This window comes from Vicugna pacos, chromosome 4, assembly GCF_048564905.1.
Source record: "Vicugna pacos chromosome 4, VicPac4, whole genome shotgun sequence".
Classification (NCBI taxonomy): domain Eukaryota; kingdom Metazoa; phylum Chordata; class Mammalia; order Artiodactyla; family Camelidae; genus Vicugna; species Vicugna pacos.
In genome coordinates, this window is record NC_132990.1 from 3791407 (window position 1) to 3935280 (window position 143874).

Consider the following 143874-nt stretch of genomic DNA (forward strand, 5'->3'; position numbering starts at 1 on the left):
AGGGAGAGAAGGGGGAGCAGGCAGTAACTGCTTCATGAATATAAGGTTTCCTTTTGGAATGATGAAAATGTTCTGGAACTAGACAGTGATGATTGTACAACATTGTGAATGTACTAAGTGCCACTGTCAAATGATTAAAAGAGTAAAATTTATGTTATGTGTATTTTTTCAATAAAAATAATCTTATGACAAAATAATAATTTTAAGCCATAGATCATTTATACAAGCACAAGAAGAAAATTCATCTCACCATCCAGACAGAACCAGATAGCCATTTTGGTGACTATCTTCCCAGTTAAACCCTTATGCATAGACACATTTTTGTTTTAGTTAGGACGTTTTGGTTGCAAGTAACAGAAAACAGAAAACCTGGTGTCTTTTGGAAACCACGGGCAGAAACACAGCTGGGCCTCAGAAAAGGCCCGTGGCCTCTGGGAATTGGAGGCCATTGACAGGCCAGGAAGTACATTGCATCCTTTCCAGATCTCTCCTCTGTGGGCTCCGTGGGTCAGATTTCATCTCTTAGATGATCTCTTCCCTTCTCCAACCACGTGGCTGACTGGCGTCCCACTGCTCCGCAGCATAGGTGCTTACACTCTAGCCGCCCGCAGCCTGGCTTCCAAATTCTGCTCCTGGTTTAGTCCGTTTCAGCCAGGGAAGCTGGGTCAAGCAATACAGGTAAGAAGCAATTCAGATTACTCGCTTTCAAAAATTTTGAGACTGCTTCAAAGATATCATCAGCTTTAACTGTTTTCCAAGGCATGAAAAAAAATCATAATGATACTGACAATTTATTATAGAAGAGCTTTAACAACATGTTATACATAAATAGTTGAGGGTAATTTTCTGTATTAGTAGATATTTCACAACCAATTGCAAAAGTGTGTGTGATTTTACACATTTATTTATTTAAAAGTTGACATGTATTAGGTTTTCAGTGAAGTCATCAGTTTGCCACTTCAGATGGAATGTTCTGGAATTATTACGATTCTTTTTTTCTTTCTTAATTTCTTCTCTAATTGTAGGCCAGGCAGCCTTAGGATGCATGTTCATATGAGACTTTTGTTAATGATATGAGGGTTTTAAATAAATATTCCTTTTAACTGAAAGGGCATATCGGGGTTCTTGTTTAAAAACAGTTTTATTGAAGTATAATTCACATAGCACAGAATTCTCCTGTTTAAGGGCAAAATTCAGCTTAATAAATTTACAGAGTTATGCATCCATCACTACAATCCAACTTTAGAGCTTTTCTTCCACACCCGGAAGACTCCTCTGCCCAATTGCAGTCAATCTTGTTTCCACCTCTAGCCAAGGCAACCACTAACTTACTTTCTGTCTTTATAGATTTGTAAAAAGGGCAATTTTATATGGCAAAATTCTCATAGCATTTGTGGAGTTCCCGTAGTATCTTCTTCTATGAATAACATCCAATTTCATAGTTGAGAGATAATAACTTAAAAAACCTTTTTTCAGGCGTTTTTTGGTGGGAGCAGGGGAGAGGTAATTTGGTTTATTTATTTATGTAATGGAGGCATTGAGGACTGAACCCAGGACCTTGTGCATGCTAAGCATGCACTTTACCACTTGAGTTATACCCTCTCCAAGACAATAACTTTTTATTTGATCTGAAACAAAATACGTAATTTGTTCACTGACCTGTTTTTTCAACTATACATTCAAAGTTATACATGCAAATAAAGTATATAAGTATCTATTTTTAGGTGGCGATCTTGTGAGGGGCCAGCCAGACTTTTATTTCTACCTTCTTCTCTGTTGTTCATTGGACTACAACATGAGCCTCTAAGGATGCATCAGCCTTTTCTGAATGCTTGGATTTGCTGCACAGGACAGGAAAAACTCAAAAGTATACACTGTATGTGTATGACTGAAACATTCTTCTGTCCACTGGAAATTGACATAATATTATAAACAGACTATACTTCCATAGAAAAGAATGTAAAAAAAAATAAACACTGAATATCACTTTCCTGAAGTCCTCGGTGTAAGTACAGAAAAGTTAAAGCCTCCACCAGGATGTCTCATTCCTGCTCTGATCCCTTGCTTCCTAGTCATCAAGGCCATTCTGGTCGTATGGACATGCCTCCTTCCAAACCTTGCCATACACGTGTCCCCGTCCCCTGCTACGTTTCAAGAAATACTCGTCCCCATACACAAGGGTTGGTCTCATTTGAGATCTCTGCTTCTTTCTTAGCAGCTTAAGCCCTTAAGTATTTGTTCTTCAGTCTGGATTAGAAAGAACCCACCAGGGGAGAAGGCCTGGAAAAGAAGAGTTGGTGATGATTCTCCAAGTTCCACAGGATGACCGGGCATGGAAGTGAGGGTAGACGTGGTGCTCCAAGTTTCAAGAAGCATTCTGGAGTAGCTGTGGGTCACTTAAAATCTGTTTCTCTTGATATCTTTCCACCAGTGGCAGTCCAACATTATCTTTTATTCTCTGGACAATTTAGGCGAAACTGAATAAAATGCACCAGTACCTAATTATGTTCATTATCCCATCTCCCAAGGACAAATTTTAATTCCCAGAAGTAGCGCAGCAAACCCATGAGGAGGAAGAGAAGTCTTTTCTTGCTTACTCATAATTTATAAGCCGCTTCTGGATCAATCAATGGAATCTGTCCTGTGCATTATTTACTGGACAACATAATGGGAGAAGTATTGGTTCTTACATTATTTACTGGACAATATAATGGGAGAAATATTGGTTCTTTGTCCTCATTGCTCCTTCTTCATCTCTGCTTTCAAATTATGAGGTCCTCTAGGAAAACAAAGCAATCATATTGTTAGCCCATAAACTGTACCTTTTACTGGCTGACTAGCTATATCAGATCCAGCAACGGCTACAAAGGCAGGAATTGTAAGTTCTCATTAAATTCTTGGCCAAGGTCCTACTCTGCCCATGGAGGACAGAAGGTGGTGATTTCATTCTGTTAGTTATAAGCACATACATTATTATATGCTCTCAATCTGTGTGATTTTCACTTGCCCTATTTACTAACTCATGGATATAGAAGTATTTTGTTAGCACTATCTGGTGATGGATATCACCAACACTATCTATGGATAAGACAAAGCTGAGTTTGTTGCTTATACGGGTAATATACATCTCTCCAGGGGTTTGGCAGTTTTTCAAATGGAGAAGGTTAGGAGTGAACTCATTGAGAATTTGAAGTCTGGCTTAAGGAAGGTCTTTCGATTCAGGGACTTGATTAGAATTGGGTAAGGCTCAGATAAAGCCGTTCAGGGTTGGTGGAAACAACAAGGAATGGGTTTTGCAGCTAGGGATTCAAAGACTCTTAGGGCACGAGATGCCTGTTGATGTCATCTTTGGAGAGTTTCTTTTGGAAGTTCCTGTGATGCGCTGTTAACCTTTGCCTGGGAAAGAAATGCCCAGAAAAGTAATGAAGACAGAGGCATTTTAAAAGAGTGTTAATGTAGATGCTGATGTAGAGGATGTGGTAAGTGGGGAGTCAGGTTGTCACAGTTCTCAGTGTCTGGAGTTAGTGGGGTGTAGACGGTTTTGTTTCTTAGCTCCTTTCCAATCTCTTCAAGTGAATTAAAGTAACTCTAACTGTTGAAACAGGTAAATCCCCAAACATCTGATGGCTCACACATGAATGAACTGTGTTTGTCACTCATGTGAAGTCCAAAAGAAGTATTCCTGATTAATGGAAGGTTTTCCTCCTTGGGGAGAGAAGGACCCAGTCCCTAAGCTTGCAGACTGAGCTCCTTTATCTGTTAAGACAGTGACCCTAAAATTGCAGTGTCATCAGGGCTTGCTGGACCATAGATGGCTGGGTCTTATCCTGTCTCTGATTCTGTAGGTTGGGGGTGGGTGTGAGGTGGGGTGGGGTGGGGCCCAGTCATTTGCATTTCTGTCAAGTTCCCGCGTGGTGTTGATGATGTTGGTCCCTGAGTTAAGCTTCCTCTACTGCATCCTCACCGTCAGAGTGGGAGATGGACAGGTGGGGAGGTGGGTGCGGGGTGAGAGGGGAGACTGGTCAACTGCTGTGTAATCTCCTTGGCCTGAAAGTGAAGCACATCACTTCTGATCACATTAACTGACAATAAAACTTGTCACATGATCCCACCTAGATAACAGGGACTAGGAAATGTATTCCTTGGACTAAAAAAGAATCTTTGCAGACAATGAACTTTCAGTGGTGTTAAGCAACAAAAATTCAACCAAGTACATTGTAAAGATCTATCTGGCTTTATTGAATGAGTCATGAATGAAGCAGCACCCCATCTGGCAAGTACAGAGGAGAACCAAAGAGCTACAGAAAGAGAGAGGCTTTGAAAGGCAATGCAAGGAAGTCAGAAACAAAGAAGGTTATTTCAGGCTTAGGTAACCTCCCAGTGGCGGCTACAGGGGGGCTGTGTGGCGGATTACTTCACCTTCCTTTGGAGGATGAAAAGGGCCCCTGTGACAGATTTGCTCATAGGTTCTGAGCAGAAAATTCCTGACAGACCTGTTAAGACTGTAGTTCTGGGGGACACTGGAGTTCTAATTAGGTTAGGCATTAAACCCTGGTTGGATGGTGTGACTTAGTGTAAGTGACCTCCCCACCCCCGCCGCCCCGTCTGGGGCAAACGATTTGCTTTTTAACAGTGGATGGCTATCCTTTCTCCTCCGCCTCTAACCGCCAGATCTCCAAGAGCATCCTTCTCATACATAGGGCACACCCAATTCCTCCAAAGATCCATCCGATTTACTACATCCAGGTGGTACACAGTCCGCTTTATAAAGCCCCAAAGTGACTCCTCGTGGTTTATCACCGATTAAACCACAAAGCTGGCTGCTCTACAATATGTAACGGTGGAGCAGGGACAATATAAAGCACCCATTCAGACAAGAAGGAAATGGGGACATGCAGCAGTCACTGGTCCATAGCTGTGACAAAACCCTTTAGGGCTGGCATTGAAATGGGGTGGGGTTGGGGGTTCATTGAATGGATGCTGGTTATGCCTTCTGGAAGAAACTCCCTTTGGCCATGATCTTTGGGATCCCTTGTGGTCATGAATTCTTTGCAACACTTTGTACGCTTCTGATCTATTTGCATCCAGGCAGTTCAACATACCTATAACCACATCCCAGGCAGAATTCTGAGGCCTAATCTGTTTCTCTGCTTCTTTGCCCCCTGCTGCCTTCTTAACTCCATTGAAGCCCTGTGAGACAATGGGTGAGAATCCTGAACTGTTAATCTGATTGTTGCCTTAGCTTTAAGCTTTGTTATCCCTAAACCTCGTGCAGTCCCATCTCTCACTGCTTGGGGCCTGCGAATAAACAGCTTTTGCAACACCTAGATGGCCTAGTGTTTGGATTTGTTCTATTGCATTTCATTTCTGCTTGCAAACGGGCCAGTTTTTTCCCTAAATTCCATCTCTTGCTTGTAATAACTTGCTAAAAACAGAAAGTAAACGTCAGCATACAGTATCACACCAAAGCTTACCGACTACTTCCTCTAAAGCTACTGACTCATTACACCTCTGGTCTTCCTTTCAACTTACCAATTAGGCAGCTTTGCCGAATGTCTTGTGGCTGCATGATCTCTCTCTCTCTCTCTTCAGCCTTTGGTATCAGTTTCTTTGCTGCTTCCACCTGATCATTAACCCAGCTTTGCAAATTTAGATTTTTGTAACATCAATATCCTACTTCTGATACTAATTTTTGTATTAGTTAAGGTAATTCTGACTGCTATAAAAAATGAAGCATCCTTAAAAAACTAAAAATTGACTTAACATATGATCCAGCAATCCCACTCCTGGGCATATATCTGGAGAGAACTCTTATTTGAAAAGATACATGCACCCCAATGTTCATAGCAGCACTATTTACAATAGCCAAGACATGGAAGCAACCTAAATGTCCATTGACAGATGATTGAATAAAGAAATTGTGGTATATTTATACAATGGAATACTACTCAGCCATAAAAAGAAATAAAATAATGCCATTTGCAGCAACATGGATGGACCTGGAGATTGTCGTTCTAAGTGAAGTAAACCAGAAAGAGAAAGAAAAATATCATTTGACATCACTAATATGTTGAATCTAAGAAAAAAAAAAAGAAAGAAAAAAGAGGACACTAATGGACTCATTTATAAAACAGAAACAGACTCGCAGACATAGTAAACAATCTTATGGTTATCAGGGAAAGGAGGTGGGAAGGGATAAATTGGGACTTTGAGATTTGCAGATTTTGACTAGTATATACAAAATAGATATACAACAAGTTTCTTCCGTATAGTATAGGAAACTATATTCGATATCTTGTAGTAACCTATAATGAAAAATATGAAAATGAATATATGTATATATATGTATAACTGAAACATTATGCTGTCCACCAGAAATTGACACATTGTAAACTGACTATACTTCTATTAAAAACAAAATGAACCAAAAAAAAAAGTGTATGATAGCTCAGACATGATAGAGGCTTCTTCCTCACTCATGTAAAGTTCTACGATATTCTTAATGACTGGCAGCTTCTCTCTATGTGGTGATAGAAGAACATTTCCTCCTTTCAGATTGTGGCTCTCCCGCCTCCTAAGAACTCAAAGTCTTTGGTTTGGTTCTTGCATCCAGCTGACAGACAGAAGAGACTGTGGGTTAGGCACATCTTCGTCTTAACATTGCTGGTCTGGAAATAACACAAAGCTTTTGCTCATATCTAATTGCTGAGAACAAGTCACGTGGTGACACCCAGGTGTAAGTGACAAAACAGTCATCTCTACCTGTTCTGTTCTTTTATAGGCAAACTCCACGCTGTAAAAAGAAAGCACACGTCTTTGGTGGGTATCTAGTTGTGTGACCCACCAGACCACCCTATCATTGGAGCCGTTCAGTTGAAATCCAAAGTGGATGTAAGAACGCTACCAGTTAGGCAGGGCTTTGGGACATTAATAACACATTCCAGAAATAAGAAGGACTTAAGACCAAAGTTTGTTTCTCTCTCACATAAAAAATTTCCAGAACTGGGCAGTCTCAGCCTGTACGACTGTTGCCTGAAGTCATCAAGTACTTGGATTCCTTCTGTCTTTCTGCTTTCCCATTCTTAACACTTAGCTTCAGCTTTTCAAAACAGCTGCTAGATGTCTCGGTATCACATTCACAGTTCAGGCTGGAAGAGGGCAGAAGGGTGAAAAAGCTAGAGAAGCTGCCTGAAATTCCACCTAGTAACATGTCCTGATAGCGCATGGACAGGGACTAAATCGAATTTCAAGGGAGAATGGCAGACATAGAATTTTAGCTATGTGCAATGATGCATCAAAAATATAGTGATTTTATTATGAAGAAAGAAGGGAAAAATAATTATTTGTGTAGGCAGCTAGTGCCAGAGCGTCATTCTGAATATAGAAAGGAGGAACACGTAGCTTCCTACTACATTTCGGGGTAATAATGATTCAATGCACATTGGATACTTTATTCCCTCTGACTAACAAAATGAGTTGAGTAAATGCAAAAAACCACGAATATTTTTAGAGTCTGTCCTTTTTCTGAGTCAAATTCCAATTTATAGTCAGTCGAAATAATCACCAATTTTCACCCTTATGTGTGTGTTAAACAAATTTCATAGACTTCAATATGGTGTTTCCCAGCCACATCACACATATTCACTTATGAAGTTAGTCAGTCAATTAACAAATGTTAATTTAAACTCTACAATAAGCTCGGTAGCTTGAAAGCCACTGGAGAAGGTGAAAAAGTGACAGGGCATAAGCACATTGAATTCAGGGCCCATCAAATGGGGTATATAAGAACAAATAATATTCTAAAACACATCAAAAGACTTAAAAGTTTTGTAAAGTTTTGGACCTATCAATTCTACTCAGAAAAACATAACCTGAGAAGATTACCACGGATGCAGGCAAAGGTTTAACTATATGCATGGTTATTAAAGCATTGATTTTAAAAACAGCAAATTAAAAAAACAAACCCTGCAATTCCAGTAACAGAGGACAGTTCAAGAAGTTACATTGCTCCCTTTCTGTGAGTCATGTTGTATCCTTACTGAATACCAAGTCACTTAGATCACTGAGAAAGAATACTTCTGACATAATACATGCTCGTGATTTATTGTAAGTGGAAAACTTGCTGAAAAAAAAAATGTGCTTTTTGCCTTTTTAGTACCATCTACAAGCCATCTCCCCTCTTCTCTGAGAACTGTTTTTCAGATCATAAAGGTCCTAGTCCACCTTTTTTTGTGCTGGGTCACGCCTGCTGATCGGACCACCTGATCCAAGCGGGGCGATCAGATTCTACCTCTTAATAATTTGAAGTTGAGATTTGCAAAGTCTAATATGTTTCTTCTGATGGCTTGAATACAGCATAAATAACCCAGAGGCTGGTCCATGGTTGTGTGCATTTTGCCGTATACGTGGACAAGCAAAGTGTGTCCACAGGGAGGAAAAAATGAAGTACATCGTCTATAGAGGGAGGAAGGGAGGCCAGAAGCCATGTGTCCCCAAAGGGTTTTGATGACCGGTTTCAGGTTGTAATCCTGACTTGGTAGTCAATTTGACGCTCCTGTTTCCTTTTAATGATGCCATCTTTGTTTTCTAAACTGGTCCAACAGGCTTACTCTTACTTACAAGTTAGATCGCCTATCTGAAACCAAAAGAGCTATTTCTAAGAAAATTAGCAATACCTTCATTATGAAATATTTGGGCATTTGTGACAGTAGGTAGGCAAATAGATGTCAAAAATTATTTCCTTATTCTCTTAACTTGAGGAAACTCTCATGGGCAAGGTTTTTGAAATATATTTTGGGAAAGGTTCTTTCAGATGAAAAGTGTACCTGGTTTGTGTAGTTATTTTCCTGTTATTAGAGCTAAAAAAAAATCCTGTTGAACTATTACAGGAAACCATTTCCCCCTAGATTTTTTTTTTTTTTCATTATAAGAGGGTTTTTTGAAACTCAAGTTTCCAGTCTGTTGCCAAATAGAACATTGAGAAAATTATTTTGGAGAATTTTTATGGTAAAATATCTTCCTGCTTATCTCAAAACCAGTGATCAGCCGTTTTTATCCTATTTCATCTACAGTTATTTGCGAAGCTGTTTTATCTGCACTTTTAGCTGTGAAGACAAATCACTTAAAAGGATTTATGTTACGCTCAGTTTCCCAAACCAGCGAGGGTAGAGGATTTTGTAGCACTCAAGCAGCTTCAAATGTTCTTGTTATTATGTTTTCGAAGTGAAAAAGAAACTTGCTTTGTTTTACTCAGATTTTATCTTGAAACTTTAAAATACATTTTAAAAAGAGGATTTGAGGTATGTATCTCTATCAGAAGAGGCCTAAATTTTTAACAATTGGAAAGGCTACTGTAATAATATAGTAAGTACCCTAAGATGGGTTTTTAGTATTCTTCAGAGTTAGTATACATTATGGGATGTTGACCATTATGGGATATTTTCTAGGGCAGAACAAGGACATCAGGAGTATGACCCACACACTTCAGACAGCTTCCTAGTTGCATGGAAATGGAGCCAAGAAAGCAGCTCTTGCATGACCTCAGCGCTGCTCCTGGAATCACCCTCTGCCCACTTCACACATTCCTGGCATGTCTTTCATTCTCTTGTGGCAGAGAGAAAGTGGAGTTGCCAGGTTACTGTTGATGAAGTATAATTTTTAGAAGCAGAAAGTCAGTGTCCTGGTTCCGAATGATTCATCTTGCTCTCTGGGGTGCGTAAAACAGAATCTGTGATGGAAATACCACTTTTTTCTTGTTACTGTTTTTCATGTATAAAATCTATAGATTACATTTCCCTTCCAATGGACTCAGAAGTATGTGTCATTTGGCACAAAATTGTAAATGAGTATTTATTGAATTAAGTGAAGTGAGAGACAAACGTTCAACTTTCCACATCAACTATTTATCAAACTATCAAACTGGTTTTAACCTCTAAGCCCTGAAAGTTTTGGAAGATGAGAAACAAGTCTCAGAAATGCGGGGGCCCCGTTTTTCAGCTGCTTCCCTTTGTTCAGCAGACTCTAAGGGGTGTAAGCCATAGGCAGTTTTCAGAGCCATCCTTACAAAGGATTTTTATCATCATGTGACTTTGGACAAGCCTCAACATTCCTCATCTGTAAAATAAAAACAGGAATATCTACCCTACAAAATTGTTGAGTAGTAGAATAAAAGCATCCATCCATATTATTGTATGTTATTATACATTTTATGTTGTATTATATATATATATATATATATATATATATATATATATATATATATATATAATAACAATATTATAGTAGGTCTCCAGGAAATGGTAGTGACACTGTTTTTGAAAAGAGTTTCACTTGGTTCAAAGTTCAAAAGATACAAAGAGTTACATGTTTTATCTTTTGAAATCTTTCCACTTCTGTTTCTCAGCCACATAATTCCTCTCCTTGGGGTCAACTTATGTATCAGTTTCTTATGTATCTTGCTAGAGATATTTTGTATATCTAAGAGCAAAAATGGATAGTTATATTTTCCTCACCTTTTTTTAAACATGAAGAAAATCATATTCCATGTTTTTTTAAAATCACATAAAATGTATTTTAGAATTTGTTCATGTAAGTTCAATTTGTTTTAAACAATTGTGGCATAGCTGTGTGTGTGTGTGTGTGTGTGTGTGTGTGTTTGAGAGAGAGACCACGCAGCTGCATATTATGCAGGCGTGTTCTAATTACTAATTCTAACCCTTAAACTGCTGGATATTCATTCATTTATTCAACAGATGTTTCCTGAAGGCCTACCATGAGTCAAGCTAGGCCCTAGCAATACAGCCAAGAACAAAACAAGACACGGTTGCTTCTGTCACATTCTAGAGACTATGAGGCTGGACATCCCATTTTGCCCCATCCTCTGCTGTGCGGTGCTTCCAAGCCCCACACTGGCCTCGGTGGGTGCTTGACAGACTTGGACTCGCGGGGTCTTTCAGAATCCCCCCTAGTGCGGGCTGAGGTCCTTGCGGCGGGGGCGGGCAGATGGAGTCTGGAACGACTGGAACCCTCCGGGGCACCCAGAGCTCCAAGCCCTTCGGGACGCGGGGATGAAGGCGCGGCCCGGCACTGGGTGGGGAACCACGGCGCGGGGGCGGGGAGTCCTCGGGGCGTCTTCTGGGCATCCGTCGGGGTGTGAGAATGGACTCACGCCTGCGTTCGTGTGCCCTCCGAGCCGCGAGCAGCACACGGGGGCCTCAGACCACTTCCGTAACTACCCCACTTTACACAGACGGGAAATCGAGGCCCGGTGAGGCGAAGGCTGGGACTGATGCCCACCTCAGCCTTGGGGGGAGTCGGGGGCGCGGAGAGGGTCAATTCACAGCGAATCCAGCAGCTGGGCAGACGCGAGCCATTAAGAAACTAGGCACCTCTTGGTGTCCACTAGAAACTGCAGTAGAAAGGCCTGGGTCCCCCTCGAGCGGGTGGCGGGAGTCGGGGGCGTGGCGGGCGGCCCAGGCCCCAGCCCTTTAAATTCCCAGCCGCGCGGGAACCGCAGCCCAACAGCCACAGGCGGGTGGGGCCGGCGGACGCGCGCCCCCGTCGGCCAACGACCGCCCCTGGCCCCGCCCTTCGCCGACACCTCTCCAATCAGCAACTCTCTTGCCGCCAGCCCCTGTCCGCCCCCCCGTGCGCCTCCAACCCTGACTACCCGCGCAGAGGGTCGGCGGGGGCGGGGCTCCTGGAGGGTGTGTCTGGGCGAGTGCAGACGTCGCGCGCTCCCCTGGAGTTTCGAACGCTGTTGGCTCTCCAGGCAGAAAAAAAATACAAGGGCGGCGGCCAATGGCGTGCCAGAAAGGACCCGCGCGCAGCTCCGGCTCCGCCCCGTTCTGGCTAGAAAGAAGTCCGGGCCCGGCCATTGGCTCGCGCGACCTGTCACTCGCCGCTGCGGCCAGCGGGCAGGGTCCTCGCGGTGATTGGTTCCGCCCAGGCGCGAAATGTAACGCGGGAAAAACTGGAGCAGGGAGCCTGGCGGCAGGTTGTTATTTTCGGGGACTCGGCGCCGCGCGTCCTGCTTTCCTGTCATCGCAAGGCAGGCAGCCCGCTGCTTCCCGCCGCTGCAGCCTCCGTTTTGGGGAGTACAAAGAGCGAAGGGCAGGCTTGACCCAGGGTTGGGGTCCGGCCGTGGCCGCCTGGTGCCGGCCGAGCCGCTCCGCTCTTTTGCTGGCCGCGGCGCAGTAAGGTTCAGGGAAACATCCGCCTGCCATGAGCCGGCGGGACTGAGAGCCGGCGACTCGGAGCAGCGCGGGCGAGCGGAGCGAAGGACCAGACCGGGCTCAGGGAGTGCGGCCCACGGCCCCCGGAGCTGCAGATCCGAGCCGGGCAATGATCCGGGGTGTGGAGGCGCCGATGGCGGACAACCCGCCGCAGCCGCCGCCCGTCATCTTCTGCCAGGACTCCCCGAAGCGGGTGCTGGTGTCGGTCATCAGGACAACCCCGATCAAGCCCACATGCGGCGGCGGAGGGGAGCCGGAGCCACCGCCGCCGCTCATCCCCACCAGCCCCGGCTTCAGCGACTTCATGGTGTACCCGTGGCGCTGGGGCGAGAACGCGCACAACGTGACGCTCAGCCCCGGGGCCGCCGGGGGCGCCGCCTCGGCTGCCTTGCCCGCCGCCGCCGCCGAGCACCCCGGGCTTCGGGGCCGGGGCGTGCCCCTGCCCAACGCCTCGGCCGCCGCTGCCTCGGGAGGGGAGGACGAGGAGGAAGCCAGCAGCCCGGACAGCGGCCACCTCAAGGTAAGCAGCGCGGACGGGCGGGGCGCGGGGCAGTCGGGGCCCGTTAACGGCGCGGCCCGGGAGCCGGCAGCGCCAGCGGACGCGGCGGGCGGGGCGGGGCCGAGTTTAAAACGCGGGGTCGCTCTGGCGGCCGCGGGGGCGGTGGCGGGTGACAGGACGCTGACGTCACTGCCGCGCGCCAAAACCCTGGCCCCCGCGGGGGCGAGGAGGGGGCGGGGCGTCGGTCACGTGACGTCTGCCAGGGAGGTTGGGAGGCCCAGCCGACCGGAGGCCACTGGCCGGCTGGTGCCGTGTGCGCGAGCGTGGCTTCGCGTCGCGGAGGAGGCCGGCCGATCGCCGGGTTCTCTCTGGCCGGAGAGTGAGAAAAGAGGCCGCAGGGAGGGGAGGGTGTTGCGCCGTTTCTGCTTCAGCACCGCAGGTACACCGGTCTTGCTAGAGATGCCCTGCAGAGCTGGTTGAAGAACAAGAAGGGACTTAAGAGAATCTTCCGCAGCGGGAGTTGGGTCCTCGCTCTGTTTCATGCATCCAGCGTACAACTTTGCTAGATTCTGACAGCACACACTGGAATGAGACGCTCTTGTCACCGACCGCGAACTGCTTGAGTTTCAGACTGTTTTAGAACTGGGAAGGATGTGACTACCTGGTTCAAACCTACAGTTTACGGGATCAGGCAGCTGAGGTTTAGAGGGATTGGTGAAGAGAGCTCCCCAAGGTACACAGCTACGTAGCGCGAATGCTGGGACTATAGTCGAGTTTTTGTGGATCCTAGTCCTGAAGCATGGGTTGGGGGTGCCTCTGTGCTGACACATACATACCTCTGTACACTTTGTAAGCTCCGGGAGGGCCGGGACCATTTCTCTCTGGTGGACATATTCAACTTAAATGCTTTTCACTCTGCAAATACTGAATAAATACGCTCAGTTAAGTATTTGTGTAATGAATGGTTCTAATAAAAGGTTAATATTTATTTATTTAAGTGGCTACATAAAATAAGTAGTTTGCTAAAGATAAAACAAGTAAGTCACCTTGTGGATAAGTACATCGATATCAACAAATACTGTATAAAGTGAAACAAGTTTGGTTATCATTTTACATGCAGTAGCAGAGATGTTGAAACTCCTAGTTGAGCCGAGGACATTGATACACTTTGTTGCTAATGGCATTGTTCTTAAAGAACTGTGAAGTTCTAAAACTATGCCTTGACATATTCAACTCTTGAAGCTGCATTTCAGTAAAAATTTGAAAGAACAAGCAGTAGAAATATTCAAAAGTAGTGCTGAGTGAGTTTGTGGACAGTCTGAGTGCTATCTCTAGGTAGCCCTTAGTTAAGATGGCTTCATATCCTAGATATTTTTCTGTGTTAATATTATTTACATGTTTAGTATCTTTTAAAAAAGAAACATATAATAGGTTATATAGTTGAGCAACATAAAGACATGCATAAATACTTGTGGAAGATTTTGCACCTATTATTTTATTGTTAGTTATAACAATCTAACTTTGGATTATCCAAGAAGATTAATGTTATTATAGATAAATGAGATCTGCAAGGTGTTTTTTTTTTTTTTTTTGGCCTAAAATAAGACTTAGTGTCACACAAACGTTTTATAAAAGTTGCTTAATAATGCATAGGATTGAATTTTATTTCCACTTAATCGACTTCTTTTCAGAGGTAAAACATACCACAAGTTATGAAGTGAAAAGGCTTTTATATATATTTCACTTTTTTTCCTCCCAACAGTCTTTCACACTGTAACTGTTTCGTAAATTGTTAGACATTGATTTTAACTTGTCCTTTTATCAACGAAGCAATCCAAATACAGCTCCAAAAATTCAGTTTCTCCATCTTGAAGGGGAAAGATCTGGAATATATCTTCATTGAAGGAAGTCACCTAGATTGATTGGTGATTCATGCTTTCTAGACTAAAGATAAGAGAGTTCCATCCTTTTTTACTTTATTTCTCTAATGTACTCGTTTTTTTTTTAAATCTCCACATGCGTCATACGTGAATCATGCTAAGTCTGTTCACTTTTTGAGAAGATGCGAGGCAAGTTTGTAATATAGCTGATGCCAATAACATGCCTCCTTCCACCCCTTCTCAGTCTGGGTTAGAGGCAGTAACAGCTGTGGGTTTGAGAACATTTGTGTCCCTTTACTGTCTGTCTGTTGCCACTGCTCACAAGGGAGCTGTTAGTTAACATCCGAGTCCTGCACACCTGGTGTCAGCTTTTGCTTCCTGTCTGGTTCGTTCCTGCCCAAACCTGCCTCCCCTGCCTGTGCGGAGAATATCCATCATCTGCCAACTCATATTGGCCCCTCATCACAAAGATTGTTCAGCATGATGGGGACGATAATGATATATTAGCGCTTTGTCTTCCTAGGCTGGAGAATTCTGGGAGGGGAGGGAGCAGGTCTGATTTCCCTCTGCCATAGGCTATTCCAAACCTCCACACCTTGTGCCCTGTACTCAGACTGCACTGATGAGGTTAATTCTCTACTGTAGGAACTGTGTGGTTTGGCTTCTCTGCACATCCTCAGATACCATTCACCCTTCAGGACCTGCCCGCTGCCTACGCTGTTTCACCTTTTTATCACTGAACACTTTAAACATAAACATAACAGCTGATTAGTACACAGGCGTTTTTGATCACCAAGTTTAAACATAACATCATGTTAACATGTTATGTGAACATAGTAGTCATTTATTATTTATTGCCTTGCAGAGCAAACCAACAGGCTCTGTTTTGAGGGTTTTGAATTCTTTAATTTACCTTGTTTACCTGACGAAAAAGGATGAATGAGAGAAGAGTCTTCAAGATTAAGTTTAGTTGACATCGTATGATAAAGGGGCAGAACTGATTGGAATCTTCTAGAGCCCTTGCCCTTAATCCTTACATGATATTGCTTCTGTGTATATCATGTGTGAGTTGACTTTAGGGATTTTTTTTTTTTAATATTAAGAAGATGCAAGTAGACGTGAAATACACACAATAACTACCTATTTCTCAACTGAGATGCTTTAGGAGAGGACACATAGTACAAAAGACAGATGCAAATCAGGACTTGGAAAGTTGTGCAGATAGATCAGGGTGGGGGATCAGGTTAGGAAGCAGCTACATGAGCCATAGGAAATTTGGATCTAAATCTGAATTCAAAAAGGGAAATAAGATCATTCACATTTTCTCATTTTCTTGTCAGGGTACACACACTTCCTTCCGAGACCTATTTTTCTTTTCCTTCTAGGTTGTCTTTGTACAATTTATTTGAATTTTACTTTGTATAAAAATGTGCTGAGGACTTTTAGCTTTTTAGTAACTTAAATATCAAGTTTGAATATAACTTTTTCTAAAGCCTAGGTAAATGTGTACCTTATTCCAAGTGGCTTGAGAAATAAATAACTCAAATGTTATTAAATAACTTTTTAAAGTTAATTATAGGGAGGAGGGTAGAGCTCAGTGGTAGAGTGCGTGCCTAGCATGCACGAGGTCCTGGGTTCAATCCCCAGTACCTCCATTTAAATAAATAAATAACTTAATCTGATTCTTCTCCCCTCAAAGAGATATTTTAGTTATTGACATTGTAAACTCAAAACATTTATCATAAAATATTTTAGAAAACACTTTCAAAATCACTAACTTATCTTCTGGAGGTACTGAGATTGTTTTAAAAATTAAATTTGCCAAAGTATGGAAACATTTTTGGCAGTTTAGTCATTTTGCTGCTTTCTAGTAGCTTATTTTGCAGCAGTTGCCACATAATAGCAATAGGATGTCTTAGAATTTCTTTTTAACTTTTTTTTTTTCCTTTTCAAATCATCAAGCAGTCTTGACAAGATATGTCTCTTCAGCTACAGGTATATTTGGTTGCCGATGAGTTAAGACTCTGTAATTGTCAAAACGTACCTAGAAACATTCCTTATTTTATTTTATTTTACTTTTTTTATTGAGTTACAGTCATTTTACAATGTTGTGTCAAATTCCAGTGTAGAGAACAATTTTTCAGTTATACACGAACATACATATATTCATTGTCACATTTTTTTTTGCTGTGAGCTATCACAAGATCTTGTATGTATTTCCCTGTGCTATATAGTATAATCTTGTTTATCTGTTCTACATTTTGAAATCCCAGTCTGTCCCTTCCCACCCCCCGCCCCCTTGGCAACCACAAGTTTGTATTCTATGTCTATGAGTCTGAGAAACATTTTTTAAATTGCTAGGGCCAAAATGAAAAGGGTCCTCTTTAAGTGGCACTGCTTATTTTTGTGTATATGGTTAGAAGATACTCTATTCATTTATTTACAGTATTAGCTAATTACTTGTCTTGCTTAATTTCTTAGTTGAAAGAATGCATTTAGTGAAGCTTTACTTCTCTATGGCTGGGATGTTGTTCTATATTGTATTTTTCAGCTGTCTATTTCTCATCTGTAAAGGGTGAATGTGTGGTTTGTAGTTGAAACAAGATCATAGAGTTATTGGGAGGCAGCCACATGGTTAACTTAAAAACAAAACAAAACACAAAACCTGCCCCCACTATTAAACATGCTTGCTAACTTTTTAACCAGAAACAGAGAAAAAAAGTAGTGGATAACCTTAAAATTTTGATGTTAAATAATCATTGATTTCAAACTGTAACAGAGTCAACAATATGTTTTTATGTATTTAAAAAATACTAGGGAGATGATTGTTTGAAGGCAGCCAAGAGTTGTATCACTAAGCTTTTTAATTAACTGTATTTCATGTTTCATTACTTTCTTAACAGAATCAGTCACCTGCTATTTCTGTGGATCGTAGATGCTGTGTTTATGTTGCATTTTTAAGATAAGATTGAAAACAATCACTCATGATGTGATCATAACATAAAATTACTGTGGAGAACTTATGAGATCTTTATCCCATCAACAAATATTTATTAATAGTGTGCCTGAGCCAGTTCGCTTAGGCTAAAGCATGCTGCAGAAGGCGAGCTCAAAATCTCAATCTCAACAAGGCTTGTGTTATATACATCCTGTGAGGATTAACAGCAGGTGTGTTCCTCATCCTGTTCATTCTGGGACCCTGGGACATGTGACTCTCAAGGCAGAGGGGAAAGAGAGATGGTAGAACCTTGTGATGGCTTTTAAGGCTTTTGCTCAGAAGTCACAAGTGTGATTTCCATTCCCATTTTATTGGCTAAGAAAGTCCTATAGCCTGGCTGGCCTCATTGTGACCTCAGTGAGGGAGAGGCAGTGAGTATTTTCACAATAATACAATCTGCCACAGTGCTTTCCCATGTTCTTTTTTCCCTTCTTCTTTTACTTTGTGACAAACAACACATAACATAAAATTTCGCACCTTAACCATTTTAAAGTATTAACTGTATGAACATTGTTGTTTAATGGAGCCCTAGAACTTTTCATCTTGTGAAACTGAAACCTTATACCCATCAAACTCCTCTTTTCTCCTTCTCTGTGGCCCCTGGCAACCACCATTCTGCTTTCTGTTTCTGTTCATTTTAATAGCTCATAGAAGCGGCATTGTGTAGTATTTCTTTTTGTGGCTGGCTTATTTCACTTAGGATGTCTTTAATGTTCATCCATGTCGTAGCACATGGCAGGGGTGCCTTCTCTTTTAAGGTGGAATACTTTTTCATTGTATATATCACACTTTATCCATTCATCTGGCAGTGGGCATTTAGGTTGCTTCTACCTCTTGGCTGCTGGGGAAATAGATTTTAATACCTAAGAATGTTTTAAACATGACTTATAAGATAACTCATCCATGGTGAGATTGAGTTTTTCTTTCGAGGTGGAAATTGATTGAAGGGAATTTTGCTGTGGTTTATCGTCAAGTTTCAGGCTGATGTTTTTAAGCTTTGGGAAGATTTCATGTGTTTATATTGAAAGTAGTCAAAACATTTTCAGTTTGGATGGAGCTGTACATGGTTCCATGATTTTTCTTTTTTTCATATAACTTGTATGTTAAAATTGTAACTTGCCTGGGAAGAAAGATTTGTTTTTTCAAATAAATGCTTAGATTAGTTTTAGATATATGGAAATGTTAAGATAGTACAGAGAATTCCCATAAACCACATACCTGGTTTCCCCTGTTGCTAATGTGGTTATATTAATATGGTATATTTTTTACTATTAATTAACTAAATTGACACATTATTATTAACTAAAGTCCATTAGTATGTTCATGTTTCTGTATTTTTCTTTGAGCTGAAATTCACATAGCATAAAATCAGCCATCTTAAAGTATAATTGAGTGACACTTAGTAATTCACATTGTCGTGAAACCACCACCCGTATCAAGTTCCAAAACATTTTCATAACCCCAAAAGAAAGTCCTGTATTCATTAGGTAGTCACTCCCTTCTCCCCTCTACAGGCAGTCTCTGAAAAACACCAATCTGTTTTCTGTTTCTGTGTATTTAACTATTCTGGGTATTTCATTACATGGAATCATACACCATGTGGCCTTTTGTATCTGGCTTCTTCTGATGAGTGTATTATTTTTGAGGGTCATCCACCTTGTAGCATGCGTCATATCTATGGCTGAACCGCGTTCCATTGTGTGTGTATTCCACGTGGGTATATGTGCATATGTATATGACACTGTATCACGTTATCCAACTTCTTCACAGTGGCTGAACCACTTTACATTCACACCAGCAATATATAAAGGGTCTAGTTTCTCCACATCCTTGCCAAAAAAACCCCCCTTTATTTCTTACTTGTTTTCCTTTTTTTTTTTTTTGAGTATAATGTAGTAATATCTCATTTTTAAAAATTGTTTTTTCCCCACTTCGGGCTTTATTGAGATATAATTGACCCTCATTGTGGTTTTGATTTGCATTTCTCCAATGACTAATTGGTGTTGAGCATCTTTTCATGGGCTTACTGGCCATTTGTATCACTACTTTGGAGAAATGTCTATTCAAGACCTTTACCCACTGTTTGACTGGGTTATCTTTTTGATGTTGTGTTATAAAAGTTCTTTATATAGTCTGGATACTGGAACCTTATCAGATACATTATTTGCAAATACTATATCCCATTCTGTAGGATATCTTTTCACTTTCTTGATAATGTCCTTTGGCACACAAATATTTTTAATTTAAAGTCCAGTTTATTCTTTTGTTACTTTTGGTGTCATTTCTAAGAAACCATTGTCAAGTCCAAGGTCATGAAGATTTATCCATGCTTTCTTTTAAGAGTTTAAAGTTTCAGCTCTGACATTTTGGGGTATGATGCATTTTGAGTTAATTTTTTCTGTATTGTGTGAGGTTCAGGTCCATGACCCAGTTATCCCAGAACTATCTGTTGAAGAGCTATTCTTTCCCATTGAGTGTTCTTCGTACCCTTGTTGAAAACCAGTTGGCAGTGGGTAGGGAATAGCTCAAGTCGTAGAGTGCATGCTTAGCATACACAAGGTCTTGGGTTCAATCCCCGGTACCTCCTCTAAGAAATAAATTAAGTAAGTAAACCTAATTACTGCCCCCCAAAAATAAATTAAAAAAAAAAAAGAAAGAAAACCAGTTGGCCATAGAATAAGGGCCTATTTCTTGATTCTCAGTTTTGTTTCATTGGTCTGTGTGTCTCCTTATGCCAGTACCTCACTGTCTTAATAAGCATTGCTTTAAAGTAAGTTTTGTAGTAGGAAAGTATTGAGGCAGGAAGCCCCATAAAAAGACTGGAAGGACCCCTGGGCAGGACCGCTCTTCTCTTAGTACCGTCCGGTTCCCTGGCCAGAGGCTCTATCTCACTTTTTGCCTCTAAAGCGGCTAACTTACACCTAAAATTCTATTGGTTCCCCAAGCTCACGTTCCTTCACTCCTGATTGGTTACTACTCTCACTTCTGATTGGTCCACTTCCCTAACTTCTGATTGGTCCACTTCCCTAACTTCTGATTGGTCCGTTTGTATTACTTCATTTGCATGGAGCTCACTCCTGATTGGGCTACTTCTACAAAGCTTGTTCCTGGTTGGTCAACTTCTGTTGTACTTTATTTACATATGATGTTACAAAGTGTAAAACTGACAGCCTATAAAAGACCTGTGTAAACATACAGATGGGGTCCAGAACCTAAAGTGTTAACTCTTCTGGGCCTGCTGATGTAATAAACCTGAGTGCTGCTTGGTCTCTCGCCTGAATCCAAGTTGCTGTCACAACTGAGTTGTAACACCGACTTGTAACACATTTTTCCGCAACAGTATGAGTTCTCCTTCTTTGTTCTTTTTAAAATATTGTTTTTCTTATTTGGAGCCTGTTGCAAATCTGTGAGTAGAGGATTGCTTTTTCCATTTCTGCAAAAAAGGCCTTTGGAATTTTACTAGAGATTGCATTGAATCTGTAAATCACTTTGGGTAGCATTGATATTTTATATTGAGCCTTCCATTCCAAGAAATGCATCCCATAAGTTTTGATGTGTTATATTTTTCTTTTTCATTCGTGTCAAAGTATTTTCTAATTTCCTGTGTGATTTCTTCTTTGACCCGTTGGCTGTTGAGTGTTGTTTCATTTCCACTTATTTGTGAATAATTTATTTCCAGTTTTCCCTCTGTTAATTGATTTATAGTTTCATTCCGTATGTGTCAGAGAAGATCCTTTGGATGATTTCAGTCTTTTAAAATACATTGATACTTGCTTTGTGGCCTAACATGTGGTCTGTCTTGGGGATTGTTCCATGTGCACTTGAGACAAATGGGTATTCGCTGTTTTTGTGTGAATGTTCTGTATATGTTTCTTAGGTGTAGTTGGTTTACAGCATTGCTCAAATCTTCTATATCTTTGTTGACTCTCTGGTTGTCCTTATCTGTTAATTGAAAGTGAAAGTCTCCAGCTATTATTGAACTATCTCTTTATTTTTCAGTTCTGCCAAATTTTGCTTCATACATTTTGGAGACTCCTTTGTGGTGTGTATGTGTTTATAATTGTTATCTTTTTTCATCCTTTTACTTTTACCCTATTTATGTTTTTGGATCTAAAGTGAGTTTCTTATAGATAGTGTATAATTGGTTTATTAAAAAAAATCATTCTACCAGTCTCTGCTTTTTATTTGTGGAATTTAACCTATTTACATTTATGGTGATTGCTTATAAAGAAGAACTTCTGCCATTTTATTATATTCTATATGTCTTATACCTGTTATTTCTCAGTTCCTCTATTACTGCCTTCTTTTGTGTTCAATTGATTTTTTTGGTATCGTACTATTTTCTTTCCTCTCTTATTTCCTTTTCTGGTTTTTAAATGTTTAAATTTTTATTTTTTGAAATGGTTACCCTGGGAATTTTAATTAACTTCTTAAATGTAAAACAAGCTATTTTGAATACCACTTTAGCTTCAGTAAGTATACAAAAATTCTCCCATTCAGCTCTCGTCCTCTCTGTTTTTGTTACTTTTGTCACAGTTACATCTTACATTATGTTCATGAACAAAGGTTTTTATTATTTTTTTTCCAATACATTTGGCATTTGCCTTTTCTATAGGAAAGAAAGAAGGAGTTATAAGCTCAAAATACAATACTTTTGTCTTATGTGGTTGCCTGGTGGTATTTATTTCTTTGTGCAGCTTTGAGTTACTGTCTAGTGTCCTTTCTCTTCTGCCTGAAGAAATAACTTCCTTTAGATTTACTGTAGGGCAGGTCTACTTGCAATGAACTCTTAGCTTTTGTTTATCTGGAAATGCTTAATTTCTTCTTCACTTTTGAAAGATAGTTTTGTTGACTGTAAGATTATTATTTACTTTTTTTTTTCCTTTCAGCACTTTAGACATGTCATCCCACTGATCTGCATAGTTTCTCCTGAGAAATCAGCTGTTAGTCCTATTGAGGACTCGTATGTGTGATGAACTGCTTTTTTTTTTTTGCTGCTTTCAGGATTCTGTCTTTGTCTGTTGGTAGTTTGATTATGTCTCCATGTGTATCTCTCTTTGTGTTTTTTCTTCTTGCAGTTAATTGAGCTTCCTGAGTGTTTAGATGTGTGTCTTAGCAAATCTGGGAAATTTGCAGCCATTATTTCGTCAAATATTTTTCTGCCCTTTTCTTTCTTGCCTGCTGGGTCTCCAGTTGTGTGCATGTTGGTGTGCTTGATGCTATGGTGTCCCCCCCCCCCCGCCCCAATTCATACGTTGAGATCCTGACTCCTAAAGATGATGCTGTTAGGAGCCTTTGGGAGGTGCTTGGGTCATAGAGGTGGAGCCCTCATGAATGGAATTAGTACCTTCGTGAAAGAGGCTCTGGAGAGCTCTCTGGCCCCTTCTGCCATGTAAGGAAACAGTAAGAAGCTGCTGGCTATGAACCAGGAAGTAGTCCCTCACCTGACTGTGCCCGGCACCTTGATCTTGGACTTTACAACCTCCAAAATTGTGAGAAATAAACTGCCATTTATTAAGTTAGCAAGCCTGTGATATTTGGTTATTGTAGCCTGAATGGACCTGTAAGACATTTGATGTCCTACTGGTGTCTTAGGCCCTGTTCATTTTTTTTCTGTCCCTCAGACTGGATAATTTCAGTTAACCTATGTTAAAGTTTACTGGTTCTTTCTCCTGCCAGTTTACATCTGCCATTAAGACTCTGTAGTGAATTTTTCTCATTTTGGTGACTGATTTTTTTTAGCTCCAGAATTTTAATATTTTAAAAATAATTTGTTTCTTTATTGACATTCTCTGTTAAAAGTGTTCTCCTGGTTTTCTTTTGTTCTTTGTCCATAGTTTCCATGATCTCTTTTAGCACACTTAAGGCAGTTTATTTAGCATGTTTGTCTAGCAGTTTCAATGTCTGCTTCCTCACAGTTTCTATTAATTTCTCCTGTTTATGGGCCATATTTTTGTTTCATGCTTTGTATGCTTTGTAATACTTTGTTGAAAGGTGGATGTTTTGAGTATTACAATGTAGTAACTCTGCAAATCAGATTCTTTCAGAGTCCATTTTTGTTGTGTGCTGCAGTTTGTACTTGTTCAGTGATAAACTGGTTTTGTAAACTATTCTTTGTTGTGTTTGTTCTCTAAAGTCTGTTTCTTCGGCTTGTGACCTTTTATTTTGAGAGAGATTTCCTTGAATGCTTGGCGTTCCCCTCTCCCCCCAAAAAAAGAAAAGAAAAGGAAAAAACTTCTCTTTTTCGGGGGATGTAATTAGGGTTATTTATTTGTTTATTTTTAGAGGAGGTACTGAGGATTGAGCCCAGGACCTCACACATGATAATAAGCATGTGCTCTACCACTTGAGCTATACCCTTCCCCTTTGAAAAAACTTCTCTTAATTTGCAGAATAACTCTGTGCTATATATAGCTCTCCTTCTATGTTTAGCCAGACATTTACGGCTCTGTCTTAGCCTTCACTTCCTGCTTGTGCTGCACCCAAAGATCAGCCAGAAGTGAAAACTTAGGTTCTTTGCAGGTCTTTTCTGAGCATGCTTGCTGCCCTGGCAAGTGTGCAGCTTCCTAAATTCTTGTCTTTAGGATATGTGGGCACTTTTCACAGCCTTCATTTCCCAAACTCTCCCATCTTTTCCTTCCAGGCTTTTGGTGTGTGTGTGTGTGTGTGCACGCGCGCCTTAGTTGAAATTGTTTCCTCCAGATGGAAGCAAGTTGTTATTGGCTTTAGGAGTTAGTCTTTGAGAGAGATGCCCTCGGTGTAGCTGCTTTTCTGCCCAGAGAGAGTTCTAAGTTAGACAAAACAAAGACTGGCATCTGTGTGAGACCTTCAGGTAGCCCTTAGGCTGGTCAAAACAGACAAACACAATTCTTTCAGAATAAAGTCTTCTCTGTTCTCTCTTGAACCAGGAACTAGGTTCCCACACTGAGAATGAAGGCAGCTGGCTTCAAAGACCACTGCGGGGAGGACGTGGGGCAAGGGTAGTCAAAAGCATTGCAAAGCTTTCCTACTGTTTTATGTTGCCTGTTTCTTGATTCAGTGTTCGCTGAGTTGCTGTAAATCTCTGATTATTTTCTGGAGTTGTGCCACAGCTGATTCTGACAGTTTTTGCTCCATTTTTCAGTGATCTGTGGAGGTATGGGCCCTTGGAACTACCTGCTCTGCCATTTTACTGATAATTACTCAAGAAAAGTTTTAAAAAGTTATTAGCAGGCATACCCTGGAGATACCGTGGGTTCAGGTCCAGACTGCTGCGATAAAGCCAATACTGCAGTAAAGCAAGTAACAGAAATGTTTTGGTTTCCCAGGGCATAAAAAGTTATGTTTACACTATACTGTAGTCTCATAAGTGTGCATTATGGCTAAAAAAACAATGTCCATACCTTAATTAAAAAACAGTTTATTTCTAGAAAAAATGCTAACCATCATCTGATGACACAGGATTGCCACAAGCCTTCAATTTGTTAAAACACAGTATGCCAAGTGTGATAAAATGAAGCATAGTGAGCGAGGTATGCCTGCATTGTGACATTTTGTTCTAATGAGTGGAGTCCGTAAGTGACATTAATGTTTATACAAATTTGTTGACAGGATGGAATCCGGCGTGGTAGACCCAGAGCAGATACTGTACGGGATTTAATAAATGAAGGAGAGCATTCGTCCAGCAGAATCCGCTGTAACATCTGTAATAGGGTGTTTCCACGGGAGAAATCACTTCAGGCTCACAAAAGGACTCACACAGGTAAGCTGAGCACATTTTAGAGAATGCCGGAAGTGACGCTTACGCTGAAAACTGATTTGATGTTTGGGCCTATGAATTAATTTTTTAGTTGCGTTGTGTTTCCGTAACGTAAAGGTTTTCAAACAGGCAGTGTAGTCAGTTTCCCTGTTGCTGGGGCCGGATGGTTTTCTGAACATTGATACCACGTGACTTCTAAAGTTATCACGGTCATTAATGTAGTTGTCACACGAATGTTATTACTACATTTGGTTCTATCCTTCTGTCTACCTGAATGTTACTTGATATGTCTGGATAACTCTTAAAACCGATTTGTAGTGGAGAGAGTGTAGTTCAAGTGGTAGAGCGCATGCTTAGCATCCTCAAGGTCCTGGGTTCAATCCCCAGTGCCTCCTCTAAAAATAAATGAGTGAGTAAAGCTACTTACTCCCCCTCCAAAAAAATTAAAAAAAAAAAAGTGAGTTGTAGGCCAAATCCTAAATAAGTAATTGTCAAGTTTTTAATAGAACTTCAAGAGTCCTTAATTGTACCATCAGAGTATTTGGCCTAACCATGAAATCTAAGATGAAGTATAATTTTTTAGAATTAAATGTCTTGTAGGGAGCTAGCCCATGACTATCTGTGTTTGTGTAGACTAGTTATACTTGCATTTAAAATGCCAACAGCAAAAAATATATATAAAGAGGGCTGTGTTCTTTCCACAGAGGAAGTTGGCACAGAAGGGGCCTTATGGTTCTAATAATGAGATCAGATAACTTACAGATAAGGGAACTGAGGCACCGAAAAAACCAATTACCACTGACTCACAACTTCTCATACCCTTGAGTCTAGAACTGCACTGGCCAGTATGGCAGCACACGTGGCTCCTGAGCACTAGAAATGAGGCTGGTCTAAAGGGGTGAGCAGTATTAGCATGGTTTTTGATGCTGATTACAAATTGAGATGATAATATTTGAGATACACTGGGTTAAATAAAGTATGTTATCAGTTAATTTCACTTGCTCCTTTTTGCTTTGTTAATGTGACTGCGAGGAGTGGTCCTCGCGCCATCTTTCCTGGGCAGCACTGGTCTAGAACTTGGGCTTTTAACCCTTGGCGTCCTGTTTGTTCCACTGTGTTCATGGTCATCACCCGTTTCTTTCATTTTCTTTTCTTTCAGTTTTTGAAAAGATAAATTTTAATGACAGAATACAGTTTTCTTAGCTGAATCCCTGAAAGGGGGTAAAATTTTAATTTTGAATTATTATAAACTAAGGTGGCCAAGAGGTTTTTTGACTCAGGTAACATTCAGTAAAACATAATATTATCTAGTGAATATCTGAGTTTGAGAATTCTTGTGTTTTTTTTTTTTTCAATCTATTTAGTCTGAAATAACCCCAAATAACTGGTTCACAGCTGTAGAGTACATGTTGCCCGTGTAGATAAGATTCGAGACCATGTGGCATTGTAAAAGGGTCCCTGAGTCCCTTTCCTGATGTGCTGACGCACTGTGTGTCACCCATTGCTTCCTAATACACCGTATGCCAGGGGACTGAACCCAAGATTTCCATGGAATCGTTAAGCTCTACAAGTATATGCTTTGTAGAAAGCATTTCTCTTACTATTTTAAATAACTGTATCCTGTGTTTTGTTAACTTGTGTCCAACTATCACATTCATTTAGTACATTTCCAAACAATGAGAAATTTAGGGAAGACCCATTAGTGTTCTTTGAGTCATATTGGGAGAACTGGTGTATAATTGTTGACCAAAGAATGTTTATTCAAGAAGTAAGAAGTTTAATTATGATTGAGCAACATCTTTTTTGAGGGTTTTCTTGAGCCTAGCACTGTGTTGTGTATAGGAATTGAAATGGAGCACAAGGTGCATCTTTGTATAATGAGAGTGCCATGGTACATAACACAGGATGCAAAGTGAGTAACGGGATATGTAGCTCCATTATTTGGAAGTAGGGAGTGATAGGAGGAGTCTCTGAGGACCTCCAGGGTTGGGGAGATTTGGATGGGCAGGGAAGATAGGGATTTCAAGGAGCAGAACAAGCTGGGGAACTGCCGCGTGGCTGGAAGGCATCCCCAGGAGGGAAGCAGAGCTAAACCTTGCCCCCTAACCCAGCAGCTATAGTGCGGATAACAGGGGACCATTTAAAAGTCACTGGATAATTTTCAGTTGTTCAAGGAGTGCAGTAGGGCTTGGGGGTGATTTTAGGGAGTAGTTGAGTGTAAAAAGCAAGTGTTCTGTGCCAGCTACTCCGGAAGTGCTGTGCAGGGTGAGAGACTAGAGGCCAGCCTGGAGGGGCTGCCAGCCTGACCAGGGCAGGTGGCAGTGAGAAAGCAGGAGTGGGAGACATTTTAAAGCATCAGCAAGAGTTAGCGATTTCGATGGTGGGGAGGAAAAATAGGGGACAAGCTGAAGATGCTAACTTCAAAGACTTGAACCCGTGTACTTAAAAGCACAAGTAGACAGTTGCTTGACATCACTGGGGGGCTGTTAGCACTGCCGCTGGCTGCTCTGTTGAGGCTGTGATGTGTATTGTTTGGAGTCATGATTCACTCTCCCTCCCCTTCCCCTTCTCACCTTATTGTCTCAGAAATAATATAGAGCATCCTGTCTACCTAGGTGAGAGACCCTACCTGTGTGATTATCCAGACTGTGGAAAAGCCTTTGTTCAAAGCGGACAGCTCAAAACACATCAGCGTCTTCACACCGGAGAAAAACCTTTTGTTTGTTCAGAAAATGGTATGATGTTAGGAGTTAAGTTTATGGAATAATTAGTTGTTGAGTTAAGAGTTAAAGTATCTGTTGCTTGACTTTTTGGGAGGTGAGATTTTTGATAAAGATTTTGTAAAACATCCTGTTTCCTTCCTTGCTAATTGTGTTTCTGGGAAAAGACTGATTTTTAAATATTCTTTTTAATTGAAAAAATCTTAATGGACAATTGAAGATGTTATGTCCAGTTGTAGGCAGTAGAAGAATCTATAAAAGTAAATACAGCCTTTAGAGTCGGCTTTTACTTTGGTTTTAAACTTTTTAACTGTTAAACTGGAGGAAACATGTTATTGTCTAAAATTTTGAGTACAGGAGGGGCGGGGGGTGAGTTGATTTTACCATCTCAACACCACTGCTGTTGGTGATTTTTTAACACTTTTTTCTTAAGTGTTTTCTTAATCTTTTATCACAGTTTCTTAAGATGTTTTTCTTCTGTACATTTTTACATAGTTATTTTTGAAATTCAATACAGTTTTGTTCTGTTGCTCCATGTTTTTTTTTTTTGATTATTAGTCAGTTGCTACAAATGTAGCGTCTAGTGAATTTGCTTCAGCTATACACAATGGTCGCCTCAATGTTAATTATTAAATATTTAATTTGCTTTTAAAATGTTTGCTTGTTACCAACAAACCTGAGGGCATGTTTTCCTACTTAAAGCTTTGTTTACCTTTTCGGATGTTTTTTAATGATGGATTCCAAGAATGAAATTACTTTCTGGGATATCAGTTTTCCGTGTCTGCTGGGTGTCCAGATCCTTGTAAGTGTTTCTCTCTGTGTGTTTTGAAGGCTGCCTGAGTAGATTCACCCATGCAAACCGCCACTGTCCGAAGCACCCTTATGCCAGGCTGAAGCGGGAGGAGCCCACAGATGCTCTCAGCAAGCCCCAGGCTGTGGACAACCAGGCTGCCGCCGAGTGGTTGGCAAAGTAAGGCTCTCCTGGCACCTACTTCGGAGCACTGCCCAGTGTGTGGGTGGAGCTGGGGACACTGACAGTTCTCTCGATTTAAATAAGTTGCTTGTATACACATTTTATAAAATAACTTGAAATGGCTCGCTATTTCCTCACACCACAGAATTGTTAGCAGTTTTGTTTGGATCTGTGTGTGATAGAAAACTACTATAGGATATTAATTAGTCTGAGTGTCCAGACCATGATTTATTTTAAAAGCAAGAGTTTACCCCCTTGGAAAAGAATATTTTTTATGTGTTGGATTCCATTTGCCATCAGTTCAATCCCCCTTCAGTTTCTTTATATTGGAGTTAAGTATCTGTTGATTATTACATGGATGGAGGCTAGAGGTTCTTCGAAAGGAAAATTCCGAAAAGCACCCAGTTTAATTTTTTTAATGGCAACAAGGAAGAATATAAAAATAATTTCTCTAAGGGTATCTTGCTTTAAGGAGTCATTTACTGTGTACTCCCCAGCAGCAACTGATTGTGCCACTCCCTGGATTCCGTAGCTCCCTCTGCACTTAGGGTGGAGTCGAGAATGCCTCATCGTGCTGCTGTGACTCCGTCTCCCCTAGCCACCTGGGCTTCCTGTCCCTCGGCACCACCATTGCTGTAGTTTCCAGGCCTTCGTGCTCACTTCCCTTTTCATTTAGCCACTCAGCTCATTCTTCACGTCTTGTCTTTTTTTTAGTTGAAGTCTAGTCAGTTTACAATGTTGTGTCAATTTCTGGTTCTCGCACAATGTCTCAGTCATACATATACATACACATATTCCTTTTCATATACTTTTCCATTATAGGTTACTACAAGATATTGAATATAGTTCCTTGTGCCATACAGGGGAATCTTGTTGTTTATCTATTTTATATATTGTAGTGTGCATCTGCAGATCTCAGACTCCCAATTTATCCCTTCCCACCCCCCTCTCTTCATTTCTTATTCAGGTTAAACATCCCTTCAGGAAGGGCTTCCCTAACCTGCCCACCAATCCCCTAAACAAACAAGGTTAAATCCTTAAATCCTAAAGATGCTTTTACAACACGTTGTATTTTCCCTCTCAAAACCTCCATCACACGTTTATTTGTTTGTTTACCGTCTGTCTTCCCTGCTGGATCGTAAGCTCCACAGGGGCAGGGGTTGCGTCTGTCTCTTCTGTCTCGGGTACTGCATCACTTCCTCCCTCCCTCTTCCTCCTGGCTGGGCCCTGCTGCCCCCTTATCTCTGATTCTGCCCAAGTCATCCTTGTCTTTATCTTCTTTTTCTCCTGTCTGCTCAGTGACCGACCTTGGATTCCACTTCCTTAACAACTCTCAGATTCAGCCACTTTGGTCTTCTCTATCCATTCTCCATGCTGTGGGCAGAGGGGTCTTTCTCAAATGCTACTATGATCCTCAGTATGAAGTCTGAGCCTCTTACTGTGGCATTCAAAGCCCTTCGTTACCTGGTCCCTGCTGACCTTGCTAATTACCTTTTGCTATTTTCCTTTCCTGGTTGTCCTTCAAGTCACACTGAACTGTTTGCATTTCTCTTTTTACACTTCTGAGTATTGCCAAGACTTTTCCAGTTTGAGTAGTCTGGATTTCCTGAAATCTGGTCATTGTACTATTTTTTTGGTATGTAATTTAAAAACCAGCTTTATTGAGGTATAATTGACACACAATAAATTGTACATACTTACAGTGTACAATGTGATGCGTTTTGACGTAGGTAGACACCATATGTGAAACCATCACCCTGATCAAGATTGTGAACATGTCCATCACTTTCACAAGCCTCCCCATGGCCTTTTGCAGTCCACCACTCCGCTCCTCCCCGCCTTCCTCCTCCCTAGACAGCCCTGATCTTTCTGATACTATAGTCAGTTTGCATTTAGTGGAGTTTTATACAAGTGAAGTCATACAGTATATACTCCTGGTTGTCTGACTGCTTTTAGTCAGCGGGACTGTTTTGAGTGTCATCATGCCGAGGGAATCAGTTCATTCCTTTTTCTACTGTATGGCTACACCTCCACTTGTTTATTCCTTCACCTTCTGATGGGCTTTTGTGTTGTCTTTGGTGGTTACAAATAAAGCTGCTGTATGAACACGAATATACAAGTCTTTGAATGGACATTTTTGTAGGTCGTGGTCCTGTCATTAAAATATACCTTTCTTTGGTTATCAGAAAGGTGGAACATTAACATTTTCTCTTGTGAATTATCATTGGTGACAAAGGAGAATAATGACGGTGCTCTTAAATTTCTGAGTAAACTCTATGCGCTACACATATTAATCCATTTGCAGCATTTTGTGGGTGTAAACTTTCTCCCAGTTAGCTCCGTCAGGGTCTCATCTTACCTGTTGGTTCTGGAAATCTGAGCAAGCCCTTCAACTTGAACCTGAATCTGCCTCATTACAGGAAATACATGTAATACATGTGAAATCGCTGTATAACTTTATAAACTGAAACATAAAATAATACCATAGTAAAGACCTCTCCCCCTTTTTTAAAACAAAAGTGAACATTTGAGAATGTCTCCCCTCTTCTTTTTTTAAAGTAAAGTGAACATTTGAGAATGTCTCCCCCTTCTTTTTTTAAAGAAAAGTGAACTTTTGAGAATGTCTCCCCTTCTTTTTTTTTAAAAAGTGAACATTTGAGAATGTGTCCCCCCTTTTTTAAAGAAAAGTAGATATTTGAGAATGTCTGCCCCCCTTCTTTTTATTTTTAAAGAAAAGTGAACATTTGAGAATATCTGCCCCCCCTTTTTATTTTTGAAAAGTGAACATTTAAGAACATCTGCCCCCCTTTTTATTTTTAAAGAAAAGTGCACATTTGAGAATGTCTCCCCACTTTTTTTTAAAGAAAAGTAGATATTTGAGAATATCTGCCCCCTTTTTATTTTTAAAGAAAAGTGCACATTTGAGAATGTCTACCCCCGTTTTTTTTAAAGAAAAGTAGATATTTGAGAATATCTGCCCCCTTCTTTTTACAGAAAAGTGAACATTTGAGAATATCTGCTCCCCTTCTTATTTTTAAAGAAAAGTGCACATTGAGAATGTCTCCCCCCTTTTTTTAAAGAAAAGTAGATATTTGAGAATATCTGCCCCCCTTTTTATTTTTGAAAAGTGAACATTTAAGAATATCTGCCCCCCTTTTTATTTTTAAAGAAAAGTGCACATTTGAGAATGTCTCCCCACCCCCTTTTTTTAAAGTGAACGTTTGAGAATGTCTCCCCCCCCTTTTTTTTTTTTTTTAAAGACGCGCGCACCCTGGAGAATGCCACGTGCGCGGCACCACTAACGCGATGCGTCTCCCCTAGGTACTGGGAAACCCGAGAGCAGCGCACCCCGACCCTGAAAGGCAAGCTGGCTCCGAAGGCGGACCAGGAGCAGCAGGACCCGCTGGAGTACCTGCAGTCGGACGAGGAGGACGACGAGAAGAGCGGCGCGCAGCGGCGGCTGCAGGAGCAGCGGGAGCGGCTGCACGGGGCGCTGGCGCTCATCGAGCTGGCCAACCTGACCGGCGCGCCGCTCCGCCAGTAGCCCGCACACGGACCCCCCTACTGTACAAAAGTACTGCCCGGCGTACTTAAAAAGTAGATCCTTGGGCATAAGCTAAGCACCTTACTTGCTTATCATAGGCTGCTATTCTGTAGAAATGTATGAAGAATGTCGTTGCCCCAGAATACGGGGCGAGAGAGAATTGCACTTTTTTTTTATATGGTAATGGATTTGTTGTAAAGTTTAAACTATTTTTTGTAAATATGGGACTTCTAGTACAGGGTAGAAAAGAAAAAAGACTACGTATTGTGGGAAGCTAGATTTTGCAAGTTTAATGCATTCATTGGAAGCAGTTCTCACAGGAAGCACTTTCTGAATAAGACACTTGGGTGGAAAAACAGAATGGTACATGTAGCCAAAGAAGGTTTAAGTAGATTATTTATGAGGTCATTTTTAACAATGTATATTAGTATTTTTAGCAATACTGTAAACACTGACGCAAGCAGGAGAGTATAAGATATGTGTGTAAGATATATATTTTTAAATTGCAAAATAGTATGCCTAATAAGACTAGAGAAATGGAAAACTGACCGTTTCGGATGACTTTCTAACTTAGGGACTTTGGAAGAAAACAGGTATTTGAAGATCTGGGTAAGATGAACGGTAGTAGTTCAGAATTCTCAAAATCGGAGTCAAACCAGTCTTATTCTATCTTTCGGAGGCTTTACAACTCACTCTGATGTTCAGGTTTGAAAGCACTTGTCATCCCTCGCTTGTTAACTTGGGAACGTTTGCACATTTCATATTTCTCATTTGCTGAAATTGAATGATTAATCTTGCAAAGTCTAGGTAACTTGGTAATTGGTATTTTTTTAATATTATGGGCCCTGTAATGAGATTTGGCACTTGGAGTTTTATTAATAAAAGGGACATCTACAGGGTTGTTTTGTAGTGAACTGTTTTAGATCTTTTGTTAGCAAACACTAAATTTAAATGTACTGCTTGTTTAGAATTATTAGCAAATGGAAGCCTCTTATTTATATCTTCAGTGCATCAAGCCACCTTCTTGCTTTACTTCAGAATAACATGCCAAGCTATTTTGTGTTCACTAAATTTAGCTATCAGTTAATTAAACACTGCAGAAAATACTAGCGACTCAGATAAGCAGGCTTCTGGAATAGTTTTAACTGCAAGTGTGTTAACTTGTGTGGTGGTTTTAAATCTTTTTTTTTTTCCAAATAGATGGAGTTTTTAAACATCACTTTATGTACTGAAGCATGAATAGAAAAATCAAGAGCTGAGTAGTTCACCTCCTTTATGTAGGCATAAACCTCCATCATTTTAGCTTTTAAGCAGAAAGTAAGTAACATGCATAGCGTGGTCATTTTATAGATTGCTTAATTGGAGTAAACCTCAGAAGAACAGAGGGAAGTATGGGCTCTTCAGCGCCTTTTGTTTTTTCTTTTTTGAATTGAAGCGGTAGCCTACAGATGTACTTTAAACATTATCTAAAATGTAGGCTTCTTTATCCCAAAATCCAAAAATCTGTTGCAGTACCCAAGTAGTTTAAAATATGTAGCCAGGGGGAAGGGGAGGTACATAAACGTCTTCAAATGGAGCAAAAGCGTGAAAGATGATAGTGACAAATAATGTGTATGATGAGGACATACTTTAAAAATGTAATTCCTCTGTACAGTAAATCACAAATCTTGAGGGATTTTTTTCCTTGGTAATAAGAGAATTTATATTTGTAATGGTCTAAGAATTTTATTTGTAATCTGGAATATAGTATTCTACCAGCAGCACTTAATGAGCGCGTAAGACCATAGCATCTGAATTTTTTTGGTTTAAGTTTCAACATTTTTCTCTAGTATTTTTTCTCTCAAATATGACTTAAATGAACTATGGACTTAAAAGCAACACTCTTCGTTTTGGGAGAATTTAAAATGTGATGAACTTGATCTAAAGAAGTAAGTGCAAACAAGATACAAATACTTGCCACTTTGTGGATAATAAAATTTAAGGCCTTCAAAAGTAAGAGTTCTTGTTTGTTTTCTCCTGTCAGCTTGTGTCAACTATAATAACTACATTCACAAACATTTCTAATTTGTATAATTGGAAGTTTAAGAAATTATTACAACTATTTACTATAGAAATATTTAAAATATTCTTTTTTGATATAAGCTATATACTTGGACAAAATACATTGGCATCTAAAATTTGAGGTGTGTTAAGACTGCTTTTTGTTTTAAAAATGTGGTTTACATTCAAATTTTTGAAGTGTTTTATGCTTCATATGGCTAAGTTGTAGTTGGGCAGAGTTAACAGCATAAGATAGACATGCTGTAATTTTAAAAGATGCTTTGAAATAAAAATTTATTTTAATTTACAGTTTAAAGTACATGTTCATTCCTAAACCCTTTGATTTTTCCTTTCAAAAATATAATAACCATGATATAAAAATTTTAAAGGTAGAAAGAAATGTCACCTTACATTCTTTCATCATTATTATCTTGGTGCATTCAAAAAATTTTTTTAACTTTTTTAAATTGAGTTATAGGCAGTTTACAATGTTGTGTCAATTTCCAGTGTAGAGCACAATTTTTCAGTTATACATGAATATACATATATTCATTGTCACATTCTCTTTCACTATGAGCTACCACAAGATCTTGTATCTATTTCCCTGTTCTATGTATTTTGGTACATTTTATATTTCATTCCAGTCTCATATCCCAGGCATCTTTTTAGCATAATTGGAACCCTAAGGTGAATTCCTTTTTCTTACTTTAAAATTATGGCCTTTTAGACTACAGATACTCATTTAACCACCTCATCTGTTTCATTATTACAGTGTTAAGAGTACTGGTGTAGATAGGTATTAAACCATTGCCAGCCTTATCCCAGGCTTTGTATCAGGGTGATCAGCAACGAGGGTCTCATTTTACTTGTATTCAGGATATGCTGAATCTGGGGTCACCCTTGGAGAATCCACTCAGGGCCTGTTTACTTTTCTAAGAGTCAAGCGAATTGGTTTGATCTTTTACATTAGTTATTTTTGGTAGATCTTTAGTTGTGTTGCAATGGCAAGGTTCAGCCTGTCCAGGCTGTGCAAAAGAGTTTCACAAGCAACTCTTCAGTGTGAGTTGTGGTTTAAACAGAATAAGGATGAGATTCTGACAGTGACTCAAGTTCCTGGATGTATGTACATAGAAGCAAAATAAATGCAAATATGATTAAGGTGTCATTAAAAGTGACTTTAAAATACTGTCTTGCAGCCAGAACTGATTTGAAGACTCACTGGAAACCTAGTTTATCATTTTGAGGAAATTAACCAAAATGACTTCAAGTTCAGATTTTGGGTTCAACTTGCATATGAATTCATTTTTTATTTTAAAAGTCTTATGTGTGTGTGGTTTCTCTCCCGGGTAATGTAAACTCTTCCTTTCTGGCTTTATTTAGTGCAAGTTATTCCTAAAAAGCTAAAATTTCCGATTTCTAGAGTTAATTCTTTATAATGAAAATATGGGACATTTAACTGAAAAGATGTTAAGAGCAGGTAGACTCTGGTGGGAGTAGGCACTTCTGGGAGGCTCTCCTTCAATTACCATGAACAATCTGATGTTTAGACGTATCCATGTAGAAAAGAACTGGGCCCTGGGGTAGGGGTACAACCTGCCATGAAGCACCCAGAGGCAAGAAAAGCAGACTTTGCACCCCCGCCCCCGACCCTAGCCATTCTATTTTCAGGTATTTCCCGAAGATAAATGAAAATATACGTCCACACAAAACCCTGTGCACAAATTGTCAAGGAAGCATCTTTTTTTTTTCTCTTATAATAGCCGTAAGCTGGAAACAACCAGCGAGTCCATCATAAAGTGTGGTATTACTCAACAACGAAAAGACTCAAACATGGGTGAGTCGCAAAAAAAAGACAAAAACTGCGAAAAGAGCCTTGAAAAAGTACATGCTGATTTCTATGAAATTTCTGAAACGGCAAATCCAACGCGAATAGAAATCAGAATGAGATGGGATTGAATGTTCAAGGCCTCCGCAGACCCGTTCCTCTGTCCAAGGCGGCGTGTGTGCGGGCGAGGTCCGGCGGGCAGCGTCGGGGCGCCCGCGGCGCCAGCGCCGCACCCCTTCCTGCGTCGGCCGCGCCCCCCGGCGCCGGCCCGGGGCGGGGACGGAACTGGGGCGGGGCGGCCGCGGCGGGCGGCGGGCGGCGGGGCGGCCGCGGGACATGACGGGGGGCGGCCCGGCGGCGGGCGCGGACCCCGACCCCGCCTCCGCGCGGCCGCCCTCCCGGCTGGCCAAGCTGCTGTCCGCCCTCTTTTACGGGACCTGCTCCTTCCTCCTCGTGCTGGTCAACAAGGCGCTGCTGACCACCTACCGGTGAGGCGGGCGCCAGGGGTCCGGGCGGGATCCGCGGGGGCGCCGGGCCGCTTGGCGGCGGCCCGCCCCGGGACCTCCCCGCCCCGGCGGCCGCGCCGTCCGGCACGACCTGGCCGGAGAGCACCGCCCTCCCCACCCCCAACCCCCGCGAGGTCCCCGGGGCCGGGGAGAGCCGGCTGGCTGCCGGTGCCCTCGGCGCCCTCCGGCCGCGCCCGGCTCGGCGGACGCGCGGGGACAGCGAGCTGGGCGCCTCGCTGCTGAGTCCGGTGACGGCGTGGGTGGCTGGGTCCTCGGTACAGCCACCACGTTTCCACAGGGCCGGGACCTTCGCGGCGTTTTAAAACCCAAACCACAACCTAGCAAGTCACTCTCCTCCCGGTGAGCGTGGGCACAGCTGCCACTACTTACTGCCGCAGGACGCTGCGCAGCTGTGCCTGGAGAGCCCGGTGCTTTTCACGAGCCCCGTGAGCTGAAACAGCTGAGCTGAATGTGTTCTTTAAATGTCAACAATTCTTTCTACAAATTTAGGTGTTCGACAATCGGAGAAGTCCTGAATGGATAAGTTTATTTGCACTGTTTGATCATTTCATTCTCAAATTACCAGCATGGTCATGGAAAACTGGGGAAAACAATGAAAAGTTTATAGCCTATATTTGCTGGATGAGTCTGCTGTAAACCAGCAAGTTGTGGTTCCTTGAACCTATTTGTGAAGACTAGAAAATCCTGTTTAATTCAGCGTTCACTGTATCAGCATTCAAAGTGCTACGAATTTAGACCCAGCTCCACTGTTTAATGGCTGGTCTCACAGTTGGCAGTTTTTTTTCTGGCAAAAGTTGGGTAATTACAGCTCTTACCTCCCAGAGTTTTGCATGAGCTGTCATAAGTGAGGGCTGTGTGTAAACTGTACTGTGCTACAAGAATGTAAAGTCAGAATTTTATAGAGTCCAAAGGGGCCTCAGAGAGTATCTTCGGCCTTCTTATTTTATACTTGCAAGAGCTGAGACCCAGATGAGCTTGGCTGGTTCCACCTCTAACAGATATTTACTGAGCACTTACTATGTGCCAAGCCCATCGCTGGCACCAGGGAAGCGGCTGACACGGGGCTTTCCAGCGGATCAATATATAAACTGGTAGCATTTATATTATGTCAGATGTAGCTGTGTGGTCAGAAGGAAAAAAAATGAGGAAAGAGTTAGGGCATGTGAGTATGAGAAAGAGTTTACAGCCTCAGTGTGATCAGTGAATCCTCATTGAGGAGGGGACATCTGAGCCAAGACTTGAGTCAGATGAGGGAGAAGAGGGAAGACCATTCCAGGGGTGGAGAATAAGGAATTTAGGTGGAAATCGTACTAGACAGGGTCCCAGGGTAATGGATTGCTAGATTGTGTAGGGCCTTTGTGGCCACTGCGGAAGCTCTGAGAGTGATGGGAGCCACTGGAAGGTGTCAAGCAGAGGAGTAACATGATCTATTTCACTCTGACCACTGTGTTGAAAGCAGATACCGGGGACCACGGTGGAAGTAGGGAGACCATGGTAAATAGTTTTAATTTTAGTCTGAATGCAATTTTAAGTCCCTTGGAACGTTTCAGCATTGGTAGTGACATGACATCATTTGTATGATTAAAAAGGTTTTGGCTGGTGGGTGGGTGGAGAACTGATGGTACTGGAAGTAAGGAGAGGAACTAGAACTCGATTGCAGGATTCCAGATAATTCTACATTGCTGGCTTGGATGGGGGTGGAGGGTAGCAGCAGATATAGAGGGAAGGGATGGATTGGGGATATTTTCTGGTGACCCTACAACTGTTGATAGTCTTTACAAGGTGTACCAGTGTGTTGCAGCATGCTTCCCAGTGTCCATGGGAAACACAACCCCTGCCTCAGAGAAATTAGAATGAGCATGTATCTAAACCTGGAGCATTTAGTAGACAATGCAAGCAAATGAAAGACAATTCAAACACTTGAAAAAAAAAGAGAGAGAGAGAGAATGCCATTAATAGGATTTTGGGGAGTGGATGGCAATTATGTTAGTTGAAGTTTGAAGGTAAGTAAGTCTCTACATTCTGCACTTGACTGAGCAGTGTGCTCACTGACTATGGCAGTCAGTGCCGCCAAAGACATGTGTCCTTTTGCTGGAAGCAGGGACCAGAAACGCTGGTTATGTGCTTGTAAGATGAAGGACAGTGTCCAACCAGAAAGAATTATATGAGACATCTCAAGCTCCATCCTTTCCTTCTTTAAAGTTTTGAGTTGCATGATTGAAGGGGGAAATCGAGTGTTTGTCTCAGCAAGGGAAAACAAAACAAAACAAAACAAACCCCCTCATAACCTTATAAATAAATGTTTCACATTTCTGTAATGTAATACACAGTTGGAGGTGTTCAAATAACATTGTTTATTCTCTCTTCTCCAAATGCTTTATTTGGGAGCATGGTTTTGAGGGGTGGGAGGAAGGTTGTGGTGAGTTGGTTATTAACAATAAACCATAGAAATCTGAGCCGGGCATTAGCTGTTTAAGGATAGACTGTTGTGTTTCTAGAGTTACCTAATTCACAGGGTCATGGGAACGTAGCTCAGGGGATTTTTTTTTTTTCCCTTCCACGTCCTCTGAGCAATTTATTTGAGCAGTTTGTTTCCAGTTAAGGTACAAGACTGATGGATCGTCTTCATTACTTGTTAGTTTTAGTTTGCTGAGATGCTAAATTTACCTGGTGGGACAGAGAGGAGCCTTTGAAGGACTTCAACTGTCCGACCCTGTTGGGGTGAGAGGGGGAAGCAAGAATCTGGCCACTTGGTTACACTAGTGTGCAGGTGGTCTGGAGTTGTCTTTTTGTTGTCATTTTAATACTATTTTAATACTATTTAATTTAATACTATTCTCTATGACATGCAAGAACTTACTAACCATGCCTAATGAAAAGTTTAGAACTTAGTTGTATTCAGTACAACAAATAATTGCCTCTGTGTTTGCTGTGTGTCTATTTCTTTATGCAGTCCAGGGCTTTGGAAACATTTAACACAACCTGCTTGGTAACGTGAATCCCTTGGAGTGTTACTGTTTTCAAGTTACTGAATCAGAGTCTCTAGTGGTGGAAACTGGAAGTCTATACTAAAAAAATAAAAACAACTCGGCTCATTTTCTCTCACTTTGGTGAAAGGTGGCTCTCTCCTGAAGATGCTGCTCCCATTGGCCCCTGGGAAGGGGCTGGATCCTGGTCTCACCTGGGTGTGGCCGGGACGTGGGGCTGAGTCCTTATTGCTCCCCACGGCCCCTGCTCTGTGGAGGGTCCGGACTTACCATCCCCTTTCCATCCTCTCTGTAATGGCTCCTGAGCTCCTTGGTCCTCCTCTCCACCCAGACTCGCCGAGCCTTCAGGACTCTGGGATCCACGCGCCGAACCATCGCAGCGCATCCCGTCCCACCTCCCATGGTCACTCCCAGGGCGTTCAGTGTGCTCAGTGTGACCCCGCCGGCCGCTCGGGTCCTGTGTGGGACGTCCACGCGCCGCTCCACCACGCGGCCCATTTCTGCCGCATCCTTTCCCTCCTGGTCCCCCAGGACCGCCGCTCTGGAAGCCACGTGACTCCTTTCCCCGCCCCTGCCTTGGCCGGTACTTGTCCCGCACAGCCTACCGTCTGTGTCCTTCCTTCAGCACTGAGCTGCTCTGACTGTCCTGGGACAAGAACCATCTCTGGGCTGGCTGGGTTGACTTTCAACTGATGCTCACAAACGAACCTAGGAGCTTGCTTTCCTTGTCTCAGCAGTGACTCCTTGGTTCTTTCTCTTCCATCCTGAGACCTCCCACACCCCCATCCTCCACTCTCCTCTGATACTTCATTGAGGAAATAGAAACCGAACTACCTAGAATCAATATCTTGAAACATCTTTAAAGAAAAGAAAAGAAAAGAAATAAAAGTCATTCTATTGTGACCATTATAAAGAATTCAAATGAAAGAAAATATTAGGGTAAAAATTTAAAAATGACTATAATTGACATTGAACAACAACTTCAGACATCTTTTTAGATTGATGGAAGGATTGGAGATGTAGATGGATAGTCTGAATTACTTTTTATATAAAGTGGCATGTTATAGGTGCTCTGTGTTTACTCATTTCTTTATAAACTGTTTTCTTTAATCCAAAAAGGAGTTGGAAAAGAGGGGCTTTCATTTCATTATGTCATTTTTTTAAGGCTCACCTAAGGCTCGCCACCACTTTCTATTTTGAGAAGTTTCAAGCACATGGGAAAATGGAAAACAAAGTACAGTGAACACACATACACACGCCACTGAGATTCAATAATTAACATTTTGCTAAATTTGCACTTTTTTCCCTGAACCATTGACTGTAAGTTGTGAACATCATGACGCTGCACTCTGAAATATTTCAGCTTACGTCTCCTGAAATATGAATATTCTCTACATAGTATCATTTTTGCTCTTAACAAAATAATTTCCTAAAATAATCTGATACCAAATCTATAATCATCCCTGTTGTCCCCAAGATGTCTTCAAGGTTGTTTTAAACATTTGAATCAAGATCCAGTCAAGCTTCAAGCAAGGCATAGAATTATGTCTTTTTAGTTTATTTTAATTTAGAAAAGTTCCCCCTTTCCCCCCTCTTCCCGATAGTGACTTTGAAAAGCCCGAGCCAGGTGTGTTGTAAAATGTCCCACGTCTGATTTCTTTTTTGAAGTCTGATTTCTTTTTTGAAGTCTCACTCAACTTTCCTCTGTTTATTTAATGGCAAGTTAGATCTAAAAGCTTGCTTACATTCAGATTAAACTTTTTTTTTTTTTTTTTTTGGCAAGACTGCTTTATAGTTGACCTTGTGAACTTCTGCTTGCATCATACAAGGGGTCGTCCCACCATTAGTCATGCTGGCTGTGCCTGAAGGCGTACGTGAGGTGAGGAACGCAGGTTGTGTGTATGTAAGAAATTTGGTTCTAACCAAATTGAATGGAGAAAAGAGAAATTAAAAGCTCAACTAAAAGAATTGATTTTTCAAATACACATCTTCAATTTCTGATCATATATATGAACTTCTTGCTATGAATGATGACACGTACCTACTTCTTCCTGTCTCCCCTCCCCTCCCAGTCTTTTTTTAGAGTGTAGCATCCTGTTGTGTAATGATAATCGCACAATGTTTTGAATCCGTTCTGTATTATTTGGGTATAATGATCAGCACCCTTTTACCGCAGTGTCACCATTCCAGAGTTCATTATTTTGATTTGACTCCCAATTGGTGGATTCCATGGTCTGGTAGTATTTTTATGGAGAGTTCATGGCCACTGTATTCATTGTGCTGAATATTCATAACAGATGTTTCTGTAACAAGTGTGTTTTTAGATCTGGAGAAGTTTATTTATTTATTTTCCCCATGTCAAGGAACACATGGGCCTTTTATCTTTGAGTTATTTTCTTTCTTTATGGAGTTCTTTAGCCCTCTATGGTGGTGTCTGTCTATCTTTTGTATCTTTTCTTTCAGAGTTCGTCTTTTTCCTGGGCGCTCACTGTGATGACCTCATCTTGGTAATTCAGTTTTCAGCAGTGACCATTTAGTTCCGTGTTGTTTCTAAATTACTCATGTGGCCGTCATGCTGTTTTGATGCTCAGTTGGTTTCCTTAGCTCCTTTTTCATCCCATTTTACTGCTTTGTCATTTTGAGACAGGAGGGAAGTGGGCAGGGCACAGCCATTCCAGGATAGACGCAGCAATTAACATCAAAATGGTGGAAGACCCAACCCCCAGCTGGCCTTGAGGATTAAGATGGTGGGAGATGTGACTTATAGTAGACCTTGAGCTTCATTACACGCTCACTGTAACATATTAGCATGGTGAATAATGTGCCCACAGGTGCCATTTCAGTCCCAGGGCTAACCACAAAAGGCCAAAGAGTGGGAAATGGTCAGCTTCCTGGAAATCCCAGCCTCTTCCCCAGGGTAGTTAGACTGGTCCTTCCACTTACTAGAATATGAAGCCACCAAGCCCATAAAAACGCAGCACTGCCCCTCACACCCTTTTGCTCCCTCATCTTTGGAGGCAGCCCGCACTCTGTCTGTGGAGAGTGTACCCACTTTTACTCTAACCTGAGCACCCACTCCCCACACCTCGTGGCCTCTCTCTTGCCTTCTGAAACAGCCTACGCTCTATGCAGTACGTAGCTCTCTGAATAAATCTACCTTTACTCAACTGTGGCTCCTCTTGAATTCTCTCCTGCGTGAAGCCCAGGACCCACACCTGACAGGGCACGTCCCAGGGACTCAGCCGAGACCTGGGACTCGGCCCTCCTCACGCCCCACATCTGTTTTTCCTGTGTCAGTTTCAGTTTTGAGCTCTTGTTTTATTGGTATTTTCTTATTAAGGCGTTCTGCAGCTGGAAGCAGTTACAAAGGGTGCCGTCTCTCCCTGTGTTATATTTTCTTCTAGGCTGGGCTCTTCTGTCTTCCTTCTGTAAGCCTTTTGTTGTTGTTGTTTTACTGTTTATGTTGTGGTCTTATAATTTTGTTTGATGTTGCAGGTTGTAGTCCCAAGGAAGGAGGCGCTCAGATGCAGGGAAAGTATCCTGGGGATGCTCCTGCGGGGGAGTGAGGGATGCAGGGTTAGGTGGAGAGAGAAGTTGGGCTGTGCCGCAGTCATAAGGAAGCCTGGTCCCAGGGCCCCTGGGCTGGAAGGGCTCTGCAGAGTTGTCCTGCCTCAGGGCGGGGGCCCTGGCCTTTACATCACTGCACAGACCAGTGCTTGGAACACAGGCTGCTCTCGGAGCAGGTGGGGGCTGTAGGCAAGGCAATGTTCTTCAACTGAGGATGCTCTTGGACAACTGGGGAATCAGTGCTTTAGTCCAGAAGCGGGTATCTGGGTGGCACATGCAGCATCCACTAGAGTAATTTTCTTCTGATGGTGGTACTGTCTAGGCATTCATTTAGTTTTCTCTGATTGGTTAAGTTGGTTCTTTATTCCCTTCTTACCCTATCTGAAATAGGTATGTTTTCCCCGACATACAGTTTGAGGGCTAAGGTTTTTTGGTGTGTGTGTGTGTGTGTGTGTGTGTGTGTAATATTCTCCCTTTCTTAGCAGCCTGAGAGAATGACCGGGAGCCAGGGAAGGGCTGTGCAGTGAGTGAGCCCGGTGAAGTGATGTGCTGCCTTGTTAAGTATGGTATGAGGTAGGAGTTAAGATCCTGTATCCAGTTACCTAGTGCCATTTGTTGAAAGACCATCTTTTCCCTCCTGCTCTGCCCTTTCATCTTTCGTCATGAATCAGGTGTCCATATATGAGTGTGTTCGTCCCCATCTCTGTTCCCTTCTATTGTCCTATTGGACTATCATTGTGTAGATACCACAGTTTCTCATTTATTATATCTTTAAAGTGGATCCTGGCATCCAGCAGAGTCATTCCTTCAACTTTGTTTTTCTTCAAGACCATCTTGGAGAATGTTTGCTCTTTACTTTTCCATTTGATGGTAGGATCAGCTTGTCAGTTTCCACCAACTGCCTACTGGTGTTCTTACAGAGATGGAGTTGATTTTAGAGACCAGTTTGTGGATAATGATCCACTACAATATTGATTCTAATCCATGACCTCTATTCAGGGCTTCTTTAGTTTTTTAAATATTAGCTTATAGTTTTCTATGTAGAGATATTTCTTGGAAGTCTTTTATTAGATTTTTATATGGCTGTATTTTAAAAAAAAAAAAGGAAAAACAGTATAATGAATCTCCATGTAGCCATCATCCTGTTTCAACAGCCTTGTTACATTTATATCCCCCTTCCACTCAGTCCCAACATTTCCCCCCCAGATTATTTTGAAGCAAATTAAAAATACATCATTATATGCATTTCAATATGTATTTCTGAAAGATAAGAAGGCCTTTTTGTTTTAAAGAAACACTATCCCAATATCATTTCATACCTGAAAAAGTAAAAAAAATTCCTTATTACCATAAAATGCCTGGTTAGTGCTATTTGGTGTTTTTTGGATGCTATTGTAAATGGTGTCTTAAAAGTTTTCATGTTCTTTGTGTCTTTCTGGTATATAGACATAGAAATGATTTTTTTTCATATGTTTATCTTGTATCCAGTAACCTTGCTAAAGTTATTGATCAATTCTAATAATTTATCCCCGGATTATTTTGGCTTTCTATGTATACAATTGTGTTGTTTGTTAATATAATGACAGGCTACCTCAAGGAGCAATAGAAGCTTGCTAAGCTTAGTAACGATCAGTTTGAAAAATGAAAAAGAAATGAGCAAATGAAAAGTGAACAGATTGGATGTTTTCACTGTCTAAGACTGAAAAAAAATGTCTAAGACTGTCTAGTAACTCCTGGCATTGTGTGTTGTGTGCCATCATACTGTTTTCAGATTTTATCAGTTGCTAAAATTATTTGTTATTCTGTATTCTTTGTAGTTTCCCATCTCCAATTGTCCTTGGAATTGGACAGGTAAGTGAAAAGAAATTAACCTCTTGATTAGTTGTTAGTACCCATGGTGAAGTTTTGAATGCTTTTGTTTAAGACTGTGGTTTACAAATTTGTTTGGCTGGTGGAGGACCAATGGTACTCAGGGTGAAACAACATTGAAATATTGACACACATTTTATTTCATTTTACAATTTAGGAGTAGTTGTATTTGTAGAAGAAACAGCTACTTATTTTAACTTTCTTAAAAGAATTTAATTACTCTAGAAAAAGGAAGGCAGCAGACTGACCGCCTCCAAGGTGAGGCCCTGAGGAATCAGGGAAATCTATTTTTACATCAAATCACCCAATTTGTAAATGGTGGCAACAGATTCATATTTTCATAAAACTCTCTATGGGCCAAACAAAACATGTTTGCAGTTTCCTCCTTGAGGTGTGTGATGTTTATTCTCATGTGTAAGGATGAAGTTGGATAAATTTTCAGACTAACTCCATTTGACTGTTTATGAAATTTTCCGTTAATATTTTTTGGGAGATAACTAGGTTTATTATTTATTTTTAGAGGAAGCACTGGGGATTGAACCCAGGACCTCATGCATGCCAAGCACGCATTCTACCACTTAAGCTATACCCTACCCCTCTGAAATTTTCCATTAATATTAATTTGTGGCTTGTTTACTTTTTTGGTCATATGCTGGTGATTTCTAGTAGAAACATGGTAACAGGCACCATAAATTTTTTGGTTTTGTTTCCCTTTAGTTGATAGGGAGAAAAACTTAAAATTATGAAAGTTGTATCTGTTAACTAAATTTTAAATTGTAAATCTGAAATTTATGTGCTTAAATATTATTCTGGTTAAACGTTTTGCTAATAAGGTGCTTTATAAGGAAGTAAGGTATGAAAAGTTAAGTCTATAACTAAGATCCTCGTAAGTAAGTCATAAATACATACAATTATAATCCAGGGTAGACTCAAGTTACGTAAATTCATTGTAAGTGTTAGGTTTCTACACTCATTAGGCTCAGGGTTTAGGAGGATAATCACGTTGGAGGAGTCAATAAATTTTTGCATCCTAATGTAGAGAAAAGTGAGTGAATTCTACGATTTGCATAGGAAGATGATACTGAAATTTTTTATTTCATAATAATAATCAGGAGTATTTCTGATATACCTGGTGTACCCCAGATTAATAGAATTTGAATGAGACTCTTTGCAATACTGGCTAGATTGAAAAGAAAAATAAATCCCTTTTGGAATGTGTTTTTCTCTTAGTTTGTCTTCTTGGTTATAGAAATATTGGACTTTTCAAGAAGTGTTTTAGGTATGGAGTTGGCCCCCCTTTCGCCTTTCCTTATCCTCCCTCCCACTTAATTTATGGGGAAAGGTGATCATATGCTTAGTAAATGGGAGGTGTGGTCCAGGCCTCACCGACTGCAGTCACTCTGGTCAGTTTTGGGGACACTGTTTTTGAGCCCCTTGAAATAACGTGTATATGTGTAAATCAATTTGATATATAGACTACAGTTCTGATGGAATCCATGCAGTGGCAAGAAAAACAATTTTAATATTTCAAGGAATTAATAATTCTTTTGGAACCTAGAAAATGGACTTTTCAGGTACATTTCTTCCTGATGAATCTTTTTTCTTCTGATGACATGTTTGTACCTCAGTCTTTCCAGATACTTTCCTGAAGTTTTTCTCTCCCCTTTTCTTTAGATGGCAGTCACCATAATGATCCTGTATGTATCCAAGCTAAATAAAATAATTCACTTCCCTGATTTTGACAAGAAAATTCCTATAAAGGTATGTGACGAAAAGTACAAATAGCTATGATGGGAGATGTGAAAATACTGTGGAATTACAAATTGAATACAGGTCCATTTCTATACACACTGCTTCCTGCTTAAACTGGATAGAAACTTCTTTTTTAATTTTTTTTTAATTTTGGGGGAGGAAGGTAATTAGGTTTATTTATTTACTTATTTTTAGAGGAAGTACTGGGGATTGAACCCAGGACCTTGTGTATGCCTAGCATGGCTCTACCACTAGAGCTATACCCTCCCCCAGAAACTTCTTAATAAAGATTTTATGTCATTCAGTTATCCATTAATATGACATAGTAAAAGTGTGTGCTTAGCAGTGGACGTTAGATAAATACTGTGTGCCTTCCGAAATGGCAACGTCTTCTAACAGGAATGGGCAAGTTTATTTGATAGAGGGCCAGATAGTATATATTTAGACTTTGTGAGCCCAGCCGTCTCTGTTCCCGCTGTTCAGCTCTGTCACAGTACATGAGAGCATCCGTGGATGCTGCGTATGTAAATGAACCAGTGTAGTGTGCTCTAATGACACTATTTAGATACATAAAACTTGGGCCAGATTTATCTCTTGGGCTCTCCCTGTTTGACGACCCCTGTTTTAAGCTTTCGTTTTTAGCTCGGATTGATAGAAGCTGTGAGTAGAATGAAGAATAAATATAATTTGATGGATGTAGCTTTTTCCCGTGGTGGAATCAGAAACATGAGACCTGCCATTCCTTCCTGGGAATGTGGAATAGAACCAACTTTTATTGAACAGTTACTGGGTGCCAGGCACTTAATTCCTAGAGAAATCCCACACAACGGGGAGTATTGAGTGGGTCATGGTGATTTTTGGATTTAAGGGGATTAAATCACACTGTCAGTTCCTTGAGGGTAAGGACCTCACACGGCTTGTTCACAACCATCTCTCTAAGGCCTGGAAAAATGCTGGCATCTAGCACTGGGTTAGTCATCAGACTGACTAAGCACATGCTTATGGCATCCGTAACCAGCGACATTCACGAAAAGAGAAAAATAAAATCTTCAAGTATAGGAAAGATACTATTAAACCAAGCATCATAAGAAACCAGAATATTGTTGGGCTTGCCTACACTTAGTTTATGATGTATTATAATTTTTAAACCCTTTAAACATTTGAAAATTATAAAATATGATCTAGACATAGGGGGAAAAGTATCATACATGAATGTATAGCTTATACTCACTGCCTAGGTCATGAGATGGGATCACAAAGTCCTCTTTACCCACTATTCTGACTTTGGTAATAAAAATTGTCTTGCTTTCTTTGTAGGTTTTCTAAATTTGTATGTATCCCTGAATTTTGTAGTTAGTTGCCTATTTTTGAAAGTTATATAAAAGGAATTAAATTCTGTATATTCTTTTGTATCTTGCTTCTTTTACTTAATATTTGATGATAAGATTCATCCATGTGTTCTTTTATTTTTATTGTATAAATACATTACAATTTACTTACCTGTTTTTACTGTTTATGATAATTTGGGTTGTTCCTAGAAAAATTAAAAGTACTGTTCTGAACATACTTACAGTTGGATCTCAGTGCACATGTATTTGTCAGCTAAGGAAGGCTCCCGTAACAAAATACCACAAGCTAGGTGGCTTAACAGAAATTTATTTTCTCACACTTCTGGAGGCATGAAGTGCAAGATCAAGGTGCTGGCTGAGAGGGTTGGGTTCTGATGAGAATTCCCTCCTTGCTACGTAGATGGCCGCCTTCTCCTTGTGACCTCACGTGGCCTTTATATCTGTGCACTCCTGGTGCCTCTTACTCTTCCTATAAGGACACAGGTCCTGTTGGATTAGAACCCCACCCTTATTACCTCATTTAACCTTAATTACCTCCTAAACGGCCCTATCTCCACATGCAGCCACCTGGGGGTTAGGGTTTGAAGATACAAACCTTGAGCGGACACAATTCAGTCCACTGTAGAATACTTTTACTTTTGGTGGGGAAGGGCAGGTAATTAGGTATATCTGTTCATTTGTTTACTTAATGGAGGTACTGGGGATTGAACCCAGGACCTCATGCCTGCTAAGCATGCGCTCTACCACTTGAGCTATATCCTCCCCCCTCATTTTTTAATGTTCATTCAGATATCCTCTTTTATGAAGTACTTGTTCAAGGCTTTTGCCCATTTTTCTATTGGGTTGATGTCTTTTTCTCACTGATTTGATATGTTTTTATTTTCTTTATTTTGCATTTATCATGTATCCCTTATCATGAAAAGGAATCTTAATTTTAAAATAAATTTTATCAGTCTTTTCCTTAATAATTAATGACTATATTTCTTATTTAGGAAATCCTTCCCTAGTCTGAGGTTATAAAGATAGTTTTGTAGATAAAAGATGTACTGTTTTTCAGAATTTTGTTGTAGATGAACAATGGCAGGGCTGAAAAAATGGAGTTGGGGCTGATTAGCGCATCTGGGGACTAGTCACACATCTCTCTCTTCCAGTAATTTCTGGCCTCTCCATGTGATCAACGATGTAGGCTAGTTTGGCCTTGCTTACAAAATGGCAGGCTCTGGGGAGTCAGAATGATTGCATGATGGCTTAAGTCTTCAAGGATGAGGGTTCTAGAAAGCAAGGTCAAAATTGCATTGCTTTTTATGACTTAGCCTCAGAGGTCACATAGCATCATTTCATCTGTACCCTATTAGTCAAAACAGTCCCATCCAATTTTAAGAGGAAGGGGCATAGACCCTACCTCTGGATGGAAGGGAGTGTCAAAGTCACATTTTAAGAGTATGTGAGAAGGGAGATATTGTTACAGCCATTATCTCTGATGATGGATTTGTCAGTTTCTCTTGGTATTTCTGTCTGTTTTTTGTTTTGTTTTTGTTTTATGTATTTTGAAGCTTATTATTAGGTGCCTAAAATTTTAAATTAGCTAAATCTTTCCGGCGAATTAAAGTGTTTAATTATATGAGATGGACCCCTTCTGTTTTAATTCTTTCAGTGTTGCCCTGGAATTCACAACAGGCATATCTAACTTAGCAAATTGTAAAGCTGAATTAATAAATGTATCCTCCCTTTCAACAATGCAAAGACTCCACTTACCACTTCACTCCCTCTACCTCTCCACCCAACTTATATGCTCTTGCTACTAAGTACTTTAAAACTCTATTTTTTTTTATTTTATTTATTTATTTTTTTTGGATATCTGATCTTATTTATTTGTTACTCTTAGAACATCTCATTTTTGACTGGATTCAGACTTAGAGGTAGAAGCTCTCAAAGAGGACAGCCTCCGTCTCTTGGCAATCTGTTCCTGGCGTTTTTCTTTGGCCTCCTTCATCCTCTTAGCCAAAAGTTTAACATATTCTGCAGCCTCTTCTTTGTTCTTCTTAGTACACTGTTTCTTCAGAGCAATACGCCGACGTTTGTGTTGCAGAACACGTGGGGTAACAAGACGCTGAATCTTGGGAGCTTTGGTCCTAGGTTTCTTACCTTCTTTGTTGAGGGGCTTTCTCACAACATACTGGCGAACATCATCTTCTTTAGAGAGGTTGAAAAGTTTGCGGATTCTGCTAGCTCTTTTGGGCCCCAGGCGACGAGGCACGGTAGTATCAGTGAGTCCAGGAATATCCTTCTCCCCTTTTTTCACGATGACCAAATTGAGAACACTCAGATTGGCATCCACAATACAGCCCCGTACAGATTTGCGCTTTCTTTCTCCAGTCCTCCTTGGCCTGTAACAGGAGTGCCCCTTACTCAGTAGCAGGCGGACTCGGCCATGGGTCAAAACACCCTGCTTCATGGGGAAACCTTGTTTGTCGTTCCCACCACTGATTCGGACCACATAACCCTTCCATTCTTCACCTAAAGCGTCAGCAGCAACTTCTGTGGCCATGCGCTTCTCATAAAAGGTACGAAGTTTGCGTTCATCGTCCACTTCAATGAGTTTCTGGCAGCCGGTGGCCGGGAAAGAGATGTTCAGCTTCATTCTCTTAAAACTCTATTTAGATCTCATAAAACACTTTTCATTTCTTTAAAAAAAGAAATGTCCATTTATATTTACCATTTATATTTAAGTGTCTATACATATTTTCTGCTTCCTCTGTTTTCCTTTCCTTCTTGGATCTCACACTTTCTACTTTCCTCCTGGATTGCAGTACCTTCGTTAGCACTGACTTTCTAATGGTCTGCTTAAATTCTCTTAGTTTTCATTTGTCTGAAAAAAGATAAAAATTTTTCCTTTGTTTTTGAAGACGTTCTTGTTGGGGGTTATTATTTTATTTTGGCAGAACTTCAAAGATGCAATTCTGCTGTCCTCTGGCTTCCATTGCTTCTCTCTGGGTTTCTGTTCTCCCTTTAGTTTTGGCCTATGAATTCCCCACCACCTTCTCCACGCTTTCATGTATTTAGGAAGGTTTTAAGTTATTTTATCTAGCATTTTTAATTGCTTTCAGTGGGGGAATTGGCACAAATAACTTAGCACATAGTTGCCAGAAAGTAGAAGTCAGTATTGTTTTTATTTTGAATTAGATATGGAAATGGGAGCTGATTCTTTCAGTGCCTAAGACCCTTTAAAGTTGTAATATCACCAGCCGTGTCATTGCTGAGTTAGTTGTAGGTTGTTAACCAGAAGGTTGATGAATAAAGGGGAGGCTCCTGGATCTATTATCTTGCTTACCTTTCTTGAGCAAATTTCCTAATAAAATTCTATAGCTTTTTTTGGTAAATGGCACATAGTACTTAAAAATCTGTCAAGGGATATCGTATCTGAGTTGCATGCTTAATGTCTTTTTAGTGGAAAAAGAAATGTTGGATTCACCTTGATCACTATGGAGTATTGTATCAGTTAAAAAGTTCTTAAAAAGTATGACCTTATGAAGGGATATGTGTATTTTTTCACTTATGGAAGACTAGGTCTTTCTTCAGTACGTTCTGAACACTGTTTCTCTAAACAATCAGAAAACCATTCAGGAGCTCAAAGCTCTGTAAACCTAGTTCAAGTACAGGGTACGTTGTTTGACCTTGGGAGATATTTAATTATTCTAGGCTTAACTCCAAAGTAGTGTGGCTGGTGTACACAACTTTGTGAAAGTGTCACCAACTGTATGACATTTCAGTGAGAGATATGAACCTTTGCCTTTGTCAGGAGCAGCGCATATATGAGTAAATAACAGAAATTTGCACACCTTTTCACAGGCCTTCTGAAAGTCACGCCTAAAGTCATCAGCAAGCTAGGGGTCGCCACTCAAGAGAAGGGTTTGTTCAGAGCATTCTTTTAGGGAAATAGTCTACTAATTTGGGCAAGGTCGAAGTTTCAGTTTCTGTCCAGCTCCCCCCAACCCTCACCACCATGATTATGGATTATCATTGCCTACCTATTTTTTGATCATATGGTAAAACTCGTGATATGTTCTAGATTATGGAAAATTCACAGTCATTGCAAGGAAAGGAACTCAGGATGATTTATTTAGTGATGGGGAGTGAATGTCACTGGTTTTATGTATGAAGGGAAATATGATATTGGAATTCTAACCAAATATTCTTTCTTTTTTTTAATTGAAGCTGTTTCCTCTGCCTCTCCTCTACGTTGGAAACCACATAAGTGGATTATCAAGCACAAGTAAATTAAGGTAGAGTGCAGGGTGATGGTTGATCAGACATTCTTACTTGTTTGCTTTTAGTGTCACAAAGACCAAGTTTGATTTTTCCGGATTGCTTGGGCTGCACATAGAAGACAATAATATTTCATAACTTAAGAAAATAAGGTGGAGTTTTGAATTTAATCTGATAATGCTTTAGAAGTCTTAAAAAGCTGATTTTTTACTTCATGTTTAAGCCTGAAGATAGAATGTGAGATTTGTAGAAATCAAGATAGAGACGGTATGGTTTATCCAGAAAGATTCATTTATATGAATATGGTTCTGTATAACTTTTGGTTTCATCACAGTCTTATAAAAGCAGGAATATGCTATCAGATTTGGTACCGGGAAAAACAAACACATTTTTTTCAAGTGTGTGCTGTATACTTCTGAAATTGGCATTTGCATTTATTTTATGGTCCTTGGACAGCCTTTGTTAAAAGTTACTGTAAAATGAAAATGGAAATGTACAAAGACCAAACCATCCTATAAATTGGAAAACATGATGTGAAATATGTACCCTAATGAACACATATTAGGGTCATCAACTGTATGATGAAGACGTGAATAATGAGAAAATGAGGTTTGTGCAAAGGGTAACAGAAGTGGAGGAAAACCTGTTTGCACAGGAGAGTAAAGAAGAGGCAGGTGGGCGGTAGACCAGAAGGAGAAAGGACATGTGACACCGACAATTGTGAAATTAGGCCTTTCGCTGTTCACCCTTGTTTGGAAAGACAGATTGTGGTGGTTGTGAAACAAAATGTGCAGTGCTAGTTTTAGTTATATGCTTTAGTTGCTTTGTGGTTTCCTGCTAGGATTAGGACAATCCATTTTCCTTAATTATCTCAAATTTGTATTAAAGCATCCTGTGGTAGGTTCTCTTGCTGTGTTGCCACGGATCCTCTTGGCCTGTCTCTGAGTTCACCTGCACTGGTGGGGGGTGGCTTCAGTTAACTCTGGAAGCTGCCCAGCTGTTGCACTGGGGGTCTCCCCCTTGCAGATGAGGTCTTCATTTTAGTGATCTTAGAAGCATCTTTCTTAGCAGTGTTCTACATGCAGAGCAGAACAGGCAAGATGAGGGCTTCTTGGGTGCCATGGGGGCTCTCTGGGAGGATGGGGGGGGGACCAGCAAATGAGACTGAGGAGGAAGGAAGGAAGATTGCTTATATGCGCTATCATGTAGTGTGTTCCTCTATCCTTCATATTTTTCATAAACCGATAGTTGATTCTAGAGACTTGATCGGATTCAGATTCAGTTTCTCAGGCAAGATCAATGTATTGTTGATGCTGGATTCTTTCTACTGCATCACCTCATGGGGCACATAATGTTTTATCCCACTTTTAGTGATATGTAAGTGATCAGTTCCACTTATAATGATTGAAGGGGTCTGTCTGGTCTCTTCTTTAGAACGTTCCCCGTCGATCTTTCACCTAATGATTTTAGCATCTATTATGATCATTGTCTAGATCTATTACTTCATTACAAATTGAAAAATGATGATTTTCTTCTGTATTTATTGTCTAAACTTCTTCAGTGTATACAGACTTTCATTCACCATTTCACACAGGAAAAGCAGGATAAAAGCTTTATTTATAAATGTTCAGAGTAACAAATTAGTGTCCTGTCGCCTTCATTGGCGAGTTGTTGTTTGTTTTGTTTTTTATACTTCGTGATGAACGCATGCATTTTTCGTGTATTTGAAACAAGTCCTTTATGCGATACACATTTTGCAAATACTTCCTCTGTCTATGGCTTGTCTTTTCATTCTTTTAACAGAGCAGAAGTTTACATTGTAATGAAGTGCCACTAACATTGTTTACTTTCACGGATCGTGCTTTCGGTGTTGCATCTAGAAACTTATCGCCAAACCCAAGGTCATCTGGAATTTCTCCTACATTATCTTCCAGAAGTTTTATAGTTTACCTTTCACACTTAGGTGTACGATCCATTTTGAAGTTCATTTTTGTGAAAGGCATAAGGCCTGTGTCTAGATTCAGTTTTCGCATGTAGATGTCGAGTTGTCTGAGGACCATGTGTTAAAAAGACTAGTTTTTCTCCATTGAATTACATTTGCTCCTTTGTCAAAGGTCTGTTGACGATATTTGTGTGGGTTTATTTCTGGGCTGTCTATTCTGTTCCACTGATCTATTTCTTTCATTTACTTGATGTTTTAACTCACTATATAAATAATTCTCTTGATGTTCAAATTGTCTCTGGCCAGTGGGAGCCTCTTTGAGTTGGGCCCTATGTTCTAGGGCCTGAGTAGTCTTTATTTCCTTGCATTCTGGCACGTGATGTCCTAGGTTTATCCTGGACTTTTCCTGCCATTTCTCCAAGAATCCCCTGGTTATTTACAGTGTGAGGCTGAGGCCACAGTCTGGGTACTGGATATATCTGGAAGGAAGGGCTTACGCAGTATCCTGATGAATAAAATGTAGAGTATGAGAGGCAGAGATGACTCCCTGGATTTGGCCTGATAAAGTGGAAGACTGAGATTTCTACTGATTGGATCCATACCTAGAAGAAGGATTGCTGGGGTCGTATGGCCATTCTGTCTTTACCATTTTGAGGTACTGCCAGACTGTTCTCCAAAGTGTCTGCGCCATTTTACATTCCCACCAGCAATGCATGAGGGTTACAGTTTCTGTACCTTCTTGCCAAATTTTTATTGTCTGCCTTTTTGATTATAGCTATTCTGGTGGTTGTGAAGTGGTATCTCAGTGTGGTTTTGATTTGCATTTCCTTGATGACTTAAGGGCTTCTCTTCATGTGCTTGTTGGCCATTTATCCTGCTTCTGTGGAGGAATGTCTATTCAGATCCTTTGCCTGTTTTTAATAGGGTTCTTTATCTTTTTAATTATTGAGTTTTAAGTCTTTATATGTATTTCTAGCTACAGGTCCCTTATTATATATATGACTGCAAAATTTTCTCCTATTCTGTGGAGTGTCTTTTTGCTCTCAGTGGTGTACTTTGAAGCACAGAAGTTTAAGTTTTTAAAACTTTAATCAATGATTGAGATGAAATATACATAACCTAAAAGTTACGATTTCAACCATTTAAAGTATTTTAAAATCATAGCAAAATATATATAACATAAAACTCACCATTTTAACCATTTTAAGTGTACATTTTAGTGGCATTAAGTATATTTATGACCTTGAGCAACTATCACCACTATCCATTATCAGAAAATTTTCATGATCCCAAACAGAAATTCTGTGCTCACTAAACAATAATGTCCCATTTCCCCTTCCCCCCCCCCAGCCCTGGTAAGCTCTATTTTACTTACTATCTCTATGAATTTGCCTAATCTAGTATTTCATACAAATAGAATCATGCAACATTTGTCCTCTTTGGTTTGTTTTGGTTAGCATAATGTTTTCCAGTTTCATCCATGTTGTAGCACGTATCAGAATTTCAGTCCTTACTAAGGCTGAGTAATATTCTGTTGTTTGTATCTATCACATTTTGTTTATCCATCTATAAAAGTCTTACATTTTGATGAAGTCTGATATATCAATTTTTTTCTTTTGTTGCTTGTGCTTTTGTCATTGCATCTAAGAAAACTTTGCCTAACTCAAGATCTTGAAGATTTAATCCTGTTCTTTCTTCTAAGAGTCTTATAGTTTTAGCTCCTGCGTTTAGGTCTTTGACATATTTGGAGATAATTTTTTTTGTATATAGTGTGAGGTAGGGATCCAGATTCACTCTTTTGCATGTGAATGTTTAGTTGTTTCAGTATTTATTGAAAAGACTGTTCTTTCCCGTTGTTATTGTCTTAACATTGTTGTTCAAAATTAATTGACCATAATTGTAAACATTTATTTCTTGATTCTCAATCTTACTCCTTTGATTAAATGTTTACTCTTAACCCGTACTAGATAATACTGGTAATTGTAACTTTGTTGTAAGTTTTGAAATTGTTGTAAGTTCCTCCAACTTTGTTCTTCTTTTTCAAGATTGTTCTGGCTTTCTGGTTTTCTTACACTTCCACGTTGATTTTAGAATCAGTTTTGTCAATTTCTGGGGGGAACAAGACAGCTGACATTTTGATAGGGATTGTGTTGAAGCCATAGATTTATTTGGGAAGTGCATCCATTTTAACACCTTGAAGCCTCTGATCCATAAACATGGAGTATTTTCCCATTTAATTTTCTTTCATCTTTTAATGATATTTTGTAGTTTGTAGTGTATAATTCTTACACTGCTTTTGTTAAGTTAGTCCTAAGAATTATGTTCTTTTTGATGCTATCATAAATGGAATTGTTCATTTCCTTATTGGATTTCTCACTGCTAGTGCATAGCAGTATAATTGATTTTTGTATATTCACTTTGTTTTCTGCACAGTTACCTAATTCATTAGTTCTAATAACTTTTTAATGGATTCCTTAGGAGATATATATATATATATATATATATCAGCTGAAAGTAGAGAACTTTATTTCTGTTCTTTTTTCCAAACTGCATGTTTTTTTTTTTTTTTTTTGGACTCAATTGCCCTTCTAGAACCTCATGTACAAAGGTGAGCAGACATAGTGGTGAGAGTGAACGTCCTGGTATTATTCCTAATTTTAACGGGAGAACATTCAGCTTTTCACCATTAAGTATCCTTATCTGCTTTTAAAAGGCATCACCTAAAAATACTTTTTGAATTCCAGTGAAATATAATTCAACTTTTCTGGGGGCTGGCTGGCTTTGAAAAAGACAGTCCCAACTAGTCTCATAAGACATCTTTAAGTCTGGATATGAAGTTCCTGAGAATTCTTTCTGCACCTGTTCTCTGGTTGCAGTGTGAAACCCCTCCTCAGGTCTGGTCAGGAAGAGCTGCCTCCCCACCACCATGGTTCTGACTTCTCTTCCCCAGGTCACCATCTTCTCAGGGTCACTCTGGAAGCAGATGGAGGCGCTTCCAGCCCTGGGAGTCTGTGGCTGTGCACTGAGCTGTGTCCTGGAATTTCTGGGTTTTGAGAGCGGGTGAAAGGTTCACAGTATTTTTAAAACACAGCAAATGTAGCCTCATTATATAGTTTTGGGGAAAAAAAATCACCTACAACTTTATCCTCTAACATAGTATTTTAAATATTCACTTTCAGTCTTTTTCTGCATACAGAATGTGTCTTATTACAGTTATAGACTCTATACAGTTTTGCATCCTCCTTGATTTATTTAATAGTCATTTTCCAAGAGTGGGAAAGTTTTATATTCTGGAGTTAATGTATAATGTTCCCTCAGATGGATTTATCATAATTTATTTAATCATTGCCTTGTTATCTGATACTTGGGTTGTTTCTCATGTTTTTCCCAGACACTACTGAAATGAACATATTTGTGCAAATGGTTTTTCCCTTTCCTTTGGATCAGTTTCCCATCAAGACATTATTAGGTGCAAGGTTCAGACCATTAATGACTGTTGATTCACAGTCCCAACTTGATTTGTCACATTGCATGTGATCTTTTAGCACAATCTTTGTAGTTTCAGCACATTCCTTGTACTAGTTGAATAGTATGATGTTTTGAATTGCTAATTAGTAAAAGTAGCATGAAGTTATTAAATCTCCATTTTTTTTGTTATTTAATGTGACTTATTAGTGGCATATGTGAGAGTTAAGGTTAATTCTTTATATTTAATTTGGAAAATTAGTGGACTTAATTAAAAATGTAAAACATTAAAAACAAATATTTGGTGTCTGATATTATGATGCTTGAATCTTTTCCTGACAGCCTGCCGATGTTCACTGTGCTCAGGAAATTTACCATTCCACTCACTCTGCTCCTGGAAACCATCATACTCGGGTGATTTTCACTTTTCCTCTATTTCTGTGTCCTCTCTCTCCACCCGCACGTTATTTTTACGTAGCAAATTCTCAACATCTAATCATCTTTCCAAATAGTTGAACTGAATTGCTGAATTGAATTGAATAGCTTAAAGACAAATGGTTTACTCACTGAAACACAATTTCCTGTTTCCATGATTCCCTAAGAATGTAATGAGTAGTTTTTAAGTTGTAATTTTATATTAGACAAATGTGTGTGGTAGAAAATTATAAAAAAAACAACCACCCCAAAGTACAGAAAATCAGGGAAGTTCATTATGAGGCAGTAATTATAGTAACATTGGAATGAATTAATTTTTATAATGTCGGTTTATAATGTTCTCATAAAGATACTCAAGCTGACATCCAAAAAGGTGATTCCTGATTTTGCCATGAAGATTATTTAGCAATGAAATTTGGATGGTGGCCCAATGTTTTAAGTTGTGCTATTATTAAATTTTATCTTAATCTTTGGATGCTTGATAAAAATACATACTGACTGGACCTACCAGCATCTCTGGTGAGAACAGAGAAATATGTTTATAATTCGATTAAGACGACTACTTAAGAATTAAAGGAACTTTGCTCTGATTTACTAATCCACTTACAGATACTTTAACTGTCTCTTTACAAAAAGCACATTGTCCACTAGATTTTTCAGCTGTAAAACTTAACAATGTCTATGTTCCGTTTATGTAAAAATATAACCTGTATTTTTTCTCTCCTCCCCTTCCTCCCTTCCTTATCTGTTTATCTACCTATCTGTCCATCCATTATTTTTTTATTACAGGAAACAGTATTCTTTGAACATTATCATCAGTGTCTTTGCCATCATTCTTGGTGCTTTCATAGCAGCTGGGTAAGACTTTGGACTGTTTCTGCTCAATGACTTCTTTGTGTCTTTGACATTGGGCCCAGCCCCATCCTCATTTTTCGTTTTCCATCTGGCTGCCGTTGAATTGAGCAGCCAAGAGGCAAATCTGTGGATGTTCGTGGAATCCCAGTGTGTTACTGTGAAAGTCAAACTGGGTTCCAGGTTGGCCAGAACATTTCTGAGAATACAGACGGAGAGCAAGCATTACAAGATATTAATTAGTACAGCTTTTCTTCATAAAAAGGAGTGAACTGTGTACTTTTATTACTGAATGTTTGTCTTCAATGTAAAAAATTTGCAGAGAGTTTGAAAAGTTCTTAGACATTTGACTAAGAATAACAGATTTGTATGCCAATTTGTTTTATCACCCTGTGATGCCTTAGCAGTCAGTATTTCCAAGGATGGAAGACTCTCATGAAATGTATTTATGTGTCTGGGACATGAGCCAGTACCAGTGCACAACTGCTACATATTCATGAATATGCCTGACCCGTAATCCGACTCCAAGTTCGCATTTGAAGACAAGCACTCAGGCTCCTTTCAGACCATGGTGGTTAAAGCGTGTGAGCAGTTACATTTCTTGGGTTCGAAACTTGTCCCTGCCTCCATCAGCTGTTTCTTAGCCTCTCTGTGCTTCAGTTTCTTCATATATAAAGTATAAATGAGGCCCTTTGTATCTGAGGCTTCCTCATCTGCGGAGTCAACCAACTGTGGATCCCAAATATTTTTTTAAACAATCTAGAAAATTCCAAAAAGCAAAACTGGGATTTGCCATGAGCTGGCAACTATTTACATAGCATTTACCTTGAATCAGATATTATCTGTAATCTAGAGATGATTTAAGGTACTTGAGAGGATGCACGTAAATTATACCCAATACTACACCGTCTTATTTATGAGCATTTGCAGATCTGGGTATCTGCACGTGGAAGGTGTCGGGGGGGCAGTGTGAGGTCCTGGAACCGGGCCCGCGCGGATACTGAGGGATGACTGTAATAGAAAAGAAAACCCTACGTGAATGAAGGGAAGAAAGCAAAGACTGGAGGAGGTTCGGTTAAACTCGTTTCAGAAACTCATTTAGAAACGAATTCCGGATCATTAATTACAAGTGAAAGAAGGGTGTGGGCTACAGAGCCAGGGTGTCCGGGATCTTACTCCGATCTCCTCACTTACTAGCCGTGTAACCAAGGACAAGCTATTCAACCTCCCTGCGCCCCAGTTATTTCAACGGTGAAGTGCAGATTGGAATTTCATCCACGTAATAGGGTCATTGTGAGAATTAAATGAATCAATAGTAAACTAGGGTTTACAGGGGTTCGTGGCCGAGTTCAGCAAAAACACCTTGAGCATTAACTGCATGCCAGGCATCATTCTGGTGCTGAGGGATCCAGCAGTTAAACAAAACCAACAGGAATCCTTGCCTTCATGCATTCTACTTGGTGGAGACAGATAATAAGCAAAAGAAATTGATTTAAAAATATAGCATGCCAGATGGTGACAGATATTAGCAGTAAGAACGATGTTTATTATTGTAATAACCATGTTTCGTCCCTTACCTAGACCAGGGTTTATTATTTGTGTTTTTGCCTGTAACTTCCTCTTCTCCAGTTCTGGCTGTGCCTGAGCTCAGCCCCCTTAAAAGCTGGCCTTTTTGGTTTCAGCGCTGTTTCATGCCTCTAGTATTGTTACCCTCAGAGGGGAAGGGAAAAGACCCCAGTTCTTGTCGAACCCAAAAGATAAGAATTCAGATGGGAGACGGAGCGTTGTGCAGAGAAAAATTTTAAAGGATTTATTTAACAAAGGGAAAATACAGCTCCAAGGATGGGCGGTGGGCTGACCCAAGGGAGGAAGAGCAGTGTTCTCTGTCCCTTTCTCTTATACCCCCGTTTCGAGGAGGTCTTTTGATTGATTGACAGCTCTTGTGCCTGGAATGCCTGGTCATGTTAGTCCTCTTTGCACATGTCCTTACCCATGGTGCACACCGAAGAACCCATGTGGGTGCCTAACTGCAGTGCTAATTATATTACAGTGAGCACTGGTCATGTCTGGTTTGGTCCTTCTCGCCACCGCGCAGTTGCAACTGTTGGGTTCTAACCCGTTTCTTGCTGGCAGTCACTTACAGGAGGTAAAGCCCCTTTATGCTGGAGGTGGGCATCATGCCATCTTCTGGACCCTCCTCCCTCTCCTCCACCTTTCTGTTCGGTGCCCCCACTTATCTAACTACCTAGCAGTATGGCGCCAGTATGGACAAGACATTATATAGCCGCCCTTAGACCCTGTTTTGGTCATGAAGATTTTTGTTCAAATGAAATTGCATGAGTAAAGTAGCTAAAAAAGGGAGGTGCTCTGTTAAAAGTGTGGGGGTCTCCCCTGGGCCTCCTCTCTATTCTGAGTTTCTTAGAGCTCAAGATGACAACCACTGACTTGGAGACAATTGAAGACTTACAAAAAAGGGTTTATAAAAATGTCTGTAAGTCTTTGGTGCGGAATGACACTTCAGGTGCTGCCTGTCTGCAGGCACATTTCCAGGGGTAGTTAGTAGGAATTCAGCCCATATTTAACACATGAGCTGAAAGGGTAAATAGTGTTTCCCAAAGCATCTAACTTTTACCCAAGAGCCAGCTTGGAATGGTAATTCTCAACCTTCCCCATCCTTGGCACCCACAGAATGGATAACATCCCTGTGGGTGACAAGCAGTTCTCAGTTGCAGGCCAGCTGGGACCACACCCTTCTTTGCTTTCACTTATATTAAATCATCCAAATGCAAGTAACTGGAGAACGGACTCAGTCGAATGAGCCAGTTTAGGCTGCTGTAACAAACAGCCCCTACATCCTGGTAGTTTCACATCCCAAGTACATTCTGCTCACACTCCACATGCAAACCAACATCAGTTGATGCTGTGGGGGGTCCCTGCTCATTGTCGCTCCTCAGGGACCCAGGCTGATGGATCCCCTGCCTCAAGGGGGGGTCTCCTTACTCATCCAGAAGGGAAGACATCATGTGGGGAGTTGTGCACCAGCTCTTCAGGCTTTTCCCCAGAGGTGACGTGTTACTTCTTACATTTTATTTGCCAAAGCAAGTCACGTGGGCTGCAAAAGTTGAAATCGAGTGTCTGTGAACAGTCCTGAATGACAATCACAAGGGTTAGCCTTGAATCTGCTCCCATTTATAAACACAGGTAAATTCTTCTCAAACTTCTGTGTTTTCACAACTGGGCTGAACATGTGATGTTGGGAATTCCCGGCTCCATCTAGTGCGAGACCTGAGGACTCCAGGAATTCCCCTCGGGGAACAGCATTTCCTTTGCATTCCTCTGGAAGTCTGGCTATTTTCCTCATTCAGTTCCTTGCCATTTTAGGGACTTATCTTAACACTGAGAAAAATGTGGGTAGGCAAGATTTGGAAGACCCTTATGTTTTGTGATTGAGCCAGAGAATTCTGATTCATGATGATGTGAAATTAATTTACATTCTCACAAATATATTTGTAGGTAATAATGCCAGCGGAAGCCTCAAGCAAAATCTGGTTTAATTTACATTCAGATTTTGTTGCAACTTTTGCCTGTCTGTTTCCTTCTGTTTGGTTAGAAATCATCCTATTTTAATATTAAAGAGGATGAGTATAAGCCAGTCCAAATTACGCCACTTTGCCATGAACGTTATTTTGAGTTGAAGGCAATTGAGAATCAACAGATATGGGAAGAGTTCTCTGCCCTCTCCTTTTCTGCCTTAAGATAGACCATAAATTTCCCTTTGTGAAGGTGTCCCCTCATCCTGTATCAGTAATAGGGAAGGAATTCTTATCACTGGAGACAGAAAGCATTGAGATGACTCTGCATAAACAAACCTTATTAAAATAACCCTTCCATTAATTTCCCCCATATGTTTCCTAGTCCCCTTCCCATAATCTGTTTGTTCCCTGAAGTATAAATCCTCTTCTTTGCTAAAACAATATATAAGCCCGAGAGTCTCACCACTTCTTTGAGTTTTATTTTTCTGTGAACTCCTGTGCATGTAAAATATTGAATATAATTTGTATTTTTTTCTCCTGTTACTCTGTCTAGCGTCAGTTTAATTCGCAGCCCCCCAGGCACTCACCCAAAGAGGGTGGAGTAAACCTCCTTGACTATATATACAGGGTGTGGCACTGTTTGCAAGGTCAAGTGCAAGTGGATGAATTACTCAGGCTTTGGTGTTGCTCGCTTTCTCCCCGCTTTGCCATACCCCCCAAACATTTTTATACTAGTGGGATTTATTTAAAATGGAAATTGAAGAGAAGATGCTTCAAAGAAGAGGAAGAAGGGGGCCTTAGAGGGGTTGCGGAGAAGGAGTGGATCCCTGCCTTGCCGTTTTGATGGACAGGATAGTGGAGGTGCTGGCGGATAACGTCAGTTTAGGGACCAGATGGAGGTGTCAGTTCCTCATTTGATCCCTCTTGCCCTGTCACTGCCCAGCTGTCCCCGCTGGGCTGTACCCAGGGGATGGCGCTGTTTATTACAATAAGAAAAGCCACCTGGTGGGTTGAACAAATCACTCTCCTATGAAAAGCAGGGCTCACCAATTACTATGCCGATTTATCAATTAGCAAAAGAAAGGGCTTCGCAGTTAAAGGAAGATGGTTAACATCCCTCTGGTTATAAGCTGTCGTGATTAAGTTGAAGCCTCCTGTTGGCCTGATTTTGTTTTTGTCTGGGGACAAAGCAGAAGAGTTAACCACATGGGGACAATATGCTGGAGAAAAGGTAGTCGCTGGCATCACAAATGGATTTGATTAGGGAAAGATGAAACAGACCGCCTCCGAGGCCAAGTTGTGAGTTTCTGAATAATCCTATGCCTCTGTGTTCTCCCTTCCAGCTCTGACCTTGCTTTTAACTTGGAAGGCTATATTTTTGTATTCCTGAATGATATCTTCACAGCAGCGAATGGAGTTTATACCAAGCAGAAAATGGACCCAAAGGTACCAGATCTTCGCTTTTTGGCTTTGTCGTCTGGCCCCTGAAATTACATGAAAAGAATAGAATGAGCTTGTAAAGCTGGCATCTGATATATGTTACATGTTATGATCTACAAGTCACTAATTTCTTTTCAATGATCTTGTCTGTATAGGTTCTTGTTACTCCTCGTCTTGCAAAAGTTTTAGGTGAAAATTAGACAGGAAAGGAAAGAGGGCACTTTTTAAGGTGCAAAATCAGAATAATATCTAGAAGGGGGATTATTTTGAAAGGCAAATTAAAATTGGAATTTTTTTTTAACCATCATCATTAGTGACCAACATTGAAATTAAGGGTATTCTGAAAGTAACTGTAGTTTGAGAGTCTGGAGATGTGGGTGACTGATACGGGTTTTGTTATGCTGACTGGGTATTGTGACCTGGAACCTTCACTGCTCCAAAACTCCGTTTCCTGATCTGTGGAATGAATGAGAGGATGGGAATGGGTAACTTGTCAGGTCCCGTCCTAGTCATGAGGGGGGAGTGGGTAGACCAGCTTTCCTTCCGTGTGGCTGCCTCCATGTCGGGGCTCCCAGCCCACACCCCCCTCCCCAGCTGTTCCGGAAGCTCTAGAGGATGAGCCAGGCATATGTTTCTTTGTTCCAGGTTCTTTGTATTGAGCGAGGATGTTGGCTCTGACGGACAGGCTTATTTCTATGAGCTGTTTTTCATCTGCCCTGTTTTTGTTTTGTTTTGTTTTCTGTGCTGCCATTTGTTTTTTAATGATGGGCTATTTTACAAAACTGGGTTTGCTGCCTTTTGAGACTCACAATATGTCATCCTTTATGGAAAATGGGGGTGTAGACTCTTTTAATGAAAAGTAAATTTATGCAAGATTGAAAAACAGGATACCTGGTGTTTCAACCCTGCTGTTCCCTTAAAAGAAAGAGCAGATGTTTTTAAGGAGCTCTTTTTATATGAACATTTTTAATGTTATTTATTTTGTACCAGATTTCCCATTTTGAATAGCATGCTATTCAATGTTAGAGATGGGTGGAACCTCAGAGTCCATCAGCGTCCATCCATCTCCATCCATTTTAGTCTGTTTTTTTTTGATAAAACAAATGTTTTATACTTGAAATGCAGCATTTTACATCAGAAACGTGCTGAAAATATTCCAGTACAGAGCTGTTCAGGATGTATATATTTAAACAATTTTTTTTCTAATTTTATTTTGGGGGGAGGCAATTAGGTTTTTATTTCTCTATTTTAATGGAGGTACTGAGGATTGAACCTAGGACCTTGTATATGCTAGGCACGCACTCCACCCTTGAGCTGTACCCTCCCCCCAGAATATTTATTCTGACTGCCTGAGCACGCGGTTGTGTCAATGGCTTCAGGGGAAAACACTAAGTAAGTGGCCCCGGGGAGTCTGATGCTTCATATTTCTAAAACTGAGGGGAGTTTTCTTGGTTTTTGCAGGAGTTAGGTAAATATGGAGTGCTTTTCTACAACGCCTGCTTCATGATTATCCCAACTCTCATCATCAGCGTGTCCACTGGAGACCTTCAACAGGTGAGCGGATGACAGGCACTGCATTCCTAGCAGCCTTTAAAAATTTTAACATTTAACAGGTAGGACTCACTGAAATCGAAAGTGTGTAAAGGTAGCTAGGATTACACGGAAGCAAGCTGTTTGCTATCCCCAGTGATACTGATACCGGAAAATGAATGCGGGGCGAGAGGAGGGCCGTGTCCCAGGTCGCGGCTGAGCCCCTGGGACGCGCCCCGCCTTCAAGGGGGGGGGTCCTGGGCTTCTCGCAGGAAAGAATCCAAGAGCGAGCCACAGTTGAGTAAAGGTAGATTTATTTAGAGAGATGCACACTCCGTAGACTACAGGCTGTTTCAGAAGGTGAGAAAGGCCACGAGGCATGGGGGTTGTCAGTTCTTATGGGCTCAGTAACTTCATATGCTAACAAGTGGGAGGGTTATTCCAACTACTTCCGCTTATTTGACCCTTTACGCTCAGCCTTGGAACTGTCACGGCACCTGTGGGAGTGCCATTGACCACGTTAATATATTACAATGAGTGTGTAATGAGCTCAAGGTCTACTGGAAGTCAGATCTCCCGCCATCTTGGACCTCAAGGTCTACTGGGGGTTGAATTTTCCTCCGTCTTGGTGTTAATTGCTGTGTCATTCTTTGAATGGCCGTGCCCTGCCCCCTTCCCTCCAGGCTCAACGTCTTTGGCACTGTCCTTTCATTGGCATTTACCTTTAGACCTGTGGGAAGTAGCAGGAAGCAGTCGAAAGAGCTCTGGGCTTGAAACTTTTCGGAAAACAGCAAAAATAAAAATCCCAGTTTGAGTCTCACTTGTCCCCTTTGCTGGTGTGGGGACTCTGGGAAAGCTAATTAACTCAGAAGAGGATTTTGGTAGTTTAAAAAAGTGGTATTTATTTATCTGTTACCTTTATTGTGGACATTTGGAAACATACACACAAAGTAGAGCGAATAATTTAATGAGCTCTCATGTACCCATCACACAGCTTTAACACTTACTGGCATTTGCCATTCTTATTTCATCTAGCCCCATCTGCCCTCACTTTTCTCCCCCCGGAATATTTTTAAGTAAATCCCAGACATCACGGCATTTGCCATGGATCTACGTTTGAATTTTGAGATGGTCTTGTTCTTTTGGTATTTGCCCTGTTCACCCTATCTGCTGCACACCCGTCAGAGACAAATAAAATGGTAAATCAGTGGAAGGATGGGAGGCCCAGCGGGGCTGAGGGGGGATGGGGTTAGAAGGGGTGAACGTTCACCCCACTACATCCTGAACGACCACCATGAAGAGCGCTGGCTCTTGCCAAACTCTGGTTCTTCAGAAAGTTGCCAGACATACCACTACTAAGAATTTTGCCTGTGCCTTAAGGAAGATGTTTGAGCTCGAGTGAGAAACAAGGCTTGTGGGGCAAAATTGTCTCCCACAGAGCGCCCCCCTCCCCTGCCTTGCGCTGGGCACTAACTCTCTTACTGCTGGGCTGGGGGTAGGGTTCACAGGGGCCCCGTGCAGCATCCTTTGACCCCCCCACTTGGCAATATCACTATATTTAACAGTCGGCATGGTTGTGTGGTGCACACGGGCTGAGCGTCAATCCCATTTCTAGCCGTGTAGGGATTTGAATGACTTTAGAAGGCTGTGGGCCCCTGGGGACCCCTGGGGCAGATGTCAGGGCTTCTTTTTTCTCAGAACTATACTTTCTCCCTTGTACGGTTCCTTTCCCAGAGCAAGGGAAGAGTGGAAAGGCTCAGCAGCAATGTCCCCAGGGGTAAACATCCATCTCCGTATGTTTGTATCAAAACATCACCAAGAAACACCAGTTTTGATAAAGGGCTTTGATTGTGTGAACCTGGGCCTCGCTGTTGATAAATAACTTCAGAATAACTTCAGAATTCTGAAAGGTTAAGCCAGCACCCCGCCTGTTTCCAGGAATAATGAACAGGGCAGGGTATCTAAAAACACAACGTTTAGTTTTCAGTTTAGCGTCAGCAGCTTTACGTAAAGTGAAATTACGAGCCTCAGTCTCATTTCATTATCATAAAAAATGAGTTTTTCTTTTGAAGTCACTGGAGTTGATCTGTGCTGAGATTCTGGCACTTAACAGCTTTACAGAAATGTATTTGTTTCTAGAATTAGACATCTAGAAACTCCTAGAGTCTTAGAACAGCCGATTGTAACTAAGAGCACGTTTCTCCGTAAGGAACAGCGTTACGAACGGCACAGTGGCCAGAAACTGAATTTCAGGTATCTTTTGAGTAAAACCGACTGGATGTCTTGTGTTAATAATTTATAACAGTATTTCAGTAGGAATATGTATTTGTGCATTCAAATCGTTGACTTACAAATGTAGCATGGTGCTTGCAGAAGTCGGCACCTGCCTGTAATGATGATCATGCAGTATTATTATACTTTCTCAAGTAATAATAATTGTCGAGAAATTATTCTATCTCATTGCATTTCCACAATAGCCTGAGGAGAAGGTACTGTTAATATTCCCATTTTATAGACAAGGAATCTAGGGCACTAGGTTTAATAATCTAATTTAAATAACATTCCAAGGACAGTAGTGATAGGGCCAGGAGCTGTGGCCCTGGGAACACATTCTCTGCTATAATCTCAGGTTTTTAATTTGTCTATGAAAAACATTTCTTTTCCTTCACACGTGAAAAACCATAACCTATCACTTATAGCTTAGAAAGTACAAGATTCCTGGCATTTAGTTTATTTTATTAAATCCAGGTGTTCTAGGAGGCTCATTGTGTTTGTGTTCTGGCTTTTGGTGCTGGAATATCTCAATACTTACCTCGGGTCACCTCTTCGATTTGACTCTTAAGATTTCAAACAGAAGCTCCTATAGTTACCTTAGGGCCCCAGTAATGATCATTATTCACTGGAATTCCAGATGGATCAGAGCTAAACATATAGATTGATTTAGAAATCTGTGAGAAAAATTCTAATTAGAAAAAAATAGAATAGATTTATAAGAGAAGACCTTCTCTAAAATGACAAAAATAACGAAAGTCATAAAGTGGAAAACGACTCTAAGCTGTTGTGTTACGAGAGATGCCAAAAGAGATGAGACACTGACTGTAATCAGTGATTTAAAAACTCTGTGGGCAAAATGGTCAGATTTTTCACTACCAATATTGTTCTGCGCTGTGTTCGTTGAACCAGGACGAACTTTCAGTTGGTCACTTTTAACTACGCTGAGTCCATTTCAGACTGCGAACCAAAAACAAGAAAGAAGCAAACTTAGGTAATTAGGTGTGTCATCTGCAACATAAAATTACATTTTATTTACCAAGTTTGGTTTCATTGTATAGAAAGTTGATTGAAGAGTTAAGAGTGAAATATTAACTTCTATTGTTAATGGAAGGAGTACTTTGATGAGTCACATCCCCCTGTTGACTGGAGGGGATCAGAGGTTAAGACTCGTGTGTGTGACTCACTGTACAGGGCCTTCACTCCTGGACCTTGGACCTGCAGTCAATAGCTCTGGTAACAACACCTTGACTTGATTTCTGATTAACAAAGTCAGAGCGCCAGCTCCTCTGGTGAACAAATCAGGCCCCTGGAAAATAGTGAGTGAACTTAACTTTAGTTATTTGAATCACTGCAATAAATTCAAAGTACGTTTGGTGTATTGCAGTTGACGAATGGGGTAATTAATAGGACTTTTTTTCTGATAAGCACATGAATGCAGAATGAAAAAGACTCACATTCTAACATACTTTCACAGCAAAGTAAGTCTAAAGAAGGAAGTGCTTTATAGTTACTCATCTTTAATTATTTTGTATGTTTTCAAAGATATGTCATGCTACGTGACTTTTTGCCTTTTTCAGTTTTATTAAGTAGAATTATTACAGTTCAATGCACATACACATTATATTGCATGTAAATACATGTATATAGTACACTGCACTTTTTTGTAGTTTACATGTGTATACTAATTATTGTTTCTAAGAATAGATTAGATCTTTAGCTTTTTAAACTTACATAGTTATCAAAGGAATAAAGCCAACTACAGCATGCTACATGATTTTTAAAAATGCCACCAGCACAGCTTCATCATTATTAAAGAACAAAATAAAACTAAAATCTGTCAAAATTTAGGTTGGCAAAGAATCCAAGTATTTTTATGAAAAGTACTACACAGCCCTCCATGCTTCATGTGGCATCAGGAATGTCTAGTTTTTATTTACTATTTGCAGAAATACTTCCAGTCCTTTGAGTTAAATAAATGTTTTCCTCCCTTTGGTCTGAAGTTGAGGCTGTGTGGCTTTTCTCTTATTCCCAATTTTATTTATCTTTTCAGAGTGTTTTCCATAGTGTGTTCGGTTTTGAGTTTTGACTGCCTTGGCATAAAGCGTCTTGCATGCTTTCTGACTTTGATTGGTTGAAGATATTTATTATATGTTTTTCTTTCACAAGTAAGCGTTAAAAAGAAAAGTTTTATGATGGGAACTTTCAAACCTGTTGAGAAGCAGAAAGAACAATGTAACAAACCCCATGTACCCATCAACAGGTTTTGGCAAGTATCCATATTTAATGAGTATCTTTTTCATAGGGAGGTGGGCAGAGTATTACTAATGAGACAATGACAGTAACGTGGGACAAGGTTGTACCAGTCAGAGAAGAGAATTCCATTTCAGTTGGCCTAAAAATTTGAATTATAAACTCAAGAAAGATTCAAGTAGCTTTAAATATATAAAGTTACTGAAACTTGGCTAACAAAGTATTGCTTAATAGAACGTGAATAGAACATACATTTAATCATGTTATTCAGCACATGCTCTTATGTAGTCTTGAGTCACCTTAAAATCATTTTTGGGTGCAGGCAAGGGAAAAATCATGAATCAGATACTCTTTTTTATTGTTACCTGTCGCTGCCAGAGGGTTCATTTTATTTTCTCAGGTAGACTTTAAGAGCAGAAACCGAGTCTTTTTTCTTTTAATATTTGCTTGCACACTTTTTTTTTTCAAATTAGCTTTATTTTTTGTTGTATTTAATTAGTTTATTTTGGCAGAGGGGGAGGTAATTAGGTTTATTTATTTTTAGAGGAGGTACTGAGGATTGAACCCAGGACCTCATGCATGCTAAGCATGCGCTCTACCACTTGAGCTATACCCTCCCCACTCCAGAAACCTCTGTCTATCCCAGTTTCTTGATTGCTTTATAAATAGGCAATAATTTATTTGTTCATAATACTTTCTAAGCATTTGCAAATTCTTAAAAACAGTTTATGAACTTAAAGTTTTCTTTGTCTTGCCAACATTATTAATTTTATAATAAACTTTATTCTAAGATTATTTATGAAAAGTAAACCTTACCCTGACTTTATGAAATTAAAACATTTTGTTTTTACTATTTAATGAATTATTAAAGATTTAATGATAGCCACAGCAAGAATAGGTATCATTCTGTGCTTGCCACCTGCAAGGTTCCAAACAACTTCATGGAATCCTCACACCGACCTTTTGAGGAAGTTTTTAAAAAAAGTAATCCCCATTTTGTACAACGAACCTGAGATTCAGGGAGGAAAAGTCATTTGTCCAATGTCACATGGCTGGTATTTCCTAGGATTCTTGAATTTTTTTTTTTTTTCTGTTTGGGAAACTGATTCCTGTACTAAAATGTTCTGAGTGTTAAAACCAATATTCTTCATCTAAACCTTAATTTTCTTTCTTTTTGTTGATAGGCTACTGAATTCAACCAATGGAGGAACGTTCTATTTATCATACAGTTTCTTCTTTCCTGTTTTTTGGGGTAAGAAACCATATTTAAGGAGCAGCTCTGGTCTATGGTATCTCTTGACAAGTCAAATCAAAATATACGTTCTGTCTGCTCTGTCAGAATCCCTTTGTCTGTCTTCTCCAGCTTTTTCTGGAAATTACCCTTGCAGCAGAAGAGTGGATGGGGACCCGTGCTAAATAAACCTCCACAATTTGATGTCGCCTGATGATTTCTGAAAGTTAGCTTAAAATGAAGTCATCTGGTATATCAAATTCAAATGTTTCATTGTCTTTGTCTCAGTGCCCCAAATTTCCCCAGATCTTCGCCTCACGTAAATATATGGAAACAACCATTTTCTGTGGCGCCACATCTGTTATATACAGGGAATTTTCTGAGGAAAGATGTCCAGGCCAATACATTGCCCAATAATTTTAGGCTTTTGTTCTTAAATTTTTCCTTAGGGATATCTTCCTGTTGTAAAGCCATGCAGCTTGTGTCTTTTTATATTTTCCCCAAACTCAAAAATGCCTTTGCACGAATAGATTACTGTATCCAACCAGTAAATAATCCAAAAGCTGCAAAAGAATGTGCAGGGCGCATAAGCCACGCTCGGTTCTTTCCCGCCTTGTGGAACTGCAATTTCCTCTCCAGAAGCCGCCGCTGTTTGAAGTCTTTGGAGCATCCTTCCTGGACTGGGCTCCATGCGTGCACAGCACCTGTGTCTTTTCCCAGAAGAAAGGGTCTTTGAATAACCGTCTTGGAATTACTTATCAAAAGATTTTTCCAGTAAAGAAAGATAAATTTCCTCTTATTTTTTTAAACTACTAGTACTATAATTTTTTTTATGTGTAAATGAACTAACAGGACAATTCATAATCACTTTGCTCAACACTCTTCAATTTTCAAACTTGATTTTTTTTTTTGGTTGGAATAAATAATTAGGTTTGTTTGTTTGTTTATTTATTAAGTGGTGGTTCTGGGGATTGAACCCGGGACCTCCTGTATGCTAAGCACCCACTCTACCACTGAGCTATGCCCTCCTCGCCTCAAATTTGATCTTAATTGCAGTAATGTGGTCACATAAGTAAAAAATATTTGTATATATATCCTCCGGGGTAGTAATTCTCTCTCTTTAACTGTCTGATTTGATGTTTAACCTGTTTTTGAAGTTTCCTTTTTTAATGTATTTTTATTGGGGTATAGTTGATCCACGATATTATATAAGTATCTGGTGGACAATGTAGTGATTCACAGTTATTAAAAGTTACATTCCATTTATAGTTAGTATAAAATATTGACTATATTCTCTGTGTTATGCTGTGTATCCTTATTTATTTTATACTTAGTAGTTTGTACCTCTGAATCCCCTCCCCCTATCTTGCCTCTCCCTGCTGGAGTTTTGATTTTAACAATTTTATGTTTGATTTGTAAAAGCTCCACAGTGTGTTTTCAAACTTACCTATTTATTCTTAACATTCTCTCATTGGTGATCTTTGTGGCTGTACCTTTTATTTCTTTAAATATTACACACATAGCTATTCCATATTCTGTATCTGATGATTCTAGTATCTGCAGTTCTTAAAAATCTAAATATGTAGGGGGAGGGTGTAGCTCAGTGGTAGAGCACATGCCTAGCAGGCATGAGGTCCTGGGTTCAATCCCCAGCACCTCCATTAAATAAATAAACCTAATTACTCCCCCCACGCCCCAAATATGTAATCTGTGGACTCAATATGTAGTTTGTGACTGTCATTATGATTGCTTTCTTATGTATTTGGTGACCTGTCATCTGTGAGCATATGGTTCAGTCTTAGTCAGTCCTGTGGACTGAAATTGGGAGTTTGAGAAACTTTCCTGCAGGGACAAACTGTTTTTGCTCTGGCTATAGCCAGGTGTGCCCATCAGCTGGACCGCTTCAGTTCTTTTTTCAGGGTCTGGGCCCCGTGGGCTAGTGTCCCTCCTCACCTGGGGTTTGGCCCCGGGCTCAGTCTCCAGACAGATCTGTTTTGCAGTGGCCTCTGCCCTGAGGCGCCCTCATCCTGCTCCTCCTGTCTGCTGCTCAGACTCCTGCCCGCCTCTGCCTCCTTAGTGCTCTGTACCCAGTTCCTCCCTTTTTTAAAGCACTTCTGCGCCTCTTTCAAGACCAGCCATCTCTCAGAATAATGTGTCCTTTGCAGGCATTGGTGGTTTGGCGAGGGGCGAGCACTGAGCCCTCCTGGTACTTAGGCAGCCGTTGTTGGATGCCTACGTGCAGTAAGCTACTGATGGTTTTCCCCGTTGTGGACTGAAAACATTTAACTTTGAAAAAAATCTACTAAGCTGTGTTTGTGAGTTACCCTTTGTCAAACTATCTTTTTTTCCCCCATTCCTATTAAAAAAAAAATTTCCACCCATATCACACAAACTCAGACCAGCGACTTGCCCTGCCTGAGCACAAATTCACCTATGAACAGCGGAGCCAAGTTTTAGTTTTTCCTCTTGTCATTGTAAACTTGATGAGATACTGTTTTTGTTCTGTTTTGTTTTTTTCGCTGGCACTTTGCCGTTCAACTATTCCATGAAGGAAACTGAGAAGTAAACCCTCTGATGTCAGCCGTCTGCAGCGAGAGATGTTGGGGACGGTGCCTGGATGTGAGCTGGCACTTCTTGGGCTTCTTTGTCAGAGTCTTGACCCCATCTGTCTATCTCTCCATCAACTTTTTCCAATTGATAGCATGCTTTCTAGAAAACAAGCACAATCTTGATGAAAGTTCATCCTGTATTTTATCAGCAGTCACTGTGCAAATGAAAATAACATAAAGGCACAGTAATTATAAATAATCAGTAAATGATGAAAACATTAACATTTCAGATTCCACAGCTCTAAAGAGGATGAAAATGAAGTAGCTGTCTGTTTTGTAAGTGGGTCTTTTGAGGATGCTAAAGTCAGCATCATTCCAACAGTTAAGTGCCTGTGTTCTGGAATCAGGTGGCCTGGGTTTGAATCCTGGCTTTGCCACTTTTTTAGCTCTGGGTCCTTGGACAAGTTATTTACTCTCTCTTTGGGAGCCTCAATTTCCTCATATTTAAAATGGGAACAGTGAGCCAACATAATGAGCAATTTATAAGGTAACGTTATGTGGATTGAATGATTAAGAGCACTTAGCACAGTGGTAGACACAAAGAAAATACTCAGTAAGTATTAACTGTTGTTAATATTTCCATTTCCTGAGGCCAACCTGTTCAGTTTGGCTGTCCTCTTTCACCCCAGACAGATTCGTTTCTATCTATAGCCCATGGCTTCAACAGTTGTTCTTTTAATACACCTCCTTTTCCTTCAACGGTCAAGTTTTAATTCTGAAACTGCTCTAGAAGGAAGCTTCAATTTGAGCCGGGTGGATTTTTCAGAATCCTGCTTTCTTACAGTTTCTCACTCAAAGGACACTCTGATCAGTGGTGTCCTTTTTGCTGCTTTGCAGTAATTGAAACCATTCTAAGCTTCTGAGCGCATCCTTGGTTTTCAGAACGGTTGGCACTGAGCTCAGACTGTGCCTTCTCTCCGGTTCCTGCTCAGGGACCTTCTCAGGGCTCATGTGTGCCCATCTCAACCCTGGACTGCAGAGCTTTGTGGTTATTTTCACTGCTTTCAAAGTTGCATTTCAAACTTTCTTTTTCTGACCATCATACCTCTTTCCCGAGTTGAAAATATAATTTAAAAAATGATAACACTTAAAAAAGTGTATGTGAATAAGCCAATGGGATGGTGAAAAGTGCAGACTGTTAACTTCTCTTTTGAGTTGTGGTGAAGGACTCAGCTTTAAGAAGTGCTGTTTGTAATCAAGAGTTTGTAAATAAGGCACATGATGAAGTGAAATTGCATCAGGCTGGTAAACTGGATTGTGGGAGCCACGGTAATTTAATGCAGGCAGAGGTAAAATGAGTTTGAAATTTAAGTTGACAAGCCAGATTTTTAAAAGCTAGCTCTGCTGGTCTTTTTTAAATCTTGCCAAGAAATGACAGGTTCCGGTTCATTGACACCAGCAGCTGATACCAGCCCCCAAGCCCTGGAGGAAATTATTCTGATCCGTTTCTGCCCCAGGAGCAGCCTCTTTGAAGCAGTTAATATATTCCTTAATAGGAGCACAAAAGTATCAATTTTCCCTACTCACCGCATAAAAAATGTTCCATTCTTTGAACCATCACTGATACTGCCAAGATGTGGGGTCCAGGAGATGACAGGATTCTGCCGATTGCTTGGGCATCTTCAAGAATGCATCATTTCCCAACAAACCAGATCTTGGTGTAAAACCGAGATCATATTTACCCCACGATTTTGGCTTCCCTGGCGCACCACTGAGGTCTCGGGTAGGAGTGAGTCTCTACCAGAGACGGGCAAGATGAGATTTCTTGAAGTTCTTTGAAATCTGAAACCAGAGAGCAGTGGGCTTGGGCACCATTGTGGTTGGTGGAAGGAGTGTAACAATGTCTTTTGTTCCTTGAACGTTTGTGTTGGATTTCCATGTGCGCTTGTACGTAGAATGGTAACCAGCAACAGGTTGTAAACGAGGTCATTTGAGTTCTGTTTGTGACTGCCACGAATGTGCCATCCAGCTTTGGGTTAATCAGTTATTTTTCGTGTTATTTTCAGAAACAGGAAGAAACCTTTGAGCAGGGGTTCTGGTCCAGGGGTTTTCGCATGGGCACCTCCCTCCCTTGGGGCCCTGGCAGCCAAAACACCAGCTGGCATCTGTTGTCCGAATAAATGTGGATTGCACATATGTGCCATCATTTTTCAAATGTACATAGATGGTAAATATGATTTAAAAGTACGGAATGGCAGAAAGCTACTGAGAATTCAGCAATGCTTTTTATTTATTTTGATTTTTGATTTTTGGTTTTTTTTTTGGTGGGGGAGGTAATTAGGTTTTTTTTTGTTTGTTTGTTTTGTTTTTTAATGGAGATACTGGGGATGGCACCCAGGACCTCATGCATGCTAATCATGCAGTCTACCACTGAGCTACACCCTGCCCCCAACAGCAGTGCTTTTAAATGTCTTTGCATTTTGTTAATCCACCGATGCTAAAATCAAAGCTGTCATGTGGAGGTTGACATTTTTGGTGTTAAAAGTGGTTTCCTTTGGACTGATTTAATGGCGGGTGTTTTAATTCAGAAACTTGGTCTTAGCCAAAGGATTGTATAGGTACATACTTGTATAGATTTCTTAGAAAAAAATGTTTTGACATACTCCTTTTGATCCCAGTAATTTCACAGTTACCCTCTCTGGGGACACCCAGTGGGTGTGCTGGGAAGTGCAGCCTTTCTATCTGCGGAAGGTGGCTGTTCCTGGACCAGATGCCATCTGGTTCTTAGGACTGCTGCTAGTTCAGACTCCCGCAGGAGGCTGGGAGGCCGGGAGGCTGGGAGGCCGGAGACAGGGACTCCTCCCTGTCGCTCAGCCCAGCTGGTGGGGGCGTGTCCTGGGCGCCAGCACTTACGGGAGATGGATATTGGCCAAGGTGGTTTCACTAAAGTGTAGCATGAAGAAAGCCTTGCATGATTGGAACCCTGGAGTAGGAAGGTTTAAGCAGAAATACACATAAAGGACGTCCATGGTTGTCCTGGGTTTAAGGCTGTGCTCCAGGTTAGGAATTGCAGAAAGCTTTCCCGTATCCTGGAAATTGGAATTGGTATCCCTTCCGTGAGCTGTAATCTTTATTATTTTATTAGACCCTTGGCTCCTCCAGGGCAGGGATGCTGTGGGTTCTACGCTCTTGCTACCCAGGCCCAGCCGTGCAGGCACCCAGCAACATCAGGCTGAGTTTTTTAATCTTTTCAGTTTATGCATCAGTAGGATTACAGTTCCCTGGGACTTTAAATTAATGTTGAGTTTATTAAAATTGTAAAAATAAAAAAACCTTAGCTTCTTCTCACGCCGACATATAAATGCTATTGCTCTATAAAGCTAGTAATTTTTGTATTAACATAAGGATATTTACTTTCATTATTTGATCAATAGTTTGTTAACTCAAGTGTAACTGATGGAAATCTCTTCAACAATTTACTGTAAACCAGTCTCATTTACAACTTAGGGAATTAAAAAAAAAAAGCTAAACATTTAAAATGGGACGCACAAATTTTATTTACCTGACTTTTCCCCCCAGCAGTTCCAAGCCCTGATGAGGCCCCAGGGAAGCTATCGGACCAGGTTGCTTTACAAGTCTGAGCAACTCTTTGAAATCTAATAAACCAGACTTGGCAATGCGGTAAATCAGATTTCTTCTAAACATCTGAATACTATGTACAGACTTAAGAGTGTCTTATTCCTTTCAAATGAAAATTGCAGATTTGATATCAGTTGTACGTTTCAGATACAAACCACAAAGGCCAAGATGTTGGATTCTCTAAGTTGTCAAATTGTTGTAAATACCTTAATAACAAAGATACATGTTATTCTGAAGACTGAAGACTCTGTCTGCAATTGAGTTGAGTCCCTAACTTAATGTAAAAGCTTGATGTGCGTCGTCTCTAATATTTTTTCTCTATCATCCCTGGTAATAAACATACTCAGGTCAAAAGCGGTGCCTGGGCTGAATGTCTGTGATCTAGATTCTGTTACTAACAATCAAGAACTGGGCCTGGACCTCGGACTGGGCGCTGAGTTGCGACAGGAGGCGTCTCCCTGATCCTCCTGGGCTGAGCCTGTTCTTAGCGTACGAAAGCTCGTGCCCTCCAACTGGGGTTTAGCTTTGAAATCTGGCATATCTTAATGCTCTCTCGGAATCTTTCCAGTTTCATTCTCAACCAGTTTTGGGGGGCGGAGCCAAGGCGGCAGAGTAGAGAGATTCACGGCTCGCGCCCTCCCACAGATCCACCAAGAATTACATCTACAAGCCCACTGAACCACACAGAACACGTACTGAACCCTGGCAGAGCGTCTCTCATTTCATTCTCAACTGGTTTTGATTGTTACCTCTTTCAACATTGAATCACCTGATTTCAGTGGATGAAATTTTGTCCCCCACTTAGGACTAATTTCCTTTACTACTTGAGTGAAATGAATATGTTTCTTGATCTCTGGTTGAATTCTGCATTCTTTCCTGTGTGTGTGTGTGCGCACACACGTGTGTGTGTGTGTGTGTGTGTGTGTATTTTTTTTCTTGTCTGATGCTTGGTCACGATTTTGTAGTCATTTAATTGACAGGTGTCAATATACCAGTCGGTTTGAATGCCTGTTGAGTTGACTTTGGTCATAGGGTACAGGAGTCGTATTGGCATGTGGACTCCATTATTTAAGTCTTCCTTGTCTAAAGCCAGCAATCGCTCGGCTGATCCTTCCCTGCTGACACCAGTGGTCCTCAGCACTGGCGGAACTTTAGAATCACCTCTGGATCTTTGATCCTGCACACGGCTGGGGCCCTGCCTCTAACCTGTGGAAGGGGACCCTCTGCCAGGCATCGTCGTGTTAAAAGTGCACCAGGTCATTCTGATGCACAGAGAGGATTGAAAACCACTGTTGGAACATAGCTGTTAAACAAAAGATTTCGGATCATTAAAAAAAAAAAATCTCTTTGTCCTTAACTGTTTGGGGGGAAACACTAATGGGAAATGCACAGACAAAATGAAAAGGACACCTAAGGTAGAAAATTCGGCTGATGTATGACTGGACCATCTTCCTGTAAAAAGTCCGAGTTAAAAAGGAGATTTTTGTTTTGTTTTGTTGTTTTTTTTTAAAAAAATTTTTACTGAAGTGTAGTTGATTTACAGTGTTAGTTTCAGGTGTCTAGCAAAGTGATTCAGTTACACACATACATACATAGATTTTCTTCTCAGATTCTTTTCCGTTATACGTTATTGCAAGAAATTGAATATAGTTCCCTGTGGTGTACAAGTCCTTGTTTAAAAAAAAAGATGTTTTAAGATGTAGGTTTTAAGATCTTTCTGTTCTGCGTTTCTTTTTCTTTTTTTCTTTCTATTGAGGTCTTTTCAGTTTACAACACTGTGTCAATTTCTGGTGTAGAACACGATGCTTCAGTCAGACACGAACGTACATATATTCATTTTCGTGTTCTTTTTCACCGTGAGCTACTGCAAGATGCTGAATACATTTCCCTGTGCTATACCGTTGTGTTTCTTTCTTATTTGTTCAAAGTACCCGTGTGTCTGTCCCTTGCTGCCCCTTCTTGCTCTGCTGCTGTCACACAGCACGGTGTCTGCTTCCTTGCCCCAGGTTTCTGCTGATGTACGCCACAGTTCTGTGCAGCTACTACAATTCGGCCCTGACGACAGCAGTGGTTGGAGCCATCAAGGTAAGTGGCTGAAGACTTGGAACGCATAACCGATTTGGGGGGTTGACTCTTGGGCTTCTCTGCTGTTGTCAGGGGTGCAGTAAGGATGGAGGCTTGTGGTATTGCCAGCTGTGCCTGCGATGATCCCTTCTTACGTCTTCTCCTAATCCGTACAACGAAGGGAAAACTTGCTAATTTAAAAGGAAGAGACAAATCAGGACTTTTAAATTGGGAGTGGTGGAAGGGATGGCCTGGGAAAACCAAGTGAAATAGCTGGAAAAAATTCCAAATTTCTGGGCTAAGATCCCTTTGGGCCTACAGCTTTCTGGGAGAACCTGTTGACTAACAGAATCCTTGTGAAGAACTGTTTTCACTCCAGATCTGTGCTCAATTATAAGGCAGCCAACTCTTGGATTGGGGTTTATGTTGCAGGTGTATGTACACGCACTCACACGCACACACAAGTGAATAGGAGGCGGGGGGTGTTCTGAATTCTCTGTGGTTGCTTTGTTTCTGTGTTGACATGAACTCCTACAGCGAGTGAATGCTTCAGCAGTAGACCTGTCTGTTGTCTGCCCAGGGACCTCCGAGAATACACTGGACAGAGAGGACAGCTTGGAATTGATCAGATGCCTCACTCTGTTCACGTTTAGGGCTAATATGATTAAAATTCATTACCCCGTGATAATAAAGAGATGGGATCTGGAAAGCTGCTTACAACTCAACTCCTACATCTTTTTCCTGTGTGCTGACTGGAAGGGGGCGTGGATAATGCAATTTCTGTGGTTATTGTGCCATAATTTACTTCGTTTCTTTATGAAGCTGTATGTAATGGTTTTTATCCACTCATTCAATATTTCACGGACCCCTACTGTAATACACGATAGTGAAAAGTAACTGAAATCTTTAGTTTCAGATTTCAACATATATATATTTTTCCCCTTAAGGTTTTACTTTTAAAGTCACTAATCCTCTCCCTTTTCCTGCAGAATGTGTCCGTTGCCTACATTGGGATGTTAGTTGGTGGAGACTACATTTTCTCGGTGTTAAACTTTGTCGGGTTAAATATTTGGTAAGTGGGATTTGTCAATGCACTCATTTTAGTAAAATGGGAATATTTAAAAGCCTGGTTAATACAAGCAAAAGAGCAGGAGGTGTTTTGACATTACAGTTTTAAAGACAAATTGTACTCAAATCATTCAGTTCATCTATTTTTATGACCTGCTCACTGACGTGGATCATGGGGACGTGTGTGATGAAAAGTCAAGGGGTCAAGATCTGAATTGCATCGAAAGGAAAGCCCCTACGTTATGTGTCTTCCTCTTGTGAATGGGCCTCCTTAAATCTGTGCACCATCAAAGTGCCATACACTAGGGATATGGGGAGGAGTGACTAAAAGATACTTTTGAAGAGGTGTTTTGGGATCTCGGACATGGGACACTATTTTAGATAACTGGGCATAATTTATTTAAATAATAACCTTATTTTCTCTCCCAAGTGTCTGTATTAAATTTGATGGGCTCTTTTTCTGACCCCAAAGATTTGTAAATAAGAAGATTGATTCTCATCAATTAATCCACACATCTGAGGGTGTAAAACAGCAGACTCAGTAATTACCTTCAATTTAAAATGGACTGTGTTTATAAAGATGTCAGCGACTGCTTCGTGGGATTTATTTATGGTCACTTTTTATTTTTTTCCTCCTTTCAGCATGGCAGGGGGCTTGAGATATTCCTTTCTAACTTTAAGCAGCCAGTTAAAACCTAAACCAACCGTGGACGAAGAAAACATCCCTCAAGACTACAAGGCCTAGAATGCGGGGCAGAGCTGCAGACTGGCTCGCAGACCAGGGGGACGGCGGTCCGTTCCCAGATGGAGGAATGTGAAGCTGGATATGTTGGTTGCGGTCCACTCACCGCCATGGTTAAGGTACAACAGGAATGTCTGCAAAATGCGAAGAGAATCTACCTCACCTGCTGTACCAGGAGCCATCATCCGCCCTGGGAAATGTATCTGGACAAAGCCTCACCAGCTGAACGTGCATCTTCTCAAAATAAGCCATTGGTGAAAGGGATTGTTTCCAAGGCACTTGCGTGTCCTGTGAGTGCTTCAGAGGAGGTGCAAGGCTGTGATGCTGTAAGGGTGATTGTTTTCTCATCAGCACCTTGGCCTTAATTTCGAAGGTCCCCGCCAAAACAAAGGGCCAGTGAGAACATTTATTTTTCAGTTAAACAGACATGTCTTTATTTTACTAAAATCAGCCAATGAACTGCCAGGAAAGTTACTTGTTAGCTTTGATTTGATCTTACAATGTTGGTACCCTTTCCCAATCATCAAAGTAAAATAAAGAATAATTTATATGCATGGCTCATACTCTGATACTAGACAGGCAGAAAAAGCAGTACATCATTTGTTTGGTCTGCCTTGGACGGTGATACTCCTTTTAAGGTTCATGTTGGGAAAAGTTACAAAAGAGTTCGATGAAACAGTGGTACTCAGTGAGCGCTCCCTGTCAACATTTAAGTAGGTCTTATTTCTCTCCTCTTCTCCCTCCAGGTTTGCTCAGGGGCCTTGGAAATTCAGATCATGGGGACTTTAACCAAGGTGCATTTCCTGACCTCCCAGAGCCTGAGATGGGATGAGGGTCACTATCACCTTCATCAGGAAATGCCCTGTCCCCGCCGGGTTGTGGTGCAGGGTGGGGCCGCACTCTGGGATTCAGGAGCCCTTCTTTCCAGTCTCATCTCCTCTGCGACCCTCCGAGGCCTTCACGGGTCACCGTGCCATTGTGGCCTCCATTTTTGATTTTTTTAAATGGGACCAGATCTCCAAGTCCCTGCTGGCTCTAACTTTCTAAGTTTCTAGACGCTGAGCCAGATGTGGCCCAAGGCAGCAAATGAAGGAATGATTGTGTTGATGTGTTCCAGTTTACTATGAAAAATTAAAAAATTTTTCATTGTGAAATACACATAACTTGAAATTTACCATCTTAACCATTTCTGAGTGTATAATTCAGTTGTGTTAAGTATATTCACACTGCCGTGCAGCCAATCTCCAGAACTTTTTCATCTTTTAAAACTGAAACTCTATACCCATTAAATAATGACCCCCCATTCCTCCCTCTCCCCAGTCCCCGGCAACCACCATTCTGTTTTCTGCTTCTGTGAATTTGACTACGTTGGGTACCTCATGTAAGTGGAATCACACAGCATTTGTCTTTCAGTGCCTGGCTTATCCTATCACTTAGGATAATGTCCTCAAGGTCCATCCATGTTGTAGTGTGTGTCAGAATTTCCTTCTTTTTAAAGGGCTGAATAATAGTCCATCGTATGGCTTTATGACGCTTTGTTTATCCGTTCATCTGTCAGTGGGCACGTGGGTTGCTCCTGCGTCTTGGCTGTCTGTGTATAATGCTGCTGTGAACGTGGGTGTACAAATGTGTCTTTGAGACCTTGTTTTCAATTCTTTTCATTATTAAAAGGAAGCTAGTTTTCTCAACACACGGAACACTTCTGACCCTAACTGTGTGGGACCTTTCCCTCACATCAAGCAACTCTCCAACTCTCTGGACACCAGCTGTGGGTCCTACAATTAAATTCTGACTCTATCTACCTGCACTTAGTGGAGACCCCATAGGTTAAGGGCTTAGTCCCCCGAGACTGCCTCCCCCAACACTTCAGATGCCAATCCCACGTCCCAGCTTGTGACTGGTGCTTCTGACCAACTGGCCATAAACCGAGGGTTTCCACACCCTCTCCCCCAGGTTTAATAATTTGCTAGAGTGGCTCACGGAACTCAAGGAAGTGCCTTACTCTCTGTTACCACTTTATTATAAAGTGTGACACTCAGGAACAGTCAAAAGGAAGAAATGCATAAGACAAGGTATGTGGGAAATGGTCCGGGGGCGCCGCCCCCCCAGCACATCAGTGGGCTGACCAGCCTGGAAGCTCTCCAGACCCCGTCATTAGGCTCCGTTACTGTTTTGCGCAGTAACACGTGGAGCACAGCTGCACCATTTTACATTCCCACCAGCAGTGCACAAGGGCCCCAATTTCTCCACATCCTCACCGACACTTTTATTCCCTTTTTTGGCAGTAGTAGCCATCCTAATAGGTGTAAGGTGTTGGCTCATTGTAGTTTTTTTTTTTTTTTAGGCGGGGGAAGGTAATTAGGTTTTTATTAATTAATTAATTTTTTAACGGAGGTTCTGGGGCTTGAACTCAGACCTTGTGCATTCTAGGCATGCGCTCTACCGCTGAGCTATGCCCTCCCCACTCATTGTAGTTTTGATTTGCATTTCACTGATGATTAGTGATGGGGAGCATCTTCACAGGTGCTTGTAAGCTATTTATGTGTCTTCTTTGGAGAAATGTCTGTTCGGGTCCTTTGCCTGGTCTTGAATCGGGCTGTTTGTGTTTTGGTTGTTGAGTCACAGGGGTTCTTTATTGTTTCACTTTACTTCTAAGGCTTCTAGAGTATTACCTTGGGGCTCCTAAGCCGTGTAACCACCTTCTCTTGGGTCATCAGCATTATTTCTGAAACCCAGAGACCAAAAATGCTAAGTTTCGAAAAGTGTAAACATCAACTCTTCATTGTTTTCCAGTGACGAAACAGAACAGGCATGCTTTCTTCCCCCCAAACCCACTTTTTTTCTAATTTTCATTCTTAGAATTCTTAAAGGAAGATGCTTTTATGTTTTTCGAAAGTCTTAATATGGTGAGCCTTTTGTTTTAAAGGCCAGGATGCCTTGGGATGAGGGTCCTCATTTATATGTTTTTCTTTTGCAATCACCTCAAATACCCTTCTTTTTTTTTCCCCCCAGTTTTTTTAACTTGAAGTACAGTCAGTTTACAATTTTGTGTCAATTTCTGGTGTACAGCATAATGTTTCAGCCATACGTTCACATACATATATTTGTTTTCATATTCTTTTTCATGATAGATATTGAATATAGTTCCCTGTGCTATACAGTATAAACTTATTGTTTATCTGTTTTACATATAGTTCTTAATGTCTGTAAATCTCAAAATCCCAATTTATCCCTCCCCACCCCCTTATCCTGCTGGTATCTGCAAGTTTGTTTTCTGTGTCTGTGAGTCTGTTTCTGGTTTGTAAATAAGTCCATTTGTGTCTTTTTTTTAGATTCCAAATGTAAGTGATATCATATGGTATTTTTGTTTCTCTTTCTGGCTTACTTCATTTAGAATAACAATCTCCACGTCCATCCATGTTGCAAGTGGCATTATCAAATACCTAACTTGGCCTTAAATTATCCTTTCTTTTTTACCAGCACGGAAAAGACTTCTTTGGCTGCTTCCACATGTGGCCAACAGAGGGCACCACAAGAGCAGCACCCTAGGAGCTGGGCTGAAACTTGGCAATTTCTGCTATTTCTCTAAAGACCTGGGCTCCCGAGGGGTGGGGTTGATGGGAGCTCCAATCTAATTTTTGAATTAAGGATAGTTGAGAATGCTGGATGTAGAGAGATGGTGGAAAGGGACCCATGAGCTCCCAGGAGGCTGAAGAGGAAATGCAGCCCAGTGCCCCAGGTCTCCGGATTTTTTTCTTACTGAAAAAAACAAAAAACAAAAAACACACATAAAAACCATTCTGGGTGGAACAAGGAAAATTAGTTTGCTTACTTATTACTGCTAATAGCAGTGACATTTGTTAACTTGGACTTTTTTCTGCTGTTTTAATATTTTTTCTATATATTAAATATATCAGTACAAGCACAGGGCACTGGAGTTTTGTGACAGTTGAGTTTGCTCAAAGAACAGAAGCTGATTTAGAGAAGAGTTATATCTTTCATGTGCTATTACTATATATGAATATATATTTTATTATGTACTATTTTCATTTGTATGTATCTTCTGGGCCCCAGGAAAATGGCAAAGATACATATGTCAATCCTTTCGTGACCTTTTCCCTTTTGCAAGGTCACTTCAGCTTTTTAGGCTTGGTGACCCATTGTTATGACTAGGGAGTAATTTTTGTTTTCTGTGAATGGATGTGTGTCCTTGTGCATTTAGCTGACCAGTCGCTGCTACTCCGTCGTGGCTTTGGGGACAATGAGGGCGCCCAGCAGCTCAGAATCTCCAAGTTTCCTTTCCGTCATTAGACACTGCAGCACACGGAGAAAGAAAGCTGCCCCTTTAGGATGAAGCCAGAAACCCCAAGCAGTTTCCGGGGACTAACAGGGTCAGGGAAGCCATTCGTGTGCCTTCTGACCACTCCAGGGTGAAGTCTCCCATGATAAGCCTCAGAACTTTTCCTCTGAAATGTGTGATACCTGGGCCAGAACATCAGCATTACTTGGAGCTTGTTATAAAGGCAGAATATCAGAGTGCACAGGCTGAATCGAAATCTGCATTTTAACCCACGTGATTTGAGACACACCACCCCAGGCTTTTGGTCCAGGCTGTAATTTCAGTACCAAAAGTTCCTAACCTGGGGTTCATAGGGTTTAGAGGGCTGGTGAACTTGGATGGGAAAAGACTACATCTTGATTTTCCCTAACCAAAAATGTATCATTTCTTTTCGTTTGAATGTAGACAAGACCGCAGTAATACGGCTGCACGTCACCCTATTCATCAGTCGTGTTTTCCTTAAAACAGAGTTAAGAGGATAGCAGGAAAATAAAAGCTGAATCAAGAGGGCCAAAGTTTCAAGACTGTATTTGTTTGTGGAAATAGAAATTATATCTACTCTGTGCCTATGTTGAAAAAATAGAGATTAAGATGCCTGGCTGGCTGCATTAGTTAATATTGCTGGTCTACCTCAACTGTTGCCACCTGTGTTTTTGACCCCATTTCTGGGGGTCCAGTTCTCGAACTGTTTTGTCTCCATAGAGATATGCGTGGCAGGGAAATTTTTTTCTTACTATTTACTGTGCCATGAAAATAATGTATTTGGGGGATGGAGGGTAGAGCCCAGTGGTAGAGCACATGTTTGGCATGCACGCGGTCCTGGGTTCCATCCCCAGTGCCTCTGTTAAGGGGAAAAAACTAAAAAGATAAATCACAAAAAAGTGTATTTATAGATAACGTATTAGTGGTTGCCACAGGGATGGGTGAAATGAATGAAGAGAATCAAAAGGTGCAAACATCCAGTTGTAAACTAAATAAGTCATGGGGATGTAATGTACAGCATGGTGACTATAGTGAATAACATTGTGGTGCATATTTGAAAGTTGCTGAGAGTAGATCTCACTGTAAGAAAAAGAAATTTGTAACGATGTAAGATGACGAATGTTAACTAGACTTACTGTGGTGATTGTTCAGCAAATGTATACAAATATTGAATCATTATGTTGTATACCTAAAACTAAATAATGTTCTGTTCACTATACCTCAATAAAAAAAATCAAACATTTAAAGAATTTGCTAATGTAAGTATACTCATGATGGCTTTCCAGCTTATATAGTTGTTTTTAAAATAAAATATATAATAAAACTTTTAAAAGACAAAAAATAATGTATTTTAAAAGTTCTACATTGGCGTTAATGTTTGTTGCTATAGTAACATCACTCAATTGCGTTTCTTTAGTGGAGGAAAACAGCTAATGTAGACTGGAAAAAATAACATGTCTCCACATTGAAGAATTTAATTTGCAAATGCACCGATGTACTCCAGTGAGAGTAAAATACAAATTTATTTAAAATCTTTTCTGAATTCATAGCCAGATATTGGCGTGCAATTTCTTAACCTACTAAGTGGAGTTGAATACATTTTTTGATTTTGAAAAGTAAAGTGGGAACTTTGGTCTAAAACCAAACACACAAATGAATTACCACCTCCATTTCTGGTAATATAGAAGGCTGAGTTATCCACCCCCTAAAAAAAGAACCACAGGATAAAATTTGTTTAAAGCTGAGGTATAAAGGAAATTGATGTATAATTTACGTTCAGTAAATTACATCGGCTTTAAGTGTATGGTACAACGAGTTTTGATAAAGGTGTATTCCCATAAACATACATACTTATCAAAATATGGAACATCTTCATATTGCATAGAAGTTCCCTGTGACCATAACCAATCACTGCACCTCTGTCATAAAACCAGTGTTCTGGTTTATTTTACTGAAGATTAGGTTTGGCGTCATATAGTATGCACATGTGGTAGGTAGCTTCTAAGATGGATCTCAATGCTACCTCCTTATATTCACTTCCTTGTGTAATCGCCTCCCTTGGAATGTTGGCTGGACCTAAAATGTGGGCTGGCTTCTCGTGTATAGAAAACAGCAAAAGTAATGGGAAGGTCCTTCCAAGATTAGGTTACAAAAAATTGTGGCTCCTGTCTTTGTCTCTCTGACTTCTCACTTGCTTGATCTGATGAAACTGGCTGCCATTTTGTGAGCTGCTTTGTGGAGAGGCCCACGGGGCAAGGAACAGCCGTGTGTGGGGTGGGGCGGGGTAGGGGGCACTTAATCCTGGCAACAAACGTGTGAGTGAGCTTGGAATGAATCTTTCCTCAGCTGAGCCTTGATTCTGCCAATGGGAAAATCGGGAACGTTTTAATGAAAGAAGTATCATCTCAGCTGGTTCTTAATGGTTTTGGAATTTTAATTCAGACTTAACGATTTTTATTTACAAAAGTAATGTATGTTCATTGTGGAAATTTCTTAAAATATAGAAAAGCTGAAAAAACCAAAAAACTAAGCTCATAAATCCCACCACCTCAATACACAGACACTGTTGACATTTTGGTGCACATCCTTATAAACTTTTCTCTACTAATCATCGTATCTAAAAGAAAATTGGGAGCGCGCTGTTTAGTCACCTACATTTTTATTAATGTTATTTCACTTAATCTTCACAATAGCCCTGTGAAGTAAGAAGTATTTAACAATCCCATTTTATAGGAATAACTTGAGGGACAGAGAGTTTAGCTTGTCCGAAATGAAGCCAACATGCACATCTGGCCCTGGACTTTTGTTTGTTGGGAGTTTTAAAATGACTGATTCAACTTCAGTACTAGTAATTGGTCTGTTCATAGTTTCTGTTTCTTTCTGGTTCAATCTTGGGAGTGTACATTTCTAAGAGATTGTCTGTTTCTTCTAGGCTGTCCATTTTGTTGGCGTTTATTTGCTTGTAGTGGTCTCCTACAGTCCTTTGTATTTCTGTGGTTTCAGTTGTAACTTCCCCTTTTTCACTTCTGATTTTATCAATTTGGGCCCTCTCCCTGTTTTCCTTCATGAGTCTGGCTAAACGTTTGTCAATTTTGTTTATCTTTTCAAAGAACCATCTCTTAGTTTCTCTAATCTTTCCTTTTGCCTTTTTAGTCTCTATTTCATTTATTTCTGCTCTGATCTTTATGATGGCTTTCCTTCTACTAACTTTAGGTTTTGTTTGTTCTTCTTTCTCTAGTTGCTTTAGGTGTAAGTTTAGGTTGTTTATTTGAGATTTTTCTTGATTCCTCAGGTAAGCTTTTTTTTTTTTTTTTTTTTTTTTGCTATGGACTTCCTTTTAGAACTGCTTTTGCTGCATCCCAGAAGTTTTCGGAGCATTGTGTTTTTGTTTTTGTTTGTTTCTAGGTATTTTTTTTTAATTGAAGTATAGCCAATTTACAATGTTGTGTCAATTTCTGGTGCACACCATAACGCTTCAGTCATAAATATATATACATATATTCATTTTCATGTTCCTTTTCATTATAGGTTACCACAAGATCTTGAATAGTCCCCTCACTCCCCCTGCTTCAGTGTCACGCCCACTCTCCATTCCCACCTCCAAAACATTGTCTTCTCCCAGCATCTGAGTGACTCAGGTTATGTAACGCCATGGCTAAGTCTCTTCAGTGGTTTCCTGTTGCTCAAAAAGTCCAAACTCCTCATCAGGAGTATCTGATCCCCCTGATGCCTCCAACTTACTTTATTCGTCCCTTCCTTTGATCTCTACAGACCAATTCCTTATTGTGTAGTGCTGTTTATTTCTTAACGCATCTTCTCACTTTAGAGCATTTGTACTAGCTGTTCCCTCAGCCTGGAGAAGGAACCTTATCTTTGCCAGGCTATCTCCTTTTCACTCCGATTTCAGCTCAGAATATTACCTCTTCACAGAATTCCTTCCTGAACAGCCTCTCTAAAGTATTTGCTTACTAGTCACTCTGAAAAGTCACTCAATAGCACTTTTTCATGATGAGACAGGAGGGAAGGGGGCAGGGCACAGCCATTCAAGGAATGACACAGCAATTAACATCAAAATGGTGGAAGAGTCAACTCCCAGTAGGCCCTGAGGATTAAGATGGTGGGAGATTTAACTTCTAGTAGATCTTGAGCTCCAATATATGCCCACTGTAATATATTAGCATAGTAAATAACATGCCCTAGGTGCCATTTCAGTCCCAAGGCTAGCCATGAAAGGTCAAAAAGTGTGTGGTGGCCCAGTTCCTGGGAATCCCAGCCCCTTCCCCGGGGTAGATGGAATGGTCCTTGCACTTGTTAACATGTGAAGCTACTGAGCCCATAAAAACTGGCAACACCACGCCTTGTGGCTGCCTATCTCACTCCCTCCTCTTCAGAGATGGCCCGCACTCCATCTGTGGAGTGTGTACCTACTTCTACTCTAACCTGAGCACCCAATCCCCACACCTCGTGGCCTCTCTCTCACCTTTTGAAACAGCCTACACTCTATGCAGTGTGTATCTCTCTAAATAAATCTACCTTTACTCAACTGTGGCTCACTCTTGAATTCTTTCCTGTGCGGAGCCAAGGACCCACACCCGGCGGGGCACGTCCCAGGGACCCAACTGAGACCTGGGACACGGCCCTCCTCGTGCCCCACCTCCGTTTTCCCCGCATCAGTGGCACTGATATCTGACATTCTATTTATCTGTGTATCATCTATGACTCTCAGCTCCCCCACAACTCTGACTGGTCTTGTTTACTATAATATGCTCCCAGTGCCTCAAACGGCAATGCCACCTGTTTCAATAAATATTTGTTGAATAAGTGAATGAATGACTTACAGGATTTTGCATACATTTTCCGTATATCCCTTTTGGCTTCCAAATTCAGGGAGGGGACTCTGGGCTGCCGTTTTTCTTTGTCCAGGCTTTATCTTTCTTCCTGTCCACCTTTCACTTCTTCACCAACTCCCCTGTGGTCACAAAAGCTCCACAGTATTATTAAAAAGAATATTTTATCAAAAGCCTGTGAATCAGAGGATTGTGTAAAGAAGTTACTCTAATCTAAATGCCTCGACACAGTGACAGGATGGAATGTGCCCAGTGTCTCCCGAAGGGGGACAGACACTCCTCCAGGGCAGCCCCACGTGCCCTCGGAGGTTGTGCGGGCTGGACCAGGTCTGAAACAGCATCTTGCTGTGGTGCCGTCCTGATGGAGCTTCTGGAACAACTCTTCATTTTCGTAGGGCTGCTGGTGTGCCTGGTCTTCCTGGGGAAGTGTGTGCGATTCTCCAAACACATTTTCCTGCACTTCTGGAAAGTTTCACCAAGGTCTTTCTTGAAGTCCATGGGACAGTGGGCAGGTAAGGAGAGCTTTCCATCTCTCGTTTTTTGGTTGTTCTTATGTATTATTATTTAGGTCTCAAAAGATATATTGCATCTTTTTCCCTAGACAGCAAAGATATAACTCCTTTGGGTGATTTTAATTTGAGGAGGGAGCGCTGGACAGCATGAGTGAAATTAGGGTTGTCTGAAAAACAAGATGTCGGGCATCAGGAGAATAATTCGGGGACAATGCGACTGAGTTCTTACCAGTGCACTTGTCCTCATTAGCTGGCTTTTCCTCTTTTTGGAGTTTCTTACGGTACAGATAATAGATGCTGCAGAAATTTTTGCATCCTCTTCTCCAGACTTTCAAAAGCCCCAGGGTGCCTTCGTTTTGTTAAAGAGTGTTTCCAAATTCTGATATCCAAATAATTGAAATTCACTTTATTAAAAAAGTTTCTCCAAGCCCTTTCATGAAGGGAGGGTAATACAAATTCCAGGCAATAAAGATCTCTATGGAGACGTGTGTTTAAAGACGGTTAGATGCAGAATCTGGGTCTGGTTTGGGTCCCAAGTAGATTGATTAATTGCTGCCTCCCAATGGGATCTATCGCCTAGAACTGCTCTGCAGAGTTTCAGCCTCATGACTGGGTTTAATTGAGGTGAAGGGCACGAGGCTATGATTTTAGCATCTTCCTGAATGAAGTGCCAAGGCTGCACTTCCAACTCAGAGTTATGTGCTGGTCTCAGCCTGTCAATAACTGACGTTGTAGTTGGGCTGGCCCTTGTGGTTCTGTGATTGCAAGATGCCTTTCAGCAGTAGCCATCGGGAAACTCAAAAAAAAAAAAAGGCTTATTACTTATAGGACCTGGAAATTGCACAGCACACTGGTGCCACACAGCAAGGCCATGGGCGGGGAGAGAGAGAGAGAATGGGCCTGGGGTTCTGCTTTTATTCTATTCTGGGGTCGGGGCTGAGGGTTTCACGGGCTCATTCTTTACTGGTGAATTTCAAACATAGCTGGGAATTTATTCAAAGCACAGGAAGAGGAAAAACAAAGAACCCAAATGGTCAGTTACTGAAATCAACCAAGACTTTTAAAACAGAGGAGCCTCATTTGGAGGTAGTGGCCTGACTCATTACCTAGCCAGGTGGCCAGCATAGTGTTTATAGAAATAATTAATAATAATTAAGAAATAATCCTTTGAAGTACATGCCTCTTTGAAGTGGCTGCCTCATCTGGCAATCAAAGCATCCGTCAGGCGCCTGCATTACAAAAATAAAAAACCCCAAACTCCAACTGCCAGGTTTTACATTACAGTTGGGCCCCCCCAAATCCAATAACTTAAAAAAAGAATTTAAGTGGCCTTAGAAATACAGTGTCAGCCTAAATAAAATACAGGATACTCGGTTATATCTGAATTTCATATAAATAAGGAATGATTTTTTAGTTCATGACATCCCAACTATTTTGTGGGACATTCTTACACGAAAACATTCTTTGTTGTTCACCTGAAATTCAAATTTAACCCGGCATCCTGTGTCTTTATTTGCTAAAGCTGGCAACTTTACACCCTTAGCACCTGAAAGAAAGAAATGATTATATGAAAATTGTTCGGGGTGGGAAAAATGCATTTTTGATTGTTGCTTGTTACATTTGAAGAGAGAGAGAGACAGAGAAAGAGAAAGAGAGAGGGGATGTGTGTGAATATCCCTTCCTCTCCGGGCCGTATGATGTTGCTAAGCAGCTTGAACTTGAATGTTCTGGATCCAAATACCCTGTTCCACACAGATTCAAGTGCCCACGCACTGAGGGGGCTTAGAACTCTGCCCGTCAGCCCAAAGCTCTTCTCAGAACACAGATTCCAAGAGAAGTTCACATGTGGCCATATGTGGTTGATTTCTTAATGACGATGCTGGTATTCTTTATGGACTTGTGGCCCCAGAATCAGACGGCCTGGGTTCAAATCCTGCCGTCATCATTTTTAGCAGCGCGTGACCTTGATTGGGTCAAGGACTTCCTCTCCATTAATTTCCTTAGTTATCAGCGAAGGCCAGTGATGTTCCCTGCGTTATAGGCTGTGCGCACAAACGGAGGAGGTGGAGGTGACCAAGAGCCTCGGAGACAGCTTCACCTTTCCTTCCCCCTCTCCCCTCCTCTCCCCTTCCTTTCCCTCCCCTCTCCTCCCCTTCCCTTCCCTTTCCATCTCAAGCTGTGTAAAGCTGCTGTGTAATTTAACTTGTAAATAACAAAGTCTAAGGGAATGAAAAATAAAAACATAGTGCATGGCAGAAAGTTAAGCTCTCCTTAGATGTCAGCCACTTACTCATTCATCTTACCTATAGTTGAGGCCTCGTAGTGGGGGATTTTGAGGATGGAGTGGGTGTAATGGAGGGGAAGGTGATGCCGAAGACCACGGAACCCTGAGCATAGCACCTTTATCACGCGTGAAGTCACTTAAAAGTACCCAAATGAACAAAGAGAATCATTTGTAGTTATTAAAATGCAGGTGCTTCTGCCAGGGTGCTGCTTGAAGCTTGTACAATTCAGTCTGTTCTCACTCTCAAGTAAGTTAAATGTATACACAGCTTTTGCACACACTTTAGGAAAGCATAGCCTTCGATTGTTGGTCCAAGGGAAAATTGCAGATACGTCTAGACTGAATTGTTAAGCATTTTGAAATTCTGACATTCCCACGAATGGGGTTTAGATCTCAATCATTAAATATGTGTGTGCTATTGGCTAAAAAAGGTCTAGAAGACCCGTCTGATCGTCACCTATTAATCATTAGAGTTAGTGAGCACAAATTCTTTAGGTCCCTTCATTTCATTGCACCCTCTTCTTGCATTTCTGTATTGTCCTTTGTTCTTTCTATCTCCCATGGGCTCTGCGAGGGTCCCCACCTCCCTCTAGGAAGTGGGGAGAACTTGACTTGGAGGAGGAACTTTGAAATGTCCTTCCTGCGCCAAGTGGGCGTGTGGGTAGAGATAAGCCACACCGCTTGCCCTGGATGAACTAAGGCTTGGAAATGTCTAAACCCTATGGGCTCTGCAGAAAATGTTCCCCAGCTGAGGTTTTTGGTTTCATTTTGGAGTGTGTTTCCCACAGCCTCCCCCCTTGCCCAAAGCTTCATTTTGAGCAATTAGTAAAGGGAGTCAAGGCTGGACACTTCATAGATGAACAGAGTGGGGCTGGAAAGCAGGAGGGCGCTGCTCTGGAATATTAAGTATCCTAGAGGGTCAGCCTGCAAGGAAATGTAGCCAGTGAGAAAGAGGTCCTTAGAGATGAATTCTAGCCTTTACAACCATTTCTGCTTTTTGCAGTGATCACTGGAGCCGGAGATGGGATTGGAAAAGCTTATTCATTCGAGGTACGTTGTGTTGTTGGGAACTTTCTCCTCCCCTTTTATTAAAACATCATACTCGCATGACACCCACCCCAAGCACTAGTTTTCTAATTAGAAAAGGAATTGACCTTCTTTTATGAAAGAAATAAGAAATTTAGGATAATTTCACAATGTATACAAATATTGAACCATGTTGTACACCTGAAACTAATATAATGGCATATGTCAATCATACCTCAATTAAAACATTTTTTTAAAAAGTAAAAAAAAAAAAAGGAAATTTAAAAATCATAATCTCACCCCTGGCTACCTTTAAAAAAATATACAATGATATTCAAAGTGGCAGTATCTCCCTTTTAGGAGTTGTTTTAGGAATTTGTGATGGTGTGGTTACTTTGTAAGGTAATTGCATCATAAGTATTTATATACTTAAAACAATAGGAAAATTATAAGCTATTTTCCTTGTATTTATCTTTTACATTATAGCTAGGGCACATACTGATTTTAAAAATAATTTGTGTAAGCGGGACACATTATCTATAACTTCCATTTCAAGAAGATTAATGGGCATTAAAAAACATAAAAAGAGGATGTGATAGGGCTGAGAGTCGCTGGAGTGTGAGCAGCGTCTGTGCGTGATGCCTTCAGGCTCTTTGTTGCTCTGTAGCTAGCTAGCTAGGTGGATGGTAGGTAATCATGCTTTTCTCAAAGTGCATTGATAGCATATGCAGTTTTGTGTGTTATTATTATTATCACTACAACTTCCACGTTTTCATTAATGAAGTATTGTTTCCTGGAATTCCAATATATTTTTTTTCTTCCTTGTGCCTATGATACTAATCTCAAGAATGACTCAGAATACAATAGAAGGAATAGAAATAATCCTAGAAATGGTAAGAGGACGGTAGGAACAACTAAATGTCCGCCAGGTCCCTACTCTTTCTTCCATTGTATAGAGTTGTACCTGGTAAGCTGCTGTCCAGCCAAGGAATTTCCCAGACTCCCCTTACATGTGGGTGGGGCCGTGTGGCTCATTTTGCCAATGAAATCAAGCAGAAATGATGTGTGTCTCTTCCTGGCCAAGTATGTACCTTTTTTTGTGTGTGGGAGATAATTAGGTTTACTTATTTTTAGAGGAAGTACTGGAGATTGAACCCAGGACCTCGTGTATTCTAAGCACATGCTTTACCACTGAGCTATACCCTCCCCCCTGAAAAGCATCTACCTTTTAACACAACAATTCCATTTCTCCTTGTCTATCTACTCAAGGAATTAATTCAGCCGTATACACAAAGAGCGATATAGAAAGTTTCTCCCTATAGCAATATTGGTAATTGGAAAACTTGAAAATGACTTAAACATGCACACGAAAGTGAGTTATAGAGCAGTACAAAGCAATGAAAAAGTCAAGTGGCTGAGCGTGGACTGACGACGTGGAAACAAACACAACACTTAGAGGTAAAACACATCATCAAGTTAAAAAGACAAACGTATAATGCCATCAACAAAATGTGAAAAGAAAAGAAGCCCCACAAATCAAACTTTCACTTCTGCAGGCATTTATAGATGCTTACAATAGATGCAGAGAAAAAGTCAGAAAGAATCAACCCCAAACTAAAAACAGCGGGAACCCAGCGGTGGGAGGGGAAATGGGGCCGCAGGGACATTGAGGACATCTTTTAGAACGAGAATGTACTTGTGCATTTAATAGAATAGTTTAATAAATCAAGATAGAAAAAGATGCAGCATTTCTTCGGGAAAGCTCTCTCTTTTCTCACCTGTAGCATTCATGGTCTGAGGAGTCCCGGCCTGTCCGGGAAGGCCCGGCACACGGTGTCTCCCTGCCCCCTGTGCCGTGGTCACACACACCACTGCCACACGCTGTGGCCCAGCCCCCGTGAGTCGAGGCAGTGTCCGTTCCGAAGAGAGTGTCTTCTGATCTCAGGGAAACATCCAGATTCTGAATCCAACGCATCCGACCCCAGGTGCTTCAGATGGGAGGGCATTCAGATCGTGGCTCTGTACAAAAAAAAGCATTTAGAATAGTTCCTGGTACATAATAAACACACACACAAATAAACTATTATTATGTCACGGTTAGCCCGGCCCAGTGTGGCTGTTTCACTCATAACCCAGAAACCTCAGTCACATTCTGCACACTTAAACTCAGGACAAGCAAGCACATCACCCTTCGACCAAGTGGGCGATGCCCCAACTCACCTGTAAGACAAGGCTTCCCTGTCTGCTTATCATCTTTGTCTGTTTTGGTTTTCCCATCTCCACCCCCAGTTAGCAAGACAGGGACTCAACGTCGTGCTGATCAGCCGGACACTGGAAAAGCTACAGGCCATTGCTGCGGACATTGGTGAGTGTCCCCAAGAAATGAAGGTACTGTTTGGGGAGTCTGCCAGCCAAGTCTGCTTCTGTCCTGCTTGTCGAGGCATCTGTCAGCATCCCTGCGTGTGCTCTCTGGAGCCGGGGGCACCAGCCCTCCCGTGGGGAGCCCAGTTTACAAAGTCCAGTGCAGGCTGTAAGTGGCTTTAATTCACTTTAGTTTAGTTCATCAATGATCCTCTGGGCTGCATGAAGCAGGAACAGACTCACCCCACAAATATGTCCACTCTCTTGTTTGGTCGGTATTTTGATCTCTGGAATCAGACTCCCTCATCCAGAATCTTCAGCTGCCCAGTTGCCTCTGCCCCTCTCTTCAAAAGCAGGATCTGTGTTTGGGGCTTTACTTCTCCAGGTCCCTGCTCCTTGCAGTAGGGTGAGGGACAATGCTTGCTGGTGGTTGTTAGATTAAAAAAAAGTTTTGATCCAGGGCTGCCATGTACGGTTGTGAAGGTTGTACACTATACAACCCTAAGAGACAGCAGTTCTATTATAATGTTTTATTATGACAACTCTGAAATGTTCTTAGTTAGTAATGAGCATCATATGCATCCCTTTCTGGGCATTTGAATTTTAATCATTATTGATTTAATTTAGTAATTAATAGTCATCTTCACTCAAAGGAATTAGTTCAACTATGAAGGCTGGTGAAAACCGTAGCCGACTGTCTAGGGGGCAGCCTTCTTTCCCTGGGGGAGATTTGGGATAGGAGATGGATGTGGGAGGCGTGAGGCTGAGCAATCACACTGAGGAGGCTCAGTGCCCTTGAACCAATGAATTCTGCTTTTGTTCTGTGTCTGGCTATCAGAAATAACTTTGTCCAGGACTAGGACCTCTTCAGTGTTTCCCTTACAGTGCTAAAGGATACTTTTTATCATTCTTTTGAAAAGCAAGTAGAGTTTTTGAAAAGCAGCCTCCACTCGCAAACTATGCCTACAAATCACTTGCCCCGGAAATATTGGGTCTAACTCCTAAACTGAGCAGGTGGCAGCTGGTGAAATCTGCACGTTGCTTTTATATCTGCCCAAAAGCTCCTGTACAAGGCAAGTTCACATAGAATAGTGGAAAGGGTATCGAAGTTGGAGGGAGCAGCGTGTGAGTGCTCTTGGGCAAGCTAGTAAGCTTCTCTGAGCCTTAATTTTCTCCTCTGGAAAATGGGGCTAAAATCTACTTTGCAAGATTGTAGAGATGATTAAAAAAGGTATTGTGGCAGGTCAATGTTTTATACATTGCTAAAGTGTTGAACAAATACAAAGGGCGTCTGTGTCTATGTGGAGGGGACCTGACACGCATTGAGCAGAGGCATCACACTTGGCTCTTACAGCCCGTAGTCCAAGGGCACCAGAGCCACCGGGAGCACATGTGAAAACAGATCACCACGCCCACTCCCAGGATTTCCTGGGTCAGTAGTTCTGGGGAGCAGCCTGAGATTTTGTGTTCCTACCAAGTTCCCAGGGATGCTGATGCTGTGCTCTGGGGACCCCACTTTGCAAACCTTTGCACTGAATCTGTTTTAATGCCTTTACTTGTCACTGTAGTAACTCTCCGAATCACACAGAAACCGTCATTCACAAATCTTTCAGCACATCCTAGCATTTATCCGAGGCTGTTTCTTGTTTCTAATTAAGGTGATGGCTTGTCAGGTGTAGTGCAGAAGCACTGGGGGAACGTGGTGGGCAAGAGGGAATTTGGACTCCTGTTGGTTACAAAATAACCTTTGTCTCTAACGCAGAGTGGACCATAGGGAGTAGCGTGAAGATTGTACAAGCAGATTTTACCAAAGATGACATCTACGAGTATATTCAAGAAAACCTTAAAGGCTTAGAAATCGGAATTTTAGGTAAGTAAGTGGTAAAATGCAAAGGTTGTTGTGAGGGATCAGCGAAACAATTATCTTAGTGATAATCTGATTGTACGGTCGCTTAAACTTCACCCATGACTGGCAGCTACACCATTAAATCAAGTCTTAAAGCTCCATTCTTCAAGAGGCTTTACTGGATTAGCAAATTTATATGTGACTTTGGAATGTTAGTAAATCTACATATTTCAACCTTCCCCATCATATTCCCTAATGTTAAACTATTTTTCTCTCACTGGACTGATATTGACATTTGGTAGGAAGAGGGAAGCAGAGAGGAATTAATTTAGCAAACAAATATGATGCAGTTGATCCATGAAATAGCGAGTCAGTGTGGTTGTTTGAGAATCGATTTTCTCACTCAGGAAACAAGATACGATTTTTTTCTGTGACAGTTTATAGAAAATCTATTTTATAACCATATACACATAGTACCATGTTTATATTGTATGTTGAAGGAAGATTTGATTTCGAAACTTCCTGCTGAACTTAAGTTAGTAAATTACAATTTTTACTAATAAAAGTGGAAAATATATCATTGCAGGAAAACTGGAAAGAACAGATGAGCACAAAAAAGAATGATGAATTTCTTAAAATCCCGACAGCCTAAGATAGCGTCTTAGTACATTTCCTTCCAGGTACATACACACATATGTTCAAAATCAGGATTAAACTTACATATTGTTTTGCAATATTAAAAAAAAGCCATATATCATGAATGTTTCCCCATGTTCTTTAAAATTCTGAGCAGTCATAGCTTTGAACGACTGCATTAGGTTCCACCATATGACCACACCGTGATTCATTTTACGTGCTTTGGATTATTGGATCACAATTTTTTTTTCCCCTCCAATTTCCTCACTGTCATCAGATCACGTTGCAGCGAACAACTCTGTATATAAATCTTTTGTACGTATTTCCTTAGGAAAACTTCCCAGGGGAAGAATTTCTGGGTTGACTATGACAGTTTTTAAGGCTTTCCATAAACGTTTGCCAAGGGCTTTTCTGACATCTTTTTGCTTTGCCTCTTTGGGTCAGTCAACAATGTCGGAATGCTGCCAGACCTTCTCCCGACCCATTTCCTTAACACACCGGATAACATCCAGGTAGGCACGTGCTCGTCTGTGGGTGGGTCCCTGGCTGAGCAATTACCATGGCTGGAAAGGTGTAATGGGAGTGCAGCCAAAAGTCTGTATTCCAGAAGGATGTCTGGGGGGGTCTCCCTTCCTTTTTGCCTTAGTACTTGATACGCAGTTAAGGGTACCAGGGTTCAGGACTGTCTCTAGGATAAGGACATCTTCCCTCTTCTCCACGCATCAAAATTTACCTGCCACTGTCGCAGTCTTTTGGGACTCCGCACTGTGCTTTATAAGCGGGTAATTCTGCCTAACAAATTCACAGCTGTGGATTCAGTGCGAGTCAACTCTTTGACTTTCTTCGTCTTCCCAGGTAAGAAGATTTGTTCAGCTTTCAGTGTGAGCGAAGTCCATGATACACACTCAGTGGTTGGGGGTGTTGTAAATTCAGCAAGTAAATTCAGGACGCCACTGCTGGTCCTGAGTAAATTTACTGTGCGTTTAACAGTCTTTGAAGGCGCTATATTTTGATTCTTCCTCAGGCCGATTATTCTATTCTCCGATCTCGCAAGTATTCCTATGGTCTTATTTAAGCCCCGAGCCTACTGCATGGACATACAATGCCGGATTGCTCAGACACGGCTGAGCATCCTCACCAGAGCTCCTCTTGGTCACACGTCCGACCCCGTGGTCCCTATTTCTGGCACAAGTCTGTGTCTCTCCAGTAAGCAGGTTCCATTCCTGCCTCTCTTTCTCTATTTACGTCTGCCTATGTGCTTGTCTCTGTATCTGTCCCTCTTTCCCTCTCTGTCTTTCTAGTAGTTTCTTTACCTGGCCTCCATAGCCCAGAACCTCGATCTTGTATTATACAACCATTCGCCTTTCTATTCTCTATGCTGTGGTCTCTGGACCCACATCTTCTTCGGTCAGCTGGAAATTAACATCTCCCTTTGAAAGACCGTGCCCGTATTCCTCCTTGAATTTTCAAGGAAAGTCTTAAATGATTTCTATTCAAGACCACATGCTTAGAGAATCATGTCAGAAGTTCCCCAGTTCCAGTGCTCATTTGCTGAACATCAACCAGCAGCCTCCGTTGCAGGCTGGGTGTGTGACGGAGCCGCTCAGACACACAGTGTTGCCCACTCGATGGTTCTTTAGCACTGACTGCTTCTCAGGAGAATTTCTCAGATGATCTGGCTGCTTCATGGCTGGGATTCTTTATTTTGCAGGGCCTCATCCATTGTAACGTCACCTCCGTCGTGAAGGTAAGTGATCAACATATGTGCTCAATACAGTAAGCTGTAGTAGCTTCAGGAATTCGGCAGCTCAGGAGAATCGGCCCCTTCCCGGAGCTGCAGAATTCTTTAAAACTGAACCACACTTGATTGAGAGGCCATGTAGTAGCCTCTTAATCGTCTTATCCCGTTTTCATCAAGAAAATACAGTGATGGGTTCATTCTCCCTAGCACCTGAATCTTACCTTTGCATTCAGTTTTGTCATAAGTCAGAACATATTAGACCTGACGATGCTGGAAATTACTGAGCATTCCAAAGCAACTTAAAAAAATTAAGAGTTTCTTCTGATTGTAGTCTTGCCAAAAAAGGAAAGCTCGCTCTGTTTGGAAAAATGACAAAGGGCAGGGTTTGGATTTTATGGACTCTTGTTGCTCTGAAAATATTTGCTGAATTGAAGTTCAAGTTCATGTGTATTCTGAACCCAGCTCAGCTACCAGTTAGTTGGACAGCATCAAGCATGCTATTTAACTCCCTTGAACTTCAGGTTCTTGATCTGCCGTTTAGAGTCTGGGGTTATATGATGTGTTAGGTATGTCAGCACTCAAGTCTTTTGATTTGAGTGGACTGCATGAGCATTTATAGGCATGACTGCCACAAAGCCATCCTACGCTATCCTTTGTGTGAATAGTAGAAAGGCGCCCCCCTCTCGGCAGACAATTTGGAAAAAGGTGCAACTTAAGAGCAGACTTAGCCCCGTGACTGGTGAGTAGACGAACATGCTTCCCTTTCCTCTGAATGGTGACAGCCCTCTAAGTGGCTCGTGAGTGAACCCTGTGCTTTTAGCTTGCGCTCACCCTCCTAGCTGGGCAGCTTGCTCAGTACACAACATTCACTACTGCACATGGCAGCCCTCATGACCACTCTGGAAGGTCCAGAGGAACTTCAGCAATGAATCAGGTGTGATCCCTGACTTCACAGAGCCGGGACCCTCATTTGGGGAGCAAAACATGGACTAGCAGCAGAGGACTGGTTTCCCAGGAGAAAATAGTTTGCTATCAATATCAAAAGCAGGGATGGATGCTGAGCAGACCAAAAAAAAAATTATTTTCAGGTGCATAAAGTTGAGCTGACAAAAATTATTTGTACCCTTGGTTGTTTTCTTGGTAAGTATTCTAGTATTTCATAGTTTCCTGCTCTTTTTTTTTTTATTGGTACACACACTCTTTTTAGGCTGAGCAATCAATGCCTTTTAAAAATCTCCAGCTGATGTTAATTGTAAGTTTTATATGGTGGCACTGTGTCTGCAGCCTTACTACTAAAATCTTTTCCGTGAATGTATACATTGATCTTCCTGTCTTGATCCGTTTGATCACAGAGTTTCCCAAATGTATTTGACAACCCTCTGACTCCTTTAGCAGAGAAATGCTTTGATTTTCTGAAAAAAAAATTTATTTCATACATTGGTAGACATTAAGTTTTTTAAGTAACAAAGAAAACAAATGGAAGTTTGGCTTCTAAACACGCCGTGTCCAAGTTGGCCATGCAGGCTGGAAGCATGACTGGTATCATGTAATTATTCCAAAGGAATCATCTGGAAACGCTAGACTTCTCTATCGAGAGCAGAGATGGGAGAATGAGTATGAGGACAAAGGGAAGGTGGGATATGAGGCTAAATGCTGGAAACTTTGAGACAGGGACCCACAAAGTCCAGTGTTGTCTAATTGGGATCAGTCACCCAGTCAGGCTTTTGGGAGACTATGAGACACGCTGTCCAACAGTGCTCCAACTACAGCCTTGATGAAGTTGGGAGGAGCAAGGGAAGGGTGCAGACGAGCTCTCCTCCACATCCTTCTCTCACCTCCCTCAAAATCCAAGGTTTCCAGAGGCAGTCCTGTGGGTTCTAGGAAGCCCCCACCACTCTCACCCCTGCCGCTGCTCCAGAGCAGTGACAGCATTATCTGGAGGCCCCCAGGATGGGCTTCCTGGCCTAGGAAACGTGGGTGATGGCAGGGACGGAGCCCACTGAGAAGCTGCCGTGGGGCCCCAGGCAGCGTGAAGAAACAGGCAAAACTTGCCTTCAGGTCCCCGGTCTCCTCTGTTTCTCTGTCCCTCCCCATCCCTTTGGATCCTCTCTGTCTCAGCCCTGCTCCCAAGACAGGGCCTGATTCCACTCAGTTGCGTTTCCAAGGACATCTCCATGGGTTTGCATCTCTCTTAATTCTTTGCTTGGGTGCCTTATAATCATGCTGTGTAAAGCTCTTTTAACAGAATATTTAACCTCTAGGACTGTCAGGAAGACCTTTCCCAGGGCCAGGAGGTTAGGATGCGGAGGGACATCTCAATGCTGTTGTAATTCCAACAGACAGACAGACAGATAGACACATTGTGTCTAGGGAGCAATTTCACAGGCTGCTAATGAGGCTGCCGTTGAACTGAGATGTTCTTCTCCATCTCATACCTTGTATATGAGATGCTCATGGACACTTGTTAGGTCCTGACAGCCCCTGATTCTAACTCATGGGCGGGGTTGACAGTGGCCCGTCTACTCTGGCCCGTCTCCCAGAACGAAGAGTACCTGGGGGGGACTTAAAGTTGGGCCTACAGCCATTGGCCAATTTCCATAATTTTTCACTGCCCTCATTTTCCAGGAAGACTTCAGTTTTATGCAGAAGAAACCAGAGGCCTCTGAAGCGTTTGCCATTTGTCAAGGCTGCCTCCTGTGGGTTCCAGCCAGACTCTAGTGTTGTCAGAATTACCTCCAATGCGTGTCAGCAGATTTTCAAGGCCATCTAAAAAAAAAAAATGAAGCTCTTTCTCCAGTTTCCTCCAGCACCCTCTTCCCATTGCAGCCTAGCTCCTTTGTCAGGGCTTAACTTCGGCCTTCTCTTACAGATGACTCAGCTGATTCTGAAACACATGGAATCAAGGTAAGCTCTTTCCTTGAAAAAGCGTGGAGCAGTGTGGTCTCCCTGGCCTGGCAGTCAACTGACTTGGGGACCTGGGGAGATAAGGTTCACCCACTGCTGCTTTCAGGAGTGATAAAACTATGATGAAAGGACATGGAGATTATGGGAGAAAGTGTGACATTCTGGACCAGGCCAGTTTTGCAAACAGAGAAGCATGTGTGAAGGTCAAATGTGAGCATACACTGAAAGGAGGAAAAGAAAAGAAAATGTCTGTTTCAGCAGACATTGTATTAAAAAAATTAACGTGTAGTGTTAAAAAAAAAAAAAAGAAACACGGCATTGTTAGGCGCCCCTAATGTCTGCTTCTTGTGCCCTCTTCACCTTTAAGTGGAGGTAGAGAGGCAAACACAGGAAAAAAAGAAAGGAAAACAGAAAACAAAAAACTCCGATAAAAGGCTGGAAGTAATAAGAGTATCTCTCCATTTACTTAGATCTTCTTTGATTATTTTTCCCCTCAGTGTTTTGCAGTTTTTAGTACACAAGATTCTGTACATGTTTTGTTCAATTTGCACCCGAGCAATTTCATTTTCTTTGGAGCAATTGCAGAGGGTGTTGTGTTTTAATTTTGTTACTATATAGAAATCCAATTGAGTTTTGTATGTTGATCTCGTAAAAAAAAAAATTAACTCATAGTGAGTCTAAAAGAGACTTCAGAAGTTGGCCTGAGGCCAAGACCATCTCTTTGTTATTACACATTTCAGCTCTTGTCAGAACGAATACTCCGATTTAGGGATAAAAATCACCACCCCATCAGTGTCCCTATTTATTCCGTGTTTGAAATCACCCTGTTGCAATGCCCATTTGGGGGCTGGTTTTTCTCAGGTGGTGTTCATTAAAGGCAAATGGTTGATAGTTTTCTATCATAGTGGAAGGAGGGGCTGGGCCCTGCGTTCTAATTGGCAGTTTCTTGGCTTTTTTCTGGATTGAATCCATCTATTTGGGAAGGAATAAGGATATTGAATTTCAAATGGGGAAGTAGGGACCCCAGAGGCTTGCTTGGGGGCGCCTGTGTGAGCAGATGATGGACGGTCAAATTCCACCCAAGACAGGGTTCTGCATCTGACATCTGTACTGTTATCAGAAGAGACCTTGAGCTCATGTGGTCACATTTGAGAGAGAAGGCTCCCTCCCATCTTGAGTCTTATCTGAGCTGAGCTGGTTCCCTGCGTTTTGGTGGGGGTCTTTGTTGCAGCAGAGACCCCGGTTTCCAGTCAAGCCCTTGCTGTCAACTGACCGCTGGGTGATATCACTGTGGCGGGGTAGCCCGTGATGCAGAGGGAGTTCCACTCCAAGGTCTTGGAAGCAGAACGTGTAACACACACGGAAACCTAGAGGTGTTGATGGAATTTTCCCAGCGTTCACATGAGCTCCTTAATTTCCTTCCTTCTCAAGGCGTAATTGGGCAGCAAAGCAATTGACACTTGGTTTCTTTGCCTTTTAGGCGAAAGGGTCTCATCTTGAACATCTCTTCCGGGATGGCCCTCTTTCCCTGGCCTCTGTATGCCACATATTCGGCTTCCAAGGTGAGTGACAGATGTGGTCCAAGCCTCCGTCTCCTTCCTCTTGCTTTCCCAGTTAGCGTTTTCCGTTGGATCATCTGGCAAGCTGATGGACAGATTTGCCTGGAGGAACTCTTCTAGGTACAGCGCGGAGCTGGTCAGCCCATGTCTGGGAGCAGATCACAAAAAGAAAGAAAAGGTCTGGGCTGATGAAGCCTGGCACAGCCAGGCAGCCCCTGTGAGACCCCAGCCCCACTCAGCTCCTTGCCTGGATGCCCTGCTCTCCTCCTGCCAGCAAGGAACGTTGTAGCTTCCTTCCCGGACCAGATGTCCTCTTGCCGTAGCCGTAAAAACAGACCTGAGGAAGAGGGGGTGCTCTAGACAAGGGGGTCTGCCCCTGGGTGGGGTACCTACACGCAGTGGCCCCAGGTATGTGCTTATCGCAAAGTGTATGTTCCTGCTCCTTGAGGGAGCTCTTCCTAGACTAAGAAATGAAGCTCTAACTCCCTTCAAGACAAACTGCTGCATTTTAAGGTGAAACAGATGAACTCCGTGTGGTGCCTTTTGACATCTAAGTTGGCTGTGACGGACATTGAAGTTCTAGGTCTTCAGGCGTTTCTCCTTTCTGCTCCAGGCTTTTATGTGCACATTTTCCAAGGCCCTGCAAGCGGAGTATAAAGCAAAAGGAATCATTATCCAGGTGAGGTTAACAGTTCTGAGTCCTTGAGAAGAGGAACCCTGAATCCCCGTAAATTGATTGACTCATAGATTGGATTCAATTATAAAATAGCATCATTTCAAACATGATGAGAAAAATAAGTGATGGTATGAAAAATAAAATGAAGAAAACAAGCAAGGATTCTTTTTTTCCCCTAAAGATGCCAAGGTCTCTTGGTCTGGGAATAAGGTAAGAAATCCCACTATGAATCCTCTTGCCAGGCCACAAGGTGGTGAGGCCACCGGTGGAAACAAGGCATTGGATTTTGCAGGGTACAATGTGTGGTTGCTTATTTTCCTTACCAGGACAGACAAGACTATGAGATATGTGCCACTTCTGGCTCCTAACTGAAGGGGGAAAGTGGGAATCTTAAAGCACTTTTAATTGCTCCAACTTTCCTTACACATGTTAGAAATAAACTTCGGAGATAGCTTTGCCAGATAAAATACAGGACATCTAGTTAAATTTGAATTTAAGGTAACAAATAATCTATTGAGAAAAAGTATATCCCATTCAATGCCTGGGATATAATGAAACTGATTTTTTTTTTCCGTTGTTTGTCTTGGCTTCAGACACAACTCGTGTCCTGCATTTTCAATTTTGAAGCCTGGGGACCGTGTTCTGTCCTTGGTCACCCTAAATGCATTTGAACCAGCTGGTGTTGTGTGGCCAAGGCCTCATTTGGAGTTAGTTGCAAAGTTAAGCCAGAAACTGGCCTCTCTGATTCCCAGCTCTGTGCTAGTTCTACTCCCGTTACTGTTCTGTTATCATTTAGGGTCTTTTATAGGAAGAACAGAGTTGGGAAAAATACCATATGATATCACTCATATGTGGAATCTAAAAAAAAAAAAAAAGAAAAAAGAGGACAGTAATGAACTCATCTACCAATGAAACAGACTCACAGACATAGTAAACAATCTCATGGTTACCGGGGAAAGGGGTGGGAAAGGATACATTTGGGAGTCTGAGATTTGCAAATATTAACCACTATATATAAAAATAGATAAAAACAAATTTCTTCTGTATAGCACAGGGAATTAGAGTCAATATCTTGCAGTGACCTTTAATGAAAAAGAACATGAAAACGAATATATGTATGCATATGCATGGCTGGGACACTGTGCTGTACACCAGAAATTGACACATTGTAACTGACTGTACTTCAAGTAAAAAAAAAAAAAAGAACCGCGTTGGAACATGAAGGATGGCAAAGTGGGCGTTAATTTCTCAGGGCTGGGCAGATGGCTCCTGCCTTATGGTCTTTATTTCCCATTATAGGTGCTGACTCCATATGCTGTTTCAACCCCAATGACAAAGTATCTCAATACCAACATGATAACCAAGACCGCTGATGAGTTTGTTAAAGAATCACTGAATTACGTCACGAGTGGAGAGGAAACGTGTGGCTGCCTTGCCCATGAAATCTTGGTGATGGATCAGTTTACCTTTCTTGAAGCAAGTGAGGACAGACAGGCAGGGCTTACTTAACTGGCTCTTCCTTGCTGCTGGAGCCCTCAGCCTTTCTCCATCGCGGCGAGGAGAGTGATGGCCGAGGGCTGCTGCGGAGGGTGACACAGCCCATGAGAAGGCGTGTGCAGCAAGGGCAAGGAGACGCTGGAGGCCTGAGTGCTCACCTAGATTAACTCTGAAGTTGGCCATCCGCACCCTTGGCTGCCTCACCTCTCCTCTCAGAAAGTTAAGGGGGCTCCCAGAGATCTTGGGAGGGTCAGACCAAGACACAGTGAGCTTCCCTGTAGGGACTGTCGACTTCCCTGGCCCCCTGTGTCAGTAAATGTTTAAGTATCCAGGAAAAAAACCCAAAACAAAACAAGGGGAGGGTATAGCTCAAGTGGTAGAGCACATGCTTAGCATGCGTGAGGTTCTGGGTTCAATCTCCAGTACCTCTGTTGAAAAACCACCCCCCCCCAAAACAAAAAACAAAACCTAATCACCTTCCCCCACAAAAAACCAAAACAAAACACCTTTATTTTTTGGTAACATTTGCTATTGCCATGGTGTAAGTACTCCCCACACTGATGTTTAAGCTACCAGCATGTTGTCGCTGCAGGGGAATTCAGAAGGGTTCACCATCAGCTCTCTGAGCAAGGACCAGCTGGTTCTTGCACACCAGGAACTCCATCAAACATGGGAGTAAGGCTCGGGGCATCTGGCATGAGGAGCCCTTACCATCCCTGGGCTGCTTTTAGAAAAAAAATACAAACTTGAAACAAGAGTAGACTTGAGTATTGCATGCTGATACGCAGAACAAACAGAGTGTCAGGGTGGTTCTGCTTCCAGCATTAACAAAGAATCTTAGACAGACCTTTCCTTCCCTTTCATGGTCAGCTTTCTCCTCTGCCTCATATGCTTTTCTGAGGTGGGAATTAGGATTCTCTCTCTGTCTCTCTCTGTCTCTCTCTGATGCTGGAGGGATTCACGAGTCAATGCACTAAATCTTCTCAAAGCATTCAGCTACCTCCTTGGAACTCAGTACTGAGACTCTGGCAAGAGATCCTGCATTGTCTTAGTCGATTACTTGCTCCATTTACTGTAGATTTGTAACAATGGGCAAAATGACCATTTGGACTCACATTGCAAAGTGGACATGCAGAAGGAATAGAAGAGCTTTGTTTTGCACGTTGCTGATCTGGTTTTTCTTTAGGTTATACTTGCTGCCTGGCAGGAAAACAAATTAGTGGAATGTCTTAAACTTAGTTTGGTCTGATCATCTAAACTGCCGATTGAGGAAATGTGCCGTCCATTATTTAGAGAAAAATGTTCAGTGTTTCTGGGAGCGTCCCTTCTTCCTGCCTCTCTCACTAGGATGACGCTGGGGATGAGAGCCCCCGTGATCTCCTGCTGGTCCTTAAGTGTGTGTGGCTGGTGTCCCTCATTTACCTGGTGGTTCCTCACTTTGCTTGTTTATGTCTGTGGGGAGTGAGAGAGATGACTTGCAGTCCTTTTGGCTAAGCCAATGGACTCGCCAGCTACTGATGCCTGCAGACCCCCTGAATTTCTGCTACCTCCCTCATCCAGCCAGAGGCCAGCTGCCCACCTGCAGCTTTGCTTCCCAGAGGCCCTCTGACTCTCAGCTCTGAATCAGCACCAGTGTGAACCTGAGGGATGCTGGCATACCAGAGCTCAGCACCATCCTCGCCATGCTGAGATAATGTTCTGTGGTTGCACTGCAGGAGAGCGGGGGCAGTAACCCCTCCTTCGCCCTTAGTGTCACCCTTACTTACTTACCACCCTTCCTTATCCTTCACGCCAGTCCTCCAGCCCCTGACTTCCAGCCTAAGCCCAGAGGACACACATATCAGAGGACACACGTCTGGCTATGTCTCCCTCTCTCTCTCGTCCACTTCCCACTACCTCCAGGACAGAAAAAGGACAGGGTTTCTGTGTGCTTTCCCAGTGCCACATCCTGTCCATCTCAGAGGGGTTAAGCTACTGCCAGTGGGTAACACGCCCTCTCCACCCCTTAAGAGAATTCTGTAATTTTAGTCCTCTGGGATACTAATGTTTTAAATGGAATCCGTTAGCATTTAGAAAATGTTTTCTAGAGAAAACATCATGGCCTGGAAGACTATTATTTGGCTACATAATCCAGATCTAAATGTCAAAATTTGAAAAAATGTTTTGACTTTTCTCTTTTGACTTCTTATGTAACAAATTTTAATCTCCACTGGCGAACAGATGCCAGGAACAGAGTAGGACAAAGTCTTTGTGCCTGGTGAAGCAAAAGAGAAAACGAAGAAAAGCACATAAATCATTAAAACCACGAAAACTAATTTTGAATTTGCCTCGAATCAAAGTTATAGATAATCAAATAGAATCAACCAGTAAACAAGCAAGAAGTGAGGCAAAGACACATCCTCTACTGAGGAGGGAATCGAGCACCTAACCAAGAGTCCACGCGGAACTTGGGGGCTTCATCATTTCATCGCTTACTGCTCCTAATTATCTTGTGAGACAGGACATTTGGCTTCCCTTTACAATTGAGGAAACTGAAGCTCAGAGCTGGATCAAATCAGGTGAAGCTCAGATAAAGCAGATGGCCCAAGGCGACCTGGCTGGTAATGGTGAAGCGAGGGTTCAAGTTCACTTCTGTCTGGGGCCAAACTTCTCCATTTTCAGTGTAGATATATAGCTTACATCTTCTTTACTCATTTGTCTATTGATAGGCACCAACGTTGCTTCTGTATCTTGGCTGATGTAAATTATACTACAATGAACATAAGGGTGCCTATATTTTTTCAAATTAGTGGGTTTTTTAAAAATTCAGATAAATACCCAGGAGTGGAATGACTGGATGGTCTGGTACTTCTATTTTTAATTTTTTGAGGAATCTCCGTTCTATTTTCCCCAGTGGCTGCACCAATTTACGTTCCCACCACGAATGCACAAGGGTTTTTTTTCTCCACATCCTCGTCAACACTTGTTGTTTGTTGTCTTTTTGATACATCCATTCTGACAGGTGTGAGGTGGTATCTCTTTGTGGTTTTGATTTGCATTTCCCTGATGATTCGTGATGTTGAGCGTCTTTTCATGTACCTGTTGGGCACCTGTATGTCTTTGGGAAAATATCTGTTCAGATCCTCTGCTCATTTTTAAATCAGGTTGTTTGTTGTTTTGATGTTGAGTTGTATGTGTTCTTTGTATATTTTGGACATCAACCCCTTATGAGCTAAATCTTGGCTATATTCGTCTCCCACTCAATAGGTGGCCTTGTTGTCTTGTTGATAGTTTCCTTAACTGTGCAAAAGTTTCTTAGTTTGATGTAGTCCCATTTGTTTATTTTTGCTTCTGTTTCCCTTGACTGAGAAGACATATCCAAAAATATTAAGACTGATGTCAAAGAGGGTATTGCCTATGTTTTCTTCTAGAAGTGTTATGGTTTCAAGTCTTATATTTTAGTCTTTAAAACACTTTGAGTTTATGTTTTATGAATGGTGTGAGCAAGCAGTCCAGTTTGATTCTTTTGCACGTAGCTGTCCAGTTTTCCCAACACCATTTACTGAAGAGGCTGTCTTTTCCCCAATGTATATTTTTGTCTCCTTTGTCATAGATTTACTGCCCATATAAGGATGAGTTCATTCTAGGCTATCTATTCTGTTCCATTGATCTGTGTGTCTGTTTTGTGTCAGTACCATACTGTTTTGATTACAGTGGCTTTGTAGTATAGTCTGAAGTCAGGGAGCATGATTCCTCCAGCTCTGTTCTTTCTCACAATTGGCCATTCCAGGTCTTTTGTGTCTCCATACACATTTTAGAATGATTTGTTCTTGTTCTGTGAAAAATGCCACTACTATTTTGATAGGGATTGCATTGAATCTGTAGATTGGCTTGGATAGTATGGTCAGTTTAGCAAAATTTATCTTTCCAACCCAGGAACATGGTTTATTTCCATTTGTTTGTGTCATCTTCAGTTTCTTTCATCAGTGTCCTAGAGTTTTCCAAGCCCAGGCCTTTTACTTCCTTGGTTAAATTTACTCCTATGTATTTTATTCTTTTTAGTGTGTTGGTAGATGGGATTGTTTTCTTAATTTATCTTTCTGATAGTTTGTTGTTAGTGTATAGAAATACAACAGATTTCTGTGTATTGATTTATAACCTGCAACTTTATTTTTATTGAAGTATAGTTGATTTACAATGTTGTGCTAGTTTCTGGTGTACAGTATAGTAATTCAGTTTTATATATAATACATATGTATATATATTCTTTTTCATTATAGGTTATTACAAGCTATTTAATATAGTTCTTTGTGCTATACAGTAGGACCTTGTTGTTTATCTATTTTCTATATAGTAGTTTGTTCCTGCAACTTCATGAATTTGTTGATGAGTTCTAACATTTTGGGGGGAGGCCTTTTTAGAATTTTCTATGTGTAGTATTATGTCATTTGCAAACAGTGACAATTTTACTTCTTCCTTTCTGAGTTGGATTCCTTTTTTTTTTTTCTTTTTCTTGTCTGATTGATGTGTCTAGTAATACTTCCAATACTATGTTCAATGAAAGTGGTGAGAATGGACATCTTTGTCTTATTCTGATCTTAGAGGAAATGCTTTCAGCTTTTCACCATTGAGTATGATGTTAGCTATGGGTTTGTCACTTATGGCCTTTAGTACATTGAGATATACTCCCTCTATACCCATTTTCTGGAGAGTTTTTATGATAAATGGATGTTGAATTTTGTCAAAAGCTTTTTCTGCGTCTGTCGAGGTGATTATATGGTTTTTATTCTGAATTTGTTAATGTGGTATATCACATTGACTGATTTATGGATATTGAACCATTTTTGCACCCTGGGATAAATATCACTTAATCATGGTGTATGATCTTTTTAATGGATTCTTGAATTTGGTTTGCTAATATTTTGTTGAGAATTTTTGCATCTATGTTCATCAGTGATATTGGTTGGTACTTTACTTGTGTGTGTGTGTTGTCTTTGTCTGGTTTTGGTATCAGGGTGATGGTGGCCCCATGGAATGATTTTGGAAGTGTTTCTTCCCCTGCAACTTTTTGGAATAATTTCAGAAGGGTAAGTGTTAACTCCTCTCTAAATGTTTGGTAGAATTGGCTGGTGAAGCCTTCTGGTCCTGGACTTTTGTTTGTTGGGAGTTTTTAAATTACTGATTCAATTTCAGTACTGGTAATTGATTTGTTCATATTTTCTATTTCTGGTTCAGTCTTGGGAGATTGTATGTTTCTAAGAAATTGTCCATTTCTTCTGGGTTGTCCATTTTATTGGCATGTAATTGTTCACAGCAATCGCTTATGGTTCTTTTTATTTCTGTGGTGTTGGTTGTAACTTCTCCTTTTTGATTTCTGATTTTATTGATTTGGATCCTCTTTTTATTCCTTGATGAGTCTGGCTAAAGTTTTATCAATTTTGTTTATCTTTCGAAAGACCCAGCTTTTAGTTTTATTGATCTTTTCTATTGCTTTTTTAGTCTATATGTCATTTATTTCTGCTCTGATATTTATGATTTCTTCTACTAACTTTCGGTTTGTTTGTTCTTCTTTTTCTAGTTCCTTTAGGTGTAAGGTTAGTTTTTTTTATTTAGGATTTTTCTTATTTCCTGAGGTAGACATGTATCACTATAAACTTTCCCCTTAGAACTACTTTTGCTGGGTCCCATAGATTTTGCATCATTGTATTTTTATTTTCATTTTTCTCCAGGTAGTTTTTTATTTCTTCTTTGATTTCTTCAGTGACCCAGGGTAAGCTGCAATTGCTTCCTGCCTTTCTGGGAGGGTCTCCAAGATCAGCAAATAGGTCTGACTTAGGATCCTTTCAAATGAATGCTTCTATCCTAGCTCCTGGAGCATGTGAGATTCTGTGTGTACCCTTTAAAAGTGGAGTCTCTATTTCTTAAAGCCCCCCAGCTCTAGTGAAAGTAAGCCTTGCTGGCTTTCAAAGACAAACATTCTGGGGGCTCATCTTCCTGGTGCAGGGAGCCTGATGTAGGACTCACTCATACCCCTTGATCCTTGCGGAGAAATTCTGCAATTGTAATTATCTTCCCATTTGTGCATCACTCACCTAGAGGTATGGCTCTTGACTACACAGCATATCCGTGCCACCCCCCCCATCTCTTTGTTTCTCCTTCTTTATATCTCTAGTTGTAGAAGATCTTTCATGCTAGACTTTGGATCTTTCTCATCAACAGTTGCTCTGTAAGTAGCTGTAATTTTGGTGTGCCCGTGGGAGGAGGTGAACTCAGAATCTTCCTACTCCACCATCTTGGCTGCTCTCCCACTCATTAACTCCTTTATGCATTCAGGTATTTGCCTAGCCCCTACCATGCCTTACGCATTGTGTCAGGTGGTGGAAAGCATTCCTGATTCTTTCCTGAAATCTCATTTGAATAGAACCTTAGTAGAAAAAACATGAAGACACAGGGAGATTAAGCACCAGGAAGGGAAAGTGCTCACTAAGAGAAAGAAGGAAGGAGGGTGTTACTATGGACAGGGTTCTATTAATTTGGAATTTCCTCACAGCCGATCCAGCAAGTGACTGCTTTGGTTCCTGAGAAAACCTTGCTTGCTAAGAAAGTGTCACAAGATCTTTAAACTTTAGTAACTACGTAAAAGACACTGGGACTCCACTTCAGCAGTCAGAAATACGTTTTTGAAGATAATGAATATAAACTGAGTTGTTTTATTGCAACTTCCATGCTCTTCTTTTCTCTCACTCATGTTTTGGTGTATTAAAGGCAAGCATTCTGAGCCTGATTCCGTCGTGGGTCTTCTACAGCAGCATGTTTCAGAAGCTACTCCTGACTCGCTATGTGGACTACCTCAAGAAGAATGCCAACATCAGATAGTCTGGGTGAGCTGATGCACCAGCCAGCGTTGCTTTCTTTACCAACATCTGCATTGGCCACAGAGGACCAGGACTCAACATCTTCCTGAAGCTGGAGGGCCTATGTCACAGATATAGTACCTAGAGTAGCACCTTTTTTTTTTTCCTTCCAATTTTACTCAGGTCTGGAGATCTTTGGGAGAGTAAAACTAAGAAAGTTTATTCATTCTAAGGGGTACACATATATTTCTATTTTCTTAATTATGGGTAACAATAATAGCCATAATACAGAACGTTTTAATGGTACCTATATGTGTTGATTATTTAGCTGGTATGTTTCAGTCCTAAGCCCACCTTTTATCCTCTGACCTGTGATGATGGTCCGGGAAGCTTCAGACTCAGATCCTGAGGCACTCATGCCAGCTGGCTTTGTGTTCGAGTAGGCCAACGGGAGGCAAATTGGGAGCGTAAAAGGAGGTGGAAGGGGCTGGGGAAACTCCTTCCTGTTTGCATTTTTGTTACTATCACTCTGCAGAGAGAGCAGCTTTAGCCAGACAGCACCAACCAGTAGGCAGCCTGTAAAGATCTGAGCACCAGCCCCACAAAGCCCTCTTTAGGGATCTGAACATTAATCATGCAGGGATCCCCCTCTGAGCATCCATTTCCCAGAAACATCACCTCTTTCTTTTGGTTCCACCAGCCCTGCAGTTACTGTTATTTGAGTTACTTGGTATCCTCTTTTTGCTCTTTCAGACTTTTGACTTTGGTGTTATCAATTCCCTCTATTAAATTCTCTCTGTTTGAAATACTCAGTGTGCTTTTGTTTGCTTCTGCTTTTGTCTTTTTGTGACTGGACCTGACTGAGACTCTGTCATACAGATTATCTTGCTTGATCTAGGAAGCAGGCTGGATGGGTAGAATCTCTTTTATACAATGAAGAACCAAAAACTCTTTGTCAGGATAGGAAGGATATAGAAGTTACAACTGAGCAATATGAGAAGTTATTTGCAAATGTGTGGGAAGGTTAAAAGAAAAAAGTAAAATCGTCTAGAAGGGTGTAGGTAAGTCATCAGAACTAGTGATAGAGGGGTGCTTTTACCACCCTAAGGCCTGAAAGGGCTGGATAGGGAGCAAATATTGGAGGGAGGGGAGAGAGAGAGGAAAGGAACTGTGTAAGAAACATCGCTTTAAAGGAGCTGCCACCTTCAGCTGAGAGATGCTGCCAGGCTGTGGCCACCCATAAAGAGGGAGAGAGGAATGTGATACTGTGATTTACAATATGAACTATATAGCTCATCTTCGTTCCCATTCCTTGGAATTTCCTAAGTGATAAGAGCAATAAGTGTGTCATTTGTTATTCATAATAAGCCCCTTTCAACCATACTTGAGTTTAAGTTAATAGGGTGGTTTCTGGAAAGCCCCTAAAGGTGGGGGATGGTTGCCAGGGGAACCAACCATGTGATTAGAGCTGGAACTTTCAGCCCTATTCTTCAACCTTTGAGGAGGGAAGGTGGGTGGAGATTGAGTTCAATCACCAATTGCCAGCGATTAACTCAACCATGCCTATGTAATGAAGCCTGTATAAATGTAAACTATGAACTATGGGGTTCAGAGAACTTCTGTGTTGGTGAGCATGTGGAAGTGCTCATGCCCACAGAAGGTGGCATGCCCACAGAGGGCACGGAAACTCCACACCACTTCCCAGACTTTGAGCTATGCATCTCTGTCATCTGCCTGTTCCTGAGTTGTATTTCTTTATAATAAACTGGTAATCTAGTAAGTAAACTGTTTTCCTCAGTTCTGTGAGTCATTCTAGCAAACGATCTAACTTGAGGAGGGGGTTGTGGGAATATCTGATTTATGGTCGTTTGGTCAGAAGCCCAGGTAACGAGCTGGACTTGCATTTGGCATATGAAGTGGGAGCAGTCTTGAGGGACTAAGCCCTTAACCTGTGGGATCTGATGCTCAGAGGTCAGAACTGAGTTAAATTTTAGGAGACCCAGCTGGGTGTGGGAGAATCTCCCCACACATTTGATGATCAGAATATTTGAGATAGACAGAGGGTTGAGAGGAAAAACAAAGATGTTTTCTCCTTTCTGGAATGAATACCCAAACTTCATTCTCCTAGTGTCTTCTGGGTCTCCTGCTGGTGACTTCTATTGATCATATCCAACTGAAAGCTCATTGATGTAATTCAAAAGGTCAATCTTGTAAGATACTAAGTTGGGGGTGGGGAGGGAGAAGGGTAGGGACTGGATCTGGAGGGAAGGGATGCAACATAAGACTCACATATTAAGTGATTTGCTCAAAATCATACCATTAATAGTTGGTAGCTCCTGGATTGGGACATTGGGCTCCTTTCTTACTATCCTCCACTCTGTGTTTCCAAAGGGGTGAAACTTTAAGCCTAAAGAATAAGTACCTCATTATGGAACTTATGATTTCAGCAAAGTGGGAGGTATTTTACAAACATTAAACACTAATCTACTTGAATGTGAGACAGTCATGCTTGCTAGCTGTATCAGTTATTATTGCCGTGTAACAAGAGATGCCCCAACTTAGTGGCATAAAATGACAACTATTTTCTCGTGCTTACAGATTCTGGGGGTCAGAAAGGGCACAGTGGGATGGTCTGTTTTGCTCAATGATGTCTGGGGACTCAGGAAGACTCAATGCCTGGAAACAAATCAGCCTCTGGGGCAGGAATCATCTAAAGAGTTGCTTAGTTACATGTCTGGCAATTGATTGGAGTTGTTGCCTGGGACCCCGGCTGCGGCTGCTGGATGGAAACCTATTCCTGATCTCTCTAAATGTCTTCCTCACAGCACGCTGGTGGGGGGGGGGGTCCAAAAACGAGCATCCCAAAGAAAACTAAGAGGAAGCCATACTGTCTTGTATGACTTAACCTTGGAACTCACATGGCATCTTTCCTGATAGGAGAAAGATCACATGCACTAGGGAATGTTGCTGTGGCCATCTTTGGAAAATACAGTGAGCCACACTGATCAATCTTACTATAAGGGTGTTCTCTAGCCTGTATCCATTATGGGGAATTACTTGGCATTTCAACTGTTAATGGAGAAACTTATAAAAATGTAGACCTGGTGTTTCTAAACCTTTACTTCAAACCCTGATAAATTTGCCTTTGGGGAAGCATTTCTATATAACCAGCAGCTTAGGTGAGAAAAGCAATGCACTTCAGCTAATACAACCAGGGACAGACTTTAGAGATAATTTTTAGTTGTGTGATATAGGGATTTTTCCAATGTATTAATCCTGGGTTGATTTCAATGATCAGTTATCTAACAAGCTTTTTGAGGGTCTTTAAATTAAGAGAGAATTTCCTCATAGTAAGGGCCTCCCAAGATGCTGGACTGGATGAAACGAGGGAAGAAAAATTTCTTATTTTAACATCTTTATTCCCATCACCACTAGCGCTAGATAATAACTAACCTTTTTTGAGCACTAATAATGTGTCACGGACTATGTAAATCCTTGGAATAACTTAGGAAGTAGGAAATCTTGTTATTATTACCTTCATCTTACAGTTGAGGAAATTGAGGCACAGAGAAGTTGAGTAACCCACCCAGAGTCACCTGATCAGTGAGTGACAGAGCTGGGATTTGAACGTGGGTCACCTTTCAGCATCGGTCGGGTGAAGTACAGCCCTGCCTGTCTGGATAAGGTTCTTTAAGCGGGGTTAACGGCAGGGGATGAACACGTTCCCCCAGCTCCGTATTTTTCACTTTCACGTGTCATGGAAGGAGGAAAGGAATTGGCTTTGCAAACCAGGCCCACGTATCCAGATTTCAACACTGACCCCTTTCCAAATTTCCCATCGTCTGGGAATCGTTTGGGACTAGGGAGGCTTGCCAAATTTCACTGAACTTTTGTTTCCCCTGAGGAGCTCCCCTGAGCTCTTGTTTCTCGCCTGATTCTCTTCTTTTTGTCTGGGGGGCTCGGGACCCCAAGAAAGAGCGTCAGCAGCTGGTCATTTTGATACGAACGTTCACTCTGGCTCTTCCATCTGGACTACCTCCCTGGATGCCAAAGGCTGGAGAATCCCTCTGACAACACTTGGAGCAGGAAAATGAGGTGATTATGGGCTGCTGCTCTGAAAAACGCTGAGAGCTGTTGCTGGGGTAGCTCCCTAAGGCATCATCCATTTCTTGTTCTTGTGGGATGGGAACCAGAATGCCCCACTTCAAAAAGACTTTTTGAGCCAGAGCTTGCTAGAGAAAGCTGAAGACGGTCAATCCAAGGTCAGCATGATTTTAATCATGTTTGTCTGCTTCCGATGCCAAAAAGAAGATGAATATTCTTATTGTAGTTTACCTACTGTATTTAGGGCTCAGCCTGGAGTCACTTGCTACTGCCCTCTACTGGTCCAGAACAGAGACTGTTGGGTAATAATCCTGCCAGGACTTTTATTTATTATTATTATTTTTTATAAATTGTGAGTTTATTTTTAATTTTTATTTTTTTCTTCTGCAGGGGCAGGTAATTGGATTTATTTATCTATTTATTTTAATGGAGGGACTGGGGATTGAACCCGGGACCTTGTGCATGCTAAGCATGTGCTCCACCACTGAGCTGTACCTTCCCCCACTTAAGGACTTTTAGAATAGAATCCCATTTGGGGAAAGAAATTCCTCAAATTAGTTTTAGGTTTTTTTTTTTTTTTAATTGAGGTATAATTGACATGTAACATTATAGTATTTTCAAGTGTGCAACATGTAATTCGATACATGTATGTATTGCAAAAGGATCACTGCAATAAGTCTAGTTAACATTTGTCATTACATGTGGTTACAAGTTGTTTTTCTTGTGATGAGAACTTTTAAGATCTACCCTCTTAGCAAATTTCAAATATACAACACAGTATGATTAACTACAGTCACCATAATACATTATATCCCCAGGACTTGTCGTATTATATAACTGGATGTTTGTACCTTTGGACCACCCTCATCCATTTTGCTCCCGACCCCTCCCCTCCTGCTACCCCTGGTAACCATCAATCTGCTCTCTATCTATGAGTTTGGGTTGGTTGGTTTGTTTTTTTGAAGACTCCACATATAAGTGAGATCATACTGTATTTGTCTTTCTCTGTCTGACCTATTTGTCTTAGCATAGTGCCCTCAAAGTCTAGCCCTCAATTTTTTCGAGCTGCTTTTGCATGTGCGTGTGTTTGAGTGTGTATAGGGGGGGTCGTTGAGAGGAAGAGGAGGAGACCAAAGGAAAAAGAAGTGTTTCAGTTTCACGCACTCTGACAAGATGGCCGACGAGGGGTCCAGGCTCTTAGCTACATTGGGCGCTGGTTATCTCATCAGTAAACTTAGAAGGTTTGATCACATGATCTATAATTTTCTATTCAGCTCTTATAGTCTATACCCCTCAAGTACGTTTTGTGAATAAAGTTTCTCAATTTTTAAAAAATAATTTTCCTGATTATAGACATATATGCAGTGTAGGAAACATAGAAACTATAGAAGAGAGAAAAGAAAAGAAAAATCGCCATTTATTTCATCACCCAATATTAACCATTCTTCATTGATTATGGATTTTCTTTTGTAAGTTTTCTGTGTATGTCTAAGTGCAGATTTTACATTCTGCCTTTCCCCTTAAGATTACAGCATGAGATTTCCTTGTGTTAGTATTCAAAAGATGATTTACAATGGTTACTTACTATGACTGAGCATAATTTATTTCACCATCCTCTTTTGCTTTGTGTTTAGGCATTTTCTGATTTTTAAAACCTTGTAGTATAAATAACTTTTAAAATCTTATAATATAATAACTTAAAACAATATACAAACAATATACATCCTTATATATACATCTTTTTAGAGTTGATGATGTTGATGTTTGAGTATTTTTATAATGGCTTTATTAATTCATATATGGCACAGTTCACCCATTTAAAGTGTACACTTTGATTGATTTTAGTTTATTCACAAAGTTGTGCAGCCATTGGCACAATTAATTTTGGAACATTTTTAGAATATTTTACCACCCCACAAAGGAACTTCATCCCCACTAGCCGTCACTCCCCACTCCACATTCCACCTCCCCAGCCCCAGGCAACCACTAATCTACTTTCTGTCTCTATGATTTGCCTAATTTGAACTTTTACTAGAGTCTTATAATATGTGGGTTTTTTTTTAAATTGGCTTTTTTCACTTAGCATAATGTTTTCAAGGCTTATCCATGTTGTACCTGGTATCAATACTGCATTCCTTTTTATTGTAGAATAATAATCTTTTATAGGAATATATCACATTTTATTTATCAGTTGATCAGTTGATGGACATTTAGGTTGTTTGTACTTTTGGTTATTATAAATAATGCTATTAAGAATATCTGCGTACAGATTTTTTGCATGGACATATGTTTTCATTTCTTGTGAGTATATACCTGGGAATGTATTGCTGTATGATATGGTAACTCTATGTTTGGCCCCTTGAGAAACCACCAGGTTGTTTTCCAGAGCGGCATACCCTTTTTACATTACCACCAGCAGTGTACAAGGGTTCCAATTCTTGGACATCCTCACCAGCACTCGTGACTGTCTTTTTTATTACAGCCATCTTAGTGGATATAAAGTGATGTCTCACTGTGGTATTGATTCTCATTTCTCTGGTGACTAATGATGTTAAAGCTTTTTTTTTCCTGCCTACTGGCCACTTCTTTATCTTCTTTGGAGAAATGTGTACTCAGATTGTTTGCCCATTTTAAAATGAGATTGTCTTTTAAAATTCTGGTGTGTATCTCTTTATATTACTGATTATTTCTTTGAAGTAGAATTTCTGGAAGAAAAGGTCTAAACATTAAAAAAAAAAACACCCTGATACTTATTACCAAGTTGTTTCTAGAAAAGTCGTATGAATTTATAACTCCATCTTTAGCAGTGATTCTCAACAGTGGGCGTGATTTTGTCCCCTAGGGGGCATTTCGCAATATCTGAGGACATTTTTGGTTGTTTGAACTCAGGGAGGGAGGATACTACTAGTATCTCTTGTGAGTAGAAGGCAGAGATGCTCCCAAGCATCCTACAATGCACAACATAGCCTCCTTCCCTCCCCCCAAGACAGAATTATCCAACCCAGAGTGTCAATGAATGGTACTGATGTTAAGAAACTGTGATCTTTGGTTTGTGAGGTATCTATCTCAATATACCATTGTTTTCATCCATCAGTTCTTGGTTTTAAAATGAAAACCTGCCAAATGATTAACCATGAGACTTTTCAATTATCCCCCTTTGGAGCAGTTTATCTTCTTTCAGTTAAAAGCTGGAGTATGATATATTCAGTCCACTCCCTCGAGTATTCATAGAGATCTACTTCCTGTTTCTTATTGCTAGAAAACAACAAAAGAAACAGAAATAGAAAAACAGTGACATTCACTCCAAGGACGTAATGATAATTATTTACTGCTGTTTTTGATGCTTAATATGTCTTGTGTACGTTTTCACTCATCACAGCATACTGTGACGTAGATATTACGTCATGTATCGCTAGATTTCAGTTCACTTGTGAACTTATGATTGTGTAATCGAGACTCCAACAGCATGTGGCTTAAAAAACAAAGACATTCATTTCTTTTGTGTTATTTTTTTGGAGGGAGAAGGAAGGGTACTTAGATTTACTTTTCTTTTTTTTAATGGAGATACTGGGGATTGAACCCAAGACCTCGTGCATGCTAAGCATATGCTCTGCCACTGAGCTATACCCTCCCTTTCCTGTTTCATGTAAGTCTGTAGATAGATAGTCCAGGGCAGGAAAGACAGCTCTGCTCTGTGATGTTCTGAAGTGCTGTGCCCGATTTCCTGCCAGCTTTCCACGACTCTGTTCCTAAGGTGTCCAAGATGATTGCTGGATCTCCAGCCATCGCATCCACATTTAGGTAGAAAAATGGAAGAAAGGGATGACCAAAATGGAGCAAAGCACGTATGCCAGTTTTTTTTTAAGGAAGATTCCTAGAAGCCGTCACATGATATATTCTTTCCTTTCTCATGGGTAGAGCTTAGTTTTAAAGCCTCACCTAGCTACAAGGAAGGCTGGCATTCTGTGACACCGTATGCAAATCTCAAAGCATCCATGACAGTGAAAAAAGGGTAACAGATATGGAGGGACAACAGCAGTCTGTGCACAATTTTTGCTCGCTTTTTAAGGACATGGAAGCTTTTTAAGGACCTTAAATTGTTATGTTACGTAGATGAAAAATGCCAGATCTGAGATTTGACCCTAGCTCTGTCTGATAACAAAATTCACGTGTTTTTTTCCCCCTGTTACATCACCTTTCACTTAAAGTTTTAATGAAGTACCAAGACATGAATTAATTATAAGATAAGGCACATATTTTTAAAGTGTTAGAGTGTGTGTCAGAGAGCAGTCGTCCCTAGTTCTGGCTGAGATTTTATTTTTATTTTTATTTATTTTTTTAACACACAGAATTCTTTCTTTCTTTCTTTCTTTCTTTTAATTTAATTTTATTTATTTTTGGGTAGGGGTGGTAAATTAGGTTTTTTATTTTTTTATTTTTACAGGAGGTACCTGGGACTGAACGCAGGACCCCATGCATGCTAAGCATGTGCTCTACCACTTGAGCTATACCCACCCCCCAGCTGTGATTTTAAAAGCTTTCAGGTGCCAGACTCAAGCCAGAGCTGCGACTCAGCCCCAGGGAGAGGGCAGGCAGGAACCTGTGTGGCAGAGCCCTAGTCTAGGGCAGGGAGCTGGGCAGATCATCAGAAAGGTTGGGAGTCACGGAGGATAACACATACCTTAACCATTTTGACTTAAAAATTATTATGGCAAATTCCAAACACACAAACACACACAAATCACAGTAGTATAACGCACCCTCATTGTACTTTGCAACAATTATCCACATCATTCTTGCTTCGTCTACGACTCCGTCTTCTCCCCATCCCCCACGCGAATTTTTCAATTCCATTTTCTTTAGGTAAAATTTACGTACATTAAAATACACAAATCTTAAATGTACAATTTTGATAAATGATGGATGTGTGATCCACAAGCCTATCAAGTTATTGAGCACTTTCATTACCCCCAGAAAGTTTTCCTTCTATCACTATAGATGAGCTTTGCCTGTGCTAGAATTTTATACAAATGAAACCATACGGTCTGGGTTCTTTCGCGTCTGACTTGTTTAAACTCAGTATCATGTCTGTGAGATTCACCCATGCTATTTCATTTGTTCGTTTTTATTAGTGAGTATTATTTCAGTTGACACCTCTCCATGTGGCTGGAGCTTCCTCCCAGCATAGAGCTCTTGCTTGGCAACTTAGGGTCTCAACAGAGAGTGTCCTGTTGAATTTGTAGAAAATGCATTTTTTTTTGATCCAGTGGAGAGTTACTTCTGTTCATTACAACTAGATGATATTCAGCATCTTTTTATGGGCTTTTTTTTCTTTTGCCATCTGTGTATCTTCTTTGGTGAAGTGTCTGTTTCAGTCTTTTACTCATTTTCTAAATGGATTTTTTTTTGTTTGTTTTCTTTCTGTTTTTACTGAAGTATAGTCAGTTACAATGTGTCAGTTTCTGGTGGACAGCATAATGTTTCAGTCATACACATACACACATATATTCGTTTTCATATTTTTCGTTATAGGTTACTGCAAGAGATTGAATATAGTTCCCTGTGCTACACAGAAGAAACATGTTGTTTATCCGTTTTTGTGAGGAATCTTCTTGTATTTCCGAAGTAAGAGATATTCTGTCAAAGTTAAGGAGGCGTTGTGTGTGAATTGTTCTGTCTGCAGGTGGAACTTCTGGTGTATTCTTGGGAGAGGATGAGCTATGCGTCCTTTTACTCAACCATCTCGGCAATCCTCCCTCTGTTTTCTTATTATAAAGTCTAGACAATTTTCTATGTCTTGTGCATAGACGTCTGACTTTGACAGATGTGACCTGCAACCCCTTCTCCAAGTCCATGACTTGTCTTTTTATCCCCTTAACAGGATATTTTGGACAGCAAGCATTTTAAATTTTGGTGAAGTCTAATCGATCAGAACTTTCTTTAAAGGACTGAGCCTTTGGTGTCATAGCTAAAAATTTTATGCCTAATCCTAGATTACAAACATTTCATCCTGTTTTTCTCTAAAAGTTTTATAGTTTCATATTATGGTCTATTTTTAGTTAATTTTTGTACAATGTGTGAAGTTGAAGTTCATGTTTTTGCCTACGATTGTTTAGTTGTTTAAATACCATTTGTTGAGGGGGGAAGCCAGAGCTCAGTGGTGGAGCACGTGCTTAACATGCCCGAGGTCCTGGGTTCAATCCTCAGTATCTCCAGTAAACAAACAAACAAATAAATAAACCTAATTACTTCCCCTCTCCAAAAAAACAAATACTATTTGTTGAAAAGATTCTTTTCCATTGAGTTGCTATTGCATCTTGGTCAAAAATCAGTTTGCCATCCTTGTGTGGTCTTATTTCTAAATCTTCTATTCTGTTTTATTGATTTATGTTATTATGCTTCTGCCAATATCACATTATCTTTGTGGCTGTAGCTACAGTAAGTCTTAAAATCAGGTAACACTTAAAAAAATCATTTTAGTCATTTAGTTACCTTGCCTTTTCACATAAATTTTAGCTTTAGCTTGTCTAGATCTACAAAGAATCCTGCTAGGGTTTTTGAACAGGAATTGTGTTAAACTTGTAGATCAGTTTGAGGAGAATTGACATCTTTACCATGATTAGTCTTAATAATCCATGAACATGTAATGTCTCTCTATTTATGTACGTCTTCTTTGATTTCTTTCACTAGAATTTTATCGTTTTCAGCATACACATCCTGTACACGTCTTGTTAGATTTATATCTAATTCTTTTCCTCTGTTTTTCTCTTCTTCCCCTACCAATTATAAATGGCTTTGTGTTTTAATTTCACTTTCCAACCATTCATTGCTAGTATATAGAAATATATTAATTTTTGTGTACTGATCTTGCATCCTGTGACTTTGCTAAAGCCACTTCTCATGACTAAGAATGTTTTTGTAGATTCCTTGGGAATTTCTACATAGGCTGTTATGTCATCTGCAAATAAGAACAGTTTCATTTCTTCTTTTCCAATCTGTATGACTTTTTTAAAATTGAGGTATAGTCAGTTTACAGTGTTGTACTAATTTCTGGTGTACAGCATAGTGATTCAGTTACACACACACACACACACACACATATATATATATATATTCCTTTCCATATTCTTTTTCATTATAGACTATAACAAGGTATTGAATGTAGTTCCCTGTGCTATACAGTAGGACCTTGCTGTTTATCTGTTTTCTATATAGTGGTGTGTATCTGCTAATCCCAAACTCCCAATTTAGCCCTCCCCATCCCCTCTTTCCCCAGCTGGTAACCACAAGTTTGTTTTCTATGTCTGTGAGTCTGTTTCTGTTTTGTAAATAAGTCCATTTGTGTCATTTTTTTTTAAAGAATCCACATATGAGTGATGGCTTATGGTATTTTTCTTTCTCTTTCTGGCTTAATTCACTCAGTGTGACGGCTTCCAGTTCCATCCGTGTTGCTACAAATGGCATGATTTTATTCTTTTTTATGGCTGAGTAGTATTCCACGACCTGTATGGCTTTCATTATTATTTTTCTTGCATTATTGCACTGGCGAGGACTTCTGACACTATGTTGGGTAGGAGTGATGAGAGCCTTGCCTTGTTCCTGATCTTAGGTGGAAGCATTCAGTCTTTCCTGTTAAGTATGATGTTAGCTGCAGGGATATACCATCACTTCTAATGATTGCATAATAATCTGGTATATTTAAGTGATGCTTCTTCTGGGCATTTAGCTTGTTTCGTATTTTCTGCTGCAACAAACAATGCTTCAATAAATATTCTTACAGCAAAAGCTTTATGCACACCCTTAACTGTCCACACTTTGCATTTTCCTCCTTTTACTATGGATGGAAGGTCCCTGCTCTCACCCAAGGCTGCTGGTCCTCTGGTTTCCATCCCCTCCTGCCTGTAATTATCTCCTCTCGTTTCTTTACCATCCTGGATCATTCTCATTGGTATACAAGCAAGATCTAGTCTGTATGCCATTAAACAAGTAGTCCTTCCTTGTCTCTATGTCACCCTCCAGCTGCTGCCTCCTTTCTCTGTCCCTTTCGTGGATTTTTTCGGAAGGGATTTCCTTTGTCACGGGCCCCACTTCCTCATCTCACCTTTTCCCTTGGACCCATTCCAGTCGGCCTTTGTTCTCACCTCCCCACTGAGAGGCTATGCCAAGATCAGTATTGCCCCTTACGTTGCTGATCCAGTGGTCGCTTGTCTGGTTATCACTGTGACTGTCACCCATTGATCCTTCTTGGGACACTTTCTTTATGCGACTTCAAGACACCAAACCCTACTTTTCTTCTACCTCCCTGGCTGCTCCAGACCATGGCTACTAATGAACCCCCCCCCCCCACCAGCCATGGCGCCAGGATTGTGTTAATTTAGTAAAATGAGCTTGGAAGACTTTCATTTGTTTCTATCCTACCAAACAGTTTAAATAGCAAAGACATTTTCCATTCCTTGAAAGTCGGAAAGAACTTGCCTCTGAAACCGTCTGGGTCAGCGTATTTCTTGGGGAGATGCTTCTCAGCAAACATACTCAGCTAATGCGATGGCTGTTGGCTTATCAACATTCTTCTCTTTTTCTTTTGGCTAATTCTTCCCTTCTTGTTGACTTAAAGCATGGACTACTAGATTAGAAGGTTTTGTGTATTTATTTATCTATTTTGCATTGAATGAGCCGCATCCTTTTAATTCGAATTTATTTTATTTCAGATAGGTCTAGGGGATCTTGTTCTATGAGGAGAACGTGGACATTTGCAAGATTAAGCTGCGAGTTTGTCCCACATAGATGGGAGGGTTAAGGGAAATAAAAGACAGTTGAAACACCTCCATGGGCTCCCACCCTCCTCTTCCACCTGGCACAAGTTGCAAGATTTGTTCAATGTGACCCTGGGACTCCCCTCTGCTTTGCCTGGACAATGAGGTCCCTGAGATCCCCCATCTCCTGGAAGGAAGTGCTGCATCTTCTCCCCCTCTCCTGATTGGAAGGGATACAACTTCCCGCAGTCCCTGGGGGTTGGCCAGTTGGCCTTCCCAGATAACTCTTTAGAACTGCTGGCACCCAGATCCAGACGGTGCCCAAGTGGTTTGCACATCCTTTCGTTGACCTGCTTCCTCTTGCATTGTACAGAGGGCAACAGAGCTTGGCCACCTTCCCATGGACTGCAGACCCGCACTAAGTCTCCAACAGGGAGCCCTGGTCCTGGAACCCACGTTGGGGGACTAATGCTGCTCTTTCCTGCTGGGTTGCCCCAGGGGTACGGGCTGAACTGCATCTCCCATGTTTCATATGCGGAAGTCTGAATCCATAGGAACTCAAAATGTGTCTGTCTTTCAAGAGGTGACCAAATTAAAATCAGGCCATTAGGGTAGGTCTTAATCCAATCTGCCTGCTGTCCTTATAAGAAGAGGAAATGTGGGCACACACAGACCCCAGCAGTGCCCACCAAGAGCGAAAGACCATACGAGGACACAGGGAGAAGGTGGACATCTTCGAGCCACAAGAGAAGCCTCAGGAGACAACCAACCTGCTGACACCTTGAACTTGGACTTCTAGGCTCCAGAAGTAGGAGGAACAAATTTCTGTTGTTTAGTTTAGTTATGGCAGCTGAATAGACTAAGACATCTGGTAAAGCCTGCTCCTTCGCCGGCGATGCAGGGCGTGTGGAATTTATTCCAGGCTTACTGCCTGGCAGGTAGGTGGTGTCTGGAATGGACCGGATTTGCATGACCTGAACCTAACCTAGTGCCTACTCCCACGTTAATGAAACAAAACCACTCACGCATATTAAGAGGTGTCAATAGGAGATGTCAACACGGTATACACAGCGTCAGCGCTATAGGGCAGCCAGCCCCAAACATCTCATTATATTAAATCTGAGGTAAGAAAACTGAAGCACGGGTTTGTATGTCTAGCACACACCAGGCAGTGTGCAAGGCGCTGGAGATCCCGCGTAAGCTGTCCTGGAGCTGATGGTCCAGATAGGGAGACAGACCACCAGATCCTCACAGAAACGAAGGGGGACGCACAGCTAGACGAGCACCCCGGGGAGGCAAGCCCAGCGCTGTGAACTCTGCAGATTTTCGCTAATCAAGCAGGTTGAGAAGCAGGGCTGGGACGACAGCGAGGCAAATGAGGCACTTAGGAAAAGTAGTTCTAGATGAATCCGAATCTTTCATCCCGGGGGAGGACATACAAACTGCAGGGGACCGAGGGTTCAGGTCTGGTTCCAGGGTGGGGTGAGGGCGCGGCTGAGAAGCACGAATCTGTCCGTCCCCTCACCGCCCAGGCGGGTTTGAGGACGCCCGCCGCCCCGCTAGGGGGCGCCGGAGGGCAGGTCCGCTGCGCTCCCCGGGACGGTGTCTGGCTCCCAGGGGCTCCCAGAGCTTCCACGATGTGCAGCTGAGTCCGGTCTTCCCCAGCCATGGCTTTGCTCTCTGCTTCAGGGTGCCTTGCTAGCTTACAACGTTAGCATCTAAGAAAGGGGTGCAGCCTTCGCCCTCTCCGCCTTCCTGCCACCTGTGTCTTCGGCCCAAATCACCCCCCTGTTTGGCTCACAGCCCCGCCCAAAGGCACAGGCATATTTTGTGCAAAGTCACACTATTTCCTTGGTCCTAGATGTGGTCTATCTGTGGGCCGGTCAGTGAAGCCAGTGGCCTGGCTCTAGAAGACGAGTGAGGCTGAACACATTTCTCTTTCGGGAGTGAAGGGGTTGAAAACGGAGAGGGTGAGGTTAGCGGCAATGTTCTGTATGCGTGGAAGTGAAAGAACAGGATACTTTGGACCGGGGCACAGCTTCTCCGAGCCAGAAGCCACGACCACAGCAAAGCGGTGAGTCAGGTGGAAAAGACCGCTTGGCAGAGGCCGTGAGCGGCACAGGCCCCCAGCAGAGTGGACACCCCACAGAAGCTGGGCCTGATCCGCAGCCGAAGGACCGGCTCTGTCCTTCCCGGCCCCCACTGCGGCACGCACCCCACCCCGGCCTCGAGACTCATGGAGGTAGGTGGGGAGATCTCTGCTCCTGACAACGAGAAAGATCCCGGGTGAGCCTGAGAGCTGGACTGGGCTGTGCTGGACAATGTTCAAGGGACAGCGTTTTGTTGAAAATCCCTTTGAAACCGGACAGTTACTACCTTGCTCTGTGCGTGTTTGTGTGTGCGTGCGTGTGCGTGTAGTGGTAAAGCCTTTATCACACACATTACCTCATGCAATCTTTACAACAGCCGTGCGATGCAAACAACACAGCTTTAAATTTTTTTCCTCCCTTTGCAAAGGAGAACCGAGAATGCCAGCATCTTGCCTGGAGTTTCAGAGCCAAGCCTTAAAGGGCTACAACTCCCCATTTGGAACGTTCTTTCCAGCTTCCGGTTGACCAGTTGCCCATACACCAATCTTAGTTGTAATACAGGCAAGCTATGGTCGTTGTTTAAGTTCTACACCCTTGGGAGGCGGAGGCGAGAGTGAGGGGCCCGGGGGAGAAGGCCGGCCCCCGGGGTAGTGCCCAGAGCCGCCGCACGAGGGCACTGTGCCTCCGTGCTAGCGCCCAGCGGCGCCCCTCGCAAAGCCGGCCCACTGGCATTAAGGTTCATTCAGTTCTCTTTTCTCAGGATGATTGCAAGGTGTTGGAATGGGTTTGATTCATCGGTACATGTTCCAGAAGTCAAAAAGAAAAAAAAAAAAAAAGACCTGTGGGCTGGATAATGACGGCTCCCCACTTAAAGTGGGGGAGAGCTGTGTCTGGCGTCTGCTGTGATCATGGCCTCTGTTTGTTCTTATGGATCCAGCTGGGGTCCGTCTGTCCAGGGTCCCACGCAGACGCCCAGCTCCAGGCCCTGCTTAAAGGGGGAGCAGGCACAGACTTGACTAGACTGTGTTTCAGGGTAACACTTCCCTGGGACAATTACAACGTGGTCAGCCTGGCCTGGAAAAATTGATCGTGGTGGTTATGCAGAAATTGGTCCCCAGGCAATGGGTCCTTTGTCCCACAAGGAGCAGTGTCAGAGGTCAGCGGTCACTGAGTACCCACCCAGGCCTGGCAGGCATTGCCCAAAGGCTGGCAAAGGACACATTCTCCCTGGTCTACTCTGTACTGGGCTTGAAGAGAGAGACGCAGGTTTAGACCACGGGTTAACTTTTGCAGCTTATCTTTTTGCTAAGAGTTATGTGGAGATTTGTTGAGTTTCCTGAGCTGAACCAAACAGAAAGCTGTCCCTGTAAATCAGAAGGAGACTTCGGCTGTGACCTCCCAGCCTCTCTGGGAAGGGGCGCCAGCATCACCCCCACTCCGGCGGGCACCCCGCCGAGGGGCTGCTCATACAGGGGGGGAGCACCAGCTGCAGCTTTGGACTTGAAAGCCGCTGGCTGTGCTCTGGCTTATGTCGGAAGGAGCTCTGGAGGGGCTGGCCTCCGCTCAGCTAGCTGGGGGGCCGCGGCTGACAAAGATGACCTGCAGGCCTTATCAGCACTTATCTCTCAGTAAAGCCCCTCAGAGCCAGCTCTGTGTGTGTCTGGCCCTCTGACAGCTCGCGAGGGCAGGGCGGGGCGTTTGTTCCTTGTTCAGTCTCTGGCTGTTGGGAACTTTGCTGACAGCAAAAATCTATCCCAGGGATTCATAGCATGGGCTATGAACTTGGACACATTTCCTTTCCGAAAAGGTTGTTTTTTAAAAAAATGTTAGAGTTAACGCACATTTTATTTTTTAACTTCTTTTTTCTTTTTAATTGAAGCATGGTTGGCTTACAATATTTTGTCAATTTCTTATTTATTATTTTGAAATAAGTTTGGACTTATAGAAAAGTGGATAAATTACATAAGTTCCCATACATCTTTTACCCAGATCCTCTCAGTAACAGCATGTGAGAGTACACAACGTCCCTGTACCTCTCTGTGCTTCCATCTCTACTCCCTAGAGACATGACCGCAGTATCAAGATCATATCAAGACATTAACACTGACAGTACTATTACGTCATCTGTAGACCTTATTCGTAATTGCCCCATTGCCCCTCTCTGTTCCTCTTTGGATCACGCTGTGGATTAGCTGTTGGGTTTCTAGTCTCCTCTAAACTGGAGCAGTTCCTCATTCTGGCTGTGTCTTTTAGGACCTAGCCATTTGTGAAGGGGATAGGCCAATTATTTTGTAGGAAGTCCCTGCCTTGGGGCCTGCCTGACCTTCCCTCATGATTAGACTGGGTGGGACCCCACAGGGCTCTGCCCAGCGCATCCTGTCAGGAGGCAGATAACGTCTGTTTGTACCAATACTAGAGAAGTTGCCTTATCACTTGGTTAAGTGGTGTCTGCCAGGTTTCTCCATTGTAAACAGAGTTTTCCCCTTCATAATTAATAAGTATCTTGGGAATATCCTGTTTTTGATATACATTGTACATTTTATTTATTTATGTTTAAACTGTTATGTATTTATATTTCTCATTGAACTCAAGACCTTGTGCATACCACTTGAGCTATGCCCTCCTCCCTATGAGACAGGAGGGAAGGGGGCAGGACACAGCCATTCAAGGAATGACAGCAGTTAACACCAAAATGGCTGAAGATTCAACTCCCGCTTGGCCTTGAGGATTAAGATGATGGGAGATTTGACATCTAGTAGACCTTGAGCTTCATTATATGATCACTGTAACACATTAGCAAGGTGAATAATGTGCCCACAGGCGCCATGACCGTCCCAAGGCTAGCCATAGAAGGTCAAAGAGTGGGCGGTGGCCCAGTTCCGGGAACCCCAGCCCCTCCCCCAGGGTTGCTGGAATGGTCCTCCCACTTGTCAGCATGTGAAGCTACCGAGCCCATAAAAACTGGCAACACCACGCCTCGTGGCCACCTCTCTTGCTCCCTCCTCTTCGGAGACGGCGTGCACTCTATCTGTGGAGTGTGTACCCACTTTTACTCTAACCTGAGCCCCCAATCCCCACACCTCGTGGCCTCTCTCTCACCTTTTGAAACAGCCTACGCTCTATGCAGTATATATCTCTCTAAATAAATCTACCTTTACTCAACTGTGGCTCGCTCTTGAATTCGTTCCTGTGCGAAGCCAAGGACCCACACCTGGCGGGGCAGGTCCCGGGGGCTCCATCAAGACCTGGGACAGGGCCCTCCTCACGCCTCACATCCGTTTTTCCTGCATCACCTACATTGTACATTTTGGATCGTTTGAAAAGTTGAGTCGAGGAGAAGGGAAAAAACATCCCTTGGAGCTCCCCCACCACCCAGAGATCACCACTACGTTCACGCAGAGTATCTGCTCTCCTTGCCTTCACTGGCGTCTCTGTTCTCTCGCTGCCGGTCGTCTGCTCCAGCTGGGGATGGTGCATTCCTGCGGCTGATCCGCTGGCGTGCCCCGCTCTCCGCGCCCCATTCCCCTTTCCTCTGGGGGCACTGGACACAGAGGTGCCATTCTAATTGGAGTTTTCGGTCTGGCACTGGGAGGAGGGAGATGTTTAAAGTAGGTGAAATTTTTTTGTTCCTCCAGAACTCAGCACCCTGGGGCATCCCTCTGGCGGAGCAGACCAGAGGGAAGGTGAAATCTGACAGACAGACATGTTCAAAATGCTCAGACGGGCTGGGCCCTCATCACTGGAGGACTGCAGAAGGGCCTGGGGTCGGCCTCTGCCCGTGAACACTGGGGAACTCAGTACTTCCTGCCCATCCCCCTGGCGGGACCCGAGGAGGAAGAGGGGCGGACCTGAGAGCCGGCAACCGGTGAGCACTAAGCCAGCTAGCACGGTGGGAGGTTCGAGGGCACCGCCCCGGGGACACACGGGAAACTCACATCTCAGATCTAGCCAGCCCCAGGCGCAAGGTTGCTGGGGGACTGGCACAGCAAACTTAAAGAGGAACTGACTCAGGGTCACTAGTGGGGGCGGCAGGGGTGTGTTAAGTCCCCAGGCACATGGCAGAGTGACTTCCGAGGTTCTGGGGCGAAAGCTTCAGGCCAGAGATGCCGATACTGGCGGCGGATGCCAGAAGGTCTAGGGCTGCGGCTGGGACTCTGGGACCTACATCGTTCAGTGCGCCCTACGTCCACAGTGCCTCCCCGTCCATTCATTTTTCTCTAGTTCAGCTGCCACCAGGGCCGCTGCCTTAGCCTCAGCCTCTGTCCCTGCTCACCTTCCTGCTGCAGGAGCCTCTCAATGAGCCTTACTCCCACTGATTGTCCTCCACACAGCCGCCAAAATGATTAAAAAAAAATATTCAGACTGGCTGTTTCCTCGCTTGAAACCCTCCACCAGCTTTCCAGGGGATCGGGGTGAAGTCCAATGCTCTGAACTTGTCTTTTGTCCCTGCATGATCTGGCCACTTTGTTTTTTCTTTTTCAGTTTTATTAGGTAGAATTATTACAGTTCGACTGCACAGACACATTACATTGCATGTAAGTACATATATACAGGTTACTGCGCATTCTTTTTAGTTTACGTATATGTACTGATCATTGTTTCTAAGAGCAGGTTAGATTTTTAGCTTTTTAAACTTACATAGTTATCAAAGGAATAAAGCCAACTACAAAATAAGACTCAACAGAAGGCGGTAATCCAGTCATAAAGGACAGTCACATGTGCTTACACATATTCAAGAAATCACGATATTAGTTATAAATAGTAAGTAGTTCATTTGTGTCCTTATTATTTCATTTTTTATTTTTTAGATTCCACATGTAAGTGATACCATACGGCATTTTTCTTTCTGATCTGGCCACATTTGATCTTTCTTTCTTTCTATATATGTATATATACATATATATTATTGAAGTGTAGTCAGTTTAGAATGTGTGAATTTCTGGTGTACAACATAATAGTGCAGTCATGCATACACATACATATTCATTTTCATATGCTTTTTCATTATAGTTTACTGCAAGAGATTGAATATAGCTCCCTGTGCTATATTCCCAGTAGAAACTTGTTGTTTATCTATTTTATATATAGTAGTTAGTATCTGCAAATCTCAAATTCCCAATTATCCCTTCCCACCCTCTCCCCACCTGGTAACCGAAAGTTTGTTTTCTATGTCTGTGAGTCTGTTTCTGTTTTGTAAATATATTCATTTGTCTTTTTTTCTTTTTTAGATTTCACATATAAGTGATATCATATGGTATTTTTCTCTCTCTTTCTGGCTTAACTTCACTTAGAATGATGATCTCTAGGTCCATCCATGTTGCTGCAGATGGCATTATTTTATTCTTTTTTCTGGCTGAGTAGTATTTCATTGTATAAATATACCACAGTTTTTTAAATCCATTGACTGTATTTTCAATGCAAGAAGCTTGGGTGTGTTTGGATACCACTGAACAGAGAAGGAAAGGAAATCCAAGTTTACTGAGCAGATGTTAGTGCCAATCCCCAAGCTCTGTTTTCACACGTACACAACTATTTAACATTGCATCCTGTTCTCCTGCCACACCTCCCTTACTCACCCCCTAACCAGGGCCCTGGCCTTCCTTTATGTTTCTTGTACCCACTAAGCTTGTCCCTACCTCAGGGCCTTTGCACCTGCTTACCATTCTGCCTGGAGAGCTCCTGCCTTAGACTCTTGCATTCAGGTCTCAGCTGAGAGGTTAGCAAATTTAGCACTGACTCCCGCACTGGGGGCTCGGCAGTGATGAGGCAGGAACTCAGGCTGGGTGGAGAAATCAGTATAAAGAGAGGTGAATGGGGAGGGGCAGGAGGCTGAAGCCGGTGTGGGGGGGTGCACATTTCTTTAGCAAGGGGGTTGCTGAGCCCCAGGGGAATGGCTGGAGGAGACCAGAAGCCCCTGCTTGGGTCTGAGAGGCTGAGGGGTGGCTGTGCTGTGGGTGGTTGACCTGAGTGCTTGTGAAAGTTGAAAACACAGAGATACTAGGAGCCAGACCTCATGGGGTCAGGGACCCTGATCCTGAAGAGAAAATGGTTATTCAGAAAAGAGTGTCAAGATCTTGAGGTAGATAAGAATGGTTTTTGATCACCAGTTGCCAAACTGGTCAGAGTAGCAGAAAACGTCTGAATTTCCATGGAATGAACTTCGACTAGATTGATTTTGAGGGTATCCCGAATGAGGGGAGCCCTCCGGGTCTTGGGGCACTAAGAGCAGGCTCCAGCAGGTTCCTGAGAGAGAGGAGGGGGGTCGAGTCCTCAGGATGTGGCAGAGGACCCTGACAGTTGGAAATAGAAGGGAGGCGGCAGCTTCTCTCGTGATGCAGGTGGGAGTGAAAGCAGTCGGGGAACAAAGAAAGGGGCAGAAGAGCCACTCAAAGCACATCTTTAATTTTCCAGCCATTTTAAACTTCAGGGAGCCACGCTACCACTCAACCAGTGTGGTTCTGTGCCTTGGGGACAATTCCCTGTTCTAACGCTCTGTTCCTTTTTTTTTGGCTAAAATGTTCTCAGGTCTCGGTATGGTCAGATGGGGTCTGTGTGGCTCTTCTGTAATAAACTTTGTTGGCTCTAAATGAAAGCCGGGAACCTTGGCTTTGTCTCTGCTGGTTCCCGCTCACGATGCCTTTGTGCTGGTGCGCTTTGCTATTTTTCACTGTGTTACTTGTTGCCGTTAGAAAGTTATTTGTGAGAACCCCTTGAGGCTCGGGATGAGAGAGTGTCTTCAGAGAGCATCTGTCCTTTCCTCTGCCACCGGAGGCCACTGTCCATCTGGAGCAATTTTAACTCAATTCACAGCGTGAGGTTTTATGTGTTTGGCTGCAAACACCGCTGAGGGCAGGCTGGCTGGTGCAACTTCTCCGTGATGGTTTTCCCTCCCCCTGCTCTGCTCAGGGCAAGGATCCATCCGGGCAACTTTTCTTTGTGGTTCCCGGGGAGGGGCGGGGACGGCAGCCTCCTAGGTCACACTTTGGTACCAGACTTCCCACCCTGGGTGGTCCCTGGGTGTCATCTCCTTCCCCAGTGCTCCCCTAGGCTGTAAAAACTGCAGCTCAAATGTGCCAGGCTCAGCAAATACCCTTAAAGGCAAAGAGCTTCAAATCACAGCTAGCTCTTTGGTTTTCTGGCTTCGTTTAGATTTGGCCTGATAATGATCAACTCTTTGATGCTTCCAAAAGGTAAAGAAAAGAATTAAAAAATCACCAGCATTTTTGGTTGTTTTCAGTAGGGGGAGGCGGGGGTTGGTTTAAATAATAGCCAGCCATTGCACCAGAAGTCTTAGCAAATCCACCTTGAGACCTTCATAGTGTTCACTGTTTACCCCCAGGACTTGCACCCCAGCCATCACGTGGGCAGAGGCTCTGAAGCAAAATTACGTTGCCCCAAGTGGATTTTGCCTTCCACCCTCCATGTCTTGCTGCCTTTCATGGTGACCCAGGAGCTGAGCGTTTCCTAAGTGCTCAGCAGTTTGGGGCGAAGTGTTGTGGTTGGTAGTTGTGCGAAACGGCTTTCTTTTCCTTCCACTCTTGGCCCTGAGCTGTTATAAGTGGTTTGCTTGAGGGCCAAGGGGCTTCCACTCTGGGAATTTTAGACACAGCTCAAGAAAGACAATGTTCTTTTCCTGGGGCATGAGACAGACTCTAAACAAAGGACTTTATCCTCCAAGGTTTTAAACAAAGATTCCTTAAAGTATGTTTCCTTCGATCTAACTTTAAGCCAGATTTAAAGAACTTGCTCAGCTCATCCCCAGAAAGGAGGATTTCACTTTATTATTATTGTTTTGTGCCTGTCACAGTTATTCCCAGAGTCTTTGGGTGATGACGGGTCCTTTATGGTTTTTGTGTGTGTATGTGTGCAAATGAGTGTGTCTCTTACAGATAACAGAAGACAGAATTCCCCTGCTCCTCTCATTTCTCACCGTTGTCCCTGGTTAGACAAATTCTTTAGACTGTGATGGACGCTGGACAAAAGTTAGGACTCAGAAGTGCCCCACTGCTTCGTGAATTTTGAACAATTCAATTAATTTCTCTGTAAATTGAGAGGAGTAACATGCACCCTGGGTTACTGTAGGCATAATGAGAGAGCGAATGTGGAATGACTCTGACACCACCCACCCTACACTGTTGCCTTCTTTACTGACTGCATTTCTGCCTGTACCGAGCATCCTCTGTGTTAGATTCTCTGCTCTAGGCTCAGGGCATTCAGAGCTGAGGGGGAGATGGTTCTGTGTCTCAGGACACAAGTCAGCCCAGTGTGTTGTACGGCTTTGCAGTGTGTCATGGGTACGGCACCTCAAACCATGGGAGGCTGGACGGTGCAGCTTCTCACAGTGGTAATTAAGACTTCTGGAACAATTGTAGACAATGAAAAGATCTGATATATTGCATTTGTTTAATATTTTAACAACCTGGTAATAGTATTTGGATACTAACTCAGTTGATTCTCATATTAGTCCTGAGTAGTAGGCAGGGGCATGTATCTCCACTTTGCAAGGAAGGAAACTGAAATTCAGAGAAAGCCAGGAATTCATGTGAAGAGTGAGCAGCCAAACCCGTAACTCGAGTCTTAGGCGTTGCCCGAGGGAGACTGCTGGTGCTCCAGCAGACATGCTCTCCTGGGGGAGCCTGGTGGTCCTGTGTCTTGTTTCAAACAAGAGTATCAAATACTCTTTGATGCGACAGTTGTCTTCTGCCATGTTAGCTATGAAAGCTTACCGCATCTTTCACCATAGTCTCATGGAGTCTGTCTTTGCTCTTCTCAGATGGTATAGCCAAGGATGCTGTTCATTACAGAACCCAGGGTCTCCTTCATGAAAACTCAGGGCATGAGCAGTCAGTATTCTCCTGACAGCAGGCAGAGGCTAGAAAGTCTAACTTTCTCAAGGTGCATTCTGTCACGTTGGGCCCCCATATTTGACTCAGTGATCTAGTTTCCCTGCTTATAGTGACTGCTAGAAAACGCAAGCCTGTTTTAAGGTCCATCTGTCAAGAGTGTAGAACCCAGGACATAATAGTACGAGCTCTTGTACTGATTCTGTTTTATCTCTCTCCTCTGGCTTTTCCCTTTTCTTTCCTATAGTCTTGTAGTGTGTGTTAGCTATATTATTAGTTGTATTTCATTGTAGTTCATTGTATTTTATTCCCCCTAATAAACCATCTAAAAGACTTTTAGAAATAAGTTAAGGGATGAATGTCTGAATAAAGAAATAAATATGGTTCAAGCTGTAGATGTTAGAAGAATGTTAGATGTTAGAACAAATGTTATTATGGGCTGAACCAGTCATTGAAGGCTTCACAAGGACACTGATTTTTTTTTTGTTTGTTTGTTTTACTTTCAATCCTTCTTCTTTTTTTTTTTTTACATTTTTTATTGATTCATAATCATTTTACAGTGTTGTGTCAAATTCCAGTGACACTGATGTTTGAGGTCAAATTATTTCAATAAAGAGGGAAGTGATACCAATGAAAAGAACAATGTGGACAAAAGAATAAAGTTGGGAATGAGTGTGGCTTTTGCTTAGAGTTAAAAATTTGTATGAATAAATAGTGGGAAACAAGAGCGGGGCCAGTCGATGGATAAAAGCTGTGTAGAGAACTTGAATTTGATTAAAAAAACAAAGGTTTCTTATTAGACATGGTGGGTTTGGCCACAGGTGTTTATCTCCTATACCTCCAAAAAACTCACCAAGATGACAAAGAAAGAAATACAAGGTTATAACCTACAAGGGCCAACGTAACAGTAGAAGAGAGATTTGGGGACGTCTTTGAAAGACAGAGACTTGCTGGAGATGTGGTAATAGAGCAGAACCCAACCTGTCCATGCTAAGCGTTGGTGGAGGGGAGACACGTGCAAAGAGAGCTTACTTGTCACCCAGAAACTGTCACGTCTCAAAGGCACCAGGTGCCGTGGAAGATGAAGCCAAAAGCTGAGGGTTGATAAAGGGCTGGATGAAGTTGCCCATTCACCCAACAACTACCACCCCGTCCTCCCAGGAGACTGGAGGCTCATGTGTAGAGACGTTGGGCCAGATCGGCTCTCGGGTAGACAACACCAGGCAAAGAAGAGAAGAAGGGGCAGATAGGGGGTTGAAAATGGGATGATATGGCGAAAGTCTTCATACGGAGAGGTGGGAGCTGCCGCTTGCTTCATGTCCTTTGCTCTCAGAACATCAGAAGGCAGGCACACACCCCCTGGCCTGGCCCTGCCCGATCACAGGCGAGAGACTAAAGTCACCTTCTCTTAAGAAACCGAATGGCCCCAGAGAAAAGGGCTCCCAACACTGACACGAAGGACGGCCATCAAAAAGGCAGGCTTGTCCCCGGATGACCCAAAGCGAGCACCGCTTGTTGAGCTGCTCCAGCCCCACAAGAGGCTTTCAGTCAGGCTTTAACGCCAAGTTTTAAATATAAGCAAGTAGCCCTGGGTCATCGGACATCTAAGGAATATCGCCAACATAGCAGAGGCAGAATAAACAAACATGGAGGGGAGAGAGAGAATGCACACAACACTGGAAAACTAAAAACAAACAAACAAACAAACAAATCCAAAGCAAAACAAAACAAAAACAAAACAAACTAAAACAACAACAAAACCCCAAGAAACCAAAACACACACACACACACACACACAAAAACAAAACAAACCAAACAAAAATCAACAAAAAAAAAACCCCACAAAAAAAAAAATCTAAGAAAAAAGTAACATAACGTATCCATACTCAAGTATAGGACTCTTTAAAAAGAAACAATTAAAAAAAAAATCAGACAATAAGAAGAGCTTCCGAAATTTAACAACAAAGGCAAAAATATTAATAGATAAGTTAAAATTAAGAAAATGTCCCAAAAGGAAGGACAAAAAAAAAAAAGGAAAAATAAAGGAAAAAAAAAAAGGGAAAAAGAAAGAAAGAAAAAAAAAACCAGAGGTGGAGAAAAAGAACGTAAAATATAAGAAATGTAAGAGGATCCATCAAGTGTGTTAAAAAATGAAGAAGCCCAAAATGGAACCCAAAAAGGAAGAAATAAAAAATACGAAGACATTTCATCAGAATTTATGGATGAATCTCTGGAGCCATACTGTCTAATATGGTAGCCGTTAGCCACCAAGGCTAAGTAAATTAAAGTTAATTGGAATTGAATGAAATGAAGATTTCCGCTCCTCTGTCGCACCGGCAGCATTCCAAGGGCTCAGCGGCCACGCGTGGCTAGCGGCTGCCCCCCTGGCCAGCGCAGGTAGGGACAGTCCCGTCACTGCAGCGCATTCTGTCCGACCCTGCGGATCCGGACAGAAGCCCCACCAAGCCCCCAGCAGGAGGGGTGAGAAGATGCTCACTATGACAGTTCATTGTGAAATTTCCTCCGACTGCTGAAGACCATATAGGTGAGGTCTCCCCGGCTGCTGGTTGACCCAGCCTGGTCTGACCACACCAGCCACAGGAGAGGGAAGTGTGGTGGCTCCCTCTGTTGGCTTAAAGCTTCACATCTAAGGCTGATAGAGCTCACTCAGCCCTCTCTGGGGGCCACGCACTGCTGATGAGTGTGTGACACACCTTGTGTTGCTTCTCTGTCGTGCTAAACCCAAGAGGTGGGCTCTTCTCATTTTCTTCAAGATAGAAGGGAAGTTAGGTGACTTGCCCAGGGTCACACAGCTAAGCCTTCTGCTTCTAGGATGCTCTGCCCTGACCACTGGGCTCCACTGCTGCCCCGATGCTGTGTCCTGGGCTGGAGGTGGGGGGTGTCTTTGATTTGACCTTGGACTCGTAGTAAGTTTTCCTAGGGGGATAAGTGCATAATAAAAACCAGAAGCCCCCTAAGAATGACCCTTCCCCATGATAAAACCTCAGATTCACAGGTCTACATGATTCAAGGAACTCTCCCTAATATTGCCTCGAGACACAAATTACAAGTTGTACCCAATTCAAGTGACTCCCCAAACTAGGTCCCATCATAGGGGCGCCTTCTGCTGGCCCCCATTCCCGGTTCTGTCCCTCAGCAAAGCAACTGGAGGCCCCAATGAGGGGGGGACCCGAGGAGGGGGGACCCAAGTGAGGGATAGAAACAAATCTTTTCCTTGAAACTTGAGAACCTCACTGCCTTCTCTACCAAGGGCGCAGAGGGAAGAATTAAGCTCTCATCCCCCTTTCAATAAAACCTACAAAGGAGGTCCCACCTGTGACATCTTCGTGTGAGACACAGCAAGCCTGTGGGAGACTGACTTCTCAAAACCTGCCTGCACCTGTTCTGGCACTTGCCGTCAGTGTTTCCTCCCTTTATTTGTGCTTCAGTCTAGGGTGGTTCGAAGTGTGGTGAGCGTCCACACTTTCTCTTTACAATATTCTCTTTTCTATATGGTTATGAATCCATTTCGAAGACAGCATTAGATTTTGAGGTCAGTGCATTTTTTTTTTCTGCTGTGAAACTGAAGCTTATTCGTGGGCAAAGTAACAAGACGATGGGGCAGTTTCAGGCTGAGGAGGTGGGGAGGGGCGTTAGGGTCAGGGTTAGGGTTAGGGCTGAGGATGGGAATTGGAGGTACCCAGTGACCTTGGACGCTAACACTGGGAAGGAAGGAAAAGGAAAAAGAGGGGGGAGAAAAAGAAAGTAAAAAATAGAAAAGTTGCGCTGCCAGATGGTAGTTCTGCGGCAAGGCAATTATTATTCCAGAATGACTTGCCGCTCAAATGGACCATCCTCGCCTCTGGCACAGAACCCCGTCATCGGGGGCGGAGACATCCTAGGTGTCCTGGGCTGGCATCTGAAACACATAGGAAGAGCCGTGTCCTCGTGGCCAAGGGAGTGTTGCCGTTTGACACACGGAGCCATGTGTGTTCGTGTAAACAGCATGCGTGCCCTCCGTTCATGCAACTCCAACCTGTTGGAGCAGCAGAGTTTCAGCTGAACACTAAATCAGACACAGGGTTTGCAGAGCCTCTTTTCGATGGGGCTGAGGCCACCCTTTGGGTCACTGACAACACAATGGAAAACGTGGAGGTCAGTTCTGAGAGCCAACTCGGGCATCTCAGGGGAGCAGCTCACGAGAAAGATGCTGGGCTTTTTAGCAGCCGAGCTGGGAACGTAACCCAAGTAGCGGGAAGCATCCTGGCCTCGGGCTGGTCTCAGCCAGGGCTCTGAGGTGCAGGTAGCTCTCACACCCGAGAGACTCACTGATGAGCTTGGAACTGATGCCAAGGAGCAGGATTCTTTTTTCTTCGTTAACCAAAATAGGCACTACCATTAAAGTTTGATTTTTTTTTATCAAAAAATCACCAGAGAGCTTAGATCACGCACCAAGAGGAAAGTGTTAGTCTGAGGACAAAAAAGAGCCCACACGTGTGTAAAGCAGAGAGATGTCTCAATAACCCACACGCACATTCCGCCCAGCCCCTTCTCCTTGCCCTAAATCACCATCTCTTATGACCTCACACCACGGTAACATCGGTGGGGAGATCTGAGCCTTTTCAGTCTGCGTCTCCAGTTTTTATTTATTTCTATCAGGAACACAATGCCTCTTAAACAATCTTCTGGTGCTTCCAGGCCTGGTGCTGTTCTAAGTTGTCAAAACCTAAGATGCAATAGGCTTTTTTTTTTAAAAAAAAAACTGAAGTACAGTCAATTAATGAACTCTCCTCTTCCAGTTTCCCCTCTAAATTTGGTTGCTGCCAAAGAATTTTTCCTGCTGCCCATTGAAACTTCTGACCCCTCGCAGGTGTGCGAGGGGCACGTCGGCAGTGTGGGTTGGAGAGTGTCTCCGTCAGGATAACACCAAGGTTTGCTGCAAAAATGATCAAACCCCAAATCTCAGTCGTTTACGAAAAAGGGCTTATTTCTCACGCACATCCGAGCGTTATTACAGGTTGGCTGCCGCTCGACTGCCTGTGAGCTGTGCTCTGGGATTGAGGCTTAAGGAGCACCTCTGTCTGGAACTTGTTGGTGCGACAAAGGGAAAAGAGACACCGCCGACCACGTATGGCTTTGCATGCTTCTGCCTGGAACTGCATTTCATTGACCAAAGCTGGTCACTCGGCCAACCCCGCATTCTGTGGGGGAGGGAATAACTAACTGTTCCTGGAGGAGAGAAGGAAACCAGAATACTCCA

General features: G+C 41.8%; 4 protein-coding genes across 8 annotated transcripts; 3 read left to right on the forward strand and 1 right to left on the reverse strand.

Annotated features, from left to right (window-relative positions):
- The first annotated feature begins 12342 nt into the window (after nucleotides 1–12342).
- Nucleotides 12343–34934, forward strand: ZNF367 (zinc finger protein 367). The gene is made up of 5 exons (XM_072959158.1): nucleotides 12343–12753; nucleotides 25201–25351; nucleotides 27964–28083; nucleotides 28900–29038; nucleotides 32363–34934. Exons 1-5 carry the CDS (start codon nucleotides 12343–12345, stop codon nucleotides 32583–32585), a joined length of 1044 nt encoding a protein of 347 aa, XP_072815259.1. The 3' UTR covers nucleotides 32586–34934.
- A 1498-nt stretch (nucleotides 34935–36432) lies between these two features.
- On the forward strand, nucleotides 36433–82331 carry SLC35D2 (solute carrier family 35 member D2). 5 transcript variants are annotated; one of them, XM_072959157.1, is made up of 13 exons: nucleotides 36799–36938; nucleotides 41748–41843; nucleotides 45349–45382; nucleotides 47075–47161; nucleotides 52717–52784; nucleotides 58517–58588; nucleotides 59399–59467; nucleotides 64338–64440; nucleotides 65896–65988; nucleotides 71673–71740; nucleotides 79836–79992; nucleotides 80961–81043; nucleotides 81682–82331. In XM_072959157.1, the coding sequence occupies exons 4-13, from the start codon at nucleotides 47075–47077 to the stop codon at nucleotides 81782–81784; spliced, it is 903 nt and encodes a 300-aa protein (XP_072815258.1). In that variant the 5' UTR covers nucleotides 36799–36938; nucleotides 41748–41843; nucleotides 45349–45382; the 3' UTR covers nucleotides 81785–82331. The 5 variants fall into 5 exon arrangements, with proteins under 5 accessions (XP_072815255.1, XP_072815256.1, XP_072815258.1 ...); XM_072959154.1 differs by lacking the exon at nucleotides 41748–41843 and having other exon boundaries at nucleotides 36433–36938; XM_072959155.1 differs by lacking the exon at nucleotides 41748–41843 and having other exon boundaries at nucleotides 36444–36938; nucleotides 79914–79992.
- On the reverse strand, nucleotides 50357–51142 carry LOC102545651 (small ribosomal subunit protein eS6-like). The gene has a single exon (XM_072959147.1). The coding sequence runs from the start codon at nucleotides 51140–51142 to the stop codon at nucleotides 50393–50395; it is 750 nt and encodes a 249-aa protein (XP_072815248.1). The 3' UTR covers nucleotides 50357–50392.
- Nucleotides 82332–91194: 8863 nt separating the features above from the next.
- On the forward strand, nucleotides 91195–115130 carry HSD17B3 (hydroxysteroid 17-beta dehydrogenase 3). Its single transcript, XM_006209228.4, has 11 exons — nucleotides 91195–91461; nucleotides 94749–94795; nucleotides 97061–97136; nucleotides 98895–99002; nucleotides 100059–100126; nucleotides 101326–101361; nucleotides 104225–104259; nucleotides 105740–105821; nucleotides 106432–106497; nucleotides 107794–107943; nucleotides 114736–115130. The coding sequence occupies exons 1-11, from the start codon at nucleotides 91311–91313 to the stop codon at nucleotides 114844–114846; spliced, it is 930 nt and encodes a 309-aa protein (XP_006209290.2). The 5' UTR covers nucleotides 91195–91310; the 3' UTR covers nucleotides 114847–115130.
- The last annotated feature ends 28744 nt before the right edge of the window (nucleotides 115131–143874 follow it).

Coding starts and splice junctions, on each gene's coding strand:
- ZNF367 (XM_072959158.1), top strand. CDS start 12,343: ATGATCCGGGGTGTGGAGGCGCCGATGGCGGACAACCCGCCGCAGCCG. Junction 28,084..28,899: donor TTTTGTTTGTTCAGAAAATG/GTATGATGTTAG, acceptor TGTGTTTTGAAG/GCTGCCTGAGTAGATTCACC. Junction 29,039..32,362: donor GCCGCCGAGTGGTTGGCAAA/GTAAGGCTCTCC, acceptor CGTCTCCCCTAG/GTACTGGGAAACCCGAGAGC.
- SLC35D2 (XM_072959154.1), top strand. CDS start 36,787: ATGACGGGGGGCGGCCCGGCGGCGGGCGCGGACCCCGACCCCGCCTCC. Junction 36,939..45,348: donor GCGCTGCTGACCACCTACCG/GTGAGGCGGGCG, acceptor TATTCTTTGTAG/TTTCCCATCTCCAATTGTCC. Junction 81,044..81,681: donor TTTGTCGGGTTAAATATTTG/GTAAGTGGGATT, acceptor TCCTCCTTTCAG/CATGGCAGGGGGCTTGAGAT.
- LOC102545651 (XM_072959147.1), bottom strand. CDS start 51,142: ATGAAGCTGAACATCTCTTTCCCGGCCACCGGCTGCCAGAAACTCATT.
- HSD17B3 (XM_006209228.4), top strand. CDS start 91,311: ATGGAGCTTCTGGAACAACTCTTCATTTTCGTAGGGCTGCTGGTGTGC. Junction 91,462..94,748: donor GTCCATGGGACAGTGGGCAG/GTAAGGAGAGCT, acceptor TGCTTTTTGCAG/TGATCACTGGAGCCGGAGAT. Junction 105,822..106,431: donor CCACATATTCGGCTTCCAAG/GTGAGTGACAGA, acceptor TTTCTGCTCCAG/GCTTTTATGTGCACATTTTC.